General features: G+C 56.6%; 4 protein-coding genes across 6 annotated transcripts; 1 reads left to right on the top strand and 3 right to left on the bottom strand.

The window, feature by feature from the left end:
* Positions 1 to 4244: 4244 nt before the first annotated feature.
* On the bottom strand, positions 4245 to 41189 carry LMNB2 (lamin B2). The gene is made up of 12 exons (XM_054175283.1): positions 40914 to 41189; positions 29624 to 29760; positions 23471 to 23627; positions 22596 to 22721; positions 18698 to 18868; positions 11948 to 12073; positions 11584 to 11804; positions 10583 to 10865; positions 9609 to 9716; positions 8480 to 8599; positions 6654 to 6752; positions 4245 to 4306 (listed from the first exon to the last, which is right to left on the bottom strand). Exons 1-12 carry the CDS (start codon positions 41112 to 41114, stop codon positions 4265 to 4267), a joined length of 1791 nt encoding a protein of 596 aa, XP_054031258.1. The 5' UTR covers positions 41115 to 41189; the 3' UTR covers positions 4245 to 4264.
* Positions 41190 to 55700: 14511 nt separating this feature from the next.
* RPL36 (ribosomal protein L36) lies at positions 55701 to 58539 on the top strand. The gene is made up of 4 exons (XM_054175143.1): positions 55701 to 55775; positions 55847 to 55941; positions 57444 to 57578; positions 58415 to 58539. The coding sequence occupies exons 2-4, from the start codon at positions 55849 to 55851 to the stop codon at positions 58502 to 58504; spliced, it is 318 nt and encodes a 105-aa protein (XP_054031118.1). The 5' UTR covers positions 55701 to 55775; positions 55847 to 55848; the 3' UTR covers positions 58505 to 58539.
* Positions 58540 to 59939: 1400 nt separating this feature from the next.
* Positions 59940 to 78828, bottom strand: LONP1 (lon peptidase 1, mitochondrial). Its single transcript, XM_054175169.1, has 18 exons — positions 78424 to 78828; positions 75701 to 75789; positions 74585 to 74704; positions 72288 to 72516; positions 71710 to 71771; positions 70316 to 70445; positions 69438 to 69521; positions 68303 to 68523; positions 67414 to 67552; positions 66144 to 66322; positions 65329 to 65416; positions 64562 to 64684; positions 64014 to 64130; positions 63634 to 63774; positions 63388 to 63553; positions 62114 to 62322; positions 60511 to 60675; positions 59940 to 60155 (listed from the first exon to the last, which is right to left on the bottom strand). The coding sequence occupies exons 1-18, from the start codon at positions 78802 to 78804 to the stop codon at positions 59991 to 59993; spliced, it is 2808 nt and encodes a 935-aa protein (XP_054031144.1). The 5' UTR covers positions 78805 to 78828; the 3' UTR covers positions 59940 to 59990.
* A 2681-nt stretch (positions 78829 to 81509) lies between these two features.
* Positions 81510 to 99877, bottom strand: SLC1A6 (solute carrier family 1 member 6). Of its 3 annotated transcripts, XM_054175271.1 has the most exons (12): positions 99814 to 99877; positions 95599 to 95859; positions 93883 to 94020; positions 92923 to 93127; positions 92345 to 92387; positions 91354 to 91694; positions 88249 to 88482; positions 87091 to 87285; positions 86046 to 86180; positions 84762 to 84865; positions 82494 to 82521; positions 81510 to 81829 (listed from the first exon to the last, which is right to left on the bottom strand). In XM_054175271.1, exons 2-11 carry the CDS (start codon positions 95810 to 95812, stop codon positions 82517 to 82519), a joined length of 1614 nt encoding a protein of 537 aa, XP_054031246.1. In that variant the 5' UTR covers positions 95813 to 95859; positions 99814 to 99877; the 3' UTR covers positions 81510 to 81829; positions 82494 to 82516. The 3 variants fall into 3 exon arrangements, with proteins under 3 accessions (XP_054031246.1, XP_054031245.1, XP_054031244.1); XM_054175270.1 differs by lacking the exon at positions 82494 to 82521; XM_054175269.1 differs by lacking the exons at positions 81510 to 81829; positions 82494 to 82521 and having other exon boundaries at positions 84610 to 84865.
* Positions 99878 to 116906: the final 17029 nt, after the last annotated feature.

Raw genomic sequence — 116906 nt, forward strand, 5'->3', positions numbered from 1 at the left:
AGCTGAGTGTGTTTGCAGGAGGAGCTGGGGGTGTTTGTAGGAGTAGCTGGGGGTGTTTGCAGGAGGAGCTGGGGGTGTTTGTAGGAGGAGCTGAGTGTGTTTGCAGGAGGAGCTGGGGGTGTTTGTAGGAGCAGCTGAGTGTGTTTGCAGGAGGAGCTGGGGGTGTTTGTAGGAGCAGCTGAGTGTGTTTGCAGGAGGAGCTGGGGGTGTTTGTAGGAGTAGCTGAGTGTGTTTGCAGGAGGAGCTGGGGGTGTTTGTAGGAGGAGCTGAGTGTGTTTGCAGGAGGAGCTGGGGGTGTTTGTAGGAGCAGCTGGGGGTGTTTGCAGGAGCTGGGGGTGTTTGTAGGAGTAGCTGAGTGTGTTTGCAGGAGGAGCTGGGGGTGTTTGGTGCCTTTTATTTGAGATTCTGCCATGATCTACACAATGAATGACTGGCTTTAACTCTGCCCCTGCAGCCATGCTGCTGCTCCTTTCCCTTCTAACTAGTGAGAACCACTAAGCAATCACTTTTACTCCTTCAGCCAGAGTAAGCTGTGTTCCTGGAGTAGGAACATGAGGAGTTACACTCAGGTGATAAAAGCTACACACTGGTTCACTTCCCTAACCAGAGAGATTTTTTTCCTCCTGACAAGGCAAATCTCTTTCTCCTTTGAGCTCCACACCTGATCCCAGGATGCTGGGGCAGAAGCACTGACCAGCCTCCAGCTTCTTCATCAGTGGGTCAGGCAGAGGATCAGAGAGGAAAAGAGGGTGAGGGGACACTGGATTGTATTGGAACAGACCCACTTTGATTAGCCTGAAAATGAGGGGGGCAGGGGGAAATCTAACCTTGGGAAAAGGGGGGAAAAAGAAACTATCCTTTTTGGATTGGTAAAAGCTCCAAACCCTCCCAGTCTGGAGCACAAAGCTGAACAGGATGGTGCTGTTAACACTGGAGCTCAGCAGCAGAAGCAAGAGGGAAGGATGGCCTCTAGGAACTCCCCCCCCCCAGCAAGGAGGAAGGGGTGTGGAATACAGTAGTAGTTTTTCTGTCCTGTCACTTGCAGCCAGGGATTCTTTGCCATGGGTTTAGTAGTAGCCTTTGTGCAAGCCCTGAGGTGAGAGAATCCCCCACGTCCACTCAGGCTGCTGGCATTCAGCCCTCCCCACCCTGCCAGTCCAGCTGGATAGCAGGAGATGCCTAAAGGTGGGTCTGAGGAATCAGCTAAGCTAAAGGACACAGCTGCACAAGAAGGACAACTTCTGCAGCCTGCTCCTGAAGGGCAGGGCGCTGCTCACAGAGGATCTGCCAGCAGCAGCCCTTAAGGCTCCAAGACACATTCCCTGTACAGTAGCTGTTGAGAAAACTATGGCTCAGGTAGCAAGAGGATTTTTCCTCATTCCAGCTGCCTCTCCTAGCCCCAAACCTCTACAGAGGAAAAAAAACCCCAAAACATCACAGGAAAACAAAACCCACAACCCAAACCCAAATGCAAATGAGCTCCAGAGTCAGGGCTGTGGTAGTTAAGCTCACAGAACAATCACCACCTCCAGCAGGGTGAAGCAATCTGCAAACTGGCCAACGTTAAAACAAATAAATACAGACCTTGAGGCAAATAAAACCAAAAGCAACAAAAACAAGGCCCAGAGCAAGCCCAAAGCCCTCAACACCAGGATGCAGCTCTGGGCTGGAAGCTGTGTGGGTCAGGCAGGGAAATGCTGTCCCAGTGGTTGGAAGGTGCTCTGCAAAAAATGCTTCTACCTTGATTGCATTCATTTGCATAACAGCTAATTGAGACAAGGTAATTGGCAACAGTATGTCTGAGAAACATAATTTCACTAGATACATTTTACAGAGAGAGAGAGAGAGAGAGAGAGAGAGATTATTTACTACATATTTAACCTTCTACTCAAGCAGAGTGGGAAAACTCCATGAGAAATAAAACAACCAATAGCCAAAGTCGATCCCTAGGTAGCCCCAACAGCCAAATCTTAGACTGCTTTGCCCAGCTGATGAGCTGAGAATGGAGATCCCTAGGTAGCCCCAACAGCCAAATCTTGGACTGCTTTGCCCAGCTGATGAGCTGAGAATGGATCCCAAGAGATCTCTGCTTTGCTATCAGCTTCACTTCAGTGATGTCAGAGGAAAGCAGCCCTCGGATCCATTCCTTTGTTTTAAATGGCAACATAAAATCCCTAAGTTCCCACGACCCCTCCCCCCCTCCCCTCCCCTCCCCCCCTTTTCTTCCCACCCTGCTTGCATTACAAAGCCATCAGTCAAAGCCACTAAACTGACCTCCTAGGTTATATCTGTCAGTCACAAAACTCTTCGGAGAACAGAATGTCCAAAAGCCACCGAAAACACCGAACCTTGGAGCTTGTTTGAGGAGTCTAAACTACTTGAATGACAAGATCAGAGTTCAGGAGTGCAGGTAAAAACCACAGGAATCTATGCTGGCATCAAAGAGTATCCAAATTCTGTATCCAAACTAATAACTGCTGGGGGAGGGGGGAGGGGAAGGGGGGAAACAACCGAAACAAAAGCAACCCAATTAAAAACCAACCCCAGGTTTGTTTGGACAGGAGCCAATACATTCTTTGGAGCAGTCAAGTATTCCTCCTGGTGCTGGAGGATGCACTGCTACATGGAATCAGAGTCAGAGGGAGCTCCACTGAAATGCAGCAGCTGAAGGGACACTGTCAGATAAATGCATCCTCAGCCTGCAGTCAAAGCCACCTGCTTGCTCACACAGGGCACTCTGTGCACCCAGCACTGCTGTGCCTTTCCCTGGGGCATCTAAGCACTCAGAGCCTGTGTCCTGAGCAGCAGCAGCAGTTCCTGGTTAAGAAAAAGGCAATTCAGCTCTTTCTGTCCTGTTTTGCAAGTGCTGCTCCTGAGGACAGCTGGCAGTGCCCCCTCTGAACAGAGAAGCATGGACAAGCTGCATCTGATTAAAACAAGCCAACAGGTTACAGAGGATAACCTCGAAAATGGGCATTTTTTTATCACTGCCAATAGTAAAAGAGGTTTTAACAGCTAAAATCTGAAACCCCTGCTCAGTGCTGAGCAGGCCAAAAGCTTTCAGTCACCAGGCAGGCTGCACAGCACAGCTCGTGGCCATGGTTTGACAAAGCCTCACCTGGGACAAGGGCAAACTCCCCTGGAAACAGCAAGTGTGGGCTTGCCAGCTCCACACCTTGGGGTGCTGAGTGTCTAGTGAGCAGAGCCCCAACCCTCCATGTCTGCAGTGACAGCAGGGAGGGGAGCTGCTGGCAGGCTGAGTTCTGGGGTGGGCAGCTCCACACCTTGGGGTGCTGGCAGCGCTCAGTGAGCAGAGCCCCAGCTCTGTGCCTGCAGGCAGCACGGAGGGGAGCTGCTGGCAGGCTCAGCTGTTCTACCACTAAGCTGCCAGACCCTGGGGCAGGACAAGATGCCACCAGCCCGAGCCAAGAGTGTCCAAAATGCAGCTCCCCATCGGTGCAGCAGCATCACTGATCAATTTGGGGGGGGGGGGGTGTCTAATCTTCCTGATTAGGGCATTGCTGAGGGGACCAGGCAAGGAGGCAGCACTGGGGATCCCTCCTGGGGCCCTGCAGGTGAAAACACTTTCTCAGAGTGGCCTTTTTCGCTTCCTTTATTTGATTTTGAGAGGGTTTGGAGGTTTAGTTTGTTGAGTTTTTTTTGGGGGGTGTGTGTTTGATTATTTCTTTTAGGGTTTTTTTTTGGGGTGGGGGGTGGGGGTGCTCTCCTGATTAGCTCTGCAGTCCCAGATTCACCACACACTCAAGGAGCCTCATCCCATTTCAGCTAGAAACTTCTTTGCTGCTGGTTTGCCACAGAAGACTTTCAACTCTGTCCTGGGGGAGGGGGGGGAGCAAAATGCTGCATTCCAATAGAGTTTTAAGAGAGGGGGAAAGGGAGGAAGGGGGGAGGGGGAAGAAGGGGAGAGGGTGGGGGGGGGAAATAAAAGAATCTGTTAAAAATCCTGGCAAGATTTCTTCAGGAAAGAGACTTCTTTGTTGTTTGGTTTTTGTTTTTTTTTTTCTTTCTTTTTGCTATTTTTTTTTATATATAAAAATGTACCAAGGAGTAAACCTCAAAGAAATCAGATGATGCATATAAAAATAGTTTTCAGTGGCTCTGGAAGGGGGGGGGAGGGGAGGAAGGAGGGAAAAAAAAATATAGCAAAAATAAAAAGGAAATTAATGAAGAGAAAGAGCAAATAATAGGGGTCTTTTTTGTGTGGTGGGGTTTTTTTTCTTTCCTTTCCTGTTTTTTTCTTTCTTCACATCACTGAGCATCCTCTGGAGGTTGTTCTGGGATCCCCCTGTGAAACAAGACAGAGATGGTTTGAGTTCAGGTCTCGGCAGCTCCCGGGCCCCAGCGCTGCAGGAGGTATCACAGTCTCACAGTCTCACAGTATAACTAAGGTTGGAAGAGACCCCCCAGGATCATCAAGTCCAACCTGTCCCAACAGACCTCACAACTAGACCATGGCACCAAGTGTCACGTCCAATCTCCCCTTGAACACCTCCAGGGATAGTGACTCCACCACCTCCCTGGGCAGCACATCCCAATGACGAACGACTCGCTCAGTGAAGAACTTTCTCCTCACTTCGAGTCTAAACCTCCCCTGGCACAGCTTGAGACTGTGTCCTCTTGTTCTGGTGCTGGTTGCCTGGGAGAAGAGACCAACCCCTTCCTGTCTACAACCACCTTTCAGGTAGTTGTAGAGGGCAATGAGGTCACCCCTGATCCTTCTCTTCTCCAGGCTAAGCAACCCCAGCTCCCTCAGCCTCTCCTCATAGGGCTGTGCTCAAGGCCTCTCCCCAGCCTTGTTGCCCTTCTCTGGACACCTTCAAGTGTTTCAATGTCCTTCTTAAACTGAGGGGCCCAGAACTGGACACAGTACTCAAGGTGTGGCCTAACCAATGCAGAGTACAGGGGCACAATAACATAGAATACATAGAATAAACCAGGTTGGAAGAGACCTTCAAGATCATTGTGTCCAACCCATCAACCAATCCAACACCACCTAAACAACTAACCCATGGCACCAAGCACCCCATCAAGTCTCCTCCTGAACACCTCTAATGATGGCGACTCCACCACCTCCCCAGGCAGCCCATTCCAATGGGCAATCACTCTCTCTGTGTAGAACTTCTTCCTAACATCCAACCTAAACCTCCCCTGGCGCAGCCTGAGACTGTGTCCTCTTGTGCTGGTGCTGGCTGCCTGGGAGAAGAGACCAACATCCATCTGTCTACAACCTCCCTTCAGGTAGTTGTAGAGAGTAATAAGGTCACCCCTGAGTCTCCTCTTCTCCAGGCTAAGCAACCCCAGCTCCCTCAGCCTCTCCTCCTAGGGCTGTGCTCAAGGCCTCTCCCCAGCTTTGTTGCCCTTCTCTGGACATGTTCAAGAGCCTCAATGTCCTTCTTAAACTGAGGGGCCCAGAACACATCCAGATGGGGCTGGAAAGGCTCCAGAGAAGGAGACTCCACAACCTCTCTGGGCAGCCTGCTCCAGGGCTCTGGGACCCTCACAGTGCAGAAGTTCCTCCTCATGTTGAGGTGGAACCTCCTGTGCTGCAGTTTCCATCCATTGCCCCTTGGCCTGTCCCAGGGTGCAACTGAGCAGAGCCTGGCCCTGTCCCCTCCCTCCTGACCCCCAGCCCTCAGCTATTGATAGACATTGATCAGATCCCCTCTGTGTCTTCTCCTCTCCAGACTGAGCAGCCCCAGGGCTCTCAGCCTCTCCTCACCAGGCAGTGCTGCAGTCCCTTCAGCATCCTTGTAGCCTCTGCTGGACTCTCTCCAGCAGATCTTTGTCCCTCTTGAACTGGGGAGCCCAGAACTGGACTCAGTATTCCAGGTGTGGTCTCACCAGGGCAGAGCAGAGTTGGAGAAGAATCTCCCTAGACCTGCTGGCCACACTTTTCTTGATGCACCCCAGGATCCCATGGGCCACATTGCTGCCCCATGGAGAACTCCCTGCCCACTAGGGCTCCAAGGGGCTTCTCCATGGAGCTGCTTTCCAGCAGGACCACCCCTGCACTGCACTGGTGCCTGCTGCTGTTTCTCCCCAGGTGCAGGACTCTACACTAGTCCTTACTAGTGTAGAACCTTCATAAGGTTCCCCTCTGCCCAGCTCTCCTGGGATGGCAGCACAGCCATTAATCTATAGCAACATGGAGTCATTAACTTCTAGCAGAGTCACTAATTTATAGTCTGTAGAGTAATACACTTTTTTATACCAGTGATTGTCTTTCCCAGTGGTTATTTTCTGTCTCCCCAGACCCTTTCACAGAGAGGCAAATGCTGGACTGGGAGAACACCGACTGCTAAACCCAACATTAACAGCCCCCAAAGCCGCCTCTGTCCCTGCAGTGCTCTAACCTGTAACCTGTCCTGCACTCCCACAGACACTGTGGCATCTGAGTTGGCCTCAGCCCCTGCCTGAGCTGCACCACTGTTGTTCACACAGCAGGTCCTGGCCAAACCACTCAGGCTGCACTGAGGCCACACCGCAGGCTTCAGCCCTCTGCCAGCACCCATCGGGACAGGGGAGCAGGGGCCTCAGGGCCACTGAAAGCTGAAGGGATCCCTGCTAAAACTTGTAGCTGATGAATCCAGCCAAGGAGGCACAAGTTAACCACCTGGTCTAAATCTCATTACCTGTTGGTTGAAAAGATCATCTTCTCCAAACTCTGCCTCATCCTCCTCCTCTTCGTTCTCTCGCACCATGGACTTGGTAACGTTTCTCACTGCGACCTCCTGCACAGGGGCAGAGACCCAGGGAAGCAAGCAGAGACTCAGCCAGAGCATGAACCAGAGACTCACAGATTCCCAGAAAGCTTTGGGATGGAAGGGACCTTCAAGATCATCTGGTCCCAACCCCCCTCCATGGGCAGGGACACCTCCCACCAGCACAGCTTGCTCAAGGCCTCATCCAGCCTGGCCTTCAACACCTCCAGGCAGGAAGCAGCCACAAACTCCCTGGACAACCTGTGCCAGGCTCTCCCCACCCTCAGTCTCAACAATTTCTTCCTAACATGATAAGGCTAAGGAGCTGCCAGCAGTCTATGTCCAGCTCCAAGGTTTTGCTGAACCACCAATGTCATTCCCTCGTTGGATCCTGGGAGGTTTACAGCCACCTGCCCTGGATTCAATGTTTGCTCTGCAAGCAGCCTCTGGTAATCTCCTGCAAGCCACAACAACATTCCTCTCTGCAGCACTGAAGGCATGATAATGCAATTTAGCTTCAGGAATGAATTCTCTGTCATCAGCCAGGGAGTGGAGAGGAAGCAGCTGTGTTTCAAGTGGTCATCAGATAATTTTACACAAGCTCAGAGCAGCCCCAGCTGAGACACACACTGCAGTGTGGGAAAGTTCCTCAGGATGCTTACACAGCACAAAGAACATCCCCAATCTCTACTAAATATTCCAGGACAGCCTTCCAAACCAGGCCCTAAAACCAGTTCCAAACCTCCAGGAAGCTTCCTTTAGTACTAATTCCTTTTTAACACTTCTCAGCAGTAAGGAATTCTTCTGAAGCCCTGATGCCACAGCTGTGAATTTCTGCTTGTGGAAGAAGCTGCCCTCAGCAGACAGCTCTGAGCAAGGATGCTGAAGGCAGCCACAGTGGCAGGGACCTGGATCTGCAGTGTTTTCAGCAGCAGTTTAACCACTCCCATGCCCACCCTCAGCTGTGCCCCCTGTTTGTACAGTGACCTCCTGCCTTGCCCTGTGCTGCTGTCCCTGCAGTGTTCCACACAACTGTGCCTGCTTCCCTCCCCTGCTTCCATCAGCTCCCTGGGATAATGGCACTCTTAGGGACACCAGGCAAAGCACAAAGCTCCCTTGCAGGAGTTTTCTGGAGGGATGCTCGTGGGTTTTTGGCTGTGGGCAGAAGGCAGAGGAGCCTTCTGGCAGCCCTCCAGCTGTCTTCCTAGGTTACTATTGACACTGCACCCCAGAGCATTGTGGTCACTGCAGAGTGGGACTCTGAACTGCCAGCAGTACTGATTTGGGTCTGCAATGAAAACACACAAACTCCAACCCCACCATCTGCTGCAGGGTGGTTTTCTACTGCAGGAGAAGAGTCTGTGATGTAATCAGGATGGTGAGCAGCTTCCCAGCATTTCCCCAGACCCCCAGTGCTATGTGCAGGGGGTTCAGGATTTCACTGCTGGAAGCTCTCTTCAGTTCCATAGAACTGTTTGGATTGGAAAAGGTCTCTAAGAGTCATCAACCTAATACCACCACAGCCACTAAACCTTGGCCCCAAGGGCCACATGGAGACATTTCCTGAACACCTCCAGGGATGGGGACTCCAGCCCCTCCCTGGGTGGTTTAGGATGACAGTAAGATCTTAGAATCCAGCTTTCTTTGGGTCCCCTGCCCCAACAGCCAGCCTGGGAGATAGCTCAGCCCATAGCTTCCCCCTGCAGCCCCAGCCCAGGCAGCCCCAGCCCAGGCTCCCTCCTGCAGCCCCAGCTCACCTCTCCCTCCGAGTTCACGAGGTATGTGCGGATGTTGCCTCCGGTGCCCCAGCTGCCTTGGTTCTTCCACACCAGCACAGAGGGGGGGCTGTGAGATACTCCTGCATCTGCACCCCAAATCTGGAGAGAAAGACATCCTGGCATGAGCTCTTTGGGCATACTCCATTTAAATACACAGAACCCCTTCATTCTCTTGCTCTCTCCACATCCAGCTTCTGGCCCTGAACTCTCCTGGCACTTTCCCTCTGCTTTCACCACCAGTCATCACTGCTCTGCTGAATGCAAACCTTGCCCCCAGCACTGCCTCAGGGACTGCACTCTGTGGGGCCAAGACACAAAGGCAGCTTGGTTAAGTCTATCAGTCTAAGCTTTCCTTTGAGCAGTTGATGCTTAGGCAGAAGTACCTGAAGCTGACTGAAAGTCAATTTTTTTCCCCCCCTCTGAAAGAATATTTGGTGCAGGCTGAGAATAAAATCCTAACTACAGAAAAGCAACTCCTGTAGGCTGAGAATGTCTTGTCCTGAACTTGACTCCAGCCTACCAGACTGAATGAGTGCCCTGCAATGTTGTTCCATGACGATGTTCAGGAGGATTCGTGGTCCAAAGCCAGGCAAAGGTGTCTGAAACAGGCCTTGACTCCCCCCCTGCCCTGAGATACCTTCTTCAGCTTTATGAGCACCTCAGTGTTTGCCAGTTTGGGGCACAGGCAGAAATGCAATCTCATAGATAGGTTTGGGTTGGAAAGGACTTTAAAGATCAGCTCCAACCCCCTGCCATGGGCAGGGACACCTCCCACCAGCCCAGGCTGCTCAAGGCCTCATCCAGCCTGGCCCTGAACACCTCCAGGCAGGAGGCAGCCACAGCCTCCCTGGGCAACCTGTGCCAGGCTCTCCCCACCCTCACTTTGAATTTCTTCCTCATGTCCAGTCTCACTCTGCCCTCCTCAAGCTTCAATCATTTCTCTCTCATCCTCTCACTACAAGCCCTTCCTCATTTCTCTTCCACCTTTTTCTGACTGAAATCCTGCTCCTCTGAAGTGAGCTCCATGAAAGCAGCCAATGTCAGCTTCACCATGGCCACAGTACCAGCAGCAGAAAGTGGGGTTGATCATACTGCAAGTTCCACTTACTGTTACAGTCTGCCCAGCTCTGAGGACATACTTGGGAGTAAATTTGTAAGCAATTTCTTCTCCATCTCCAATTTGTCTCTTCAGTCTCCAGTTACCCAAAGACTGATCCTGGTGGAGAGAGTCAAAAGGTTATTCAGGGTGAGCAAAACAGAGCAAGCAGGCCCCAGAGCTTTCTCTAGGTCTCTTTGTCATTAATGTAAATAGAAATCTATTTACATGCTTGTTAGACACTGCACTCCAACTTGAAAGTATTTTTCTGTACCCACTCCCAGTCTGAACTGTAACTGCCATGAGGGCATCCAGCAAGATCCACAGTGCACACAAAAAGGTTCTGCCTGGGGCCAGCAGGGCTCTGTGCATGAACATGTTCAGGTATCTGGGACACAAACTCTGCTCTCTTCCCCACAGCAAACCTCAGAGAGTCATAGAATGGTGGTGGTTGGAAGGGACCTCTGGAGGTTCAGCCCCCCTGCCAGAGCAGGATCACCCTGAGCAGGTCACACAGGAACACAGACGGGCCTTGAAGGTCTCCACAGGAGACTCCACAACCTCTCTGGTCAGCAGGCCTCCAGCACCCTCATCCCCAAATTTCTCCTCATGTTGAGATGGAACCTCCTGGGTTCCAGGTTGTGTCCACTGCACCTTGTGTGTCACAGCACATCGCTGAGAAGAGCCTGGCCCAGCCTGGCCTCCTCTTGACACCCACCCTGAAGGCATTTACAGCCATTAATGAGATCCCCTCTCAGCCTTCTCTCCACACTAACCACCCCCAGGCCTCTCAGCCCTTCCTCCAGAGGCATTCCCCTCTCATGCCAGCACTTCAACTTCCAAGTGTCCCTGTGAACCAGGGCAGGATGCTGCACCTTGTGGCACAGCTCCTGCCCTCCAAGCCCCCCCTGTGCTGCCAAAGGCTGTGTGCAAGGGCTCGGTGGAGCTGCTCCTGGGGGCCCTGCAGGGGCTCTGCTGACGCTCACCTTCTCCGAGTTGTTCTTCAGCTGAACATATTTGCCCTCCAGGTCTATCTCCTCTATGCTGATACTTCCTGTAGCTGAAGCTTGCTGGGACATCTGGAAGCTGCTGCTGCTGCTGCCACTGATGCTGCCGGTGCCGATGCCGCTGGTGCCGGACAGCTCCTCCGCCTCCAGGCGTTTCCGCTTGCCGCGGGAGGAGCGGATGAGGGAGGTGCTGCTGCTGCTGCTGCTGGAGGTGGCCCGGGACACGGTGACACGGGAGGAGGGGCTTGGAGACAGCTTCAACCTGAGCACAAGGAAGCCAACCTCTCAGTAACTGCTCCAGAAGGTCCCACACAAAGCCAGCAGCTGCTGCACTCACAGAGCAGCCTGGCTGAGCCCCTCAGGACTGCAGGCAGGAGAAGGGGGGAGGTGTCCTGGCAGCATAGTTCTGTGTGCCATGGAAAGCACTGCCAGTGAGGTCTGCACAGCTCCACAGACTGCACTGCATAGGAAGGGACCCTCCAAGGGCATCTTGTCCAAGCCCTGCAGGCAGCAGGGGCACCTCCAGCTGGAGCAGGCTGCCCAGGGCCCTGTGAAGTCTGATCTTGAATATCTCCAGGGATGTGGCCTCAACCACCTCCCTGGGCAACCTGTTCCAATGTCTCCCCACCCTCACTGTGCAGAGCTTCCTCCTGATGTCCAACCTAACTCTGCCCTGCTCCACTTTCAAACCACTGCCCCTTGGCCTATCCCCACAGCCCCTTCTGAACAGTCCCTCCCCAGCCTGCCTGCAGGTCCCCTCCAGACATTGAAATGCAGCTCCACTCTGAATCTTCCCTCTCCCAGCTCAAAGTCACTGCCCCTTGCCTGTCCCTACAAGCCCCTATAAAAAGTCCCTGTCCAGCTCTCCTGCATCCCCTTCAGGTTCTGGAGCTCTCCTGCTCAGCTGCTATAAAAAGCAGTGTAAGGAATGCAAATCCCAGTGCCTGCTGTTCAGGGCAGAAGGTGGAGTCTGCACCTACCTTTCCTCTTCTCCTTCCAGGAGTTTCCTGTAAGCACTGATCTCCATGTCCAGCGCCAGCTTGACATCCAGCAGCTCCTGGTACTCTGTAAGCTGCAGCTGCATCTGGTCCCTCATGTCTGTCATCTCCTTCTCCTTTGCATCCAGCATCTTCCTGAACTTCTCCCTCTCCCCAGCCATCATCTCCTCCAGCTCCCGGACGCGATCCTCCGCTGCGCTGGCCTAGGGAGACGGGAGACAGTCAGCAGGCGCCCAGTGGGCACCCACCAGGTACAGCACAAGGGGTACAGGTCCCTGAATGAAGGCAATGAAGCAGATCAAGGGGCAGAGATGTCACAGCCAGCCCCCAGGGGCAGTGCCTTTACCTGTTTCTGCAGGCTGGAGAGCTGGTAGGTCAGGGTCTCTATCCTCATGCAAGCCTCCTTCAGCTCCTCGCGAGCAGCCCCAGCGGCTTTGTCATTCTGGTCAGAGGACAGCTTGGCATTCTCCAGCTGCAAGGCAAGTTTGGAACAGGTTACTTGCAGTGAGTTCATGTAGGAGAAGGGTTGTTAAGTGTCCTGCAAATATCCTTCTGGTGAAAAAAAAACCCAACAGGAGGCTACTTAACCTGAAGCAAAGGTAACTGGAAATTTGCTAAGTTTATGGCAAGAGCCACACAAAGCCAAGGCAGTGCCCTGAGGACCAGCAAAACTTCTCTCATGGAATGGGTTGGGTTGGAAGGGACCTTCAAGATCATCCACTTATAACCCCCTGCCATGGGCAGGATACCTCCCACCAGCCCAGGCTGCTGAAGGCCTCATCCAGCCTGGCCTTGAACATTGCCAGGCTTGGAACCATCATTGCCCCTCCGGGCATCCTGCTCACCACCCTCATGGGGAAGAATCTCTTTGTGAAGTCTCATCTAAATCCAGCTCCTCCCAGCCTGAAGCTATCCCCTGTCACTCCATGACTTTGTAACAAGCTAGCAAAGCTCAAAATTCAGCCCTGTTCCCACAGGATGTGGTTTTGCTGTTGAAGCCACTGTCTCCTAGCCCTTCCACTACACAGCCTTGGGGTTTCTCAGAGCCCTGGTTCCTGTGACCCCTCTCTCTGCCTGGCTGTAAGAACACTACAGCAGGTCAGAGCAGAGCCTGCCTGAGTCACCTCCTGGTCTGACAGCTCCCTGACACCCAGGGACTAAGCTCAATGCAACACCCCACAGGGACTGTGTCTCAGCTGCCTGCAGCTCAGGGCCTTGCTAAGCCAGAGGCAGCGTTCTGGTGCCTGCCATACCTCAGCCGATTCTTCAGGCAGGAATTTGCCTCTGCCTTTGGAATTAAAGGGGCAAGGAGTTTACCTCCATGAAGAACAACCTTCTTCTGTTCCTTCTGGGTCTGCAGCTGGACAGTCCCTGCCCCTGCTGCTACTGAGAAGTAAGAAACAATCACTCCTCATTCCCTTTCCCTGTGCTGATCCATCCACAGGCACCTGCTGCACCTTTCCCTTTTCTCTACCCTCTCCCAAGGAGTTTTATTTTAAGCTGTCCTTGTGCAGGACCCAGCTCATACTCTTGACTGCCTTCCTTGCTGTTCTCTGTATCACCCTCCACCTTTCCAAGAAGGACTACAGCCCCTCCCCAGCACTCCAGTTGACATCCTATCCTTTAGGCTACATTCTTTCCCCAACAGCTGCCACCAGATACTTTGGTTTCAGTTTCTCTCCACCTCACCAAGCCAACAACCTTCATGTCTGGCAGCTAAGGCTAAGTGGAACTAAATCTGACAGCTGGAAGCTGTGACAGGCTAAGTTTCAAAGCAGCTACCTAGAGAATCTGTCCATGCAGCTGAGTTCAGCACCTCTGCTACACAGCACAGAACCCAACCAGCAACTCAACTGTCCCTGTCCCAAGAACTGCTACAGGCAGAGCAGTTCCTTGGGCACAGCACAACCACCTTCATTAGCTCTGCTGCTCCCCAGGCTCTGGGTTGGGAAGGAAATTCACAAGAGCCCTCTTTAGGCTGAGGGCTTTGCAGGAGCTTCAAGGCAGCTCCATGCTCCAACACTTCCTGTTGAGCTCAGAATGAGAAGTTTTGTGCATGCTGCCAGCCATTCACCTCAGCTGTGCTGGCACCGTGCCACATCCTCAGCCAGGACTTCCCTTGCTTCTTGTCAAAGGCTGTGGCCACAACCAGAAGTGAGCTTCTGCCCAAGACCTTCTCACCAACCACATGTAACAACCTGCCATGACACCCTACTCCTTGGCAGCTCAGGCTCTCTGAACTCATCTTCACCCAGCAATCCACAAGAGGAAGCCCCCAGCTAAGCCTGCTCCTCCCTCTGCATTCCAACCTCATCCCTAGCAATCCTCATCCTTTGGTATGGGACAAAAGCAGCTTCATTTGCTCAGCCCCCCTTCAAATCTTGTCTCTTTTTCATTCTCCAAGCCTGTGTTTTGCAGACTCTGTTTCAACAGGGCATCCTCTACCCAGGAGCTTCTCTTCAGAGTGTGCCAAGTCCATGCAGACACCTTGCTGTACAAACATTCCCTGTCCCTGCCTCCTGCTGCCAAGGCTGCTCGCTGCACTGAGCACCTATTGTCTGCAGAGCTGCTGCCAACCTCGTGGAGCTCAGCAAGGCCAAGTGCCAGGTCCCACATCTGGGTCAGGGCAATCCCAAGCACAAATCCAGGCTGGGTGAGCAGTGGCTCGAGAGGAGCCTTGAGGAGGACCCTGAGGGAGGCTTCCTGAGGGAGCTGGGGCTGTTTAGTTTGGAAAAGAGGAGGCTGAGGGGAGACCTCATTGCTCTCTGCAACTACCTGACAGGACACTGCAGAGAGGTTGGTGCTGGTCTCTTCTCACAGGTGGTTAGTGATAGAACAAGAGGGAATGGCCTCAAGCTACAACTAGGAAGGTTTAGACTGGCTATTAGGAACATTTTTTCCCCAGCAAGAGTGCTCAGGGACTGGAATGTGCTGCCCAGAGAGGTGGTGGAGTCCCCAACCCTGGATGTGTTTAAAGATGGTTTGGATGTGGTGCTTGGGGATATGGTTTAGAGGTGACCCTTGTAGAGGAGGGCTCTGGGTTGGACTTGGTGATCCTGAGGGTCTTCTCCAACCTGAATGTTTCTGTGACTCTGTGAGGAGAAGGCCTTGGGGGTGTCAGTTGGTGACAACAACAGGAGCCAGCACTGGTCCCTGGCAGCCCAGAGCCAGCTGAGTGCTGAGCTGCAGCCAGAGCAGGGAGAGCAGCAGCACAGGGAGGGGATTCTGCCCCTCTGCTCTGCTCTGCTCAGAGCCCACCTGCAGCACTGCCTCCAGCTCTGGAGCCCCCAGCACAGGAAGGACCTGGAGCTGCTGGAGAGGGTCCAGAGGAGGCCACAAAGATTATTACAGGGCTGGAGAACTTCCTGCTGTGGAAACAGACTGGGAGAGTTGGGGCTGCTCAGCCTGGAGAAGAGAAGGCTCCAGGGGGACCTCAGAGCAACCTTCCAGTAGCTGAAGGGCTCCAGGAGAGCTGGGGAGGGACCTTTGACAAGGGCTGGGAGTGCCAGGATGAGGGTAACGGCTTTGAGCTGGGAGAGGAGAGATTGAGAGTGGAGATGAGGAAGAAATTGTTGCCAGTGAGGGTGGGGAGAGCCTGGCACAGGCTGCCCAGAGAGGCTGTGGATGCCTCCTGCCTGGAGGTGTTCAAGGTCAGGCTGGATGAGGCCCTGAGCAAGCTGTGCTGGTGGGAGCTGTCCCTGGGGCCCATGGCAGGGAGTTGGAGCTGGATGAACTTCAAGGTTCCTCCCAACCCAAACCATTTCATGAATCCTTGAGTTTGTAGATCCAATGTTTCCCAAACTGTAAAACATCAAAGGACTCAGAGGGAGTCTCAGTGAAGGGTGAGGCTGAGCAATGGCAGCAGCACCATCATTTCTCCACCAGGTGAGAATCAAAGTGGCTGGAATCATTGGCAAGCACCTTCAATAACCACAAGAAGCCTGGCAGCTGCCCAATTCCTTCAGGTAGGGCAAGAAACACCAAAAACCAAGCCCACAACAAACCTGTGACCAGCAATTGTACCAAGGGCAAAGCTGCTGCTCTCCCATGTGCCCAGTGCTGGGGGAACTGGGACGTGGAGAGCTGTGATGGATACCCTGACTCCTCAGCAAGCTTTGCCTCAGGCTGACTAGGGAGCCCCAGGTCTCACAGCCTGGGGGTGAACTGGAAGGGCCCTGGCTCACCTACAAGGGAGAGAAGGTGTCTGGAAAACCATTGTGACAGATGGCTTCAAAAGCCAAAAGGTGGAAGATAAAGCAGGGGCCAAGATAGCAGAGCTAAAATGAAACCATCTGCCTTGACTCTGCTGCCCACCAGCAAACAACTGCTCCACCCACTAAATATTCCACCAGCATGGGCCCAGTTTGAGCTCCCCCTGACTGGCAGCTGGACTGCTTGCCAGGTGACCCTGCCCTTCAGCAGGGATGCCTCTGAGGTGAGAGATTCCTCACCTGAGACTGACAGATCCCTCCTTACCCAAGGCAGAGAGCTCCCTTACCTGAGAGACCCTCAGTAAGCAACTGGCAGCAGCTGAATTCATGCAGCCACAGAATGGCCTGGTTGGCAGAGCCCTTAAGGACCTTGAGTCCAGCCAGAGCCAAACACCTCCCTGCACACAGCTCTTAGCCCACAGCCCTGAGCACCTCACCCAGGCATGGGGACTCCACCACCTCCCTGGGCAGCCTGTGCCAAGCCCTGACCACTTCTCCAGCCAAGAAATTGTTCCTCCTCTCCAACCTAACCCTGCCCTGGCACAATTCCAGGCCATTTCCTCTCCTATCACCTGGGAGCAGAGCCCAGCCCACACCTGCCTGCAGCCTCCTCTCAGGGAGCTGTAGAGAGCAATGAGGTCTCCCTCAGCCTCCTCCTCTTCACACTGACCACCCCCAGCTCCCTCAGCTGCTCCTCCCCAGCCCTGTTCTCCAGACCCTTCCCCAGCTTTGTTGCCCTTCTCTGGACCTGCTCCAGCCTCTCAGTGGCCTTCTTGGAGTGAGGGACCCAAAACTGGGCACAGTACTTGAGATGCAGCCTCAGCAGTGCCCATCACAGGGGTGAGATCACTGGCCTGCTCCTGCTGGCCACACCATTGCTGATCCAGACCAGGATGCTGGTGGCTTTACTGCCCCCTGAGCACACCCTGGCTCACCTTTAGCTGCTGTCACCCAGAATTACTAGCAGGAAGCATCCCCAATCCATGCAGGTACTCAGTGTTACTGTGAACATGGTATGGATACTTCCATTAGACATAAACACTTGACCAAGGCAAGACTAGAATGGGATCCACCCATGCCTAGGCTCCAAAAGGAGTTTAGGAAGCAGGTGAGTCCACCCTGGACCTTGTGACTCAGTGGGAGAGCTCTCCTTCCTCTTTGTGTCTCCAGGCTCTCTGTGAATCATTTTAAACTCACTTTTCCTTTGTGTTCCTTGCATGCAGCCATTCCCAAGGTGAACCTTGCCAAACCACTGTTCAAACTTTGCTCAGTTTCACTCAGCCCTGGCAAATCATTCTTGTATCTCAAAAAAAGCCCTACTGCTTCCTCCTTCTGAGTAAGCTGCATTCTACTCACCTGCTCCAACTGGCAGGTAAACTGAGAGTGCAAATACTGAAGAAGTTTGAGAAGCATTCTCCTGGACTGAATCACTCCTGTGTTCACATCCACCCTCTGCTCTGCTGAGACCCTCCCTGCAGTGCTGGGGCAGCTCTGGAGGCCTCAGCACAGACAGGGACCTAGTGGAGCAGAGCCAGAGGAGGCCACAGCAATGCTGGCAGGGCTGGAAGCCCTCTGCTGGGAGGCCAGGCTGAGGGCTTGGGCAGCCTGGAGAGGAGAAGGCTCCAGGGAGACCTTCTGGTGGCCTTGCAGTGTTTAAAGGGCTGAGCAGAAAGCTGGGGACAGACTTTGGAGCAGGGCCTGTTGGGACAGGACAAGGGGGGATGGTTTGGAACCAAAGGGAGAAGATTCAGACTGGAGAGAAGAAAGGTATTTTTGATGCTGAGAGTGGTGAGAGCCTCTGGCCCAGGCTGCCCAGAGAGGTGGGAGATGCCTCATGCCTGGCACCATTGCAGGTCAGGCTGTTTGTAGCTCTTGAGCAACCTGCTCTAGTTGGGGATGAGCTTTAAAGGTCCCTTCTCACCCAAACCATTCCATGATTTCCAGTTTACACACCATGGTTTTCATCACCAAAGCTGCTGAATAAACTCCCAGTACCTTGCCTGAAGTTTCCCCACCACCAATGAAACCACATCCAGTAATTTTCCCATGGGATCACTGAAATCTGAGGTTTACAGACACTGAGAGGAGTCCTGATGCCAGGAAGAGCTTTGTGAAGGGCACAGCAGAAGTGACGATGCAAGGGGCAGTGGAGGCTCTCTCACTGTGTCTGCATTCCTTTGGCAAGCTCACTGCACCCATGCACAAGCCCATGCTGAAGTGCAGCCCTTGCCCAAGCAAACCAACCCTTCCCTCCAGCTTCTTACAGCCAATGCCCAGGTTTCCTACACCCCCTCCATTCTGGAGGAAGAAATGGATCTGTGGCATGAAGAAAGCAAAGCCTTACAGCAGAAGGCACTGTCTGTTGCTTGCCATCCACTGTGCCCATGGTGTCCTCTGCACTGCTCTACAGTTCCAAGCCTCTCTGTAGACTTCCTCTGTTTTCAAATGACACCTTTCAAGGGGACTCTCCCAATGCTTCAGACCCTCTAATGATTTTCTTTGGAGTCCTGAGCAAATGAGTCTGTTCTTTTGCTAAGCACTCACTTACAGTAGGTTCTCACACCTACTGTACCCACAGGAGTGAAACAAAGCTCCTTTGATTCCCGGGAAGGTGCTGGCTTGGGGGGAGGGGGGTGTGGGGGGGTATTTATTGTCTTTTTAGGCTTTTTTAAAAGATAAAAAGCCTAAAAGACTAAAGCTACTCCCAGCTCTGGCTGCAACCTCCCTGGAAAGGCAGCTGGGCACCACCACCACCAGAGGCATCTGAACACCGGGACAAAGCTTCCTCCCGTCGCCTCCTCCAAGGCAGCCGGCAGGGCTGAGGGAAGCTTCCATCCCCCCAGCTGCACCTCCTGCCTGCAGGTGCTGTGGCCAGCAGTGGTTACCTTAGCCTGGTAGGTCTGCTCCAGCTCCATCTTGTAGAGCTTGACTTGCTCATCATGCTGGTTCCTCAGGTCCTCCAGGGCCTGGGTCATCTTGGACTCGTACTCCTGCTGGCGGCTGGTGTCCACCTCGATCAGGCGGTGCTCGTGGCGCTTCCTGGTTTCCCTGATCTCCTGCACACAGCACAAAGGGGGGGACAGAATCCCACATCAGGGCAAACAGCACAAGCACTCACACCCAGACCACAATTCACAATCTCACTACTAATTGTTTAGTAAACAGGAACCAAACTCATTGGAGCCTAAGACACAGCAGTCCAGAGGAGGCCATGAAGATAACTGGGGGGCTGGAGCAGCTCTGTTATGAGGGCAGGCTGAGGGAGCTGGGGGTGTTCAGCCTGGAGAAGAGGAGGCTCCAGGGAGACCTTACAGCAGCCTGCCAGGACCTGGAGGGGGCTACAAGAAGGCTGCAGAGGGACTGTTCCCAAAGGCCTGCAGGGACAGCACCAGGGGCAATGGCTTCAAACTAGAGCAGAGCAGATTGAGATTGGATGTGAGGAACAAGTTCTGCCCCAGGAGGCTGCTGGAACACTGCAACAGGCTGCCCAGGGAGGTGGTTGAGGCTCCATCCCTGGAGATATTCCAGGTGAGGCTGGACAGGGCTCTGGGCAACCTGATTTAGTGGAGGATGTCCCTGATGAGTGCAGGGGGTTGGAGTGGCTGAGCTTTGGAGGTCCCTTCCAACCCAAACCATTCTGTGACTCTAAGACCTGCTGCAAGCACCACGAGGTGCAGGTGATCATTCTCACAGAGGTGTTTGGGGTGGAAAAGCCTTCTAAGACCAGGTCCAGCCATGGACCTAACACCACCTCAGCCATAAACCATTTCCTCATTTGGCAGGATCTAATTCTGAAGTGAGCCAGCTTCAAAGCAGGTTCAAAGCCAGCCCTGTCCAGCTGAAGTAAGGAGCTGCTTTATGCCACAAAGTCACAAGGTGGGGCGAGGGGAGAGGGCAGAAGAAGACATTAATTTCTGCCCAGCAAAGAGACTCCAGGTGCTGCACCACAAACTCTTTCTTCTCAATCCACATCCCTACAGGAACAGTCTGCAAGGAGTCAAGGGAAAATAAAGCCCTTTTGTGACTCACATGTAATGAAAAACAGTAATTAGAGAGAGAGAGAAGCTGCACCTTCACATTTCCATCCCAATCACATGCAGATCTCCTCTTTGGCTGAAGCCTGCCTGGGTGAGCTCCACTCATTACATTTGGATTATGTGAGGAGTAAAGCAGCAACCCAAGCAATCCTGAAGACATAAATATTTATTTCTGGGCTGAGTTTGCTCTAAGAAATTGTCACTGGTGGAGAAGTACAAGCTCTCTGCTCTAGTTCTCTTGGGCCCAGCTCGTGAGGCAAGCCTTACTCATGCCCTTCGCCATGCTGAGCCCTGCAGAGGCTTGGCCAGCTCTGAATGCACAGTGTGAGAAAGGAACAATTTCTCCCCTCAGGGCTGGGTGAACAAGAAGGGAGTGGTTCTGGTACTGGGAGGAGGCCTGATGGTAGCAGCAGGGCCCTGAGGAGGAAGAGCAGAGAAGTGAAGCAAAGCTGACTTTGCTTGCCTGGTGTCCCAGCACAGGCTCAGAGGATGTCAGGGTTGGAAGGGACCTCCAGAGTCCATCCAGTCCAACCCCCTGCCACAGCAGGACCATGGAATCCAGCACAGGTCACACAGGAACACATCCAGATGGGGCTTCAAAGTCTCCAGAGAAGGAGGCTCCAGAACCCCTCTGGGGAGCCTGTTCCAGTGCTCTGTGACCCTCACAGTGAAGAAGTTCCTCCTCATGTTGAGGTGGAACCTCCTGTGCTGCAAGTTTTCCCTGTCCTATCCCAGGGTGCAATTGAGCAGGGCCTATCCCCTCCCTCCTGACCAGCAGCCCTCAGGTATTGATAGACATTGATCAGATCCCCTCTCAGGCTTCTCTCCAGGCTCTCAGCTTCTCCTCACCAGGCAGTGCTCAGTCCCTCCAGCATCCTTGTAGCCTCTGTTGGACTCTGTCCCTCCTGAACTGGGGAGCCCAGAACTGAATGCAATATTCCACCAGGGCAGAGTAGAGGGGGAGGAGAACCTCCCTAGCCCTGCTGGCCACATTCTTCCTAATGCACCCCAGGATCCCATTGTCCTTCTTGGCCCCCAGGGCAGACTGCTGTCCCAAGCAGAACTTGTTGTCCACCAGCACTCCCAGGTCCTTCTCCACAGGGCTGCTCTCCAGCAGATCCCCTCCCAACCTGTCCTGCTGCAGTTTATTCTTCCTTCTCAGCTGCAGGACTCTGCTCTCATCCTTGTTGACCCTCATTAGGTTCCTCTCTGCCCAGCTCTCAGACTGTCCAAGTCTCTGAATGGCCTCACAGCCTGCAGGTGTCTCAGCCAAGCCTCCCAGTTTGGTATCATCAGCAGACTTGCTGAGCAGACTCTGTCTGTCTGTCCCTCCATCCATGTCATTGATGAAGATATTGAGCAGGACTGGACCCAGCAGTGATCCCTGGAGGACTCCACTACTTACAGCAGACTAACACAAAGCCACAGCAGCTTTGCAAATGACTGCAGCAACTCTCTACATCTAAAAACACCCTCAGAAACATGGCCTCTGCTCACAGCAACATGTCCTGGTGTCATCTGGAAGCTTCTTTCCCTTCTGTGGTCAATTTTTACACCAAGAAATCCAACAAGAAGCAGCCCCTCAGTAACTGCAGGCAATGAACCCTCAGAGAGCACAGAAGCATCTGGGGTGGACTACAATGCATCAGGTGAAGAGCTGAGCTAAGCAGCTCAACAAGCAGGCTTCACTTACCACCCTTCCAGCCTTGATGTCCTAACTCTAGACCTTCACTGAATCACTGAACTCACAAACCCAAAGGAAGCCAATTCCCTTTTTTCTCATGTTGAACTGGTCTGTGCAAGGATCAAAGAGCTTGAGGAGTGGCCAAGGGAACACTCACTTCAGCACAGCAAGCTTTGAAATTAGCTTCTGCTGTCTCATCTAGCTTCACCTTCAGCCAGCAGCACCACAATTCTCCTCAGGAAGCAGAGTTATTCTGAGGCTCTGGCCCAGCCCATGGTTCTGTCACTGCAGCTGTGTGCAGCAATCTGACTACTGCAGGGCATGGGAGTGAGCCAGCGGTCAGCACGACCCAGGGTGACTGCTGTGCTTGGCTTCTCTGCCCTGCTCCAACCCCTGTCTTACCCACACAACCCTGCCCCATAAGCCAGCCCAGGCACTCCCAACTTAGCCACTAAGCTGGCAGCAATTCAACTCAACCACTTCATGGGGCTGAGAGGGTTTGGTGCTTGGTGCGCCAAACATCGCAGCCAGCACGGGTGGGACAAAGGGCCCCAGCACATGGCAGCTGCTCACAGGCACCACCTCACTGCAGAGCCAAGGTTCAGAGATGGTGCTCACAAGGGGGTCACAAGCTGGTGCAGAAGGTCATGCTTCCCCTTCCCCACCTCTGCATTCCCATTGTTGACTGCACAAAAACTCTGGTCCTCACTAGAGCCATTCAGCCAACTCACCTCACACCTGCAAGAAGCAGGGTGGCTGCACCAGAGCTGGTGTGAGAAAGGAGCAGGGTGCTAGAGAGGGAACAAGACCTTCCCTTTCCCCCAGCAGCCAGCTGCTACATGAAGCCCATGGAACACTGCCCTTGTCACTTAGCTCTCCTGCCAGCCCCACCACTGCCTCACCATGGAACTCTTGCACAGCCTTTCCCCCTTTCATTTTTCAGTGCATTCCTAGCCAGGCTAACACTGATCTCCCCTGCCTGGGCTAGTTAACAGTCAGGGTGAATAAACAGACTGCAGACATAGACTGCAGACTGTGCTAAGGCTGCTGGGTGGACAGTACCTCCTCAAACACATTCTTCCTGAAATCCAGATCCTCTTGCAAGCTCTGGCAGCGGTTCTCCAGGTCCACACGCATGAGCGTCTCCTTCTCCAGCTGCTTCTTAGCCACAGCATGACCATCTTCAGCCTAGGAGAGAGTTGGAAAGAGAAACATTTCATTCTGCCTAGGTCCCTCTTTTCCATCCATGATCCCTTGATGGTCTTCATTTGACATCTTAGCCCTTGGAATGTGCTGCCCAGGGAGGTGGTGCAGTCACCATCCCTGGAGGTGTTCAAGAGGGGATTGGATGTGGCACTTAGTGCCATGCTTTAGTCATGTGGTGACAGGTTGGGCTTGATGATCTTTGAGGTCTCTTCCAACCTTGGTGATACTGTGAGACTGTGACCAACTCCAACAACAAATCCAAGCCCCTGATGTTCAGAGGAACCAAGGAGGAGTGGGTGCTCATGGCCATGGCAAACAAGCTCTCAAGTCTGTGGAGCTGGTGTGCAGGATTCCTTCAACAGTGGAGCTGAGGACTGGTAACTCCTCAAGGCCAGAGTGCTGCATGTGCTTTCCCTTGCTAGCACAGCCCCCTTAGGAACTCCAGCACAAGCTGAAAACGATGCAGGACTTTACAAAGGACAGCATTTAGTAACCTGCTGTCTCCTGAGTATAGAAACACTCAGCAGAAAGGTCAAACACAAACGGTGCTGGGCACAGAGCTTTTCACCCCCCCTGCTGCTCTGCCGGCTTGCCAGGCACCGCTCACCATTTAGCTTCACAGGCAGCAGGGCAGGCAGAGGCTCAGCCACCAGCCAGCTGGAGCAGTGATGTTTGAGGCCACACAGCAAGAGCAGAGGAAAGCAAGCCAGGCAGCACAGCCCCCGTCCTACCTTGGCGAGCTGGGCGCGCAGGTCGGCCACCTCCGCTTCCAGGCTGCGCTTCTCGTTCAGGACGGTGTTGAGCTCGGCCTCGCTGCGGTGGAACAGCACCTCCAGGTCCTTGATGCGGCCCTGAGCCACCGACAGGTCTGCCTCTTTCTTCTTATAGCTGAAAGCAGAGGGAGCCGCGTTTGGAGGCGGCTGCACACGCCTCCCCAGCACGGCCGCTCCGGCGGCTGCTGTCACCGCGCTCCCAGGCTGCCTGCACCGCTAGGGGGCTGCTGCGGTACCCTGCGAGCGCAGCCAGAAGAGCGGCTCCGGGAGCACAGCAGGGACGCGGAGCCGCCGGAGCAGGAGCAGAGGAGACCACCGAGATGAGCAGAGGACTGGAGAACCTCTGCTATGGGGACAGGCTGGGAGAGCTGGGGCTGTTCTGCCCGGAGAAGAGAAGGCTTCCCCCACTGTGACACCTCACCTGCAGTGCTGTGGCACCTATGGACCCCCAGCACAAGGACAGGGACCTGCTAGAGCAGGTGCAGAGGAGACCACAAATGTGATCAGAGGACTGAAGAACCTCTGCTATGGAGACAGGCTGGGGAAGTAAAGCCTGCAGAAAAGGCAGCTCCAGGGAGACCTCAGAGCTGCATTTCAGTACCTGCAGGGGAGCTGCAGGCAGGCTGGGGAGGGACTGCTCAGAAGGGGCTGTGGGGATAGGCCAAGGGGCAATGGTTTGAAAGTGGAGCAGGGCAGAGTTAGGTTGGACATCAGGAGGAAGTTCTGCACAGTGAGGGTGGGGAGACACTGGAACAGGTTGCCCAGGGAGGTGGCTGAGGCCCTGACACTGGAGACATTCAGGGTCAGACGTGCTGTGCTCACAGGCAGCCTGCTCTAGCTGGAGGTGTCCCTGCTGCCTGCAGGGGGGTTGCACAAGATGCCCTTTGAGGGGTCCTTCCAACCCAAGGCAATGTGTGACTCTCCCAGAGCTCACAGCTTGTAGCAGCTGCTGTAAATGCACTGCTGAGCAGAGAACACATGGCTGGGAGGTGAGGGAAAACCAACTCTGACAGCTGACAATAAAGCTGCGTCCCAGACAAGGTGTGGAGGTATCCTGCAGCTCACTGCTGCACAGCACTGAACTGCTGACAGAATCATTTTGGTTGGGAGAGAACCTGAAGACCATCAAGTCCAGCTGTTAACCCAGCCCTGCCAGGCCACCTCTCACTTTGGGAGTGCAGGTCCAAAGAAGCAGGCTCCCAAGAGCTTCCAAGGCTTTTGCACCAGCTGTGGTCCCACAGGGTCAGGTAATTCACGGAAGCATGGTCACCCTGCAGGAACAAACTCATGTCCAGCAGGCCTAGGGAGGTTCTCCTCCCCTCTGCTCTGACCTGGAGAGACCACACCTGGAATACTGTGCCCAGTTCTGGGCTCCCCAAGTCAACAGAGACAGGGATCTGCTGGAGAGAGTCCAACAGAGGCTATGAGGATGCTGAAGAGCCTGAACATGTGTGTGATGAGGGGAGACTGAGAGCCCTGTTAGCCTGGAGAGAAGGCTGAGAGGGATCTGATCCATGTCTGTAAATATCAGAGGGGTGAAGGGCAAGATGAAGGTGCCAGGCTCTCCTTGGTGGTGCCCAGTGATAGGACAAGGAACAATGGATACAAACTGGAACCCAGGAGGTTCCACCTCAGCATGAGGAGCTTCTTTGGTGTGAGGGTGCTGGAGGCCTGGGGCAGGCTGCCCAGAGAGGTTGTGGAGTCTCCTTGTCTGTACACTTCCAAGACTCATCTAGATGTGTTCCTTTGTGACCTGGCCTGGGTGACCCTGCTCTGGCAGGGGGCTTGGACTGGTGATCTCTGGAGGACTCTTCCAACCTCCACCATCCTATGGTTCCTCAGCAGCATTCACTACAATCAGAGCTTGTCACTCTGGTCACTTTAATGATGATGATTTGAGCTGTAACAGCTACCTCACAGCACCCATCAAGGCCACGTTCCTCCTGCCTGTCCCTCTAACACACTGCCCTGGTGCAGCTCCAGCTCACTAGCCCAGTCATGCACCACTCAGAATGCAGGGAATGCCTTTTTGTCCACCTCAGAACTCATTTCTCTTTCCTTTCCCTCAAAATTCTCTCTATAGATCTGCAGCTTTCAGCCTGGGGTAGGTGAGCTGAGCTGCTTTTAAGAACCCCCACAAATAACTCTGAAGAGCCCTACTGCCTCTGGGCTTCAAAGAGCTCTGTGTCCAGCCTGTAATTCCCAACACCTTGCTCCCCAGCACATATCCTCCTGACTCCCAAACTTCTGCTTCCTTTGACTGTCCTCTTCAATTCCCCATTAGCCTGTGACTAAAATACAGACAGAGTCCAAGGGCAGGAGATTGAACACACCTAAGTGCAGGGTTCTACACGCTGCCCACAACAACCCCAGGCAGTGCTACAGGCTGGGGGCAGAGTGGCTGAGAGCTGCCAAATAGAGGGGGACCTGGGGGTGCTGATTGACAGTAGGCTGAACATGAGCCAGCAGTGTGCCCAGGCGGCCAAGAGGGCCAATGGCATCCTGGCCTGCATCAGGAACAGTGTGGCCAGCAGGAGCAGGGAGGTCATTGTGCCCTGTACTGAGCACAGGTTAGGCCACACCTTGAGTCCTGTGTCCAGCTCTGGGCCCCTCAGTTTAGGAAAGATGTTGAGTTGCTGGAAGGTGTCCAGAGAAGGGCAACAAAGCTGGGGAGGGGTCTGGAGCACAGCCCTGGGAGGAGAGGCTGAAGGAGCTGGGGTTGCTTAGCCTGCAGAAGAGAAGGTTCAGAGACCTTCTTGCTCTCTACAACTACCTGAAGGGAGGCTGTAGCCAGGTGGGGGTTGGGCTCTTCTCCCAGGCAGCCAGCACCAGAACAAGAGGACACAGTCTCAAGCTGTGCCAGGGGAGGCTTAGGCTGGAGGTGAGGAGAAAGTTCTTCCCAGAGAGAGTTGTTGGCCATTGGAATGTGCTGCCCAGGGAGGTGGTGGAGTCCCCATCCCTGGAGGTGTTTAGGAGCAGACTGGATGAGGCCCTTGGTGCCATGGTTTAGTTGATTAGCTGGTGCTGGGTAATAGGTTGGACTTGATGATCTGGAAGGCCTTTTCCAAGCTGGTTAATTCTATGCTATTCTAAAAGAGGATGCTCAGGTTTACTGTGCAGAACTGCTGGTCTGTGGGGGTCCTGCTGTGCCCTCCAGGCAGGATTTCTTTACATGCTCCAGCAGAGAACAGACAGACACATTTATTTTGTGGCACACTGGAGCAGCAAGGCTCCTGTGCTCTCCCCTTGGTGTAGATCTCTGCCTTTGCTTTCATTTAACTGGAACCAATCTCTTTAGCATTGATCCAATCTGTTGCTGTGAATGCTGCTCTGCAAACATATGTGTGGTGTCTTCAAGCTCAGCAGCTTGCAGGAGACATGCAGACCAAACAAGCCTCCTGATTCACACACTTACTTCAGCAGCAACTGGGAAGTCTTCTGAACACTCTCCACGAGCCCTGCATCACATGTGTCACCCAGAGAGAGAAGCCACCCTGTGTGTGGGGCACAGGCAGAGCTGGCAGGGCTCTGCCCTCTGCAGCACCAGCTGCCACTTCACAGCGAGCAGGGGGAGCAGGGGGAGCTGAGAGCCCATGGCTGCCTCCCTGCTGCAGGAGCCAGGCAGCAGCTGAGTGCTCCCAGGGACACAGGCATGCACTGAAGTGCTCAATGCACAGCTCCACAAAGCACCATAAAGACCTCCTGACAGTGATAAGTGACTCCTGCTCCTTGCTGAAGGCAGGCACTAGAAGGCAGCCCAGGCTGCCTCATTCACACTGCTGTCTGCATTTGTAACTGCAGCCTGGCTCATTGTCTTTGTGCAAAAGACTGACAGAAGGCCTTACAAAGGTGCAGCCTGCTTCTGGGGGTCTTCAAGGTGCCTGGAAGTTGTGATGAGCCTGTTGGGATGTGCCACTGTCCTCCTGAAGGCCACCAGCCTGGGGTAACCCTCTAGAGCCCTTCTTGCCCAAACCAGCCAAGTTTGCTCAAGGGCAACCTTTCAGTGAGCATGTGGGGGGCAGGCAGAAGAAGCTGCAGCAAGACACTCACAGAGCTGGGGGCTGGCAAAGCAAGCAGGAATCCTGCTCAAAGGAGCAGGTGGGTGAGGCTTACAGGTATCTGCCTCCCAGCTTTGCCTGACCTAGGGAGCTGCAACACTGCTGAAGGTGTGGACAGACAGGTTAAGGAAAGTGCCCTGTCCTGAAGTCCACCACCAGCCCCAAGTTACCTCTGCCATGACTGGCCAGCAGGTCATGCTCCCAAGGGCTGGTTCAGCAGTCCTGGGGAGGGAGGCTGCAGTTCCAGCACAGCAGCAGCAACAGGAGTTCAGCTACCACCAGGATGAAAGACAACTTTGATGGCCCTGTGACACTAACTGCCACACAGAGCTGCAATAAATGCCAGGACTGCTGCCCTGAGGCCTTCAAAAGGGAAATCAGCCCCAAGAGGAACATCACCCTGGGGCTGGGTGAGACTCACCCCACTCATCTTCAGGGGTTTATGCCTGACCTAGTTAGCAGAAAGGGTTTCAATGGCTGACTAAGACCTAGCTGAGGAGCCTGGCAAGGTGAGTGCACAGCACAGGTGGTTGAGCATGGGTAGGGGTAGGGCTGCTCTCTGGGCTGCAAGTGCTCACTGCTGGCTCCTGTTCAGCTTCTCATCCACCAGCACCAAGGCCTTTTCCTCAGGGCTGCTCTCAAGCCAGTCCCTGCCCAGCCTGCATCAGTGCCTGGGATTGCCCTGACCCAGCTGCAGGACCTTGCACTCAGACACTAGAGTCCTATCTGGACAGCTATTTTAGGGGCAAAGCTGTGCCAGGGGAGGTTGAGGCTGGATGCTAGGTAATATTTCTTCACAGAGAGGGTTCTCAAACACTGGAATGGTCTGCCCAATGCACATTCTGCCACCACACATATTCATTTCTCAATGAAGTTTCAAGTGCTAAGCAGTATTTGCTTGCACAGCTCCCCAGTGGGAGCAGAAGCCATGGGTTAATTTGGTTTCAGCCCAGGTCTCAGAGGCAGACTGCACAGCAGGCTTTTGAAGGTGGGCAGCACAAGGTTTTTCCCCAGCACATTTACACTGCAGCTGCATTTGTCCAAGGTCACTCTGTTTCCACATTCCCCAACTGCTCAGGGCCAGCCTGGTCCTTTCTCCTTCATGTCTGCCACCAGCCAGTGCAGGGCAGCAGGCAATAAAAGTGATCATGTTTAAAGCTTAGCTCCTTGGATGAGTCAGACTGAACCTCCATCCCTTGCTCACTCCAGTTTCTCAGGCACATGTGCATGCTGGCACCAGGAGGGGTAGGAGAGGCCAGGAGCAGCTACACCTCAGCCTCTCCATATCCAAATGGCTCCAACCACAGCATCTACAAAGACATTTCTGTGGATCCTGGTGGCCTGTGCCAGCCAGCTGAGCAACTTCCTCTCACAAGCCTGGGGGCTGCTCCCCAACCTGCAATGCTTCCAAAAAGGCATTTTAAGAAGCATCAATGGTATCATGAGCACAGCAATATCATCACAGAAGTTTTGGGCCACTCACTCCAAGGACACTGAGAGGCTGGAGCAGGTCTGGAGAAGGGCAACAAAGCTGGGGAAGGGTCTGGAGATGTTCTCCAGGGCTGGAAAGGTGCAGCAGAGGGAGCTGGGGGATTGTGTGGAGAAGAGGAGGCTGAGGGGAGACCTCATTGTTCTCTACAGCCCCCTGAGAGGAGGCTGCAGTGAGGCAGGGGTTGGGCTCTGGCTCCTAAGGAAGAAGGACAAGAGAAAACAGCCTTAAGTTGCAGCAGGGGAGGATTAGGTTGGACATTAGAAGAAACTTCTTCACTGAATGGGTTCTCAAAAAGTGCAACAGGCTGCCCAGGGAAGTGGCTGAATCCCCAGCCCTGGAGGGGTTTCAGAGCTGCAGCAATGTGGTGCTGAGGGACACAGCTGAGCCCCAGCCACCAGAGAGTTAGAGAATGGTTGGCCTGGCTGAGTTGAGAAGCCTTTTCCAAGCCAAACCACTCTCTGGTTCTGCAGCTCCCAATGCAGACACTGCCCAGGCTCATTTGAAGAGAACTTTTTTTTATCATTATTAAAAAAAAAAATAACCAGAGAGGACTTCTCTTACCTCTTGTTGAACTCCTCAAGCTCTGCTCCCAGTTTGCCTATTTCAATCTGTAGCCTGGCCCTCTCCTTGGCAGTCTCATCCAGAACTCTTCGAGCATCAGCCAGCTCAGACTCATAGAGACTCTTGATCCCACTCACCTGGGGAAGGCAAGGCAGAGACATGAGACACCCCAGGGGCCTCCCCAGCACTCAACCCCCAGCCCAGGCTTCTCACAGCTTGCTTTGAAAGAGGGCTGCAGGGAGGTTCTGCATCACACCTTTTCCACTCACATGCACCTGCAACCTGTACAGAAGTGGCCTGGTCCCACACAGGGCATTCCAATTCCCAACAGGACACACTCTGAAGTGTGCCAGCCCTCCAAGAAGCAGCTGAAGCAGATCACTGCACCCTACAGTCACATCTCAGACTCCTCACCTTCATTTCCAATGCTGCTGCTGCTTTGGGAAGTGTGTTTAACCCCTGAAGTCTTAAGCTGTGCCATACAGCTGGGAAGCTCAGCCTGACTCTGCTGCTTTTGCACTGGGAAGCTGAAAGTCATCTGGAACTACACAGACTGCACAAAGAAGACCTGTTCAGAGGTGAGCTTCTCTGCCTCTGAGGATAAGGATCTCCAGACCTCTCCCTGTCTCAGCCCAATACTTTATCAGCTGCTCAGATCACAGCAAGGCACCTGGAAGTCTTCCACCCCTGGACTTTGAAGAATGCAAGATACTCTCAAAGGTGTAGCAGACAGACACACTGCCAAGACCTTGGAAGACTTCTGCTATTGCTTCTAGGAAATACCAGAGCAGCTCTTACTAATGGAAGTTCTGAGACACAGCACTCAGGGAAGAGAGCCCAAAGCAGGATGCACCACCTGAGGAAGAGAAATTCCCTAGCAAAGCAGAAGGTGTAGAAACAAGGAAGCAAACCATGCTGCTCCTGGGAGTGTCTGCTGCAGCACCAGAGTGGCACCAGAAGACAAGACTCAACCATCTGGTCTTCAGAAAGCCTGCCTGAAAGCAGTGAGGCTATGAGTAAACTTCAGGTTCTCAGCAAACTCCTGAAAGCAGCCAAACTGTGGCAGCAGGGAGGCTGAGGAGCCTTCCTTTACAAGCACACCATAAACCAAGGCCAGGCTGGATGAGGCCTTGAGCAGCCTGGGCTGGTGGGAGGTGTCCCTGCCCGTGGCAGGGGGGTTGGAACTGGATGAGCTTTGAGGTCCCTTCCAACCCAACCCATTCTGTGACTCTATGGACCTGGCTGGCTGTCCATGCAATCTCTCTTCTTGCCTTTAAAGAATGAAGCTGAATAAAGCTTGACAGAGTGTTTTGTTTGCCTGTCTCCAGCAGAAGCCAATACAACTCTGTGCTTGCATTGGGACCCTCAAAAGATCATCTTGGCCATTCCCGCACAGTCAGTAAGGACATCACCAACTGGAGCAGGCTGCCCAGGGCCACACCAAATCTCATCTTGAATGTCTCCAGGCCACAAAGCCAGGTTGGATGAGGCCTTGAGCAATCTGGTGAGGTCTCAACCACTTCCCTGGGCAACTTGTTCCACTGTCTCCCCAGCCCCACTGCGCAGAACTTCCTCCTGATGTCCAACCTAACTCTGCCCTGCTCCAGTTCCAAACCCTTGCCCCTTGGCCTATCCCCACAGCCCCTTCTGAACAGTCCCTCCCCAGCCTGCCTGCAGGTCTCCTGCAGGTACTGAAATGCAGCTCCAAGAACTCCCTAGAGCCTTCTCTCCTCCAGGCTGAACAGCTCAAACTCTCCCAGTCTGTCCCCTAAGAGAGGTGCTCCAGCCTTCTAGCCATCTCTGTGGCCTCCTCTCCACACCACCAAGGGAACCAGGGAGATCCCCATGCTATCAGGACTTTCATTCTGGAGAACCCAGGAGAGCAAAACACATCTACAACCACAACCACCTGCCCACAGGCTGAGCACTGAGTCTGCACCATCAGGTACTGCAACTACAGGGCTGCTCCTCTTCTGTCAGCAATTCTCCAGGCCATGTGCCTTCAGCTCTTGGGTGTGCCAAATCCTTGAGCTGGGACTCCTACCAGCAGCTTGGGGCTTGCTGCTGGAGGTTCAGACACACAGCACATCACATGCAGGACACAAGGACAAACCCCTTCCCAGTAGTTCTTCCCTAGTTTTTTGTGCATACTTTCACAGTCCTCTGCTGCTGGTGTGGTGCTTTCAAAAGCAGCAATTGTTTACTCCTTGTTGTGTCATGACAGACACCAGAGAGCATAACCACCACCAAAACAACCCTCTGAACAGAGAACAAATACCTAATTCAGCTCCTGTGCAGAGAGAACATAGCTGGATGGAGCTGAAGTCTGTGTGATGGAAACAGCTGCAGAACCTGTTGGGAAACAGAGCAGCAGAGACTTGAGCTGCTTCATCAGCAAGGGCTGATTGACTCAGGGTCTCCAGTGGTGGCAGCTCACTAGGTGTTCTGCAGCAGCATGCTAACCTCTTCTCTGCTCTTACCCCAGGAACACCCATGAGCAGGAAGCACATTGGTGCAACTCACAGTCCAGAACATGAGTCAAGAAGCTACTTTTTCACTTGGCTTTTCTGCCTGATCAGTGCATTAGCTGAAACAACCCAGACATAGAATCACAGAATGGTTTGGGCTGGATGGGACCTCCAAAGGTCAGCCAGTCCAGCTGCAAGGGGCAGGGACATCCTCCACTAGATCAGGTTGCCCAGAACCTTGTTGAGCCTCACCCTGAGTATCTCCAGGGATGGAGCCTCAACCACCTCCCTGGGCAACCTGTTGCAGTGTTCCAGCAGCCTCCTGCTGCAGAACTTGTTCCTCACATCCAATCTCAATCTGCTCTGCTCCCATTTCAAACCATTGTCCCTGGTCCTGTCCCTGCAGGCCTCTGTAAGCAGTCTCTCTCCATCCTTCTTGAAGCCCTGCTCAGGTACTGGCAGATCACTATTAGATTTGCCTGGAGCCTTCTCTTCTCCAGGCTGGACACCCCCCAGCTCCCTCAGCCTGTCCTTGTAGCAAGAGCTACACAGGATGCACCACCTGAGTGGTCAGGGATTGGCACAAGCTGCCCAAGGAGGTGGTGTTCAAGAACCATGCAGATGTGGCACTTTGAGCTGTGGTTTAATGGCCATGGTGGTATCAGGCCAATGGTTGGGACTCCCTCTCAGAGGTTTTGAGCCAACCAAAACCATTTTGTGAATCTATTACTGATAAAAGTTTTAGCTGATCAAGCTGAACTGCAGGACAGTGCAAGATGGTCTTTCCAGCCCACCCAAACCAGCACACTAACTTTCAGCACTAATCAAGCAGAGAAGAGAGAGCCAAACACAGCCTGCTGCTCAAGGGAAGGTGAGCAGAGCCAGCCCAGCTGAAGCAGCCTGGGAACAGGGGTTGCCAGCAAGCCCATCCCCCACTGAAAGCACTCTGCTACCTCAGTGCTCAAAGTGCCACCCCTCAGACTCTGTTCTGGTGGATGGAAGTGAACTTAAAAGTCTCCTGACTGAAAGTCTCCAGAGAAGCCTGGTCCCAGCAGTGCCTCTGGAGGCTGCTTTGTCCTGGCCCTGCTGGCACTCTTCAGCCCACTTTTCAATTGCTTCACATTTACTACTCACTTTGGTCCCCAGAGCAGTGACACTTCCAGCCACTCTTAACAACATGCTGCTGGACCAAAGCAGGACTTCCCAGGACAAGCCTCACAGGCACCTTCTGGACAAAACCCAACCCAGGAGCCAACAGGAACAGCTGCCAGTGGCCACAGCAACAGGAGGAACACAAATGAATGCACCTAGCAACTAGTTCCACTTCAGAGCAGAGTGCCACCAAGCAGCATCCACCTGTGCTTGAGCACTCCCAGAGATCACTGGATGCCAGAGACACCCTGTCTGATGGCATCTGCCAGCTTCCTCTCATCTCCTATCAGTGAATATCAACTCAAATTCCTTCCTTCATCTGTTGCTTCTCATCCCTTGGGGCTTGGGTTACCACAGCTCACTGTCTCCTGCTCCTCACACCTGAGAAAGACACAAACTCATCCCAGGAACCTAGGCCTAGCAGCACAAGAAGAGCAGCTGCAAAGTAAATGCTGAAGGGAAACTGTGGAGTGAGGCAAGCAGGCAAAGCTCCTTCAGTCACCTGTGCTCCCAGCTCTAGAGAGGAAAAAATGCTGGGCCAAAAGTTGCTTCCAGGAACCAAAAAGCAGCAGGCACCAAACACAAATCTGTCTAATCCTTGTGTAAATCTCCTCAGCTTTTGGGCCCCACAACAGAGAGCATCACCCAAGCACAACTGCTCAAGTAAGAGCTCCTGCTTGATAGCTTCATTTGCTGCCTTCAGTCTGTCTTGGGAGAGGTGCTGAGTATTTGCTTCCCTTGGTTGCACTTGTGACTTCAAGAGACCTCAGAGCTCTTCACATTTCCAGCTTTGCTCCTGGTCAGAAATGATTCTGCTGCTCTGCCTCTCTTTGCAACCTTCCCTCACACACTTCTGAGCTCCAGATGTTTTACAGGAGGCTAAGGGAACCAGGAGCAGCATTCAGAGCACAGGGACAGTGCTGATTTACACAGTGCCTGCTGACCTGCAGCTGCACAGAACACAGGGACAGGACAGGAGATCCAAGGCAGAAATTGCTGCAACTCCACAAGGTCACCATTAGCCCCAGCTGCAACCCAGGTGGGGACTGATACCTGAGCAGCTAAGTCAGGAAGCCACAGGAAGCCACAGTTCTCAGCAGCACAGAGGAGCAGGTCTGCTAAGGTGCTGTCAAGAAACCCAAGCTGACTTGCTCTCAGCATCTTTGGCCTGCAGCTCCCTGGATCGTCCATCCTGCCCCTCCTGAGGTTGCCATTAGCTTTCTCCTGGTCTCCAGGAACCTCCCCTAATCATCATTTCAAAGGTGACTGAGAGTGGCCTCACAATGGTGTCAGCCATTTCCCTCATGGGTGAATGGATCCAGGCTCCATGGACTGACATCCAGCTTGCTCAGGTGTTCCCCACTCTGATCCTCCTCTACCAAGAGTAAGCTTTCCTTGTGCCAGACCTCGCTCTGGTCTCAGGGGACTGAGCTTCCTGCAGTGTGGTCTGACCACAAGGAGGCACTGAGCACATCAGCCTTCCTTCTCACCCACACAGCTCTCCTACCACCTTTGCTCCATGGTGGAGCACTCCTGAGCTTGGAGGAGGTTATCCTCAAGCATCAACCCAGCTCTCAGCCTTTTCTCTCCAGAGCTCTAGCCCATGCAGCTCTTCCAAGAACAGACCTGAAGAAGCTCATGGCTACTCTCCTGATGTCCAGGGCTGTGGTCCTGCTTTTTGCTCTGCTCCATCCTCTGAAGATCTCATGGTCACTCCCCTAACACTCCTGACCAAATCTTCCTATTTATGATTAGGTCTAGCAGAGTGCAAAGACTGAGGCACAAAAGGCTTCTTCCAGCTGACTGGAGGAGGCCTCTCTTACCTCTTGTTCTCAATCAGGTCAGCAGCAGACACACATCAGTGTAACCCATCTGGGTCTGCTCACCAATCCTGACCAGCAAGCTCCCAGCAAGCTCATGCCCTGTCCACAGGCAGAGCTCCAGGCATCCCCACTGCTCTCTCCCCCATCAGGAGCAACTCCCCCTGCTCTCCTTCCTGCAAAGCCTGGATCCAGCCACAGCACTCCAGCCACAGGAGCTATCTCTGATCTCACAAGGTCACAGCTCTGTGACTGCCCACACACTTCTCACCCCCACAATGTGCTGCCCACATCCATGTCACAGGTGCTCATGGGCACCCACACCTGATGCTTCCCTGGGAGGGGCAGGAGAGCTTCCCCACACTCCCTTCTCCAGGTGCCTGTGCTTGGGTGTCTCCATTCCCTCCCTCTTCTGTTGCTTTCTCTTCTGTTTGCATCACCCCAGGCCTTTCACTTGCTTACTCCATCCACCACTTCCTCACCTGATCTCACCTGAGGAATCTCTCCCTCCTCCACCATTCCCAGCCTGAAGTTTTTCTTAGCAGGCTGACCAGCCCTGTTGGCAAACACACACTTGCCCTACTTAGTCAGCTGGCTTCTGCCCCTTTGAAGCAGTTGTCAGTCCTGAAAGACTGTTCCATGGCCACAAACCCCAAAGTCCTGCTGCCAGCAGCAGTTGTGCAATCCAGTTGCTCTGCAGGATCTGCTCAGCCATCCTGCAGCCCTTCCCCCCTGCACACCACCTGGGTGCCCACACCATTAGCAATCACCCAGAGCCACCAGTCATGTTTGAGCCTCTCTAGGCCACCCCTGCCAGTATCACTGAAGAGCAGCAGGGCTCACATGGCCAGGTGAGTCTCAGCAGCCTCTCTACAACACCCAGAATCAAGGCCCTGGGAAGCAGCAAACCTCCCCAGAGGACAGGTCAGGCCTGCAGACGGGTCTCTCCTCTCTGAAAACACAGCCCCTCCAGCTGGAGGCCATGAACAAAGCTAAAACCTCAAATGAGAGCTCAGCAGGACCCAGAAGAGAGGCAGCAGCCTGACCCAGGTGTCAGTGTGCAGCCCAGTCTGACTCCTCCTGCACCCAGGCCAGGCTGGACACCCCACATCCTGCACCAAGAATGTGCTTTGTCCTCTGTACTGCCTGCAGGTTTGTAACTGGGCAACGCTGGGCACAAGGAAGCAGAGCACATGCAGGACAAGAGAAAAGGAGATGTTTCCACAGCACAGTCTGAAAGGAAGGGCTGCTGGATGCTCTTTAACCTGCCAGCCTGTGCTGGGAGCACTCAGGGAAGCTCTATGTGCAGAGCCTCACAGAGACAGGAACACCATCACCCAGAGGCACAGGGAACATGCCAAGAAGGCAGAGAACCCACGTGCTAGGCAAGAAGCAGGTTCCATCCAACCACAGGGGAGTCCACACCAATGTGGTGATGAACCACTCATTTCATCAATGCACAAAGCACAAGGCTGTTCTCCCCAGGCATGGCTCACTGTGTCCTCCTTCACCCAGCTGGGGGCTGACAAAGGACTGCCAGCTCAGACTCACCAAGAACACCAGCCAAGTTCTCCACAACAATGAAGATGTGTATGGCACATCACCACCATCACCTCCCTGATGATGTCTACACTGCCAGAAGAGCATGGCCTGGGGGCTCAGCTCCTGGGTGACCACCCACAGCAGCATCTCAACAAGACTTTGGCAGGCAGCAGTTAGGCAGCACCAGACCTCCCCAGCCAGGCCAGGAGAGTGGTTCTGTTTACTACACAGGGTGCACACACAGGGCACAGCAGCTGCAGTACTGGCAGCTAAGTGGAGACCAGGGGAGACTCCAGTCAAAGGTCTGATGGCTGTGACATACAAGACACCCCCAGAGCTGGGAAGACACAGCAGAGGGAACCCCCAGAAGATACTGCTTTTGGCACAAGAACAATGGCTGTCAGTGGCTGAGGCTCACAGGGATCATCTTCTCTCTATAGTTCTCCTTTCTGTGGGTGAGCCCAGTGGGATGTCCTCAGAACAGTGCAGCAACTCCTCCCATGCCCATCACATCTGCTCAGGAAGGCTGCAAGCACAGCACTGCAGGGAATCAGCAGAGAGGGAGCTGAGGAGAGCTCCAGGGCTCATCTCTTCTTGACCCTTCCAGTGTTTCCCCCTCCCAGCCTCACAAATCAGGTTGTTGAAGAGCCTTGGGTCACATACTAGGGAGCTGGAAAAACAAGAGGATGAGCTAAATTTCTGTCCTAGGCTGAGTTACATGGAGGGATTCATGCAAGAGAGCAACCAGATAAAGAATGAGGGCAGTTAGAGGCTCCTCCAGCTACACAGGAAAGTTTGTCTGAGGGCTCTTTCTATACATCTTGATTGCTCCAGGCCCACTGCATCCAAGTAAAAGCAGAACAGCACTGAATGTGCTGAGGAAAAGCAGGACAAAGGACTATAATTAGCAGAGGACTAAGATGAATCAAGTTCAGCAGAGTTCCTTTTCTCTACTGGTAAGAGGTGGCAGCTCCATGTCCACCAAAACCCACAGGAGTTGCTTTGTTTCAAAGCCAGGATGCAGCTGTGGTTTGTCAGCCTAAGGAGATTGCCCAGAGGAGAAAGTGGCTGCTTTCTTCTCTCTTCTGCAGATCAGTGATTACAGCAGGGAGAAAGAACATCCTGGAAGCTGATGATTAAAGACCTTCTGGCAGTGGCTAAGGTCCCTGCCTGAAGAGCATCATCAGAACTTCTCTCATCTAGAAGAGACTCCCCTAAACTAGCTCTTGATCAGAAATGCCAACCCTTTGTTCCCATGCATGCAGGCATGGGTGGAGAGGGCCTCAGCCCAGTCCCCTCCTCAGACAGAGTCAAGATGAGACACTGGAGTGATAAGCAGTGGACAAACACCTCTCATGCCACCACACTCTGTCTGCTGCTTGTCACACCGCTCTCAACCTCCCATTTGCTTGGGTTATGGATGCATCACGCTCTCAAGGTGCCAACACAGACCCCAGTGGTGAGCAGCCACCCTCCATCCAGCACCCTCCATCCGCCGCAGATGTGTTCCCTGCCACTCCCCGAGGGAAGCCAGAAACACCTGATTCAGACAGCTCAAAAAAACCACCACCAAACCAAAAGATCCAAACCCAGAGTTACCTTTACACCCAGCTGGGGACAGCCAGGATGATTTTTCACCTTGGACACCCCAGGAGAAGAAAACACTCCAGCAGAAGCATGCAAAGTTACTATACAGACAGAATGAGGCAGCCAGAAGAGTATCACTGCTGGTTTGTGCTTCTGCACAGGATTCAGAGTTGCTTTGGGGTCTGGCTGGCTTCTGGGAGGGTTGTTTTTAATTTGTACCTTATTTCATGCTACACCTAACCATCTTCTGAACACCCTGTAACAGGGCAAGGTGAGAGTGACCTGTCAGCAGAAACTCCACCTGACCAGACTGCAACTGAAAGGGAAAGGACAGGATTCTCCCCTTCCAGTCAACCCAAAAGCTGACAGCAATCTGAAGCTCTGCTGCTCCCACTGTCCTCAATCACTGCAAGCAAGAAGTCTCCTTTTTTGGCCATCCCTCAGCAAACCAGCAGGCTGTCCTCGAGGGGTGGGGAAGCAGCTCTTAAACGTGGTCCAGAGACCAGCTGAAACCTCTTACATCATCTCTGACGTGACAAAGGAGAGCGTGAGGAATCCTGACAATGGCTCACAGAAATCCTAGACAGGCTCAGGTTGGAAGGGATCTCATAGACCATCTACTCCAACCTCCCTGTATGCTTCTCAACCAGACTGCTTAAGACTTCATCCAGCCTGGCCTTGAACACCTCCAGGGAGGAGGCAGCCACAGCCTCCCTGGGCAGCCTGTTGCAGAGTCTCACCACCCTCATACTGAAAAACTTCTTTCTCAGCTCCAGTCTAACCCTGCTCTGCCTCAGCTTCAAACCATTCCCCCTTGGCCTGCCTCCACACACCCTCAGGAAAAGTTCCTCTGCAGCCTTCCTGGAGGATCCCTTCAGGTATTAGAAGGCAGCTCTGAGGTCCCCCATGGAGAATGTCTAAGAATCAGGACCTTTTATGAAGTCTGGAAGTGAAGAAGGAAAGCTCAAAGGCTAAGTAAGCAAAATATTCCCATCAAAATCTTCGGGTCCATTTTCCATTTGGAGTACTTCTCCAGAACTGGTAACACACAGGAGTTGGCTTGTGTTCATATGAAGAGCCTAATGAGATTACAGCCAGGGCTGTCTGCCCGTCTCGTGTTACTCCTTCCGTGTGTGCTGTCAACAGAAACACATCCTGCCCCCCTCATTTGAAATTCACACTCCTTCCAGCCTCCAGCGATCCACAACTGACAAGCTCCAGGAGCCAGACGGGGTTATTTTGTTTGCAGCCTGATTTCACACAGGACAAGGGCTGCAGCCACATTTTATGTTCAGAAGCATTTAGCTATTTTGCAAACACAGCAGCTCTAATATATCATTACGTGGTACAAAGCAACTTTGAAGGGACTTCAATCCTGGGTGTACACTGATTGCAATCACTCCCCAGACAAGGCACTATCATATCTGGTCTGCTTACACTACGTTAACTCAAACCCTCCTCCCATCACCCCTAGCATCCTCAAAACAGATCCTTAAAGGGGGGAAAAAAAAAAGCAGCCAACAGATACCAATCCATTGCATCACACAAGCTCCAGCAAAGGCTGTTATCTACTGGCTTCCCACAGAAGTTTCACTTCATCTCAGAGGTGGGACTGCAACCTGCCCCAGCGGTGGAGCAGAGGGGGTCTGGGCCAGCACAGGATGGGTGGGACCGTCCCCAGCTGTGCCACTGGCTACATCCTTCCTCTCCGTGGGAAGGAGTCCCGGGGAAAGCAGATTCAGCAGAAGAGGGGAGAGCACCGCGTGGCTGAGGAAGAGGGATCAGCCAGTTTCGCCGCGGAGATCACAGGAAGCGGATCAGCGTGATTCACGCTGCAATGATTTCATTCCTCGCATTTGCGGGAACTACAAGGGTTTCCCCTGGTGAAAAGCGAAGTTAGTCTAAGCCCCTCTCCAACCTCCCGCAGCCCGCAGGGCACAAGCACCATTTGGGTTAACTCGAGTCGCAGGACGCATGTGCCGCGCGCGGGGCCGCGTTACAGCAGCCTCAGCCTGCGCGGGAACAGACTGCAGCGAGGAAGCGGCCCGGGGCTGGCCAGACCCACACGGCCAGGACCCCGGGAGCGGGGGGTCCGGCTGCCAGCCCTACCTGCCCCAAACACGCAGAGCAGCCCGAGCCCGCCGCCGCCGCGGAGCGCCGCGCCCGCCCCGCCGCCCGGGGCCGCCTCCCGCCACGGCCGGGCCCGAGCCCGCCAGCGGTACCGGCGGCGTTAGACTTTTCACTCGGTGACGACCCCGGCCGGAGCCGCCCCCATCGCGCCTCACCAGGCCGGCTCGCTGCCCTACATGGCGGCCAGAGAGCCCCCGGCAGCCCCCGTGGGGCCGCAAAGGCGGGAGACGGATCTGCACACACACACACACACACCCTGCCGCCAGCTCTTGCCCCCAGCCCCGAGCCCAGCCGCCGGGCACAGCCAGACCCCGCCGGCGCGGGCCGAGCCCGGCCGCGAGGGCCGGGGGCTGGCGGGAGCCGCACGGCGGGAGGCGGATGGCGCCGCCGAGCGCGCGGAGCCGCCCCAGCGCGCCCCGCGCCGGGCGGGCGGGCCGAGGCGCCGCGCGGGAACAGGGCGGCCGAGCCCTTGGGCCGCGGACCCGCTCCCCACGACGCGGCGGGAGAACTGCATCCGGCTGGCCGCCGCCACCGCTCGCCCCCCCGCCCCGGAGCCGCGGGCAAGTGCCAGCGGGCCGCCTCGCGCCGTACCTCCCGCGTAGTGACCTCCTCCTTCTCGGAGATCTTGAGCAGCAGCCGGTCATTCTCCACCTCCAGCGACCGCACACGGTCGATGTAAACGGCCAGACGGTCATTGAGCTGCCGCAGCTCCTCCTTCTCCTGCAGGCGGGAGATGCGGGTCGGCGACAGCGGGGTCCCGCCGGGGGTGCCGCGGCTCGGGGTGCCTGACATGGCGCTCAGTTCGCGGGCAGGCGGGCAGCGGGCTCATTCAATCCAGCCGCACCGGGGGAGGAGGCAGCGGTAAGATGGCGGACATCGCCTTCCCCCGCCGCCGCGCCGCCTGGGAAATGAAGTCTCGGCGCCAAGATGGCCGCGCCGCACGGCACGCTGGGAGGCGCAGTCTCGGCCGCCCTCCATTTTGTGGGTTGCGAGAGGGCTCTGAGGCTGTTTCATCCCAAGGCGTAGCTCATGAGACAGTAAAGGAAGCGCGGCAGGCGAAGGTCTGTTCCTAATTTTTGGTTGTTTGTATATGAAGACGGGAAACACCGGAGTTACCGAGCAGCATTGCTCCTCACGCCCCTCGCCTGCCAGCGGCTGCCCCTGGCCCCGCTCAGCTGCAGCGGCCGCTCAGGTGCCGGTGGGTGCGGGCGAACCCCCGGACCCTTCCCTACAGCGTGTCACCCACCCCTGCCCATCCTCTGTGGAACCCCAGAGACGTTGGCTGCTGGCACAGCCTGCAACAGGCACGGGTTGGAAGCGCCGCTGTGCTGCTGACCCTCACCACGCTGTCCTGCTGACCCTCACCATGCTGTGCTGCTGCTGTGCTGCTGACCCTCACCATGCTGGTGAAACCTTGGGACGATCAGGATGCCCAGCGCCACATCCAGCCTGGCCTCCAAAACCTCCAGGGATGAGGCTTCCACCCCTTTCTGCTCTTATGCCTTTCAGTGTACCCCACTGCCAGTGCATTAGCTGGTATAAACTGGATTACCATTCCTGGGAGCTAATCCCCTATGTCCCAAAACTTTGTGGAGGTTTTTGTGGTTGAGCCTTTTGGCTACCAGGGAAGGCTGAGAAAATGGAGATTTTTCTGCTTGAGAAGCAGAAAAAGCAGGTTCAAAGTCTGCCATCTGTATACATGGAAAGCAAAGGGGGAAAAGCAGCAGGAGTATAATGCAAAGAAGTTCGGTGTGTGAGAGAGAGAACTGATCTAGACAGAGAAATGGCAAAGAGCAAGAAAATACTGCAAACCATATATGAAAAGGAAAAAAAAAAAACAGGGAACCAGGCTGAACAAATCCTCAAAACAGACCCCTGGTAAGGATTTGGGATCCTCAAATTAAAGCCACATGGTAATGAGCTGTGATCCTCAAATTAGAGCCTTGGTGATCCTGATAGCAAGGATCTCAGATTCTAACATGGAGTGCTCCTCGAAGTGGAAAAGCTCAGACTAAATCCAGGCCTTCTGGGTGCTCAGTACCCCTGTTGGCAAACAGCTGTGAGGTCCTGCTGTGCTCACTGCCTCTCTTTGGCACCAACCCCATATAAACAGCGGGGGTTCACCTGAATGTGTTTGTTTCAAGATGAACATTTGATATGAAGAGTTTCCCTGGTTTCCTCTGTAGCTAACAGTGCCTGTCCCACCGGGCTTGGGTATCGCCTCTCCTAGGACAGCCTTAAACACCTCCTTCACCTCTGTCTCCTACAGCAAGCTCAGAACAGGGATTTCCACACTGTCTGTGAAGCTGTGGTTGGAGTGGGTTGCTTGAAGGCCTTACAGCTAGAAGGAAGGTAAGCCTGTGGATCCCTACACCTGCCTGCAGGTCTTTATCAGTGAAATTCATAGAATCACAGAGTGGGTTGGGTTGGAAGGGACCTTCGAAATCGTCCAGTTCCAACCCCCTGCCATGGGCAGGGACACCTCCCACCAGCACAGCTTGCTCAAGGCCTCATCCAGCCTGGTGTTGAATACTTCCAGGGAGGCGGCAGCCATAGCCTCCCTGGGCAACCTGTGCCAGTGTCTCCCCACCCTCACTCTCAAGAATTGACTATATCTCTGTGTGTGTATGTATATATACAGTGATATGACACCATATTGTACAATATGACATGATACAGTGTGGTATCTTATGATACAACCTGTGCCAGCAGCTCTCCTCCCTCACAGGAAAGAATTTCACATATATGAGAAGCTCAAGTGCTAGAATATGGTGTAAAATTATAGAGTATGGTATTGTGATATTATATGACATAATATCTTCTGTGACATAATATATGCTATGATACAACCTGTTCCAGTGTCTCCTCACCCTCTCTGTCAAGAATTGAATATATATATATATATATAAATTACATCTATATATCTATATAATTGACTATATATCTACATAAAATTATATATATTTGAATATATATAATTGAATATGCACACATATATATAATTGAATGTATGTACATATCAACTTGCATATGTGTAATTGAATATATCAAAATATAGAAATATGTGCTTGAACATGTATAAATATATATATAATTGAATATATAATTGAATAGGTGTATGTGTGTGAATATATACGTGTGTGTGTGTGTGTGTGTGTGTGTATGTGTGTGTGTATGTGTGTGTGTGTATATATGTGTATATACATGTGTGTGTGTGTATATATGTGTGTGTATATGTATGTGTGTATATGTGTGTGTATATGTGTGTGTGTGTATATGTGTATATACATGTGTGTGTGTATATATGTGTGTGTATATATGTGTATATACATGTGTGTGTGTGTATATATGTGTGTGTGTATATGTATGTGTGTATATGTGTCTGTGTATATGTGTGTGTGTATATATGTGTATATACATGTGTGTGTGTATATGTGTGTGTATATGTGTATATACATGTGTGTGTGTATATATGTGTGTGTGTATATATGTGTGTGTGTATATATGTGTGTGTGTATATGTATGTGTGTATATGTGTCTGTGTATATGTGTGTGTGTATATATGTGTATACATAGATATAGATATAAAATATATAAAATATATATAAAAGATATAGAAAAGATATAAATAAATATATATTAATATATACTTGAACATATATATATATAAAATTCAATACATATGTGTGTATATATATGTGTGTGTATATATATGTGTATATGTGTGTGTGTATATATATGTGGATACATAGATATAGATATAAAAATATATATAGAATATATATATAATATATATAAAAGATATATATAAATATATATTAATATATAATTGAGTACATATATATAATTGAATACATATATGTGTATATATATGTGTATATATATGTGTATACATACATAGATATATATGTGTATACATACATAGATATAGATATATGTGGATAGATATCGATATCGATATAGATACATAGATATCGATATCGATATAGATATATAGATATCGATATAGATATATAGATATCGATATCGATATAGATATATAGATATCGATATCGATATCGATATAGATATCTAGATATCGATATAGATATCTAGGTATCGATATAGATACATAGATATCGTTATCGATATAGATATATAGATATCGATATCGATATAGATATCAAAAGGTGTTAATGTGCAATGCTATGATACACTGTGATATAATGTAGATACTGTGGTTAGTGTGAGGCAGCTTTCCGGCTGAACTCGCCTTGCTTCTGGCCGGGAAAGGCAGCAGCCCGAGCGGACTACAAGTCCCAGGCTGCTGCGGTCTCTTTGTTCGGCAGCGAGGTCAGGCGCTGCCCCGCCGGGGCCGGGGCCGGGGCGCCGCGGCGGGGGCGGCCCCGGAGCCGCCTCCTGCCTCTTTGTGCCGCCCGCGGCTGCGGATTTGCGGCGGGCTTGCGATTTTTGAATTTTGGCGCCCGGCCGCAAACTGTAACCAACCGCCCCTGGAGCGGCTCCAGCCCCCGGCCGCTTCCCGGGGCTGCCTCCTTCCCCTTCGCGGCGTTGTTTCCTCCCTCCCTTCGAGCCGACAGACGCCCGGCCAGCTGCGAGCCCTGCGCTCGGGGTGAACTCTTTCCCCCTCGAGGTGCCAGCGATTTCTGCAAGATGAGTTAGAAACTTCGGTTACGTGAAGGCAGCGGGGTGGAAATATGTTAGGAATGCTGAAATCCTCTGCCATAAGCACTCCTGGGTGGGTTAGCTGCTTTCTCCTCTTGTGGTTTGCACAGCTGGCAGAGCTTGGAGACGCTTGTCAAGCTTTTTGATTGATTCATGGAATTCAGATGTAAATCATGACGTTTAGCCCAAACTCCCTCATTATTCTGTCAAATTTTTTTGTAGGTTATGGCTTAGAAACTTGGGACTGTTTCAAGGGTTTGCCCTCCCCCCCAGCCCAGTGTGGCAGTAAAAGATTCTTCTTGTTTTTATGAATATACTTCCTGAAATATGCCTCAATAACAATACCTAACATTTTCTACATTTTTAGGAGGTCCTTTTCTTCAGCAGTGACCAGAACATTTGCACACTTCCATCCTTGCCACCCTTCTCCACTCCTGTGTTAACTGAACTTGGAAGCTCCTCTCTCTGCTGAAAAGCAGATTGGGGGGAGGGCTAGGGGGAGGAAAGCACCAAGGGAGGAGGGAAAGCACCAGAGCCGAGAGCCCACCAGACAAGTGTGTCTTACAAAGAGCACAATGCCTTCTTCAGCTGTGGAATTAGCATCTGTTCAAGTGCTGGCCCCCTCAGATCACTCTGATGAGAGAGGTTAGCCTCCCAGCAGTCACTGCTGCCATTCTTCTCTCAATATGTAGCAATTAGTTTTTCATTAATGACCCTAACAGTTCCGTGCCTGCCAAAACAACTCTGTAATGAACTCCTGGATGTGGCTCTGAGCAACCTGATCTAGTGTGAAGGGTCCCTGCCCATGGCAGGAGGGTTGGAACTAGATGATCCTTGAGGTCCCTTCCAAGCCTAACAATTCCATGATTCTAGGATTCCTCTGCTTTCAGAAGGTAGAATTGTTTGGTTTTTAATGATCAAGGGATGTCTCAGCCTTACCTGGCTGGGTGGCAGAGAGCCATGGCCATCCCTGGGGGTGCATCCCCATGGCTTTGCAGACTGGGAAGCTGTTTGGAGCACACCAAGGCTCCTGCCCCCTCGGGTTTACTCCGTGGAAAGCAGAGCACAGGAGAAGGCTGCTGCACGGCCAGGTTCCACCCTGATAGAGCCAGCAACTTAGAAGTGCCCTGAGCCCAGAACTGGAGCTCTAGCTCAAAGGTTCTTGCAACATATCTGACTGCCCAGCTAGGATGAAATCAATGTTTGAGGTGTGAGGGAACTCAGAGAGCAGTGACAGGCTCTGCCCAGCACCGAGTGGTTCTGCCATCAGTGGATTACTGGCGGCAGTGACACAAAGGGGAACCTCAGGTCTGCTGTGGTGCAGAGCATCTCAGCCCCTGCCCAGCTTCCTGTACAGCTGGGTGTGACAAACGTTCTGATGCTGTCTGGGATTTCACAATGACTCTCTGAAGACAGGGCTGGAGGTGCAGGATTTCCACTGCCACTTCTTACTCAACTGCTTTAGTTTCTCAGCAGCTGCTGCCATGCCCTTCTCATTCTACACTCTGTTATCTCTCTGTCTTCAGCAGCAGGATTATTTCTGTCATTTCTGTGGTTGCCTAACTTCCCCCCCTGCCTCCTGTCCCTTATCTTCCTCTGAACAGCCTCTCAGTGTCCAACTGATTGTCTCAGACATTTTCATTAGCTCCAGGAAGGGGCAAGGATTGAATGGATGGCACAGAACATTTCCCTATCTGCCCAAATTCAACCCAGCCCCAGCATTAGTGCTTTGAAACTAGCCAGCAAGCACTGCAAATCTGGAAGAAGCACTCAGACCTCACCACGGATTTCTGCTCCACAATTCCAACTTTCCTTGACTAAAATTGCTTCCAGCAGTGTCAGGACAGAAAGCACCACAGCAGGCAGAGAAGATTACTGGTGTGCCATGTGTCATGGATGAGAGCTTCCTCATCTGCCATGGGAAGGTTTGCTAGGAGTCATGTAAGAGAGATGAACACACAGCTGGGGGATGAAGGCAGGCAGGCAGCAGTCTGTAGCACATGGAGCTGACATTCACAGGCTGTGTTCATTTCTAATTCCAGGCATGCAGTGTTTGGTAGAAGCCTCTGCTGCAGTCTTAACCTCCTTATCGAGGCAGATTTCAACTTGTGTCACAGATTACATCAAGTTGGAAGGGACCCTCAAAGAGCATCTTAGCCACCCCCCTGCAGGCAGCAGGGGCACCTCCAGCTGGAGCAGGCTGCCCAGGGCCCTGTGAAGTCTGATCTTGAATATCTCCAGGGATGTGGCCTCAACCACCTCCCTGGGCAACCTGCTCCCCACCCTCACTGTGCAGAACTTCCTCCTGATGTCCAACCTAACTCTGCCCTGCTCCACTTTCAAACCACTGCCCCTCAGCCTATCCCCACAGCCCCTTCTGAACAGTCCCTCCCCAGCCTGCCTGGGGGTTCCCTGCAGATATTGAAGTGGAGCTCTGAGGTCTCCCTGGAGCCTTCTGTTCTCCAGGCTTCACAACCCCAGCCTGGCCCCATAGCAGAGGTTCTCCAGTTCTCTGATGATCTTTGTGGCCTCCTCTGCACCTGCTCCAGCAGGTCCTTGTTCTTTTTGTGCTGGGGGTCCATGGGTGGACACAGCACTGCAGGTGAGGTGTCACAGTGGGGGAAGAGTCAAGCAAGCCCAAGGAGGAGGATTCAGGTCTGTGCCTGGGATTGTTCACTCCTTTGTGGGGAGGAGGGTGTGGGTGGCTCTTCAGGCTCTTGCACTGGAACCAGGCCCTGGCTCTCATGTGACCAGAAATTTCATTTAAATCCCCTCTCATATTCTTTCCCCACCTCAACAGAAAAGTGGCAAAGGAAGCAGGGGGTGTCAGAGCCCAGGGCTCCTCAACTTTCCACAGTTCCACTTTGTCCCTTTTGCACAGAGTCATTGACTTTGACACCAGATGCTCAGAAGAGCCATGCCTGTGAGGCTTTCTCCAGCACCACTGCTCACAGCCTGTGGCAGGCAGAAGTGTGGCAGTGTGAGATACAGCACAGCCTCCAGTGCAGCATTAGCTGCTGGGGCTTCCCCTCCCTGGCTTCCCAGAGCTCAGGAGTCCTTCCAGGCTAATGGGAACATAGATTTCTTGGCAGCAAATCTCTGTGCAAACAGCATTGAAAAGAGAAGAGGTGGCCAGGTAGGAACAATGCAGCCACTTCCTCCTAGTCAGGCTGCCAGCAGCCCTGGAGCCTGCAGAGATGGAGCCAAGGGCGAGCTGCTGTTTGTGCAGGCATCCGAGTTCAAGGAAGGGATCATTCAGATCACCTCTAATGACAGATCAGGGCCCTGGTCTCTGGAATGAGGAGCTTTGATTTTCACATAGAGAGCTGGAGTTCATTCATAGATTCACAGAATGGTTGGAAGGGATCTTCAAGCTCATCCAGCTCCAAGCCCCTGCCGTGGGCAGGGACACCTCCCACCAGCACAGCTTGCTGCCTGGCCTTCAACACCTCCAGGCAGGAGGCAGCCACAGCCTCCCTGGGCAGCCTGTGCCAGGCTCTCCCCACCCTCACTCTCAACAATTTCTTCCTCCTCTCCAGTCTCAATCTCCCCTCTCCCAGCTCAAAGCCATTGTTCCTCATTCTGGCACTCCCAGCCCTTGTCTAAAGTCTGTCCCCAACTCTCCTGGAGCCCTTCAGGTACTGGAAGGCTGCTCTGAGGTCTCCCTGGAGCCTTCTCCAGGCTGAACAGCCCCAACTCTCCCAGCCTGAACCCGTAGGGAAGTGCTGCGCCCTCTGCTCATCTTCATGACCCTCCTCCAGCCCCCTCCAGCAGCTCCATGTCTCGGTTACACTTCCAGGGCTGCAAAGACTCCGCAGCCTGCCGGGACAGCCGCAGGCTCTCGGCGCTCCTCGGCCACATCAAGTCGCTCATCTCAGGGCCGTTTGCAGCTCGGAGGCTGCAGCGGAGCAGGGTGGGGGCCGGCTCTGGCCGCAGCTCCCCTGGGCTCACAAAGCTTCTCTGTGTCAGCCAGGAGCAATCCCAGCTCCGCTCCGCGATCCTCTGAGCTCATCGCTGCTGCGGGGCTGCGGCGGGGGCCGGCAGCGCTCCCCCACCCCGCCCGGGGCTGCACCAAACCTGGCAGCGCTCCCCAGGCCATGAGCAAACCCAGCCCCGTGGGCTGTTCAAAACAACCATTTGGCGCCGCAGTTTCAAATGCACGGAGCAACTGCAGCTGGCTCCCTGCCCGGCTGTTTGCATCTCTCTCCCCTAAGCAGCTGCAGTAACCTGTTGTGCTCCTCAGGGCTGGCCGGGCTGGCTCAGCCTCTGCCCCGGGGGCGGCTCAGGATTGCAGTTGGACTCTGTTAAACGAACAAAACGACCCCGACACCCCCCCTCCACACTGAACACTCCCAGCCCCCTCAGCTGCTCCTCGCCAGCCCTGCTCTCCAGACCCTTCCTCAGCTTTGTTGCCCTTCTCTGGACCTGCTCCAGCCTCTCAGTGTCCTTCTTGGAGTGAGGGACACAAAACTGAACCCAGGATTCAAAGCATGGCCTCAGCAGTGCCCATCCAGGGGCACCATCCCTGCCCTGCTCCTGCTGCCCACACCACTGCTGCTCCAGACCAGGCTGCTGCTGCCCTTCTTGCCCAGCTGGGCACTGCTGCCTCATCTCCAGCTGCTGGCACCCAGCACCCCCAGAGCCTTTTCCTCCAGGCAGTTTGCAGCCACTCTGCCCCCAGCCTGGAGCCTTCCTGGGGTTGTTGTGACCCAAGTGCAGGACCCAGCCCTTGGCCTGGTTGAACTTCATCCCTCTGACCTCAGCCATGGATCCAGCCTGGCCAAATCCCTCTGCAGAGCCTCCTGCCCTGCAGCAGATCAACATCCTACCCTGTTCAGTGTCATCTGCAAACTGCCTGGGGGTATTGTGCTGGTCTGAACTGGACTGGATGGGCAGGAGCTCTGCTCTGTGCCAGCCTGCCCTGCCTGCTGCAGAGCAGCAATCACCCCCCACCCCCAGCCCTGCTGCTGAGCAAACACATTTTGATGCTGTCACTCTGTGGTTCTGCCTCAGTGACCACCACACCCAGCCTCCCAGTGCAGGGCTTGGGTCTGCAGGACTGGCCCCAGGCCAGAGGGAGGAAAGCCTCCAGCCAGGGCACCTCGGTGCCTCATAGCTGCTCAGCCAACCTCCGGACAGCAGTGGCTGAGGCTCAGGGGAGACCTCCTGGCTCCCTGCAACTCCTTGAAAGGAGGTTGGAGCCAAGTCGGGGCTGATCTCTTCTCCCAAGGAACAAACAAGTGAACAAGAGGAAATGGCCTCAGGTTGCCCCAGGGGAGGTTTAGGTTGGACAGGAGGAACAATTTCTACTCCAAAAGGGTTGTTCCCCAGGCTGCACAGGGCAGTGGTGGAGTCCCCATCCCTGGAGGGGTTTCCAAGGCATGGAGATGTGGTGCTGAGGGCCCTGGGTTGGTGGTGCCCTGGCAGGGGTGAGGGTTGGGGTGGATGATCTGCAAGGTCTCTCCTGTGATTCTGTGGCTCTGTGGCTGCATGACCAGAAAGCTGAAGGAGGAAATCCTGCCTGGAGAGTCCATCCCTGGGAGAGCCCCCATGGCACTGTGACTGCTCAGCCCTTTGCCTTTGCTTGCTCTGCACACAAACCTCTTCCATTTTATTTCCTTCTCCATTCAAACAGTTTTCTCCTCCCCACCCTGAACACTTCTCCTTTGGTGTCAGCAGCAGGCAGCACCAAGGCCACACCAAACAATTCATCACCAATTTTCCTGTTGGTGCTTGTCACAAATGCCTTCTCCTGTAAAAGAAGTAGCAACACTGGCTTTGCACAGGCCTCTCCTGCTGGCATGCATGCCAGCAAGGACCAACATCCCCTTGCAAGGTGGATCCCCTCCTGTTGCTGCCTTTTCAGGCACCAGGCTTGCAGGGTTGTCCCTGCAGTCCTTGGCCTGTTGGTAGGTCCTCTTCTGAAAGAAATGACTCAGGGCAGGACCTTATCTTTGCCCTCATCTCCTGCATCATTCTTCCTGCTTTGCTGGCTTCCCTTGGCCTGAGGAGCTCTGTGGCTTGAGGCTGCTCCCTGCCCTGCAGGAGGTCACAGGCCTGCCCCAGGCTCTGCAGATGTCCCCAGGCTCCAAGGATAAAGCAAGGAGTGGGGAATGTCCAAGCCCCAAGGCCTTGCTGAAGGCCTTGCTGAAGAAGCTGTGTCAGGAGAGCAGCCATGGCACAGGGCAGGCACAGAGCACAGCTGAGAGCCAGCTCACAGCCAGCTGCTCCTCTGCAGTGGTGTCAGTGGAGGAATGAGGGGGACCCTGTCTGCTGAGGAGCCCTTCTTGCCTCTGCAGGTTCCTGCCTGGCAAAGCCCTCTTGGGGTGGGTCAGAGCTGTGCCCTCGCTCAGTGGGCACAGGCCTGGGCAGGCAGAGTCCAGCCACGGGCAGTGCCAGTTAGCTGGCACCAAGGCCTCCCCATGGCTCACCTCAGGGCTGGGGGAAAGCCTGTGCCAGAGGGGTGAGGGGTCCTTCACACAGGCACTCTGCAGCCTAGGCTGCTTCTCCTGCAGCTGCCACACAGCCACCTGCCCAGGGCACAGCCCTGGCTCCCCAGCCCCCACCCCTTGTGCTGCCCATGCCTCTTGTGCCTGCTGCAGACTGAGCCCCCCTTCTCCTCTGACCTCCTCTTCCACAGCTGGGGCCTTGGCACCCCAGGAGCCTCTCTGCAGGCTCCTGTGCTGGCAGCCCCTGCTCCTGTGCACTGCCAGGAGCTGCATCCTGGGCCTGGAGCCTCCTGCCAGTCCAGAACAGTCATGGCCAGGTACAGGAGAGCCATGGAGGGCCAAGCACTCACTGAGCAAGGAATGAGAGCCAGCTCTGAACTTCCAGCTGAACCTTGGGGTCCTGAGAGGCTTCACTGAGAGGCCAGCCTGTAGAGGCTCCTCATGGCTGGGACACAACTGGGCTGAGCTCAGCTGGCCCTCCAGGGCTGCCCAAAGGGGCAATGCACCCTGGCTGCCACAGCCACTCCTCCCAGCCTTCTGCCTCCTCCTGCATGGACCCCAAGGGCATGGACACATCCCCATGGAGACCATCCTGGCATTGCCAGGCATTGGCCACCTCATCAAAGGCAGCAGAGACACCAGTGGTGGCTGGGCTTGTCCAGAGGGAAGTCTGTAGGGCTGGAGATGCCTTTCCCACCTGAGAAGGGTGAACCTTCCCATGCCCAGCAGCAGCAAAGCAAGGAGTCACTGTACCTGCTGGAGGGGAAGCTGGCCTGGGGAGGGAGCAGCAGGTGGTATGCCAGGATGACTGCCACACCTCAGTGCCAGGAGGAGTTGGTGCCCCAAGCACACCCTCTGCAGCTGGCACTGATGAGCAGCTGCCAAGGAAGACCAAAGCTGAGGCTCTCCTGCACCTCCAGCTGCAGCAGTGGATAGGAAATGAGAGCATTTCCATTGCATGGCCACAGAGGGGAAGGATCTGAGCCCAGATGCTGAAGTCCACGTGGTGCAAGCCCCAGTCCAGCCCCAGAAGGGTTAAATCCTTTCCTTCAGCAGAGGAACTGGCAGCTGCAGAGGGCTCCTCTGCTCAGAGCAGGCAGTTGGACTGGCCAGGTGGATGAAAACCATGGCTCAGCTTCCTCCAGGGAACAGGCAGGGGTTGTTGAACAGCTCCTGCAGCAGCTGGAGGCAGAACAGATGCCAGTCTGTGGCAGCACAGGTGACAGCTCCAGCAGTGCTCTCAGAGGAGCCTCTGCACAAAACCTGAGCTTACACAGACATGAAGCCTCCCTTCTCAGTGCTGTCTCCTCAGGGGAACTGCTGCAGGGCTGCTGCCCTTCAGGAGGGCACTGCCCACACAGTCCTGAGCGTGGCTGTGCCACCCACACAGTGCTGCTTCAGAGGGGCTGGAGGGAAGCAGTTGGTGCCTTGCCTCTGGAGTGGGGTAGAGGGAGGCCACAAAAATAATCAGGGGGCTGGAGCATCTCTGCTACAAGGACAGGCTGAGGGAGCTGGGGGTGGTCAGCCTGGAGAAGAGAAGGCTCCAGGGAAGCCCTAGAGCAGCCTCCCAGTACCTGAAGGAGCTACAAGAGGGACTGTTTGCAAAGGCCTGCAGGGACAGCACCAGGGGCAATGGCTTCAAACTAGAGCAGAGCAGATTGAGATTGGATGTGAGGAACAAGTTCTGCACCAGGAGGCTGCTGGAGCACTGCAACAGGCTGCCCAGGGAGATGTCTGAGGCTCCATCCCTGGAGATACTCAAGGTGAAGCTGGACAGGGCTCTGGGCAAGCTGATCTAGCTGGGGATGTCCCTGCTGAGTGCAGGGGGTTGGAGTGGCTGAGCTTTGGAGGTCCCTTCCAGCCCAAACCATTCTGTGACTCTATGATTTAGCTGTTTCCTCTCCTGGTTTGGTGCTAGGGGCTGCTGGCTTCTGCAAGCTATGCAACACTCCTGGGGGACACTGTCAGGGCTTCCCCAGACCAGAGGTTTCTCTAAAGTCAGGTTCAAATTGCTTCAGCTGGAAGAACCAAGGGCCAGTGTGAAAGGTGCTCTCTGATGTGCCAAGCAGGGCTTGGGTTAACACAAGCTTAAACCCAGCTGCTAAACCACCACCACCTGACTGCCTCCAAGCAGGGCTTGGAAGCTGTGTGACAGAGTGAGGAACATGGTCACTGCCCAGCAGAAGGCAGCCAGAGGTCAGCCTGGCTGGGCTGAGCCTGAGCCTGAGCCTGAGCCTGAGCCTGAGCAGGCTCCCCTGGGCTGGGGCTTCCTCAGCAAGCATCGAGCACAGCTCTGCAGGCAGCAGAGGCACTCCAGGGGCGGAGGGCAGGGGTTTCATTCAGAGGTTTCATTCAGAGGGCAGCTCTGCAGTGACCTTCACTGCCCTCTCAAGAAGCTTAAGCAAGGATCTTGGCTTGGCTCTGCTCCCTGGACAACCCCTTTACACTCCAGGCACTCCTCCACCTCCAGCATGTGACCAACAGGGGCTGGATGGATCCCTTCCCCAGCTCGCTCCTGCCTCCTCTAAGCACAGCGAAGCTTTGGTGCCAGCTCCTGCCAATTGCCCAGGCAGTGCCAGCACAGCACAGCTGCCCGGGCAAGGGGACCTTGCTCCTCATTGCTGCTGTGTCTGACAGCCACTCCCTAGCTGGCAGAGGCAGATCTTATCACTTCTGCTGCCTCCACATCCTCTTTTCAGAGCCCTGTTCTATCTTGGTGCCTGGGGGCATTTCCATCCTCAGCTGCAGCAGTGCTGGGTGAGCTCCGGAGGTCCCTTCCCTGGCATCCTGTGGTCTGCACCCTCCGAGCAGCCACCTCCGGCCAGCCCCGGGCGCAGGGGCGGCGGCAGGAGCGGGGCCAGCCCGCAGCTGCCTGTCCGGACCCTGCCCTCTGGTGGAGAGCAGCGCCCGGGCCAGCCCCGCGGCACCCACCGCGGGCTGGCACTGTTACGGCGGCAGACAGAAGCCACACACGCACTTGTGGTTGCAAGCAGAGTTCTTCTTCCTTCAAACAGCACATGTTGATGTGTTTATTGTGCCGGTGTGGCTGCTTCCAACTGGTTAACAAGCCGCTATTAAGATTCTTAGTGGTTGTTGCTATCTTGCCATAGCTATTGCTACATTAGGCTGATTCTCTTCTCTTGCAGCTCCTCGGTCTCAAGCAGGTTACCCAAGGGTCTGTCACAAGCAGCTGCAAGCTGTCCATATCTTCAGCTCAGGGACTTTCCAGATATTCAAGGGTACACAACAATCTGTTCAAGGTCAGACTCTTCTTGGCCCACCAAGGGCTCCACAGGTTCGTCACAGTTCCCCACAGGTGGCATTTGTCAGGGACAGCTGCCCTGCAGAGTCCTGTGGCACCAAAGAGTGTCTGTGCCTGGCAGCAAGGTGTGAAGCTCTGTTGTTTGTTTAAGAAGCCAGGGTTTACTGTTGTCTTGTCAATTGTTTTTATTTCCCAGCTCAGTGGTTTCAGTTCTAAGGAATGGAGAGGCTGAGGATGCTGGGGCTGCTTAGCTGGGAGAGGAGGCTGAGGGGGGAGCAACGCTTACAGAGAACTAAGGGTGGGTGGCAGGAGGATGGAGCCAGACTGCTCAGTGGGCCCCAGTGACAGGACAAGAGGCAGTGAGCGTAAAGCTGAACAGAGGAAGTCCAGCCTGAACATGAGGAGGAACTGCTGCACTGTGAGGGTGGCAGAACCCTGGAGCAGGCTGCCCAGAGAGGTTGTGGAGTCTTCTTCTCTGGAGGCTTTCAAGCCCCACCTGGATGTGTTCCTGTGTGAGCTGCCCTGGGTGACCCTGCTCTGGCGGGGGGTTAGAATCACAGAACTGTCAGGGCTGGAAGGGACCTCAAGGCTCAGCCAGTTCCAAGCCCCTTGCCATGGACAGGGACACCTCACACCAGAGCAGGTTGCTCACAGCCACATCCAGCCTGGCTGCAAACACCTCCAGGCAGGAGGCTTCCACCACCTCCCTGGGCAGCCTGTGCCAGGCTCTCACCACCCTCATGGGGAACAACTTCTTCCTCACATCCAATCTGAAGCAACCAACTTCTCGGGCCGCCGCCGAGCAACGGCCGGCAGCGACGGGGAGGGAGGAGCCTCGAGCCCTTCCGCCCCGCCGCCGCCAGCCCCGGCCGTAGCCTAACCGACCCCATCCGGTTCCAACGCGGCTGGCGGCCTCCGCGCTCTGCCGCCGGCGGCGAGGACACCGCCTGCCCGCAGGGGGCGCCCTCTCCTCCCGGCCCCTGCCCGCGCCCTGGTGGCGGCGCGCGGCCGGAAGAGGCACTGTCCCGGCGTCCCGCGCGCGCGCCCTCCTTCCGGTGCGGCGCCATCAGCGAGCAGCAGGTAAGGGCCGGGCCGGGGCTTGGGGTCCATCCGCCTCCATCGGCGGCCGGTCTGACCGCTCTCTCCCGCAGACATGGCGATCCGTTACCCTATGGCCGTGGGCCTCAACAAGGGCTACAAAGTGACGAAGAACGTGTCCAAGCCCAGGCAGTGCCGGCGCCGCGGGGTGAGTATCAGGCGAGTGCGGCCGCGCCGGGCCCCTGAGGAGGTTCTGCCGGCAGCTGCGGGGCTGGGTCGGGCGCAGGGGCTGCTGTCCTCCGCAGCCTGACGGGGAGCGCCGGACGGCTCCTGGGGTGCACGGTGCGCTGTACGGGCGTACCAGGAACAGGGTAGTTCCGATCCAGTTCGCCTCATCTCCTGGCTGCAGCTCCCCGCAGCTCAGGGCAGGTTGCAGCTCGGCTCCTTCCGAGCAGCCGCCGGTGGTGGGGTAGCTGTGGTGGACTGCAGGAGGCTGTTGGGTACCCGCAGGTGCTTGCTGTGCCGTCTGACTTGGAGGTTTAATGGAGGTGTAGGTGCCCCGGTGCGGGCGGGCGGCCACGCCAGCAGCGGTTGGTAGGAGCTGAATGTGTGGCTGCTGGATTGCTGCAGTCTGGGCTGGGGAAGCGGGGGAGGTGCCCATGGAGTGGGGGCTTGAATGGTGGGGAGCACCAAATGTGTGGGAGCGTGTGTGGAGTGAAGGGGTTGGGTACGGGAGAGCTGGCAGCAGAGCAGCCCCAAGGCACTGCTGAGGCTCAGCTGGCAGCTCAGCCCCACCGCAGCCACTCACTCATTCCCCTCTGCTGAGATGGGGAAGAGAATCAGAACAAGTGAGGAAAGTCCTGGGTTGAGATGAAGACTCTTGACCAGGTGCCCCAAAAGCCCTGCACAAGAGAAGCAAACAAGGGGCTCATCCCCACTGCAGGCTCAGCCAGCGCCAGGAGAGCCAGGCTCCAGCACCCATAATGGTGACTTGGGAGCAGGAGCCCCAGCCCTCAGGTGCCCCACACGGTGTTCTTCCCCCAGCTCTCTGTGCTGAGCAGGATGTGGTATGGGCTGGGATGTCCCTTTGGTCACCTGGGGTCAGCTGTCCCAGCCTTGCCCGCTCCTTGTGCAGCCTGCTGTGGCGTGGGGAGCAGAGCAGCCCTTGGGTCAGCAGTGAGGAACCAGCCCTGTGTGAGCAGCAGGGCTGCCAGCACAGCCCTAGCCAGTGCCAGCTGCTGTGGAGAGCATTAACCCTTCCCCAGCCAGAACCAGCAGTGGGAAGTGGCACAGAAACAGGCTGGGGGGTTCTGAAGGCTCCCTCTGTGCCCCTTGGCAACCCCAGGGCTGTCCCCTGCCCAGCAGCGACACAGTGGCAGTTACCCAGGTGCTGTGGATGTGTACCAGGAGAGGTTAGGGCAGCTGGCAGCTTCTCTCCCACCTTGCTGAAGCAGTGTGCTTGGATGTGGTGGCTGAGGGGTGCAGCAGAGCAGACCCTCTGTGACCCTGCTGTGTGCACACTGCTGCTGAAGGGGAGGAGCAGAGCACAGAGCGTGGCCGACCTGCCCAGGGTCACTGCTGCAGGGCATCTGGCAGGGGCTGGCACTCCCTGGGGCATGCCAGAGGCTGGGTTTGGAGCTCAGTCCGGCCCAGCCTGGCTGTGGTCAGGCAGCCCTCAGTTTGCCCATGCCCCATGCCCTCTGCCCCCAGCGCCTCACCAAGCACACCAAGTTCGTGCGGGACATGATCCGGGAGGTCTGCGGCTTCGCGCCCTACGAGCGGAGAGCCATGGAGCTGCTGAAGGTCTCCAAGGACAAACGAGCTCTCAAGTTCATCAAGAAGCGGGTAGGTCAGGCTGGCATCCTCATGGGCATGGCACAGGCTGCTGGGGGCCCTTCCTGCCCTCCCCTGGGGAGTCTTTGCTGTTTAACTCCTTCTCTTTGGTTCACAGTTGTCTGGGGAGGGGAATGTGCTGTGGGCTGGGTAGGAGAGCTGGGGGTGGGCTTAGAGGAGTCCAGACCTGCTGTGCTGGATCTGCACTATCTGCACCTTGGGTGTGGGGAAGAGCAGAGCAGTGCTGGGGGAGACTGGGAACTGTGAGTTCATGGATGGCAGCCATGAGAGCTGGAAGCAGCTTCCACCTTGAACCAAGTAGCTGAGTAAAAAGTCACAGAATGGTTTGGGTTGGAAGGAGCCTTCAAGATCATCCAGTTCCAAGCCCTTGCCCCCACCAGCCCAAGTTGCTCAAGGCCTCATCCAGCCTGGCCTTGAACACCTCCATGCTTGGAGCCTCTACACCATCTCCCAGTAACCTGCTCCAGTGCCTCACCACTTCCATGGGGAACAATTTCTTGCCAATGACTATCCTGAATCCAGCTTCTTCCAGTTTGAAGCCATCACCTCTCATCCTGTCACTCCATGTCTTTGTTACAAGTCCCTGCCCAGCTCTCCTGGAGCCCCCTTCAGCCTGCACTTCAGGCTGGGCTGAGTGCACAGAACTGAGTCAGGTGCTGCTGAGGTGAGGGCAGGTGGTGCCTGGCTGGCCAATGGAGGTGGATGGGCAGGTCTCTGGATGCCAGGACTTCACCATCCTGCAGCCAAGTTGTGTTCTGTGCTGGGATGGACAGTGAGTGTGAGTGCCCCTGCAGGCTGGCACTCAACTTGTGCTGCTCTCTCTGCAGGTTGGCACTCACATCCGTGCCAAGAGGAAGAGAGAAGAGCTGAGCAATGTCCTGGCAGCCATGAGGAAAGCAGCTGCTAAGAAGGACTGAGCTGTGGCCTGGCTCCAATAAATCCTTTCTCACAACCCCAGTGAGTGGCTGTTGATGGCACCTTGGGCTGGGCTGCCCCTGGGGGTGCTGAGGGCCCAGCCCTGCAGTAGTGCAGAACTTGTGTGACTATTTCCTTGCAGCTGGAGATGCTGCTCCTGGAGCTCCTGTGCTGGCTTGTGGCCTCTCCTAGAAGGGTGACCCTGCAGAGCATGTGGAGCTGGCCTGTCTCAGGGTGTGGAGGCCTCTCCATGGCCAAGCTGCCTCCACCTCCCCTTCTGTCTCTGAACCTGGGTGGTGGTAGGAGAGGACCGTGGACAAAAACTGATGTTGAAACCAGCAGCAGCTTTGCTCCTGCCCCAGGGTGCTTCAGCCTGCTCCTCCTGAAGCTTCTCTTGCTCCTGCTCCCCTTGTACCCTCTGCTGCCCTATTTCTGCAGCACGTTGCCAAACAAGAAGTGCAGGCAGCCAGAGCTCCCCAGATGCCAGCAGGAGGAGTTTATTCCCCACTAAGGACTGTGCCAGCCTGGCTGGGAGGTAGGACAGGAGCTGCTTTCCCCCACAAACCCATTTCACTCACACCTGATGTAACAGCTCCTCCTCCCCTCTCAATTCAGCTTCTCTAGCAGTTGCTGAGGGATGAAGCCCTCCAGTTCCTGGCCCAGCTGTGCCAGGATCTTCAGTTCCCTTTTTCACTTGGAACAAACCAGCTGCTGCAGTGGCCAAGAGCTTCTGGTAGAGTGCAGCACCAATTCCTGAAGCCTAGCACCTTGCTCCTGGGTGCAGGGCTCTTCCCTTTAAGCCTGGGCTTGTTTCTGCTGGTACCAATCTGTGCTGTCACCTGGAGCACCCTGTCCCTTGGCAGCTGAATGCAGCAGCACTGCTGAACTGTCCTGATTTGCCTCCTCTCCAGCCCAGGCTTCTAAGCCGAGACAGAAGTTTCTCAGCTCACCTCCAGGTGCAGCAGGAGCTCCTTGTGAGGCACAGCCCCAGAGCTGAGAGCTCTGAGCTCACCTCCAGGTGCAGCAGGAGCTCCTTGTGAGGCACAGCCCCAGAGCTGAGAGCTCTGAGCTCACCTCCAGGTGCAGCAGGAGCTCCTTGTGAGGCACAGCCCCAGAGCTGAGAGCTCTGAGCTCACCTCCAGGTGCAGCAGGAGCTCCTTGTGAGGCACAGCCCCAGAGTTCCTCTGGAAGCAGCATCTGGAAGTGGTGAAACCACTGAGAACTCTGCAGCACGCAGAGCCCAGAGCAGCTGCAGAGGGGGTGGCTGGCAAGAGGCACATGGCTGAGGTAAAACTCACAACTTTATTGGGCCCCTGGCCGCGGGGCAGGTCAGTACAGGGCGCGAGCTGCTCTCCCCCGGCCAAGCCGGCAGCAGCCGCGCCGCAGCGAGAGCTCCGCTCCCGTCCCGCCGCGGCAGGGCCCCGGCGCGCCCCGCTCCTGGGGCCGGCCCCCAGGGGACAGATCACCCTCCAGCAGCGGGGGTGGATGTCATCCTCCGGCAGAATCCAGCTTGGGGAAGGCTATGGCAAACACCTCCTGGTAGTGCTCCACAAAGTGCACCTCCAGCCCCTCCGTGATGAAGGCTGCCAGGTCGTAGTAATCCTTCTTGTTCTCCGAGGGCAGCACGATGCAGGTGACTCCGGCACGCTTGGCCTGGGGGGAGAGGCTGTGAGTGCTGGGGGGGAGAGGCTGGGATACTGTCAGCTCTACACTGGATGCCCTTCAACAGTCCTCTCAGCCCAGACTGCTGAGCCACAGCCTGGGGCCAGTCAGGCAGCCTTAACACTCTGAGGGCACCTCCCACCCTCACTTCTGGTACTGAAGTGGATCAACACAGATGCCCTGGCACAAAGCCTGGGGTCCCACCTCCTTCCTGACAGCCAGAGGCACAAGCAGGACCCCTGTGTGCCCCCACTCCAGGAGCCATCAGTGGCTGTCACAGGCAGCGCTGAGCCCAGCCCAGGGCTGTCCCCCAGAGCATGCAGAGAGGCAAGGAAGGAGCTCTTACTGCAATTGTCTTCTCCTTGATTCCACCCACAGGCAGGATCTTCCCAGTCAGTGACACTTCCCCAGTCATGGCCAGGTTCTGCCTCACTGGGCGGTCCATGGCCAGCGACAGCAGGGCTGTGACTATGGTGCAGCCTGCACTTGGTCCATCCTTTGGTGTGGCTCCCTGTGAAAAACGACCAAACACAGCCCCCCTGTAGCTCCCTGCAAGAGCAGCAACCCCAGGCAGATCCTCTGGCTCTGCTGTTACAAGGTGGCCTGTGGCAGCCACTGCTCTGAGGGCAGAGTTCCTGAGCTGCCCAGTTCCTTAGCTACCTAGAGCAACACCATCACATTCCAGGGGTGCCAAGAGCAGCAGCCTCACCCTGGCACCCTCGGGTGGGAACATGCTGCAGGAGACAGCTCCTTGGCATGCTGGCACCTCTCACTGGGAAAGGATTGTAGCTCAGCCTTGTGGCTGGGTTCTACTGGTTAAGGGGTTGATAACAGAGAGTTTATCTAAAGCCACCCTGAGCTCTGGCCCTGGGGTTAGGGACTTAGGCTGGGAATGGCCGGGGGGGGTTAGGGCTGCCAGGGACTTCTGCTTCTGTTAGTTACCTCTGGGTAGGGCTTTGGGGTAGGGATGCTGCTAGGGATGTGCTCAGCACTTCTGGTAGCTGCTTGGTCTGTTTAGGGCTTCTGCTGTTAAGGACACTCTGAGGCTGTGCAGTGCTGAGGATTCTACAACCCAGCAAAAAAGGACTTCTGAGAAGACCTGGGAGATTCTCTGCTCCCTGCATGTCTGCAGTGTGGTTGCTACAGGCCTAAGGGGTTCCTGCCTTCCTTTGCACCCCTGAATCCAGGGGAGAAAAAGAACAGTAGCTCCAGCTCTGGGGGGGCTCTGCAGAAGGGTCACTGCTGGAGGTGACCTGAGCTGGCTCCTCTGTCAACAGCTCTGCCAGGCCCCACCTGAGGCATGAAGTCCCTGAGGCTTCAGTTTGGGTTCTGGCCTGGTACCACCACAGTGCTCATCAGGCTCAGGCTTAAGCAAACATGAGCAAAACCCAGCAGGAATGCTTGGAAGCTGAGGCAGCCACAGAAACAACAGAGGTCAGCATCAGGGGGATAAAGAGCACAAAGTTGGTCGTCCTAAAGCCCAAAGCCTGCTGCACAGTGTGGAGCCCCCTGAGCACTGAGGGCTTTCATCTTCATCCCACTGCTAGGAGAGGGACAAGGAAGCAGAGCACAGGGACCAGGAGTGCTCTTTGTAACTTCCCCTACAGGACCTACAGCCCTCCTGCAGCCCTGGGACCACACAGGCCTCAGCTTTGCTTTCCTTGTGGATTTCATCCCAATCCCTTCTCCCTCTGCTGTGGTCTCCCCACCTGCACCTCAGGGCCAGCAGCTGCATTGCCTGCAGCAGTATCCAAGCCTCTGCATCCCCACCACAGGCCTGCTGCAGGAGGACTGCAAACAGCTCCTGCTCCCACAGCACCCCCAGGACAAAGCCTTCCTCTGCCAGGTTTTCCTGGCCCTGGGCATGCTGCACAGCACACACAAGGCACCTCCCAGCTTCAGAGCAGCCCAGCAGTGCTGCCTGCTCGGAGAATGCTGCAGCAGCTCACCTCTGGCACATGCAAGTGGATGTGGGAAGAGATGAGGAAGTCGTTGCTGGGCTCCTTCTGCATCAGGAAGGCTCTGGCAAAGGTGTAAGCTATTTTGGCACTCTCCTTCATCACATCTCCCAGCTGCCCTGTGAGGTCCAGGGACCCATCCTTGTTCTCCTTGTCTTTGGGTCGCTTCAGGGATGTCTCAACAAACAGAGTGGAGCCTCCTGAGAAAGGAAAACAACATCCTGAGACAAAGGGAAGGCAGAAGGGTTTGGTGGTGCAGAGGCATCAGCAGTGTGGATGTGAGCTGGGGTCTCAGCTGGGGCTGTTTAGTCTGGAGAAGAGAAGGCTGAGAGGGATCTGATCAATGTCTATCAATCTCTGAAGGGTGGGGGGCAAGTGGAGGGGGCCAAGCTCTTTATGGTGGTGCACACTAGTAAGCCAAGGAACAACAGCTTCAACCTTGAACACAGAAGATGAGGAGAAACTTCTTTACAGTGAGGGTGACAGAGCCCTGGAGCAGGCTGCCCAGGGGGTTTGTGGAGTTGTCTTCTCTGGAGGCTTTCAAAACTCAGCTGGATGCACTGCTGTGCAGACTACCCTGGGTGGTCCTGCTCTGGCAGGGGGGTTGGAGTGGATGATCTCTGGAGGCCCCTTCCAACCTCTGACATACTGTGATATGGAGCAGAAAATATGCTGGCCTGAAGCTAAAGGGAGCCTGGGTAAGGGACTCAGAGAGGGTCCATTCTTCAGGGAAGAAGCAGAGTCACAGAGTTGGAAGGGGCCTTTAAAGGTCCCTTGAAAGGTTTACTGTGAAGGAAGAGAATTCTCACTGCTTATCCATACCTGAAGGGCAGGTGTCAAGAGGCTGGGGCCAGACTCTGCTCAGTGCTGCCCAGCCACAAGACAAGGGGCAAGGGGCACAAACTGCAGCCCAGCAGGTTCCATTGCACCAGGAGGAAAAACTTGTTTGGTGTGAGGGTGCTGGAGGCCTGGAGCAGGCTGCCCAGAGAGGTTGTGGAGTCTCCTGCTCTGCAGAGCTTCCAACCCCCCCTGGCCATTGTGCTCCTGGGCAGGCTGCTGTGGGTGCCCTGCTGGGGCAGGGGGCTTGGAGCAGATGACCTCCAGAGGTCCCTTCCAGCCTGCTGGCATTCTGTGGACCTCTAAAGGCCACAGAAGTTACTGCTGCAGGTGGCAGCAGCCCAGGAGCAGAGCCAGCAGCGCCTCTCAGCGTGCCTGCCACAGCCAGGCTGTGCAAACCCCAGGGGAATGGAGCCCTGGTGCCTCACCCATGGCAGTCCAGGCCAGCCCCATGACCACCCCCGGCGGAGTGGTGTCGTACATGCGCTCCACGGTGAAGATCGGCTTGCCCACGAAGTCCTGCAGGTTCTCAGGGGTCACCTGCACTGCCTCTGCCTCCCCACTCACGATTTTGTAGGCAGATTTCCTCAGGACCTGGGGGGAGAGGGCAGCTGAGCTGTGCAGCAAGAGCTGAGGAGGCCGGAGCGGAGCCAGCCAGGCGGCGCTGCCCTCACCTTCTCCACCTGCTTCTGCAGGTTCCTGACGCCGCTCTCCCTGCAGTACTGCTTGATGAGCAGGGTCAGCACCTCGGGGGTGATCTGGGCCTTGCTCTCATCCAGGCCACACAGCACTCGTGCTTGAGGGACCAAGTACCTCTGAAAGACAGAAGCAGCCACAGCTTCTCCCAGTGGCTGTGACGGGAGCCTGCTGCTTCCACCTTGCCCCACAGCCCTCTGCCCTGAGCTCGGGGCCGGGTTCTGGAGCGCACAGAACGCTGGAGGCACTGAAATGGGGCTCAGAGCAGAGCACCTCTGTGCAGAGCCTTGTGCCTGATGGCTTTGGGTGGAACCAGGCAAGGCTGAACCTGTTTAAGCCAGGGGAGCAGCTCCCTCACCTCTGCAATGGCAAGCTTCTCCTCTGCCACATATCCTGACACGTTGATCACCTCCATCCTGTCCCGCAGCGGCTCCGGGATGGTTTCTGTCACGTTGGCAGTGCAGATAAAAAGCACCTGGAAGCATGGCAGGATCCTATTAAACCTCTTGCTTTGGAATCACAGAATGGTAGGGGTTGGAGGGGACCTCTGGAGATCACCCAGCCCAACCCCCTGCCAAAGCAGGGCCACCCAGGGCAGCTCACACAGGAACACAACCAGGTGGGGTTGGAAAGTCTCCACAGAAGGAGACTCCGCAACTTCTCTGAGCAGCCTGCTCCAGACCACACATCTCTGCATCCCTGGCTCTGCAGGGAGCTGGGGCTGTAGGGCTGGTGCTGGCTGCTGTGCAGACATTCTGGCTAAAGCCCTCTGCTGCTGGTGCCTCAATGCCATCTGCCCAACTTTCCAGCTGAGCACCATGCCAGCATCTCCTGGTGACCAGGACATCCCTGCACTGACAGTCTGACCTTGCCCAGCTCCACAGCCTCTGCAGCAGAGAGGAATACCTTGGACAGATCCACAGGAACATCAAGGTAATGATCCAGGAAGTTGGAGTTCTGCTCTGGGTCCAGCAGCTCCAGAAGGGCTGAGGATGGATCCCCTTGATAGCCTCTTCCTATTTTATCCACCTGTGGGAGGAAAACTTGAAATGCTCCAAGAAGTTTCTCACCACAGCCAGTTCCCACACAAAGAGCTCTTCAAGGAGCCCTCTGAGCATCTCCAGCTGTGTGCTCAGGAGCAGCCCCTGCCAGGCTCTCTCCTCCCTGGGCTTTCAGCCCAGTCCCCACTGTCCTACCCCAGCAGCCCTTGGCACACCTGACCAGCCCCAGGACTCCAAGGGTTACAGAGCAGCACCACAAAGTCTCAAGCAGTGTGCCCAGAGCCAGCAGCAGCTGAGCTCCCAGGGAGGAGTGGCTGTGAGTCGTTCATCAAAGCTAAGCTGGAGTCAGACCAAAGGACTCCATGGTGGGAGGACCACAGCACTGCACAGGGGCATGGATGGCTTGGGCTGGAAGGGACTCAGAGATCACCAACCCCCAGCCATGGGCAGGAACACCTCCCTACACCACTTTGCTCAAGGCCTCACACCTCTCTGGCTCTGCTGGCCACACACCTTTTGATGTGTTCCCTGTCACCCCAGGGCCTGGAGAGCTCAGGCTCATTTAAGCAACCCCCCTGGCATCTTTAGGAGAGTGCTTCACCTTTGCCACTGGGTGAGGAGCTGAGAGCTGTTTTGAGGAGCAAACACTAGAAGCAAGCCCAGGTACATCACCTCATCAATCAGGATCAGAGGATTCTCTGTCTTGGTCTTCTTCAGGCACTGGATGATCTTCCCTGGCATTGCTCCAACATATGTCCTCCTGTTTTAGCAGAGACTGGAGTCAGGGGAGCCCTGTAAAGGTCAGCTCACAGCTGGTGGAACAGCTCTGTCCTTCTGGGAACCAAGCTTCTGCAGCTCTCAGGAGCGTTCACCACCTCCACACTACACACCAAGACCAGGCATGGACCTGTGCAGGACACTCCTGGGCTGCAGATTATGTCTTCAGCTTCCCTCTCATTTAAAAGTTCAAACTAAGAGGTGAGGCTGAGAACAGAGATGGTTGAAGAGGGACTTCTGGGGTTGGTTTTTTTGGGGGGGGTAAAGGAGTGTTGGGAAAGGAACATTTCCTCCCTTCACTGGACAGAGACAAGACCCCAAGGATTGCTGTAAATCTAAAGACAAACTGAGGAGCAAACTGCTCCCCACAGCCTTTCTTCTACAGAAACCAGGCAGAGAGGGACCTGGGGGGAGTGGTTGATAGCAGCTGAACACGAGCCAGCAGTGTGCCCAGGTGGCCAAGAAAGCCAATGGCATCCTGGCCTGCATCAGGAAGAGAGTGGCCAGCAGGACCAGGGAAGTCATTGTGCCCTGTGCCCGAGTCCTGTGTCCTGCTCTGGGCTCCTCAGTTTAAGAAGGACATTGAGATGCTGGAAGGTGTCAGCAGGGGCTGGCAGCAGGGAGCTGTGACACAGACACGCTCCAGGTGGGCCTCAGCTGTGGCCACACTGAGCAGTGCTGGGGAGGGGCAGCGCTGAGGCGCCACTGACCTGTGCCCCTTGATCTCGGCCACGTCGGTCATGCCCCCCACGCTGAAGCGGAAGTACTCCCTGTTGAGGGCCCTGGCGATGGAGCGCGCGATGCTGGTCTTGCCCACCCCGGGCGGGCCGTAGAAGCACAGGATCTTGCCCTGGGTGGAGCCCCGCAGCTGGCTGACCGCTATGAACTCCTGCAGGGCACAGGGAGCGGCGGCGGTGAGCACGGGCGGTAGTGGCAGCGGGGCAGAGCGGGCACGGGGGAGCACCGGCAGCGGGGCAGAACCGGCAGTGGGCACGGGGTGGGAGCACCGGCAGCGGGGCAGAACCGGCAGTGGGGGAGCACCGGCAGCGGGGCAGAACCGGCAGCGGGCACGGGGGAGCACCGGCAGCGGGGCAGAACCGGCAGTGGGGGAGCACCGGCAGCGGGGCAGAACCGGCAGCGGGGCAGAACCGGCAGTGGGGCAGAACCGGCAGCGGGGGAGCACCGGCAGCAGGCACAGGGGAGCACCGGCAGCGGGGCAGAACCGGCAGTGGGGGAGCACCGGCAGCGGGGCAGAACCGGCAGCGGGGCAGAACCGGCAGTGGGGCAGAACCGGCAGCGGGGCAGAACCGGCAGCGGGGCAGAACCGGCAGCAGGCACAGGGGAGCACCGGCAGCGGGGCAGAACCGGCAGCAGGCACAGGGGAGCACCGGCAGCGGGGCAGAACCGGCAGCAGGCACAGGGGAGCACCAGCAGCGGGGCAGAACCGGCAGCGGGGCAGCACCGGCAGCGGGGCAGCACCGGCAGCGGGGCAGCACCGGCGGCAGGCACGGGGGGGGGAGAACCAGTGGCGGGGCAGAACCGGCAGTGGGGGAGCACCGGCAGCGGGCACGGTGGGGGGAGCACCAGCAGCGGGGCAGAACCGGCAGCAGGCATGGGGGAGCACCGGCAGTGGGGCAGAACTGGCAGCAGGCACGGGGGAGCACCGGCAGGGGGGGAGCACCGGCGGCGGGCACCGGGGCAGGGAGAGCACCGGCAGGGTTTGGGCAGGGCAAGTGGAAGCACGTCAGGAGTCTCTGGTCACACTGCTGCTTCCCCTGGCCACCTGCTCAGCACTGAGCAGCCAAAGAGCATTCTGTGGTCCGAAACTGCTGCTGTGAGTAACTCGCACAGGGACTGCTCGCTGCTCTCTCAGGCTGCTCTCTAATCCATGAATTAACCTGAGGGGAGAGCTGCAGCGCCCCCCCCCGAGCCTGCTGCTCAGTAGGGTGCAGGGGGACACCCTGCCCGCCCCTGCCTTACCAGGATTCGCTTCTTGACGTCGTCCATCCCATAGTGATCCTCCTCCAGCACCGCTCGGGCTCGGGACAGCTCCAGGTTCTCCTCACTGCACTTGCCCCAGGGGATGGATGTCAGCCAGTCCAGGTAGTTCCTTGTGACACTGACAGACACCACCGAGAGTCAGCTGACAACAACCAGCTCCTGCCCTCCCCCACTGCCCTCCCAGGGAGCCTCCCCCAGAACCAGTGGGACATAAACTACTGAGAGCAGGAGACTAAGAAAAGAACATCAGGGAGGTGGTGGAGTCTCCCCTGGAGACTTTCCAGACCCATCTGGATGCACTGCTGTGTGCCCTGCTCTGGGTGCCCCTGCTCTGGCAGGGGGGTTGGACTGGATGCTCTCCAGAGGTCCCTTCCAATCCTGTGACTGATCTGGGCAGACACTGCTGCCCTTTCCTCATGGACTTCACTCCCTTGGCATCCCCTCAAACAATAACCCTCAAAGCCTTTCCCCAGAGCCTTTGCTTTCCTGAGGAAAGGAACCTCAAGAGGCCATGCAAAGAGCAGACAAATTCCCTGCCTGCTTTGCTGCCCCGGGGCTGGCTGCTGCCAGCAGGCACCGGCACGGTTTGCAAGCTCTGCGCTGCTGTCAGCTGTTTGCACTGGGCCTGAAACTCAGATAACTCAGCTGTGTCCATTTCCCAGGGCGCCAAGACAGCATAAAGAAGGAAGATTCCTGGCTGAGGAGCAAGGAATGGAAGCTGGATGTTCCACAGGGCAGGATGGGAGATCAGGCTGCAGGTGTGGAAGCTACCAGCTGGGAGCGCTCTGGAGGAGGACCCCAGCCCCTGCCAGCCCCTAACACCGCAACTGTGTGCCCCTGGCAGCAGAGGACTCGGGCATGGCCTCACTTGAACTCTGAGGAGTGGTTGTCCAGCAAGCCCAGCTTGTTGAGCTCTTCATCAATCACATCCATCACGTGCTTGGGCACCAGCAGCTCCTTCAGCCGCTCCCGGAACTTCTCCTCTATGGCATCCTTGTCCTCCTTCTCCAGGCCCAGCTCCTTCTTGATGATCTTCAGCTGCTCTTGCAGGAGGTACTTGCGATGTGTTTGTTTGATCTTCTCCTCAACCTGGGCAAACCACAGCACAGTGAGTGCCCTGCTCCTGGGGCAAGCCAGCAAGCACCAAAGGCTTCCAAACGCTTCTCCCCTGGGACCTCCGCAGCCTCTGGAAAGGCCACCCAGAAATCATCTGCAGCAGGTGCCCTGTGCTGGGCCCTGGGGAGGCCAAGGGCAACTGGCACCACCTCCAGCAGGAACTGTGCCAGCTGAAACCAGCTGCAGAACTACAAAGCCAGACTGGAATGGTTCAGAGACACTCAGTGTGGTTCCTATGGGCATCACTGCCCAGTGCTCTGTCACTCAAGGGCCAATTCCCCACATCTCCCATGCTAGAGGGAACTTTTCCTGTCCCAGGCAAACCAAACAGCTGCCTACTTCCAGAATCAAGTCAAGCAGTGTGCCAAGAGGCCTCCAGCAGCCTGACCTGGAGCAGCAATGGTGTGGCCAGCAGGGCAGGGATTGTGCCCCTGGCCTGGGCTCTGGTGAGGCCACACCTTGAATCCTGGGATCAGTTTTGTGTCCTCACTCCCAGAAGGACACTGAGAGGCTGGAGCAGGTCCAGAGAAGGGCAACCAAGCTGGGGAAGGGTCTGGAGAACAGGGCTGGGAAGGAGCAGCTGAGGGACCTGGGGTGGTTTAGTGTGGAGCAGGCTGAGGGAGACCTCCTTGCTCTCTACAGCTCCCTGAGAGGAGGTGGCAGTGAGGTGGGGGCTGGGTTCTGCTCCCTAGGATCAGGTGCTAGAAGGAAAGGAAATGGCCTGGAATTGTGCCAGGGGAGGGTCAGGCTGGAGATGAGGGGGGAAAAGAAATACTGCCAGAGTGGTCAGGGCTTGGCACAGGCTGCCCAGGGAGGTGGTGGAGTCCAGCAGCACAGGAGTGGCCCCAAAGCAACCAGCAGAAGGTTTGTGCTCCCCAGGGACTCACCTCCCTGCCCAGGCGCTGCTGCAGCTTGCTCAGCTCATATTCCTTCTTCAGCAGGGAAAGAGCCTTGTAGAGCCTCTTGGGAATCTGCAACAGACACAGAAGGAGCTTCCAGACACTGCTGCCAGCTCCCAATGAAAAAAGAATGAAAATCTCCAGTGGGCTGCCTGGGAGAACTCTCCAGCACTTGCAGGTGGGGAAAGGTGAAGAGAGCAGCAGCTCCAGAGCATGCAACCCATGGGGGAAAGAAAAACCTTTGCATCAAAGGTGAAAAGAGTGAGAGCAGCAGCACAGGGAGGGGATTCTGCCCCTCTGCTCTGCTCAGACCCCACCTGCAGCACTGCCTCCAGTTCTGGGGACCCCAGCACAGGAAGGACCTGGAGCTGTTGGAGAGGGTCCAGAGGAGGCCATAAAGATGATCAGAGGGCTGCAGAACCTCTGCTGTGGGGACAGGCTGGGAGAGTTTGGGAAGCTGAGCCTGGAGAAGGCTCCAGGGAGATCTCAGAGCAACCTTCCAGTACCTGAAGGAGCTCCAGGAGAGCTGGGGAGGGACTTTGGGCAAGGGCTGGGAGTGCCAGGATGAGGAACAATGGCTTTGAGCTGGGAGAGGGGAGAGTGAGACTGGAGATGAGGAAGAAATTCTTAGAGTGAGTGTGGGGAGGCACTGGAACAGCTTGCCCAGGGAGGATATGGATGTTCCCTCCCTGGAGGTGTTCCAGGCCAGGCTGGATGAGGCCTTGAGCAACCTGGGCTGGTGGGAGGTGTCCCTGCCCACGGCAGGGGGTTGGAGCTGGATGATCTTTAAGGTCCCTCCCAAGCCAAGCCATTCTCCCCACAGCCACACTGCAGGCTGAGGGAGCAGAGCTGCAGGGTTTCCTTACACTGGTTTCCTCCAGGATGTCCTGCAGCTCGTGGGACTCGGCCCCAGTCAGCGCCGCCCCCATGTCGCTCAGGTAGATTGGGTTGTCCACCACCCGCTGCCCTGCCTGCATCATCTGCAGCACAGACTCTCTGCAAGGAGGGAAGAGCCCCCAGAATGCTCTGTCAACACTGACATGCATAAAGGAAGTGTCCCCAGAGTTCTTCACTTCTTGTGACAGAGGGAAAGGAATCCAAGAGGGCTCAGCCTCAGCAGGGCACAGACTCAGCCCTCAGTGGGACTCAGCCAACACCCAGTGACCAGCAGAGGAATCACCTGGGAGAAGGAATGATCACTGCCAAAGAAAAGCAGAGCTGTGAAATGCTCTCCTGAGGGCTCAGCCTCAGCAGGGCACAGACATTTTCAGTGGGACTCAGCCAACACCCAGTGACCAGCAGAGGAATCACCTGGGAGAAGGAATGATCACTGCCAAAGAAAAGCAGAGCTGTGAAATGCTCTCCTGAGGGCTCAGCCTCAGCAGGGCACAGACATTTTCAGTGGGACTCAGCCAACACCCAGTGACCAGCAGAGGAATCACCTGGGAGAAGGAATGATCACTGCCTAAGAAAAGCAGAGCTGTGAAATGCTCTCCTGACAGTTCTGGGAAGAAGGAGGTGGAACTGTTAGAGTGAGTCCAGAGGAAGCCACAGAGATAATCCAAGGGCTGCAACCTCCTCTGTGGGGAGAGACTGGGAGAGTTGGGGCTGCTCAGCCTAGAGAAAGCTCCAGGGAGACCTCAGAGCAGCCTTCCAGTACCTGAAGGGGCTCCAGGAGAGCTGGGGAGGGACTTTGGGCAAGAGCTGGGAGTGCCAGGTTGAGGGACAATGGCTTTGAGCTGGGAGAAGCTGGATTTAGAATAGACTTTAAGAAGAAATTCTTCCCCATGAGGGCTGTGAGGCTCTGGCACAGGTTGCCCAGGGAGGCTGTGGATGTCCCCTCCCTGGAGGTGTTCAAGGCCTTGAGCAGCCTGGGCTGGTGGGAGGTGTCCCTGCCCATGGCAGGGGCTTGGAACTGGATGATCTTTAAGGTGCCTTCTGGGGTAAGCACTCTGGGGCTCTGTGTGCCAGCAGGGTGCCCACTACTGTGCTCCTCTGACAGGGATCAGACCATGGCACTGCAGACCCATGTCAGCTGCCACAGACTTACAGCCATGCCTCCAGCCTCCACTTCACACCAGGTTTCCAAACCCTCCCTCTGCTGTCAAGCATGGCTGGTGAAGCTTACACAGCAAAACAAAGCTCTGGGTGACAATGCAGCTTCTCTCTGCCCCTTCACTGGAGCACAAGGCCAAGTGGAAGAGGAAACCTCCAGCCTGAGGCCTGTTCCCAAGCAGGGCAGTGTGGGGAGCACACCTACCTGTACAAGGGGTTCAAGGCAATGATGTCCCTGATGGTCTTGACAATTTCTGCAGTCAGTGCCTGCAAACCACCAAGAATGTGATCAGCAGACTGGAAAAGGCCAGCCAGGGCCTCAGCACAGACAGGACATTCCCCAGCCTCTCCAGACAGCAGTGCAGCCTCTGGCCACCCATCTGCCACGGGGTGCTGGGGTTCCTGGGGCTCAGTGTTGGGGCAGTCATCTCTCCAAGCAAAGACCTGAAGGGCTGCAGGCTGCTTCCTGCATGCACAAAGCTGGACTGGCTCTGGTCAGCACACACAACTAGGCTGAGCACTCAGGCCTCCCTGGGGCAAGGCCTCAGCTTGCCAGAGGCTGTCACACAGACCTCAGCAGAGCCCAAACTCTTCACTCAGCAGCTTTCTGAAGCCACCAGTTTGAGGGAGCTGAGCTGCTGCAATGGTTTGGATGTACCCCCCCTGCCAGGAAGCAGCTGCTTTCTGAAGCCTCAAGTCAGAGCCCAGTTTTAGAACTCTCCCTTTGAAGCCACAGAGGGTCAATGCAGTTCTGCAGGCCAAGCCCAGCCTTGAGCCACTCACTTTAACCTCTTCTGTGATCTGAAAATCTTCATGAACCACATTCTCCACTTCTACCATGAGAACCTCCTGTGAGGAAGGAGCCACAGGATCCAGCACCACTTCCATAGCTTGGTCCTTTGCCCCAGGCTCCTCTTCAGCCTCCTTCTTGGAGCGCTTCTGTTTCCTCCTGATTTTCTGCTTGCCCTCAGGCTCCTCAGGCTCCACCTCCAGCTGCTTGTTTATACGAATCCTGAAAGCCACAGAGACCAGCAGCAGTCAGCTCCCCTCTGCCACAGCTGGCTTCAACCCTTCAGCATGAGAAGGAAGAGTCTGAGTTGTGTTTGGAGTGCAGCAGAACTCCAGGCTCCGACAAAGGGCACTGGATGGATTCAGAACCCAGCATGAGCACAGGGCAGGCACTGAGGGGGCTGAGCAAGGAGTTACAGGAAGCTGCTCACTGCCTGCTGGCTGAGCCTCTTGGTGCCTGAGCCTGCTGGCTGCCAGACCTGGGGCTGTTCAGCCTGGAGAAGAGAAGGCTCCAGGGAGACCTTGGAGCAGCCTTCCAGTACCTGAAGGGCTCCAGGAGAGCTGGGGAGGGACTGGTGACAAGGGCTGAGAGTGCCAGGATGAGGGACAATGGATTTGAGCTGGGAGAGGGGAGAGTGAGACTGGAGATGAAGAAATTCTTATTAGTGAGGGTGGGGAGAGCCTGGCACAGGTTGCCCAGGGAGGCTGTGGATGCCTCCTGCCTGGATGTATTGAAGGCCAGACTGGATGAGGCCTTGAGCAAGCTGGGCTGGTGGGAGGTGTCCCTGCCCAATGGCAGGGGGTTGGAACTGGATCTTTGAGGTCCCTTCCAACCCATTCCATGAATCTGTGAGTGAGTGGCCAAGGGCAACTGGCACCACCTCCAGCAGGAACTGTGCCAGCTGAAACCAGCTGCAGAACTACAAAGCCAGACTGGAATGGTTCAGAGACACTCAGTGTGGTTCCTATGGGCACCACTGCCCAGTGCTCTGTCACTCAAGGGCCAATTCCCCACATCTCCCATGCTAGAGGGAACTTTTCCTGTCCCAGGCAAACCAAACAGCTGCCTACTTCCAGAATCAAGTCAAGCAGTGTGCCAAGAGGCCTCCAGCAGCCAGGCCTGGAGCAGCAATAGTGTGGCCAGCAGGGCAGGGATTGTGCCCCTGGCCTGGGCTCTGGTGAGGGCACACCTTGAATCCTGGGATCAGTTTTGTGTCCTCACTCCCAGAAAGACACTGAGAGGCTGGAGCAGGTCCAGAGAAGGGCAACCAAGCTGGGGAAGGGTCTGGAGAACAGGGCTGGGAAGGAGCAGCTGAGGGACCTGGGGTGGGTTAGTGTGGAGCAGGCTGAGGGAGACCTCCTTGCTCTCTACAGCTCCCTGAAAGCAGGCTGCAGTGAGGTGGGGGCTGCGTTCTGCTCCCAGATAACAAGAGATGGGATGAAAGGAAACTGCCTCAAGCTGCACCAGGGGAGGGCTAGGCTGGAGAAGAGGAACAATTTCTTTGCTGCCAGAGTGGTCAGGGCTTGGCACAGGCTGCCCAGGGAGGTGGTGGAGTCCCCATGCCTGGAGGTGTTCCAGAACCCTGTGGCCATGGCACCTGGGGCCATGGTTTGGTGCCCATGGTGGGGTTGGGTTGGTCTTGGGCTGGATGACCTCAGAGAGCTTTTCCACCCCAAACATTTCTATGATTCTATGTCCCTGCTGACTGCAGGGTGGTTGGACAAGATGACCTTCGAGGGTCCCTACGACCCGATGCATTCTGTGATGCTGTTGTTGCCCAAGGAAGTGCCGCAGCTCAGCTTGCATCGCATCACAATGCTCAGGAGCCTGACAGCCAGGGGCTGCCACACAGCAGGGGGGCTGCAGCAGCGGGGCCCTGTCAGGAGGTGCTGTGGCAGCAAAGCAGGAGCTTCTTGCACGCGCTGGGGGTGCGCCAGCGCGAGCACAGAGGGAGCTCAGCAGGGGCTGTGCCCGAGGCGGGGCTCTGCCCGAGGCGGGGCTGTGCCCGAGGCGGGGCTGTGCCCGAGGCGGGGCTGTGCCCGAGGCGGGGCTGTGCCCGAGGCGCGGCTCTGCCCGAGGCGGGGCTCTGCCCGAGGCGGGGCTCTGCCCGAGGCGGGGCTCTGCCCGAGGCGGGGCTGTGCCCGAGGCGGGGCTCTGCCCGAGGCGGGGCTGTGCCCGAGGCGGGGCTCTGCCCGAGGCGGGGCTCTGCCCGAGGCGGGGCTGTGCCCGAGGCGGGGCTCTGCCCGAGGCGGGGCTCTGCCCGAGGCGGGGCTCTGCCCGAGGCGGGTACCGGCGGTGTCCCATCACGATCATGCGCAGCTTGTCTCCGAGGTCCTGCATCTCGTGGATCTGCACAAAAGTTCCCATCTGGTAGATCTCGTTCAGATCCTCCACCACATCAGATTCATTGCTGGCAAGGGGGAAAACAACAGGAGCAGACACTCAGGCTCTCGAGGAAGCAGGTAGGGCGAGACAGGGAAGAAGCAAGCCCTGGCTGCAGAACTCTGAGCTGGGCTGAGGAGCACAGCCCCTTCCCTTTCTCCCCACTGCTGCCACCGCCCGGCCCCTTCCCGCAGCCCCCCGGCCCCTTCCCCCGCACCCCCCGGCCCCTTCCCCCACCGCCCGGCCCCTTCCCGCAGCCCCCCAGCCCCTTCCCGCAGCCCCCCGGCCCCTTCCCCCACCGCCCGGCCCCTTCCCGCACCGCCCGGCCCCTTCCCGCAGCCCCCCGGCCCCTTCCCCCACCGCTCGGCCCCTTCCCGCAGCCCCCCGGCCCCTTCCCGCACCGCCCGGCCCCTTCCCGCAGCCCCCCGGCCCCTTCCCCCACCGCCTGGCCCCTTCCCGCACCCCCCCGGCCCCTTCCCCCGCACCCCCCCGGCCCCTTCCCGCAGCCCCCCGGCCCCTTCCCGCAGCCCCCCGGCCCCTTCCCGCACTGCCCGGCCCCTTCCCGCAGCCCCCCGGCCCCTTCCCGCACTGCCCGGCCCCTTCCCGCAGCCCCCCAGCCCCTTCCCGCAGCCCCCCGGCCCCTTCCCCCACCGCCCGGCCCCTTCCCGCAGCCCCCCGGCCCCTTCCCGCACTGCCCGGCCCCTTCCCGCAGCCCCCCGGCCCCTTCCCCCGCACCCCCCCGGCCCCTTCCCGCACCCCCCGGCCCCTTGCCCCACCACCCGGCCCCTTGCCCCACCGCCCGGCTCCCTGATGCTCCCTCTCTCCCCCCTGCAGTTACACACAGCCTTCTCCAAAGCAAGGCCCAGGCTGCCAGCAGTGCTGGTGGTGGCAATGAAACTGGCAGAGCAAGGGGACGGTGCAAGCCTACACACAGCTTCTGTACCACCACCAGAGAGGGAACTCCCTCAGAGCACAGCTCCTGTGTCCATCAGCCCTCCCCTGATGAGGAGGAACAACTACTCACTTATCATCCTTCTTAAGGAAGACACCAGCATAAGGCTGGGCAAGGCGAACTTTCCTCCTCAGGAGCTCAACCAGCTTCTTGTTTTTCACCTAGGACAAGAAGAGGTCAGAGGTGAGAGGTCAGAGGTGATGTGCTGTAAGCTTTGCACCCCCAGCATTTGATTTATGAAGTCTGTGAAGTTTCACCCTGCATTCTCCCAGTGCTGCCCCTGTCAGGGGACAGTGAGATGGAAGAGGAAGAATATGAGAGAAAGGAGCTCTGAGTGCTTAGAGCAGGTCACTGAGCACAGAAGCCTGAAGGCAGGGAGAAAAACCAAACCTCATCTGAACCAGCCTTGCAAGCAAGGAATCTCTGTCACTTGAACACTTCCTGAGGGTTTCTGTTGCTGTCACTCTTCCCTTCCCTTCCACACCTCTGTCCCCCAGCTCTCCACTCCCACTTGAAGAGCTACTCCAATCTTCCCCACCAGTGGCCTGAACGCTGCTCACCCACATTAGCTTCTTCTGCATAGCCCCCACAGTTCAGCTGCTCTCCTACACCCCCAGCCTGACTCCCTGCACTGGGGCTCTGGCAGTGCCTCTCCCTGCTGCACCTTCTCACTCCCCTCTGCTCTGCAGGTGCCACACAGCTGGCCCCAGCAGACCTCCCTCCACCACTGTAACTGTCAGCACTGCAGCTGCCCCCTCAGTGACCAGAAAATGCCTCCTCATGAGTTCTGCTGCTGCAAAGTCACACTGCTGACCACCAAGTGATGGGACAGGAGCTGCACCACTCAATGCTTCTGACAACAACCAGAGTGGTCTTGGCAGTTCCATGGTGTGAGGGTGCTGGAGCCCTGAGGCAGGCTGCCCAGAGACTTTCAGGACCCATCTGGATGTGTTCCTGTGGGAGCTGCCCTGGGTGACCCTGCTCTGGCAGGGAGTTTGGACTGGATGATCTCCAGAGGTCCCTCCCAACCATTCTGTGATTCCAGGACAGAGCAGCAGGAGCACCACCACTGCTGGCCTGTTCTAACCTTGGCACCCCTGGTTTGGCCTTGCACAATGTCTGGCAAAGTTGGGCTTGCCACTGCCACAGGCACAGACAGAAAGAGGAGGATTAATAGTTCCACACTGCACTGTATCACAGGCACAGGATGGTAGGGGTTAGAAGGGACCTCTGGAGAGCATCCAGACCAATCCCCCTTCCAAGGCAGGGTCACCTAGGGCAGGTCACACAGGAACACATCCAGGTGGGTTTTGAATGTCTCCAGAGATGGAGACTCCACCACCTCTCTGGGCAGCCTGCTCCAGTCCTCTGCCACCCTTAAACTGCAGACTTCCTTCTCATGTTCAGATGGAACTTCTCATGGTCAAGTTTGTTCTCTGCAGAGAGCTCACACAGTATGAAATGGCAGCAGAGTGATGTGCAGGCTGAAAGAGAGAGCTTTTACCTTTAGCTTCGTGTAAGACTGCTGCTCTACACCCTGAAATGAATGGCTTATACCCAACAGTGTGGTGTGGTGTGTCTGAAGAGCAGAAGAATGAACAATCCCTGCCCTCAACACCCCTGCAGGGACACTAAGAGCTGCATCTCCCCCAAGGCTGTGCTCTCAGCTTGAAGCTGGACTCAGTGACCTCAGAGGCTTCTTCCAACTGATACAGCTCTGTTCTTTGATCAGTAAAACACCAGGGAGTGCCATTTCTTGCTCCAAAAAGCTTGCATTTCAGGAGCAAAAAGTGTTCCTGGCCTGTGGGCTCAAGTCACACACCAAAGAGCAAACTTATGGCTCCTAAAAATGCAGGTGAGGGTGCAGAGAGCAAAGTTCTCCCTCTGAGATGCTGTGATGGCCATTCCCACCTGGCAGCTCTCTCCTACCACAGTGGTGCTGCTCTGTACCAAGCTCATACTTTCTTCCTGCAGCTCAGTTTGCTGCCTTCACAAATATTGTTCCTGGGGGGCAGGGGGTGACAGCAGCTAAGCCAAGGCCGCATTTGCTTAACCTTCAGCAAAAGAACACAGAGAAGACAGAAAGCAAGAGGCTGTGCGTGAAGCAGTGACCTTCCCCATTAGGAGCAGCTCTGCTGACTGATGCAACACTGGTGAAACCCAGAGACAATGAGAAACCACAGAGATGGGAGCCAGAGAATGGGGGAGGAGAGAGGGGGCTGGAAGGGACCTCGAGAGACCATCCAGTGCAACCCCCCTGCCAGAGCAGGGTCACCCAGGGCAGGTCACACAGAGACACATCCAGGTGGGGCTTGAAAGTCTCCAGAGAAGGAGACTCCATAATCTCTCTGGGTAGCCTGGTCCGGGGCTCTGCCCCCCTCACACCGAACAAGTTTACTAAATGCTGCGGGGCAGAGGGCTGCGAAGCGCTACCCACCTGCTGCCCTGCCCTAACAGCAGCCCGTAAAGACACGGAGCGTGGCTTTGAGACGGGCACCCCCGCTCCGACCCGCACACAAACTGCCGTTCCTGCGCGCTCGGCCCGGGGCGGCCACGCTGCCCACCAGCGAACCCCGGCCGGGACCGCCGGGGCCATTCAAGGGCTCTCAGCCGAGGCCAGGCGAAGCTGCACAGCCGCGCCGCAGTCATCGCCCGTCCCCGCTGGCGCCGGCCCCTCCGGGCGGCCAGCTCCCTCCTTCCCTCCAGCCGAGGCGAGCGCCCGGCCCCGGGAGCGCTCCCCTGGCCCCGGGAGCGCTCCCCTGGCCGCGGGCGGGCCGGGCTCGGCGGCCGCTCACCTCGATGATCTTGATGAAGCGCGGGAACACAGGGTTGCGCGTCACGGCGATGAGAGGCACGTTGGGGAAGTGCTCCGGGACGAGCAGCGGCGTCAGCGCCGTCATGACCGGCGCGGCCCCGCCGCCGTCCGCCCCTCCGCCGCCGCTACCCTCCTCGCCGCCGCCTCCCTCCAGCGCGTCGCCCCCCGCCAGACCGCCGGGGTTTCGCTGGTGCCATGGCAGGCCGGTGCTGAAGGCGGCGCATGGCGGCGGCGCGGAGCGCAGCGGGGCCGGGGGTGCGCCGGCGGCGGAGGAAGCGGCCGCCAAGAGGCGGCGCCGCGCGGGGCCCAGCAGCGCCGGCCGCCAGCGCCCGCACAGCCGCAAGCAGCGGGCGGCCGCCATGCTGCCGGCGCGCGCCCTGCCACACTTCCGGCCCGCGGCGGCGCGCAGGCGCCGCGGCACACCTCGCGCAGGGGCGCGTGGCGGCGCGCACGTCCCGGCGCGCCGCGGGGCCGCGGGTTCGCGTCCCGTGGCCGGCGGAGCGGCGCCGTGCGGGTAGGGTCCCCGCACAGTGCGGACCTTTGCTTTGACCTTGCCTAAGTTCTGCTTTGCCTCCGGAATGAGGTTTCATATTTACTTCCCCCCGCCCCCCTCCCCCCCGTGTCCGCAGCCGCGAGCGCTGCGGCGGTTCAGCACGGAGAGAAGGCTCCGGGGAAGCCTTGGAGCGGCCGCCGCGGGCGCGCAGCAGCCGGAGGAGCGACGCGGCCGGAGGGTTGGGCGGCAGGGAGAGGTTGGGCGGCAGGGAAAGGTTGGGCGGCCGAAAGCCCCTGGTGGAGAAAGAGCCCTGTGCAGGGCACGCTGTGAGTGCAGCTCTGGCCACAACCTCCTCCTCCGTGGTCACCTAGAGCCATTCGCTAGGACCGCGTCCGGAGGGCTTTGAGTGTCTCCGTGCATGGAGACCTCCCTGCGCGCCCTGTGCCAGCTCGCAGTCACCCTCCCGGTAAAAAAAGTTGTTTCCTTCTGTTCAGAGGGAGCCTCCTGTGCCCCAGGCTGTTCCCTTTGCCTCTTGTACTGTCCTTGAGCGCTGCTGAGAGGAGCGCTCCACCTCCTTGACACCCTCCCTAGAGCTGTCTCCCTACGTTGATAAGGTTCCCCTGAACCTTCCCTTCTCCAGGCTGAACAATCCCAGCTCTCAGCCTGGGAGGTGCTCATCCTTGCAGTCCTTCAGGGAACTGATCAGGGAGTTGGAAGGACAGGCTGAGGAAGCTGGTAGTGTTCAGCCTGGAGGAGAGAAGGCTCCAGGGAGACCTTAGAGCAGCCTTCCAGTACCTGAAGGAGCTACAAGAAGGCTGCAGAGAAGAAGGATGGGGAGAGACAAGGGTGGTGACTTTCATTGCAGCCTCCCCTGGTGCCCCTGCCTCAGCCTTGCTCCATCACCATCTCATGGGCTGGGCAGTATTTCTGGGGCTGTGATGCTTGCACTTCTTGTGTCCTGTGGGACTGGGCCCTGGCTGGTGATACCCTTGCCCCATCACAGAAAATTGGAGGTTGGAAGGGACCTCCAGAGATCATTGAGTCCAACCCCCTGCCAGCAGCAGGATCACCCAGGGTAGGTCACACAGGGATGCATCCAGGTGGGTTTTGAAAGTCTTCGCACAAGGAGACTCCACAACCTCTCTGGGCAGCCTGCTCCAGACCTCCAGCACCCTCACACCAAAGAAGTTTCTCCTCATGTTAAGGTGAAACCTTCTATGTTCCAGTTTGTATCCACTGTTCCTTGTCCTTTTACTGTGCATCACTCAAAAGAGCCTGGCCCCCTCCACTTGCCCCCCACCCCTCAGATATTGCGAGACATTGATCAGATCCCTCTCAGCCTTCTCTTCTCCAGACAAAACAGCCCCAGGGCTCTTGGTCTCTCTTCACAGGAGATGCTCAAGTTCCCTAAGCATCCTTGTGGCTCCCCCTTGGACACTCCAGCAGATCCCTGCCCCTCTTGAACTGGGGAGCCCAGAGCTGGACACATCATTTGTGTTGTTGCCCCTTTGGGAACAGAAGACAAGAAAAATGGATCTCCAGGGGAGAAGAACTGCCAGCTTTCAGTGTGCTCAAGACACCACACCATGAATGCATCACTGGTGCAGCTTGAGGCCATTCCCTCTTGTTCTGTCATAATTACCTGTGAGGAGAGACCAGCACCAACCTCTCCACAACCTCCTTCCAGGGAGTTGTAGACAGCCAGGAGGTCTCCCCTCAGCCTCCTCTGTTTCACACTAACCATCCCCAGCTCCTTCAGTCACTCCTCACAAGATTTATTCTCCAGGCCCTTCACAGCTTCCTTGCTCTCCTCTGCACCTCCACATCTCTCTTGTATTGAGGTGCCCCAAACTGGACCCAACACTTGAGGTGTGGCCTCACCAGTGCCAAGCACAGGGGGACAATCCCCTCCCTGCTCCTGCTGGACACATTTCTAATCCAGCCAGCATGCCTCTGGCTTTCTTGGCCACCTGGGCACACTGCTGGCTCCTATTTAGCTGCTTGTCCATTGGAGCCCCCAGGTCCCTTTCTGCCAGCAGCTTTCCAGCCACACTGCCCCAAGCACGGAGCATTGCCTGGGGTGGTTGTGCTCCAAGAGCAGGACCTGGCCCTTGGCCTTGTTGAAGCTCAAAATGAAGTAAGCAGCTCAGCAGAGTTCAGCATTGCTGTTCCTGCTTGGATCAGCAACAGAAAAGCTGACTCTGTGCAGATGCAAGGCTGTGCTCCTGCAGCCTTTCAGGCACGCAGAGAGGTGTGTGTGGGTACTCCTGACCACCCCTTGCTGTTGGGTGCTGCAACCAGGCAGAGAATCCCAGTCAGGAGCTGGTTAACACCGGGGGCAAACCCCCAGAGCTGAGCGCTGCCAGCTGCATTCTGAGCTTCCCCGCCGGGGGGCTGCATTGCAGCGCTTGGAAGGGAGCCCCGCGCTCGCCTTTAATCGGGGTCCAAAGCAGGAAACCACAAGCGGCAAGGCTCGGAGCGTGTGCCGGCCGGGGAGGTCTGGGCTCCCGTTGGGGAGGTGTGGGACGGAGAGCCCCTTCCGTGCTGGGGCTGCTAACAGCCACTGCAAACAGGTTAGACTCCTGCTGAGTTTTATTGAAGTATCATCGGGATCCTTCCAGGTAGTTTTACAGGGGCTGGGGCTGGAAGGAGCCTTTGCAGTATCTCTACACCAGGAAGCACGTGCATATATTAGGAAGCCAGAGGGACCTCATGGTCATCAAGTCCCACTCTGTAGAACCCAAGCCGTAGGACTTCCAGAGTCGTTCCCAGCTGAGCTGGAGTCCAGTCCAACAATCCCTTCTGCCACTCCGTCCTTGGCTTTGCCCCTCACGCACAGGAAGCCTCTCCAGGGTCACAATTCAATGCTTTCTGGAGAAGTTGGACAAATAGTCTGAAAAAAAAAGGGAAAAAGACAAAGAAGATGCAGGTCAATATGGACAAAAACCAGAGGCTGTGCTGAGGGAGCAGCAACCAACTGCACACAGCCAGGCTGGGGATGGCTACCAGCTAGGAGGGAAGTTCCCATCTCTTACATGTGACCTACCCCACGGAGGAGGTACCAGGGGTGCCCACAGCAGTGAGCCAAGGCCACCATGCTGCTGTGGGAGTGCAAAGCACTCTGCTGGGGGCCAGAAGCAGGTCTGTTCTTCAGGAAGGTTTGGACTCGGGTCAGCTGGGGCTGCCTTAGCCCCCCCTGGATACAAGCTGATGCAGTGTGTCTTACAGCTCTTTGCTTAAGATCCAGGCTATGGATGCAGCCACCTCATCAAAGCAGGAGTCTAACCCCACCAAGACTGAAGAGCAGCTGAACAGACCTGGCCTGCTGCGTGGATGCAGCCTGAGCAGCTGATGCGAGGCAGGCTCTGGAACAGGAACTGGAGTCCAGGGGCTGCATTTTAATGCATGTGGAATGTTCTTTCCTCAGTGCTCAGCACTAAGGGATCTTTAGCTGGGTCGTGGGGGCAATTTTTGTTGTTGTTCTTTATTCTGCTTTAAGAAAGATGTGGAACAGAGAGGCAAAAAGCCCACAGGAGAGGAAGGTGAATGGTTATTACCTGTGAGGGCAAACAGGGTCTGTTTAATCTAGAAAGGAGAAGAGCAGACATTACAATGCTGGTCAGGCAAGGTTCAAAAATGCAGAGAGGAGGACAACCATTTGCTGTCCTGCTCCCTTGTCCCCTCCCAGCACAGATCTCTTGCCAGGGTAAGCAACCTGCCTCCTGCAGCCAGGACCCAGCCTGCTGCTGCCTCAGGGGCTGGGGCTGAGTGGAGCTGCACTGCACTTCTGGTTACCCTCTCCACTGCCCATTCTGATGTGAGGGAGATGCCTCTGGCCATTTGCCTGGGATTCTGAGCAATCATCCATCCCACAGAGCCCTCTGCCCACAGGATGTGAAGCATGGCAGCACCAATCTATAATCCTGCAGTTGCTGAAGGGCTGGAAAGAGTCTCAGGCTCTGGCTTTGGATGCCTCAAGAAGTTTTGTTGGTGCTAGGGAGCTGAGCCTGGGCAGCTGTGTGGTGGTGGTTGGCACAGCTGATTCCAGGTAATGCCACTGAGCTCTTTTTTCCTCTGGGTATCTGGATGAAAAGGATGAGTGTGGAAAGCCAGGGCAGAGGGGTTTAAGAGGCTCTCCTGGGTTTGGAATAATGAGCAGAGCTCAAGTAGAAGCTGCCCAGTTTAGACAGTTTGGCTGTGCACCAGCAGGCTGCTTGCTGCTTGCCTAGCTTAGCCATGGCTAAAGCAGGGCAGCTGCTCTCTAGCAGACCACACACTGTGGATCCTTTACACCTTCCTGGTGGGGTCCAGACATTCATCTGTTCTGGGCCCTGGATATGATGGAGGGAGCCCTGCTGGTCCTGTTCACTGGTGTGAAAGATGTGAGTTCTGTTCCTGGCTGTGCCAAGAAAGAGGGAGAGAGCATGGAGGGAGCAGATCCCTGCTGCTTGGTTGAGCCTCTGAGATGTTGATGCCACATGGGCTTGTGTCCAAGTGTGTCGAACAGAAGCTGAGCTCCATTTGATAGGAACTGAGGAATTCACCCTGGGTTTGTAAGTTTGGGGTCTGGCAAAGCTGTGCAAGTGCTGAGAAGCGATTTGGTACTGCCTGTAAAAGCCAAGGAGCTGTGCAAAGACAGAGCAATGTGGAAGCACATCCTGGAGCAGTGTGACCAGAGGGGAGGCACTCCTGCCAACAGCCAAAGATGAGCCAAGGAGCAGTTTCCATAGGAGTCTCCTGATGAGCAGTAAAACAGCTTCCTGAGCAAGCCCAGGGGGGCAGGGGGTCCCTGCTGCCATGGAGGTACCACCCAGGGAGGGAAACTGCTCTTACACTTTGCATTTCCCCTTCTGGTTTCACCAAGAGGAGATCAGCTTGCTAAAAAGAAATGAAGTTAACTGCTTGGTAGAGGGGAGAGCTGCCTCAGAGGCTGGATAAAGGCCATAATAAATTCTTTAATTGTTTGCTGGCTTCACAAGCCTTCAGCAGCTGTCACTGCTGAGAAGCTGATTGAGCCCTGGTTGTGCTGCCTGGCCCCACAGCGAGCCCTGTCCCTGCTGCATGGTCCCACACGCCTTCAGGAGCTGGGTGACCCCAGGATCTGCAGCCAGCAGGCTTGTGGGAGCAGTGAGAAGCTCCCAGGAAGCATCATCCATGTGTCTGTGCAGGCACCAGGACTGTGAGCAAGGACAATGTGAGTGCCACCAAACACTGCTGCCAGCGAAGAGCTGAGCTGGAGTGCTGTGCTCTCCAGAGGGCTCCCAACGGCAGCACTGGAAGCTTTACTGACCAAGTGAAGGCTTCACAGCTTTATCCTTCAGGACAGAGTCATTGTGTGGCAACATTTTGGTGCCAGTCCACAGGCAGTGCTGTCCCTGACCCACTTTGCCACTGAGCTGTGCTCACACTTCAGCTCAGAAATGAAGGAGCTCCTGGTCCAGCTCATTCTCTGAGTCTCTTTCTCTCAGGTCTAATTCTTAGACCCCATAAGAAGGATTAGCTCAGGCTTTCGTGGAACCAAACTTGCTTTGCAGTTTAATTGTCTCCTTTTTAATGGCAGTCAGAAAGAGATGTGGGGAGGAACAGGTTGGGGGAAGACCGCACGTGGCAGAGGGGAGCAAAAAGTGTGCAGCCGGGGAGGGGATCTTTGTCTGCCCTCCACAGGGGACTCTGTCCTCTGCTGCAAGTCTCTGGTTTTTTACAGCAGGAATCTGCTGCCTGCTGCCCAGGTCACAGAGCTGTCTCGCTCCTGGGGTGCCTGTGGTTGTGGTTCTGCAGGCCAGGCTGGTGGCACAGCTGCTGTGTCTCCTCTATCCCCGAATTACCCAGCTCGCAGTCCTGCGCGTCCAGCTCCCGCCGGGACAGGTGCTCCACGATGCCAGCCCCCAGCGAGTCCCCCAGCACGTTGGTGGTGGTCCGCAGGCGGTCCCTGAGAGCCAGAGAGAGGAGTCAGGGCCTCATGGAACCACAGAACTGTCAGGGCTGCAAGGGACCTCAAGGATCATCCACTTCCAATCCCCCTGCCACGGGCAGGGACACCTCACACCACAGCAGGCTGCTCACAGCCACATCCAGCCTGGCCTTCAAACCCTCCAGGCGTGAGGCTTCCACCACCTGCCTGGGCAGCCTGTGCCAGTCATGGAGTGGTTTGGGTGGGATGGGGTCTCTAAAGCTCGTCCAATCCAGCCCCCTGCAGCCAGCAGGGATATCTGCAGCCAGAGCAGGTTGCTCAGAGCCCCACACAACCTGACCTGCAATGGTGCCAAGGATGGGGCAGCTCCCACCTCAGGGCAGCCTGGGACAGGCTCTCCCCACCCTCAGGGTCAAACATTTCTCCCTTGTCTCAAACTTCCTCTTTTGGTTCCAAACCATCCCCCCTTGTCCTGTCCCAACAGGCCCTGAGAAAAAGTCTGTCCCCAGCTTTCTGCTCAGCCCTTCAAGCACTGCAAGGCCACCAGAAGGTCTCCCTGGAGCCTTCTCCTCTCCAGGCTGCCCAAGCCCAACTCTCTCAGCCTGGCTCCCAGCAGAGGGCTTCCAGCCCTGCCAGCATTGCTCCTCTGGCCCTGTTCCACCAGGTCCCTGTCTGTGCTGTGCTGAGGCCTCCAGAGCTGCCGCAGCAGTGCAGGGGGGGTCTCAGCAGAGCACAGCAGAGGGGCAGAATCCCCTCCCTTGTGTATATGAAGTCAGTTGCTCAGCCACAGCTCAGGGGATGGGCACTCTTCCAAGAAATGTCTTCAGTGAAACTTTTCCCCTTTTCAAGTCACTCTGACAGTTGTCACTCAGCATGGCCAGGAACAGGACTCCCAGAGAGCTGCCTGCACAGCCAGCCCTGGGCACAGCCCTCACATCCATGCCTGCTCTGCTGCATTCCCAGAGCCTCACTCCCAGAAATGTTCTCCACAACCACACCTGTATGGAAGAGCTGAGGCTGCCCCCAGCCCAGCCCCCAGCCTAGCTTCAGTGGCAACAACAGGGAAGGCTTCTGGGACCTGACTGAACCCAACCTTTCTGGGTTGCCTCTTGATCCAGGTTACTGAGGGTGTTCTTAGCAGAGACATTGGGAGCATAAAGTCTCCAAGGGCTGGCAGGGAAGGCACACCAGAACTTACAGGAACCAGTCCACAGCAATGATGAGTGTGATGTCCTCAGTGGGCAGCCCCACAGATGTCAGCACTATCATCATGGTCACCAGTCCTGCCTGGGGGATGCCTGCGGCTCCGATGCTGGCGGCCGTGGCCGTGATGCTGCAGGGGACAGCAAGGCAGAGCCATCAGCAGGGCAAGGAGGGAAGGGGTGGAGTTTGCTAAAAGGTCAGGAAGCAGCTCAGATTCATAAAAACATAGAAGTGTTAGGGTTGGAAGGGACCTCAAGGCTCAGCCAGTTCCAACCCCCCTGCCATGGCCAGGGACACCTCACACCACAGCAGGTTGCTCACAGCCACCTCCAGCCTGGCTGCAAACACCTCCAGGGATGAGGCTTCCACCACCTCCCTGGGCAGCCTGTGCCAGGCTCTCACCACCCTCATGGGGAACAGCTTCTTCCTAACATCCAATCTCAATCTCCCCACTTCTAATTTTGCTCCATCCCCCCAGTCCTATCCCTCCCTGACACCCTAAAGAGTCCCTCCCCAGCTTTCTTGTAGCCCCCTGCAGATCCTGGAAGGCCACAAGAAGGTCTCCTTGGAGCCTTCTCCTCTCCAGCCTGCACAACCCCAGCTCCCTCAGTCTGTCCTCAGAGCAGAGCAGCTCCAGCCCTCTGCTCATCCTCGGGGCCCTTCTCTGGACACCTTCCAGCACCTCCAGATCCTTCTTCACCTACAGAACCTCTTGGCACCCTTTCTGCCCTGGCCACCGTGCACAGTGACACATGGGACACCAGCACAGCAGGCAGACTCCCACCCAGGACACTGGGGGAGCACAGTGCTGGGGCACACTGCAGCTCCAGCTAAGGATGGGCAGGACCAGGAAATGCCAGAAGGGCACAAGTGGAGCCTCAAAGCCCTGGTGCCCAAGCCCCACCTGCTCCCACACCTGCAGGGGCAGCACACCCTCTTTCCCATGCTTTTTGCTCTCCTGAGCAGAGGAGGAGCCTGACCCCAGCTCAGGCAAATCACCAGCTCTGAGCCCCTAGCCCCCAGGCCCTTTGGGAAGTCACCTGATGGTGATGATCTGCCCGAAGTCCAGCTCGTAGTTGTTGACCTGTGCGATGAAGATGGCTGCCAGGGCCTCGTACAGGGCAGTGCCATCCATGTTGATGGTGGCTCCCACGGGCAGCACGAACCTGGTGATCCTCCTGTCCACTCCATTGTTCTCCTCCAGGCACCTGAAGGTGATGGGCAGCGTGGCCGAGCTGCAAGGGATTGAAACAGCAGGGCCTGGGGATATGCCAGCTTGGGGAGAGGGACTAAGCCTCTGCCTGGGTGATGACCTTACCCACCTGCTTTTTCACCCTGCCATGTGAGCCAGGGGCCAGAAGCTGCTAGGAGAAAGAACAGTCTAAGCAAGGCTTCCTCAGGTGTGGTGCAGCAGGCTTTGCTCAGGGGGCTGGGGCAGGGTAACCCTGAGCGGGGTGATGCTGGAGGATTCAGGGGGCACAGGGCAGAGCCTCAAGACCAAAACTCCTTTCCCAGCTGTTTAAAACACTTGAGCCCCTTCTCATCACCCCCAGTGCATGAGACAAGAGTGAGCCATGTGTGAGGAGCGTTGGGGAAACAGCAGAGAGCTGTTCTGAAGGAGGTGAGCAGGAGCAGTGTTGTGTGCTTCAGTGTGAGAGCGTGTGGGAGGGGAACTGAATGCAGTGAGAGACACAGCAGGTGGTGAAGCTGTCCCTTGCTGTGGCTGTGTGAGCCATGGGGCACTGGGGTCTGCATGTCTGTGCCCAGGCCCCTGGTGAGCTTAGTGCAGCTGCCTGGGGAGGAGAAAGGTGCAGCCATGTGGGTAGGGCTGGGAGAGGTGAGTGCCTCTGCAGTAATGCACTGAGGATCTGCCCTGAGCTCAGCATTCAGTGCTGCAAGCAGAGTTACCTCCATGAGGAGGGATATGTGCCAGGATGGCTAGAGGTGGCCCCATTGTTAGGACCCCTGAGCAGGGCAGTGGGAACCTTCCCACTCTCAAATGAGCTTGGCTAGGCCACTGCAAGAACCCTGCTGATGCTAGGAGTGGAGAGCCCCCAGTGCTGCCCTGAGGGCAGGGGGGTACTGAGCAGCAGCCCCAGAGCACCCACACCAGCCCCAGAGCATCCACACCAGCCCCACAGCACCCAGGCCAGCCCCAGAACACCAGCCCCAACCCTGCTCCTGTGTGGCCCTCATACCTTGAGGAGGTGCCCAGGGCAGTGATGAGGGCCTGCAGCAGGCCAGCAATGAAGACCCAGGGGTTCCTGTGGGTGACGATGAAGTAGAGCAGGGGCAGGACGCAGAGGGCGTGGATGAGCAGCCCCACGATGACGGTCAGGGTGTACATCCCCAGCTGGCCTCCCATCACTGCCAGGTCATCCATCTCCAGGATCTTGCCAGCAATTAGGAACATGATCCCCACTGGAGCATACCTGTGGCACCAACACAAGGGCAGTGCTCAGGAGTGGCCACCCACAGCTTCCCTCCGGCTCTGCCGCAGCCTGCCCAGGCCGGTGCCCAGGAAGCCAGCACACCACAAGTGCTCACTGAGCCCAAGCCCGGGAGGAGACTGCTGTGGTTTTCCCTCTGGAAGCCTGGGGAGAGCTGGGACTTGTTCAGCACATGGTCAAACACCATCTCCTGTGGCACTGCAAGGGACTCCAAGGGTTAGACTGGGCATTAGGGAACCACAACCACAGATCTGATGACCAGCAGTGGGGCTCCACAGGAAGCCATGACACAGACCTGGGGAATATTGTGGGCATTAAACTAAGCATGGAAAACAACTGGAGCAAAGGAAATCCCAGCTCCATGGCCACACTGCTCAGGGCTGGGTCTCAGCAGCACACTTCAGGCCATTTCCTCTTGTTCTATCACCTAGGATCAGGAGATGGAAGGAGAGGAAATGGCCTGAAGTTGTGCCAGCGGGGAGGGTTAGGTTGGAGATGAGGAAAAATTAGGTTGGAGATGAGGAAAAAATTTCTTTGCTGCCAGAGTGGTCAGGGATTGGCACAGGCTGCCCAGGAAGGTGGTGGAGTCCCCATGCCTGGAGGTGTTCCAGAACCCTGTGGCCATGGCACCTGGGGCCATGGTTTGGTGGCCCTGGTGGGGTTGGGTTGGTGTTGGGCTGGATGATCTCAGAGAGCTTTTCCAGCCCAAACAACTCTCTGATTCTATGACTCTTGCACACATGCAGTTCATGCACAAGGCTCAGACCTCCACATGCCAAACTCCAACCTAGCCTGGGAGGCTTGGAAAAGTTTCAGGAGAGGATTTCACAAATATTTCATTTCCTCTGACCCTCCTCTTAGAAGACATCCTTGGCTGCAGCAGTGACCATGGCTGCAGCAGTGACCATGGCTGCAGCACTGACCTGGGCTGCAGCAGTGACCATGGCTGCAGCAGTGACCTTGGCTGCAGCAGTGACCTTGGCTGCAGCAGTGACCATGGCTGCAGCAGTGACCATGGCTGCAGCAGTGACCTTGGCTGCAGCAGTGACCATGGCTGCAGCAGTGACCTTGGCTGCAGCAGTGACCTTGGCTGCACCTAGTGACCTTGGCTGCAGCAGTGACCATGGCTGCAGCAGTGACCTTGGCTGCAGCAGTGACCATGGCTGCAGCAGTGACCTTGGCTGCAGCAGTGACCTTGGCTGCAGCAGTGACCATGGCTGCAGCAGTGACCTTGGCTGCAGCAGTGACCATGGCTGCACCTAGTGACCATGGCTGCAGCAGTGACCATGGCTGCACCTTGTGACCTTAGCTGCAGCAGTGACCATGGCTGCACCTAGGGACCATGGCTGCACCTAGTGACCATGGCTGCAGCAGTGACCTTGGCTGCAGCAGTGACCATGGCTGCACCTAGTGACCATGGCTGCACCTAGTGACCTTGGCTGCAGCAGTGACCATGGCTGCACCTAGTGACCATGGCTGCACCTAGTGACCTTGGCTGCAGCAGTGACCATGGCTGCACCTAGTGACCATGGCTGCACCTAGTGACCATGGCTGCAGCAGTGACCATGGCTGCACCTAGTGACCATGGCTGCACCTAGTGACCATGGCTGCACCTAGTGACCATGGCTGCAGCAGTGACCACATCCCCCCAGGCAGAACAAGCTCCTGGGAGAGGCTCTGCAGACTGTGGGCTCAGGAAGGAGCACTGTGCTGCAGCTGACAGTCCTGCCTTTGGCAGCAGCAGGGTTTGGTAACTCAGGAGGTCCCTCCAGACACTGCACAGCAGCTCCCTGGCTGTAACCCCTGTGCTGCACACCAGCACCCTGCCTTCAGTCACTGTAAGAGGGGTGAAGGAGGGGGTGCTGAAGGCCCCTTGGAATTGTCTCTGCTTGCTGCACTGCACTCATGCTCTCCCTTTTGTGCCCTCAGGCAAGTCTGATCTCTCCTTAGGGAAGCAAGGCCCCAGGTTCTGGCCCATCCATGGAGGAAAAGATGCCAGAGGGGCTGGGGCTCCCCAGTGCTCTGCCATGAGCTCAGGGCTGTTCTTCCCCTTTGTGTGTTTCTGTGCAAGGCTGTTCCTGGGCTCAAGGTGCTGCTCTGAGGTCCAAGGCTGTCTGGATCAGGGAGGGCAAGCTGGAGTGATCTAAAGTGGGAGAGGGTGACAGATCCCCTCCCTGGCAGACACCTCCACATCTTCTGCCAGCCCTGCTGCTCTCCTGTCTTGTGGTACCTACCACAGACTGCTAGTTGGACCTTGAGCCCTGGATAGGTGAAGAGCTTAAGATAGCAAAATGCTGCCTTCTAGAGAAGGCTTAGCTGGACCATGGAGCACAGGTGGCCTTGCACAGAAAGCCACAAGCTGCTGAGGAGTTGGCATCTCCTTGGAGCTGACCTTGTGAAGCCAGCTCAGCTCTCAGAGCTGAGGTGTTCAGGTGCCACCACCCTGGGTGGCAGGAAGGTGGCACCAGGTCATTGTGACTCCTGGCTAAGTCAGACTCCAGGAACACAGCTGGAAGGAAAGCTTTGGGTGGGAAAGCCTCACACCCTACCCCTGCTGGTAAGGCTAAGAGATCTTCCACTCCAGCTCTCTGGTCTTCCAAGGATGTTCCCAGCAGCCTCAAGGAGAGCAAGTCCTGGTGTCCCTGACATTTCTGAGGCAGAAACAAAACACAGGAAATGAAATGTGAACAGACATCCCCTCCAGCCTTTTCCCTCCAGCCTGCTGGAGACGCAGGAGCGCTGCGCCCGGCTGCGTTCCCTGGGCACGGCGCCCTCCGAGCCGCCCCCACTGCTCCTCAGGCCAGCGGGAACTGCAGCTGCAGCCCTGCTGCTCCAACCGGCCGTGCTCCTCACCAGATGATAATGGCCACCAGCCTCATGATGGCTTCGTTGAGGCAGTTAAAGAACTCCCGCAGGGGCCGTCCCTTCTGCTTCATGCTGCCGATCATCAAGCCGAAGCACATGGAGAACACTACCAGCCCCAGCGCGTTCACCCCACTGGCTGAGCCCGGGATGGGAATCACTTCTTCAAAGGTCAGCACCTCGGAGAGGGTCTCCAGGGCCTGAGTGACGTTCTCCAGGACGCCGGTGAAGTTCTCTGGCGCCGGGACCTGGGTGCTTGTCACAGCTGCTGTGACATTGCCGCTGCGCAGGACGGTCCTGCTGAACACCCTGGTGCTGTACTGCGTCTTGTACTGAAACGACAGAGGTTGGTCAGCTGCACCCCGGGGGCTCCTCAGGGGCTCAGCACATGCTAGGCTCTGGCATCCCCTCCTGAGGAGAGCACTGCAAGGTCCTGCCCTCCTGGCAGCCCTTTGTGCTGCTCCCAAGGGCCCTGGCACTGCACGAGGGATGAATCCCCCTGCGTGGGGGACTCGCCCTGCTTCTTCTCAAGCTCCCCCAGCGCAGTGCTTTCATCCCAAAGCCCCCAGGCCTGCAGGTCATGAGGCCATTGGAGCATCTCACATCCCTGGGACTGGGATTTGCTGGCTCTTCTGATGGCCCATAGTGCTGCTTCCAAGGGCACTGGCACTACCAGAGGGACAAACCCATGGAGAATCTGCTGCCCTGCCTCTGCCGGCCCAAGCCTGCCACCTGGGCTCATACAAACACTTCCTGCCTCTGGGCTGGGATGGAGGTTGCAGGCTTCACCCTCAGCCAGCTTGAAAAGCTTGCCCTGGGGATGCTGCACTAAAGGCTAATGACTGCAGTGCCTCCTGCAGCAGTCAGACCTGAGGGGGTGAAGGCCATGGAAAGCAATTGCTGCTGCACCCCTCAGGGCAGCTGGACCACGCCTAGGGCACAGGGAGCAAAGGGAGGTGGCAGGCCAGGGGGGATTCCATACCTGTTTGAAGCAGGCTTCTACCAGGTTGGGTGGGAACATATTCCTGCAGTGGATAAAACAAGGAAAGAGTTATTGTCCTGTTTGGCAAGCAAGAGCCCAACACCATCTAATCAACTAAACCATGCCACTAAGTGCCTCATCCAGTCTCTTCCTAAACACCACACCTGGTGTCACCTGCAAAGGTACTGCTGATGGACTCAATGCCCTCACCCAGCTGTTGGTGCTGTAAGTGGGGTGAAGCTATTTTGTGGCTTAGCCTTTTCCTTTTTGCCTGAATTCTCTAAACTGAACTGAGGTTGTCCATAAGCTTCCTGGTGGAATTCCTGACCCAACAGAACCTGCAAACAGAATGTAACCAGTTTTGTACATCATCTTGGGGCAGGGCTGTTGGGAAGTCAAAGATCTCTATATTCTTGTCATTCCCAATCCACAGCAGGCTGGAAGTGGCAGCCAGGGCAAGGCTCCCCCGTAAACCTCATCCCCTGAGTGTCTGCCTAGGGCTGTGACACTCCAAAAGGACATTCCATGGGGGAACTTGACCTCAGTGGTCTCAACCTGAGCCAAACTTGTTCACCTACCTCACCAAGTCCATGAAGGCATCTGTGGTCTGCACCTGCTCAATTCTGCCCTCGCGGTGAAGGTTGTCCTTCGACCCTTTCCCTGGGTGGATGATGATCACCATGAGGATGCCAATGAAGACTGCTATGATTGTGGTCACTGTGTAGTAGATGACAGCCCTCATCCCCATCTTCCCTGAGGCTCTGCCATCCAGTGAGGCCATTCCTGGGCAGTCACACAGGGAGACAGGGGGAGAAGGTCAGTTGGGAGGGAAAGGGGAAGCTCAAGCTGTGCAGGGCATGTGCAGGAGCTGGCTGAGGAGCTGGCTGAGGAGCTGGGGTCTCCAGCAAGCCCAGCATGCAAGGGGCAGATTTTGGAGCTCCTGGGTGATGTTGCTAGGGGGGAATGTGGCTTGTGGTGCCAAGGAAGCATAGCACTGGAGGGGCTTAGGATGCACTGAGGAACAAATCTATTTCCTCCCAAAGCTCTCAGAAGGGAAATAATCCCCTCCCAGGACACTGGGCCTTTAAGTCCCTGCTGGTAGGATGTGTCAGCAGGTGGAGTGCCTTGCAGTCCCTTCCTTTGTCTGAAACCTGTCCTGGTTGGTGTCTTCCCTGAGCAGCTGGATGAAGCAAGCTCTGCAGCTCTTTGGGGCTGACATGAATTAACCTTCTCTAGGCTGGAGCACACCTGAAGCTGACTTGGGCAACAAACTTGCAGGCATTTAAGGTTGTGTAGGATAAAACTTTTGTCAGTGCTCAAGAGCTGGGCATTGGAAACACCACACAGAGCCCTCCCCAGTATTCTGAGAAGGCACCAGGCCTGCTGCCCCCTGCCCCACTGCCGAGGCAGCAGGACTGTGGGTGCCAATCACACTGACTCTTAGCTGTGCATGGGGCACAAGGGGGTGTCCTGAAAGAGCTGCCATCTGTCCTTGCCAGTGGTTGGCTTGGCCAAGAGCAGCAGGAAGCAGATCTCACCTGTGATCAAGCTGGAGACAATGAGAGGAAGAACCAACATCTGGAGCATCCTCATCAGCAGCTCCCCTGGGAAGGAGAAGTATTTGATCTGGCGGTAGGTCAGCTGGTAGGGCCGGAGGGAGAATGCCAGGATGATCCCTGCAGAGCAGCAAGGGAGGAAGATGGAAATGGGACAGGGTGACCCAGAGCCTGTCCCTCAGTGTGGTTTGTCTCTTCCTCAGCTCCCTTCATCCCCTTCTCTCCCCACAGCAGCAAATGCTCTTTCTCTTTTCCCAAGGCTATGATGCAGTTTCCCCTGCAGGCTCTTTCTCCTCTGACATACTTCCATGCACAGTGTCCTTGGTGCTCTCCCTGCTCTTCCTCTGTGGCCTCTTCCCAGCAAGCACAAAAATGCTGTGACCAGAGTTTTGATCTCCCAACCTAACCTTGGGGTGGCTGCAGGGTTCAGAGCCTTTGTGCTCTCACCTGGTGGAGCTGAGCTCAGCCAGGGAGTCAGAGTCCTACAGACTGGATCAAAAGCCAGGGACAAGCTGGGGTTAGTTTGCATTGCATCAGAGCCCTCTGCATCAGTTCCTCATCCTGGGCCTGCCAGGCTAAAGCTGTGAATGGATCTGCAGAGCCCTTGTGCCTGCACTCAGAAGCAGCCTTTGAACTAACCTGGATGACTTCATATGAGGATTGGTGGAGCTGGATCACCAAACCCCTCCTGTTCTAGACTCTTCCTAAGCTGCACCCAGAAAGAATCACCAAGGCCTGTCACAGACCCCTCTGCAAGGTCTGTGCTGCCCCAAATTCCCCTCCCCCCCATCTGAAATGGTGCCCAGTGATCAGAGAATCACAGAATGGTTTGGGTTGGAAAAGGCCTCTGAGATCAGCCAGTCCAACCCAACCCCACCGTGGCCACCAAACCATGGCCCCAGGTGCCATGGCCACAGGGTTCTGGAACACCTCCAGGGATGGGGACTCCACCACCTCCCTGGGCAGCCTGTGCCAAGCCCTGACCCCTCTGGCAGCAAAGAAATTGTTCCTCCTCTCCAACCTAACCCTCCCCTGGTGCACCCTGAGGCCATTTCCTCTTGTCCTGTCCTTAGTTACTTGGGAGAAGAGACCAACCCCAGTCTCACTCCCACCTCCTTTCAGGCAGCTCTGGAGAGCAAGGAGGTCTCCCCTAAATCACAGACTCAGCCAGGCTGGAAGACACCTCCAAGATCACCAAGTCCAAGTGATCACCCAGCCCTAACTAATCAACCAGACCACGGCACCAAGTGCCTCACCCAGGGACTTGATCTCCGACCCAAGCTTCCCCTGGCACAACTCCAGCTCCTCTCTGCTGCTATCCCCGGGTGGGTGGCGTGCCCCTGGTTGCCCTCAGCGGCACACCCAGTGCCATACCCAGCCCTGTCCCCAGCGCCACCCCCAGCCCTGTGCCCAGCGCCATGCCCAGTGCCATACCCAGCCCTGTCCCCAGTGCCACCCCCAGCCCTGTGCCCAGTGCCATACCCAGTGCCATACCCAGCCCTGTCCCCAGCGTCACCCCCAGCCCTGTGCCCAGCGCCATGCCCAGTGCCATACCCAGCCCTGTCCCCAGCGTCACCCCCAGCCCTGTGCCCAGCGCCATGCCCAGCGCCACCCCCAGCCCTGTGCCCAGCGCCATGCCCAGTGCCATACCCAGCCCTGTCCCCAGCGCCACCCCCAGCCCTGTGCCCAGCCGCGTACCCAGCAGGACGGCCACGATGGTGAGCAGGACGAAGGCGTTGCGGCGCAGGAAGGTCCTGGCGCTGGCGGCGGTGATGCTGTGCATCCTCTTCTTGGCGCGGGCCGCGCGCTTCTGCAGGGCCTGGCGCAGCCGCTGCAGCCTGCCCTCGGCGCCCAGCCGCTTGGCAGCCTCCTCGTTGAGGAAGAGGCTGTTGGCGTGGCTCTGCTCGCCCATGGTCGCCGGCGCCGCCGCTCGCTGCCCGCCGCTCCGCTCGGCCTGCACTGGGCAGGGGGAGGCACAGCAGGGACAGGGTCAGCAGCGGCACCCGGAACCCAGTGCCCAGCAGCTAGCACCCAGCACCCTGCACCCAGTGCCCAGCAGCCAGCACCCAGCACTCAGTGCCCAGCAGCCAGCACCCAGCACTCAGTGCCCAGCGCCCAGCAGCCAGTGCGCAGCACCCAGTGCCCAGCACCCAGCAGCTAGCACCCAGCACTCAGTGCCCGGCGCCCAGCACCCAGTGCGCAGCACCCAGTGCCCGGCACCCAGCAGCTAGCACCCAGCACTCAGTGCTCGGTGCCCAGCACCCAGTGCGCAGCACCCAGTGCCCAGTGCCCAGGAGCCAGCAGCCAGTAGCCAGCACTCGATGCCTAGCACCCTGCACTCAGTGCCCAGTGCCCAGCACCCAGTACCCACCAGCTAGCACCCAGTGCCCAGTGCCCAGCAGCCAGCAGCTAGCAGCCAGTAGCCAGCACTCGATGCCTAGCACCCTGCACTCGGTGCCCAGTGCCCAGCACCCAGTACCCAGCAGCTAGCACCCAGTGCCCAGTGCCCAGCAGCCAGCAGCTAGCAGCCAGTAGCCAGCACTCGATGCCTAGCACCCTGCACTCGGTGCCCAGTGCTCAGCACCCAGTACCCAGCAGCTAGCACCCAGCGCCCAGTGCCCAGTGCCCAGCGGCCAGCAGCTAGCAGCCAGTAGCCAGCACTCAATGCCTAGCACCCTGCGCTCGGTGCCCAGTGCTCAGCACCCAGTGCCCGGCAGCCAGCAGCTAGCACCTAGTGCCCAGCAGCAGCACCCAGCTGTCACTTTCAAGGAGCTGTCCTGAGTCCTCGAGAGGCTTTCAGAGATGTTTGGGTAGGAAAAGCCTTCTAAGAGCACTGAGTCGAAGCATCAACCCGGCAGATCACTCAGGGTCTCACACACTCACTCACACAGGATCACACCCAGTTGATCACACAGGATCACAGGATCACACCCACTCACCCAGGCTCACACCCAGGATCACACCCAGTCACAGACTATCTCTGGCTGGAAGAGACCCTAACATTCAGTGATTCTGTGACCTCCAGTCTCACCCAGCCCAGCCTCTCACCCAGCACTGCAGGGTCAGCACCAAACCATGTCCCCAGAAGGGCTCCACAGCCACCCAGGCTGCTGCTTAGGAGCTGTTTCAGTTTGGGCAGGAATGAATTTGTGCCAGCTGGCAGTAAAAGCAGTTCCTGTTCACAATCCATCCCAGACAGGAGCAGGCAGCAGACAACATTTCTGACGCAGCTCCTGGATGGAGGGACCTGCTGGGGGCTTCTTGGAGGTGCCTCTTGCTGAGGGACCTGCTGGGGGCTTCTTGGAGGTGTCTCTTGCTGAGGGACCTGCTGGGGGCTTCTTGGAGGTGTCTCTTGCTGAGGGACCTGCTGGGGGCTTCTTGGAGGTGTCTCTTGCTGAGGGACCTGCTGGGGGCTTCTTGGAGGTGTCTCTTGCTGAGGGACCTGCTGGGGGCTTCTTGGAGGTGTCTCTTGCTGATTGACCTGCTGGGGGCTTCTTGGAGGTGTCTCTTGCTGAGGGACCTGCTGGGGGCTTCTTGGAGGTGTCTCTTGCTGAGGGACCTGCTGGGGGCTTCTTGGAGGTGCCTCTTGCTGAGGGACCTGCTGGGGGCTTCTTGGAGGTGTCTCTTGCTGAGGGACCTGCTGGGGGCTTCTTGGAGGTGTCTCTTGCTGAGGGACCTGTTGGGGTCTTCTTGGAGGTGTCTCTTGCTGAGGGACCTGCTGGGGGCTTCTTGGAGGTGTCTCTTGCTGAGGGACCTGTTGGGGTCTTCTTGGAGGTGTCTCTCGCTGAGGGACCTGCTGGGGGCTTCTTGGAGGTGTCTTGCTGAGGGACCTGCTGGGGGCTTCTTGGAGGTGCCTCTTGCTGAGGGACCTGTTGGGGTCTTCTTGGAGGTGGTTTGTGGTAAGCTCCAGGTGGAGAAAAGGAGTGCTGGGGGCTTTGGTCTGTTTTGGTGGAGGTTTTGGGGAAGGCTGTGGCCTGCTGGGGCTCTGTGTTAAGCCCAGGCTATGGCCTGTTGTGTGTTTGCACTGCTGTGCCCTGGAGCCTGTAGTTACTGGCAGCAGCTTCCATTGAATCTTCCAATAAGCTTCTGCATTTCTACCCAAAACCCTGGGTGGGGTCTGGCTTTAATTACTCTGAAAGCAATTTTAGAGTTGTCTTCCCCCACTGCCCACTAACCAAAGACACAAATCCCCTCTGGCTGCCACAAGGCAGCAGCAATCCCACAGCTCTCATCAGGGGCATCTCTGCCTGGCTGTGCAGCTGCCACCTCTGCTGCCACTGTGCCTTGGCAAGGCAAGGCCTGGGGATGATTCCTGTTCCCAGGAGTTTCCAACGATCATACAGGAGCAGATGGGACCCAAGGACACCTGAGCTGCTCAGCAGGTGCTGATGGACCTTCCCTGGGTGTTGCAAGCGAGAGCTGCTGCATTTAAGTAGCTCTAGAAGTTGAAGTAGCTCCTAAATTGGCCACAGCCAGCACCACAGCTGGGGTTACAGCCTCATGACATCCACAGATGATGTCATGAACTGGAGACATCACCTCAGAGAGGAACTGGGTCATGATGCAGCATTGCAAGGCCACTTCCAACAGCCAGATGGGGGCAAGCCTCCATTCTGCTAGGAGATGCACTTGCTGAGAAGCCCTCAGGAGGTCCAGAGCAGTACAGAGAGCCCTGAGGAGGCTCAGCCAAGCCACTCTAAGCCCTCCCAAGGCTAAGCTGTGTGAATGCCAAGCAAGCTGGAATTCCAAGTAGCATCTCTTGTCCAGCAGCACTGTGGGGGCTGACCTGCTGTGCAGGTGTGATAAAGATTCTGGGCTTGTGCTGCAGGACCCTTGCAGTGCTGCTGTGCTCCCCTGAGCTCTGCAGCAGCAAGCAGCATGCTGGGGAGTTTGCTCTGCTGGCTCCAGCCTGATCACAGCCTCCCTGCTCTGACCTGTTGATGGAGCCAACACAGACCCCTGAGGTGCAGAGGTTGCCTGCCCTCCTCCTTTGCCCTGCCACTCCTGCTTTTCACAGCCACACAGGACAGAAGCTGCCACCTGCCTCTTCCTTCTGCTCCTCGAGTTTGTGTCTACTGAGCTCCACAGGAGGTTAAGGAAGTCTGAGCCCTGAGGAGCAGCAGCAGTGACTGCTCCCCAGCCAGGTGTAGCCACATCCACTGCAGCCCTTGGAGCTCTGCCCTCCAGCTGGGGCTTCACCCAGCACACCAGGAACTCACTCCTCTCACTGCTGGACAGCTGCTGCAGGAGGATGCTGTGAGGGGCAGAAGAGCTCCATCCACCACCTTGCCTTCATCCGCTGGGCTGGGACCTTCTCTCTGAACTGCCTGGACAGGACCCCCCACAGGCTGTGCCTGATGGCTGCATTGTTCTCTAAATGCCTCACAGCAGCACCCAGCAAAGTCTTCTCCCCAGTTCTTACAGCAGAGGAGCTTAGGCTCCCAGCTCTGTAGCTCCTCACAGCCCTTTTGGGTTGGAACAATGCTGGCCAGCTGCCAGTCAGCAGGGACTTGGGGCAGCTCCTACAGCAAAAGAGACAACCCAGGCCCCCACTTCTAAAAGCAGAACCAGCACAGACAGCTTCAAACCTCTCTCTTTCTCACTCCCAAATCCTCTGCTGAAGAGAGCCTCCCCCCCTGCAGCACACCTGGCTAAGCTCGGTGCTGCCTGGCTGTGCCACCAGAGCTCCCAACTCCATCAGTGACTGATGGCTCAAACCACCCACCCCCGGCTGGCACACACAGACCAGCAGCTCCCTCTGGCTGTGCTGAGCTGAGAGCTGTGCTGGAGCAGGAGTATGGACACCCAGAGTCACCTCTCCTCCAGACACTGCCAGCGCTGGACCAAACCACAGCCACAGCACCAACAGGGGAGGAGGGAGCAGAACCCTTCCCCCCTGCCAAAGGGACTCACCTGCTCTTTTCTCCAGGGATCTCCCATCCACATGCTCTGGAAAAGGTTGGGTTGGGGCTCTTTTTGGGTGCAAACAACCCCAAATTGCTCTTTTGCTGGGGGAAGGCTCAGGGTTAGTCATTGGATCCCATGCTCCACCACATGCTCAGCAGCCCTCTCACAGCAGAACTTACTGCCCAGAAGGAACTTGCTGCTCTGCTGTCCCCACCCTCCTGCTGACTTGCTCCCTTTCTCCATCTGCATGTTTTGCAATCCAGCAGCCCCCTCCACACCACATTCCCTCTGCACTGCTGGCCTCACATTGTGTAAATGTTCCCTGTTGCATCAGCTGGAGGCTCTCAGGCCGCTGAGTAAGGCATCAAACCCTTGCAGATGGATGGGTTGGGGCTCCCCTCTAGTGAGGATGAAGGTTCCCTCTTGTGAGGATGCAGGGGGCTTTGCTGTGCTGCTGAAGGTTTGTGGCTGCTTCTCCAGGCTCCCCTCTGCCAGAAGCCCTGAGGCAGCACTTTTGGAGGCTCCCAGGCTGGATCAGGAAGCAGAGGATATTTTGCAAGCAAGTTCAGCGTTGCAAAACCGAAGGCTGGTTCCTGGCAGTGAGGCTTCCCAGGAACAGTGGAATTTTGGCTGGTTCAGGGACATCAGCCAGAAGATGGTGAAAGTGAGAAATGGGGAAGGAAGGCTCTGGCACTGTCTTGTTTTTTCACCCTGCTCTTTGCAGACCTTGGTGTGGTTACCTCCTCATCCACCCAGGGAGAAGATTTCCAGCGTGGGGGGAGGAGGGCAGGAGTGCTGGAGGAGCTCTGAAGAGCCAGGAAACAGGAAATCTGACCCAGCTGAGCTGGGGCTGTTCCAAGTGCCTGCTGGAGAGTGTCAGAGCAAGCAGAGTTTTCAGACCCTTTTGGTGTGGATGGTTCCTGGAGCAATGGATCTATGCTGAGAGGGGAGGGAAGAGCTCCTTCTGCTCACTTGTGGTGACAAAGCCAAGACTGAGTAGAACTTGATGGCTGTTGTGTGCCAGAGGAGAGATTTCTGCTGCGAGGGCCAAGCAGAGGCTGTGCAGGGTGCTGAGCTCTCTGCTCACAGCTGAGCTGGGAGGTGAACTGCTCTGGGAGTCAGTGGAAAGCAGCAGCCACAGAAGGAGAACTCTTCATTGTACACTGCACTGACTCTGAAAGGTGGTGGAGACAGCACCGAGCTCAGGGACCAGAACCAGGCTCTGAAGCTCTGTGCCGGCAAGCTGCAGGAGATGATCCTCCCCCTGCTGAGGCCACACCTGGGCTGCCAGGTCCAGTTGTGGGTTTCTCAGAGCAAGAGAGGCATTGACACAGAGAGAGTCCAGGGAGGGACTGCAAAGTGCTGAGTGGAGCCTGTGAGGAGAGGCTGGGAGCTGGGACTGCTCAGCCTAGAGGCTCAGGGCTGCTGTCAGCGAGCACCTGAAGGGAGGCTGCAGAGAAGGCAGTGCCAGACCCTGCCTCTTGTTACCAGTGACCAGAGGAGAGGTGGAGAACACAAACTGAAGCACAGGAAGTTGTTGAGCATAAGAAGAGGAATTAGAACTGCCAGACTGACCCTGGAGCAGAGAGGACAGGAGGTCTCCAGCCTTGGAGACATTCAAAAGCTGCCTGGACACAGCCCTGAGCAAGCAGCTGTGGGGTTGCATTGGATGCTCTCCAGAGGTCCCAGCTGCCCTCAGCCATGCTGTGATCCCTCCACCTCCTGCTGCTGTGCTGTGAGACCAAATCTGACACTGGCACACCCTGTCCCTGGCTTTCCAGGGCTGACACTGGCACACCCTGTCCCTGGCAGTGCCCTGGGGCTGATCTCCCTCTGTAACCATGGCCTGGTCCCCCACTCACCTCCCAGCACTCCTGCTGCACTAGAAGACAAGGAAGCAAATGCTGCCTGCTGGAAGTGGTCAAGAGCTGCTGGTGGCTGCTGGGCAGATCAGGAGCCCCCAGGGTGCCTCAGCAGGGCAGGGGCAGGGCAGAGGTGCATCCACTGCCAGGTGCTCCTCTGGGACAAGGAGGGTGGTAGGCACTAGCAGGGTCTGGCATTGCAGAGCACTCCTGCCGTGGAGTGTGGGGCTGGAGACAGCAGCAGGCTCAGGAGCAGACCTGCTCTGCCTCCTTGCCCCACGCTTTGATCTCTCAGCAGCAGCCAGCCCAGGCCCTGCTCCCCTTGCCCCCTGCCGTGGCTTCCAGAGTGCTGCCACCCAGGAGGTGTCAGCCAGTCCCTGCTGAACCAGCCCCAAGGAGGCAAAACCCCTGCCCTGCCCTGCCTGCCCTGCCTGCCCTGCCCTGCTCCACTCTCCAGAGGGTTCAGGGTCTCAGCTGGGACAGACCCAGCTGGCAGTGCCCAGAAGGAGTTCCACTGCCGTCCCTCCTGCCCGGGGCACACCAGGGGTTAATGCAATTAGTCCCAGTGCCCCTGGGGCTGGCAGCAGGCAGCCAAATTAGACATGCCCCCGGGGAGGGATCGCAGCCGCCAGGGACTGGGGGAGGAGCAGCAGCACAGACCCGGAGCAGCTGCGGTTTGTACAGCGTGTACAAGCCCACCACGGGCACGCAGCCTGGCACTGCCTGGCACCGCCACGGGCACGCAGCCTGGCACCATCCCACCACTGCCACAGGCACAGTCTGCCACCGTCCCACCACTGCCACGGGCACACAGCCTGGCACTGTCCCACCACTGCCATTGTCACACAGCCTGGCACTGCCATACCACTGCCACAGGCACGCAGCCTGGCACTGCCTGGCACTGCCACTGGCACACAGCCTGGCACTGTCCCACCACTGCCATTGTCACACAGCCTGGCACTGCCATACCACTGCCACTGGCACACAGCCTGGCACTACCCCACGGTCATGGGCACAGCCTGGCCCCGTCCCACCACTGGCACACAGCCTGGCACTGTCACAGGCACAGCCTGACACCATCCCATCACTGCCACTGGCACACAGCCTGGCACTGCCCCATCACTGCCACTGGCACACAGCCTGGCATAAGGCAAACCTTGCTGCTGGGTGACATTAGCAAAGTGCCAGAGCCAGGTGTGCCCCCACCAAAGGCTGCTGCAGGCTCCCTCTGCCCTCTGCTAGGGCAGCTCCAGGTCTGCTCCTCGCTGAATGCCAGGCACAGCCGGTGCCAATCCACACTTTGCAGCCCACTTCTACTGTCTCCAGGGAAGTTCTGCTGCTGTGCCCAGCACCAGCAGGACTGCCAGGCAGGGAGGGCTCCACAGGTAGCAGCAGGGGAGCAGCCTGAGGGGAAGAGGGAGGAATCCCTGCAGGGGGAGAGGGATTGGGAAAAGCTTTGCACAGCCCGGGCAGATGCCAAGGGACAAGGCAAGGGGCACCCAGAAAGCTGTGCTGCTCTCTCCAGGGTGAACAGTGCCTGGTGCTGGGTCACCTGGTGAGAGGCCAGCAGTCAAATTGCCCTCCCTTGCCTGGGGGGAGGGAAGGCTGAGTGCCTGTGAGGTAGGGCTGTGCCAGGCTGCCGAGGAGAGCCAGGCAGGGCTGTGCCAGGCTGCTGAGGGGAGCCAGGCAGGTCCATGCTTTGCCCTCAGGGCTCTGACAGTTGCAGTTAGCTGCTCTCAAGTCCCACTTGCTTCACTGACACTCCAGAGCAGGAAGCTGCAAGTCCCTCCAGCAGCAGCTAACAGAGAGGTGCTTGGCAGAGAGCATCTTGGCAAGGATGGCAAAGGAGGAGTGGACATCTCCCCTGCCACCTCACCTGCCCCCATCAGCAGCTCGGTGCCTGCGCTCAGGAGGATGGCATCCAGCCCCCTGGCATCAGGTGCTGTTTCCAGTCCTGAGCACCAGGACAGAGAGAGGCCACACACCTCCTGGCTGGAGGCATCCTCACCCCTGATGCTGGTGGATCCTGGCCCTTGGGAAGAGCAGGATGAGCTGAGAGCAGAGCAACCAAAGTGCCTGTGCTGAACACTCCCATTCCCTAGCCCAAGCAGAGGGAACTCAGCCTTCTTGTGTTGCTATAGCAGCCCAGTCAGGGCTCTGCTCAGCAAAGTGCTTGGGCACCTCCATCTTCCACTCACTGCTTGGCCGCCAGCTCCTGCCCAGCCAGCTCCCACCACAGACCCAGGAGGAGAAGGGATCTGCCCAGGGTCAGCCTCTGACCCCTCTCTGGGAGGGAGCAGCAGCTAAGGAGAGAGGATTCTGCTGTGGGTAGGAATTTCAGCCCAGCTAAGTTCCACAGTGACCAAGGGATCCCCAGCTGGGAGCTGGCCTGGGGCCTAAGCCCTTCAGTGGGAGGACAACTGCTGCTCTCCCCACTGCTGCCCACTCGTGCCAAGGTCCTGTGGCAAGGTTGTGTCTCTCCAGCTGCCCAGCCAGCCCAGAGCAGCCAGCCCCACTTCACAGCACTCCCCTCTGGGCAGTCCCTGTCCTACAGCAGGCTGAGAGCCTTCCCTGCTGCTTCCTCCTGCACACGCCCAAGGAAATCTCCTGCCCTGCTCCTGCCCTGCCCCAGCCCCTGCAGCTGGCACTGCCCTCATCCATGCATTCAGCCTTGCTGACAAACCCACTCACCTGGAACCGGCGCTGGTGGTCAGGCAGGAGGGGCAGCAGCTCGTTTGCCTCTTGGGGGGAGGTTTATTCGGAGCAGTTCTGTTCTGTGGCTCCCTAGGCTGGAAGGCAGGGTGCAGGGATTTCTCCTTCGCAAGGTACGGCGTTAGCAGGGAGCTCGGAGCAGCACCTCCTGAGAGAGGAAAGGAAGGCTGTGATATGCTCAGGATGCATGGCAGCAGGGGGTGGGGGAGTGGCATGGAGGAGGAGACTGCAAACATCTTCGGTGATTGCAGGAGAGCAGGGCCCGGGGAGCTCCTGTCCCCACCAGAATGCACGGAGCCCACGCCCGGAGTGGCACTGCCAGGGGGGTGCCAGGGGGCCTGCACTTGCTCTGCTCTCCTCGCAGCCAGAGCTAGCAGCAGGAGCCAGGTGTGAAAGGAGAAGCAGATCTCATTCCCAGCCCGCTCCTGCCCTCTCTCTGTGTCCCTTCCACGCTGGTGGCAGCTGCAGAAATCCCTCCAGCAGCCACAGCTGCACAGCCTGGAGGGGTCCCACACCAGCCCAGTCTGTGCAAGCAGGACCCCAGAGCCCCATGGCCCTTGGCTTGCCCAGCCCAGCCCAAGGGGGGGGTGTGTGTCTGTGCCTCAGCCCTGGTGACCTCCTGGAGGGGTGCTGGGCAGGTCACAGGAGGGATCAGCTCACCGGGTCCAAAGGGAAGGTGCCAGCAGCACTGTGTCTGGGAGCCAGGCTCTGCTTGCAAGGGAGCAGGGCAAAGCTTCTGCTGTCTCTGCTCACTGACCTCTGACATCCTGACTCCTGCTGCAGCTCCTTGGACAGCAGCCCCACATCCCAAGATTTCCATGAATGGACTCTGCCAGGGCAGAGGTGGGGTGCAGGTGTGAGCAGCACACAGCCCACGGTGGCTCCAAAGAGCAAGCCCCAGCACCAGGGTTACAACAGCTCCTCTGCTACACTTTACTGCCAGATGCATGACCCACAGGGGGACACCTCAGTGGTTTCCTTCTCCTTAACTCAGGTGGCAGCAGTGCAGGGCTGTGCTGCATGCTCCTCACAGCACAGCAGCAGCCATGAGCTGCAGCCAGAGCCTGCTGCAGGGTTTGAACTCACCCAGCAAGGGGCAGGTCAAAGGCAGTGTCAGGCTCTGTTGACACAGATTCCCCCTGAGCCCTATGTCCCCACCAGGCTCTGGGGGAAGAGGAGATCTGGGCCCTGTCAGCTCGGGTTACAGAGAGCAGCTCCCAACACCAAGTGGCTTTTTGCAGGCAGGAATCACAGAATCACTTAGGTTGGACCTGCAGAGCCACCGAGTCCAGCTGTGCATCAGCACAGTGATCAGACTGGGGCTGTGCTGGATGAGCTTTGGAGCCTGGGCCCTGGACTGTCTCTGTTTTAACTTGCTCCACCTGCCCAGTCAGCAGGACACAGGAGACAAGGACACCCTCTGCACCCCACAGAGTGCTTGGTGCTCACAGCTGGGTGTCTCTGATCTTCCTCCTGAAAGCTGCACAAGCTCAGTGCGGTCTCAGGGCACACAGGAGCCAGCTGGGGATGGAAGCCCAACCCTACAGCCTGCCTCATTTCTGTCCCTTTCCAGCCAAGCAGACCCTGGCATGGCCCACAGGAGACAATCATTTAGAGTGCCCATCTCTTGTCATGGGGAGCAGCCTCCGGTGCTCTGCCTGCACCACACCCCCAGAAGGCTGCAGACAGGAGGCTGGGAGCCAGTCCAGCTGCGGAGGGAGGAGCAGGTGGAAGGTGGCAGCACAGCCTGGGACGTGCTGAGCTCCTTTGCCCTGGCTGTTGGTGAGGCAGTGCCAGAGGATGGACATCTCTGCTGCCTCCTGCCCTGCTTTGCTCTGTGGCTTGGCAGCAGCTTTCCTCCCAGAAGGGCTCTGGGCTCCCCTGCCAGCTGGCTGCTGGGGGCTGTGGTGACCTGCAGCAGGGAGCAGGCTGCTGGACAGGAGCATTTCTGACACTACCCAGCGAGAGGCAGAGCTGCCACATCTAGCCCTAGGGTGAGGCTGTCCCTCACCCACAGCTCAGCTCTGCCCAGATCCACCCCGGGGATCAATGGCTAACAGTCTGAGACTGTCCTGTGCCACTTCCTATGCCTGGAGTCCAGCCTGCCTCCTAAAGCCTGCACTAAGTCCTCCCCAGCTTAATACTCCTAGGCCTTGCTTAGCCATAACCTCACAGCAATGAACACCTCAAACCTTCTCCTTCAGCAACCTTTTCCAGCTTTCATTTTGACTTGCACCTGTGGCAAATTCCAGACACCTCTGAGGTACTGAACAGGACCCAGAGCAGGAGGCAGAAGCTATGGAGGAGGTGAGGAGCTCTGCTCCCTTGGGATGGAGGTGCCTGGTGCCCAGGCAGAGTCTTTCCAGGCTGGTGCAATCCCATGGCAGCTGAGGCCCCCAAGTCTCAGAGGTGAGGAGCTCTGCTCCCTGGGGATGGAGGTGCCTGGTGCCCAGGCAGAGTCTTTCCAGGCTGGTGCAATCCCATGGCAGCTGAGGCCCCCAAGTCTCAGAGGTGAGGAGCTCTGCTCCCTGGGGATGGAGGTGCCTGGTGCCCAGGCAGAGTCTTTCCAGGCTGGTGCAATCCCTGGGGAGCTGAGGCCCCCAAGGCTCTCCTCGTTCTCCAAGCACCAGGCACACTTGGCCATCACCCCACACAGGGCCCACAGGATGCTGCAAGGTAATCAGCAGTGGGTAGGAAGGAAACTCACAATGTCACCCTCGGGGGAGGCACTGAGCAGTGAGCCTCTTGTCACTTAGTCACCTTCTGAAGGGCCTTCTGATGTGAGCCCTGCCCAGCCCTTTGAAGATAAAGGAAGGGCTGGTTGGGAAACAGCCTGGAATAGCTTCCCCAAATCGGCTCCCTCGTGATGCTCTCCACAAAGCACCTTTCAAAGTAATCTGTGCTCATCTCACAAGTAGAATGAAAATGTCACAGAGGGACAGGGCCCCCTGGTTTGCAGCCCCTCCCCTATAAACATGGCCTCAGGCTGCACCTCTGTCCAGCTTGGAGGGGCCTTGGTCCCAGACAGGTGAAGCTGTGGGCAATGGAGACAGACTTGTACAGAGGGTTTGTGTGCCTCAAAGAGAGGTTTTGCAGGTCGAGTAGGACAACTGCTTCTCTGTCATGGAATCACAGAGTGTTAGGTGTTGGAAGGGTGTTGGTTGGTCTCTTCTCCCAGGCACCCAGCACCAGAACAAGAGGACACAGTCTCAAGCTGCACCAGGGGAGGTTTAGGCTGGAGGAGAGGAGAAAGTTCTTCCCAGCAAGAGCGATTGGCCATTGGGATGTGCTGCCCAGGGAGGTGGTGGAGTCCCCATCCCTGGAGGTGTTCAAAAAAGGCCTGGATGTGGCACTTGGAGCCATGGTTTAGTTGTCAGGAGGTGTTAGGGATTAGGTAATAGGTTGGACTGGATGATCTCTGAGGTCTTTTCCAACCTCACCAGCTGTGAGATCCCCAACACAGGAAGGACCTGGAGCTGATGGAGAGGGTCCAGAGGAGGCCACAAAGATGATCAGAGGGATGGAGCAGGTCTGCTATGGGGACAGGCTGAGGGAGCTGGGGGTGTTCAGCCTGGAGAAGAGAAGGCTCCAGGGAGACCTTAGAGCAGCCTCCCAGTACCTAAAGGGGCTACAAGAAGGCTGCACAGGGACTGTTCCCAAAGGCCTGCAGGGACAGCACCAGGGGCAATGGCTTCAAACTAGAGCAGAGCAGATTGAGATTGGATGTGAGGAACAAGTTCTGCAGCAGGAGGCTGCTGGAACACTGCAACAGGCTGCCCAGGGAGGTGGTTGAGGCTCCATCCCTGGAGATACTCAAGGTGAGGCTGGGCAGGGCTCTGGGCAAGCTGATCTGGTGGAGGATGTCCCTGCTGGCTGCAGGGGGTTGGACTGGCTGAGCTTTGGAGGTCCCTTCCAGCCCAGCCCGTTCTGTGACTCTGAGCCATTCCCTGCTGCCGCCTGCGCCGGGCACAGCTGTGATTTCCTCTGCTGTGAAGCAATCTCTCAGCCCTTCCTTCCCTGCCTTTTGCAATTCTGTAGTCTTCTTCTCCTCGTTACAGTAACCTTAATTTGGGGGTGGGGATTAATTTGGTGTCCTGCACTGCTCACTTGGCCCTGGGAGCAGAGTCCAATTATGCAGCTGCGACCTTCATTCCGAGTTAGCAGAGCCTGCTGCAAATGAACCTCCCTTCGTGTTTCACAGAGCTGCTCAAATAATGGAATTTCCTTCCTATGGGAAATGCCAATGTTTCCACATTGAGTTTTTGCCCTATTTTGGAACAAGGAGTCCAAATTTCAACACTTGCCACACACAAAGTTCAGACAAATTCAGCAGGGCAAAGAAATGCTTCGGTCTGGCTCAGACCGCCGGAGATCTGCTCCTCCCTGGGCTGTCTTCTTCCTTCATGGGAGTGCTTCATGATAATTTTTCACCTTGCTGGACAGCCTGAAACCCTCAGGACCCTCTGCTGTGTCCCCCTGCAGCTGAGCTGCTTTGGTGCATCAGCCTTGGTACAGCCAAGGAGAGCAGGGCCAGGAGGGCTGGAAGAGAAAAGCCTCAGGGTGCAGCTCTCACTGGCAGCACCAAGCAGGACACCGTGGCTGGAGCTGCAGGTGGGACAAGGAAACAAGGAGAATGAGTTGAACAGTGGTGTCACAGTGTCACAGAAGGGGTTGGATTGGAAGGGACCTTAAAGATGGTCCAGTTCCAACCCCTGCCATGGGCAGGGACACCTCCCACCAGCACAGCTTGCTCAAGGCTTCATCCAGCCTGGCCTTGAACACCTCCAGGGAGGGGACAGCCACAGCCTCCCTGGGCAGCCTGTGCCAGGCTCTCCCCACCCTCAACTCACAACAATTTCTTCCTCATCTCCAGTCTCACTCTCTCCTCTCCCAGCTCAAAGCCACTGTCCTTCATGCTGTCACTCCCAGCCCTTGTCCAAAGTCCCTCCCCAGCTCTCCAGGAGCCCCTCAGGTACTGGAAGGCTGCTCCAAGGTTTTCCTGGAGCCTTCTCTTCAGGCTGAACAGCCCCAGCTCTCCCAGCCTGTCCCCACAGCAGAGGTGCTGCAGCCTCTGATCCTCTCTGTGGCCTCCTCTGGACCTGCTCCAGCACCTCTGACAGAAAATTTCCCCCCAGGTTTTGGGCTGAGTGGTTCCAAGTGCTCAGCAGGACAAAGTTCTGCGAGCTGCTGGAGTTTGTGCCACTCACAAGTGCCCTCCTTTTCTCCTTGGCTCTGCTCAGAGGGTGTGATTGAGACGTTTCAGCTATTTTGAATCCCAGCTCATGCTCCCTGCTTCTCCCAGGTGCACAGGGAACTCGCTGCACACTTCTGGGGGAGCTCTGTCCTGGGATTTGGGGTGGTTTGCTTTGATCCTTCTGCTAATATCTCCTCTATCACTCTGCAGGCCCAGCCAGTGCCAGCTGCAGCTGCCCAGGGTGGTTGCTGCAGGCCTAGCCAGTGCCAGCTGCAGCTGCCCAGGGTGGTTGCTCTGGTGATGCCCAAAGCACCTTTTTGTCAGACTGTTGCTGACACTGCAGAAGGAGTTCCCAGCTCCCTCCCTGCCAGCTTCCCTGGTGGACACTCACCTGGGTTCCCCCAGTATGAACCACTAAGCTTTTCTCCCCTGGCCTTACCCAGCTCTCACCCTCCCCTCCAGCCCCTTGCTTTCTGCTGCACTACAAACTGCTCAGAGCTCTTCAGCCTGATGCATGTGCAAGAGGCTGGATTTAGGCTTCCTGCTACAACCAAGTGCTTCCCAAAGACCTCTTTTTCTAAAGACCTCAGACTGGGTGTTAGGAAGAAGTTGTTCCCCAGGAGGGTGGTGAGAGCCTGGCACAGGTTGCCCAGGGAGGTGGTGGAAGCCTCATCCCTGGAGGTGTTTAAGGCCAAGCTGGATGTGGCTGTGAGCAACCTGCTCTGGTGTGAAGTGTCCCTGCCCATGGCAGTGGGTTGGAACTGGCTGAGCCTTGAGGTCCCTTCCAACCCTGACAATTCTATGAGTTTATGATTTTGGGGGTATTTGTACATTTAAATCCACACTGCTTTGTAGCTGCCCCATGGCTTGGGGATGCAGCTCTTCCCTGGGTGGTGCAGCACAGACAGCTTTAACACCAGTATGGCTCTGCTTGCTCTGTCCACATCCATCCTGCCCTCCAACCACCATCCTGCCCCCTGTGCCCAGCATGGCACAATCAGTGTCCCCAGCCCTCCTGCTCCCTCCTCTGCTGGCTGTTGCAGGTTTCAGAGGGGATGCTGATGGCCATCAGCTGCCTGGTTGCACAGAGTCTGTGCTCGCTGCTGAGGTGGCTGGAAACAACTTCCTGCCTCTGCAGCAGATCAGCCATGCAAGTACAGCATCAGAGGTGTCTCTTCTGTGCCCTGCTGGAAGCTCAGCTGGTAGCCAGCTCTGTACACACAGCAGATGAGGCTGTGCTGTGCATTGAGCACTTCACTCCCAGTCACTTACTCCAAGGTTTTGACAGCTGAATTCCAGAGGTGCCCCTTTGCTCTGGCTGCTCAAGGGACAGATGTGCACTGCAACCTCACATCTGGAGTGCTGGGTCCAGTGCTGAGCTCCCCAGCTCAAGAGAGACAGGGAACTACTGGAGAGAGTCCAGAGGAGGCTACAAAGGTGCTGAAGGGCCTGGAGCAGCTCTGTGAGGAGCAAAGGCTGAGAGCCCTGGGGCTGAGAGCCCGGAGAAGAGCAGCTCCCGAGGGTCTCAGCAAGAGACAAAGGCTGGGGGGCAAGAGGCTGGGGCCAGACTCTGCTCAGCAGGTTCCACCAGAACAGGAGGAGAAACTTCTTTGGTGTGAGGGTGCTGGAGGCCTGGAGCAGGCTGCCCAGAGAGGTTGTGGAGTCTCCTTCTGTGGAGAGCTTCCCTGGCCATTGTGATCCTGGACAAGCTGCTGTGGGTGTCCTGCTTTGGCAGGGGGCTTGGATTGGCTATCTCCAGAGGTCACTTCCAACCCCACCATGCTGGGATGTTCACAGCAGGCAGAAGCATTTCTCAGGACTCATCTTGACAGATGATTTGAAGCACTGTGAAATGCATCCTGCCTGCAGGAGGGCCAGCAGCACTCCCAGGGATTGCCCTTGCAGATATTAATTCTTATTTAAGCTCTCAGATGCAGATTGACTCAGTGGGGATGTGGATTAGAGCAGTGCTCAGTGCAGCACAAGATGGCTGTGCTTTGTCACAGCTGCTCTGGGAGGAGGGAGAAACCAGGATCGATGCAAACACCTGGGCCTTGCCCTCTCCCTTCCTCCATGCTGAAAACCAGAGTCTGCCCAGCAAGCACCAGTTCAGACTGGCAGGCTGCTCAATGCCCTTCTTTAGAGTGGAATGAATGTGATCAGCTCTTAGCCCTCCATCTCCTGCCTGGGCTGATTTCTTCTGTGGTCCAGAGTCTTTTCTGGGGGTAGAATCACAGCCAGCAGGTCGAGGGAAGTGATTCTCCCCCTCTGCTCCACTCTGCTGAGACCACACCTGGAGCTCTGTGTCCAGTTCTGGAGCCTCTGTTACAGGAAGGATCTGGAGGTGCTGGAAGGTGTCCAAAGAAGGGCCCCAAGGATGAGCAGAGGGCTGGAGCTGCTCTGCTCTGGAGACAGACTGAGAGAGTTGGGGTTGTTCAGTCTGGAGAGGAGAAGGCTCCAAGAAGATCTAATTGTGGCCTTCCAATACCTTCAGGGGGCTACAAGAAAGCTGGGGAGGGACTTTTGAGGGTGTCAGGGAGTGCTAGGACTGGGGGGGATGGTGCAAAAATAGAAATGGGTAGATTGAGATTGATGTTAGGAAGAAGTTGTTCCCCATGAGGGTGGTGACAGCCTGGCACAGGTTGCCCAGGGAGGTGGTGGAAGCCTCCTGCCTGGAGGTGTTTGCAGCCAGGCTGGAGGTGGCTGTGAGCAACCTGCTGTGGTGTGAGGTGTCCCTGGCCATGGCAGGGAGGTTGTAACTGGCTGATCCTTGAGGTCCCTTCCAACCCTACCAATTCAGTGATTCTATGATCTGTGTGTATGTATGACAAGGACAAAAGGGAGCAGTTGTGACCATCTCGTCTGCCCTCCTTTCGCAGCACAGGAATAGCTCTGTGTTAATTAATTCTCTTGAAAGTAGAATATACTTAGGGGGAAAAAAAAAGAGTAAAACCAGAACCTGCCTTCCTCTCTGCTGGTGGTGATGAATTCATCACAATTCCAGGCAAATTATATAAGCCTGGGGTCTGCCTGACCCTGGAAATTCTGCGTGAGGTTGAGGAAGCAGCAGTCAGCTGCTGCTGTGGAGGAGCTGAACTGAACTTCCCGCTGCAGGTGGTGCTGCTGGCAGGGCCACACCGGGAGGCTGCAGCTTACTCGGTGTGGATATGCAAGCAGCACCTGCAGGCACTCTTAGAGGCTCAAATGCAACTGGGAGCTGGCATCTGGAAAGCTTTAGAGAACTGGAGGATCCTGCATCAGTCCCTGGGACAGCAGCAGCTCCAAGTCTCTTCCAGATGCCTCCCCTCAACCCAATGCTTTCCTGAGCTCCATGTGGCTCCTTCTCTTCTCCTCCCAAGTGAGATCCCAGACTCACTTCCTTGAGGGAAACCCAAGTCTTGTGTTGACTTCTGGGGACTCGTTTTGCAATTTGCTTTCCCCTGGGAGGCTCTCCAGGTCCTCAGTGGCTTTCTGGAGTGAGGAGAATTCCAGACTCCGGGAGCTGAGAGAAAGCAGAGGTCTGGAGGAGATCTGCAGCCTTGGCTGTCCCTCCCTGAACTGCAGAATTCCCTAAAGCCAGCTGCTTTCAGCCCCTCCTGATGGACTTTGTCTTTCACCCCCTCAGGCTCTCTCTAGGCACACTCTGCCTCTCTCCCTGCCAGACTTCATTTCACTCTTTTTCTGACACCCTTCTGAGGCTCCTACTTTTGACTGAGCATCAGCAGCACACCTCGGGGCACAGCCTTGCTGTGAGATCCCCAGGTGGACAACTCAGAGGTGGACAGCTCAGAGGTTCCCAGATCCAGCAGGAATGTCTTTGTCTGTGGAGCCTCTCCTGGAAGCTTTATCAGAGCTCCAGCATCTCCTCCTAAGGACTGCAGGGGATGTTAAATGCATCACCTCTGCTATCTGCCTTTGCAGCCGGAGCCTGGGGTTGCATTTCAAAGCCCTCTTCAGCTGTCTGCCTATCTCTGGATCTCATGCAGGCAGCAGGACCTCTGCCAGATCGCTTTTACAGGTGTAAACACAGTCACCCACTTCAGGCAGCAATCCAGCTCCCACATGGGCACTTCACAACCTTTCCTGCTCCTCTCACATCTTTGATCACTCTGAAGTGCTTCAGGGGAAATGATGACCAAGAGGTTTCCAGAGGTGGTGTCTCAGGGATAGCTTTGTCCCATTTGGTGCTTCAGAAGTGTCTGCTGGGCACCCTTCAGCCCCTGGGACAGGGTGGGTTTGATGTCTGGGTCTCTCTGGCAGGGGCAGGCAGCACTCTGTGTGCTGGGCTGTGATTCAGAGGGTCCCTAGGTGTGGGGTGCTCTGAGCTGGCTGTCCCCTGCCAGCTGTGTAAGGACAATGACACCAAACAGGTGCCCTCTGCCTCTCACCCAGCAGCCTCGCTGGCTCCCCCAGGCAGGGAGTTTTCTCCCCATCCCCTCCCATGGATCATGGGTGCAGTGGCGGCCCCACATGCCTGCAGGTGTCAGGCTGGGCTCAGGCAGGCTGGGCTTAGGCAGGCTGGGCTCGGGCAGGCAGGGCCCCGGTCCTTGCAGGGAGAAGCTGGGAGCGGTGCTGGCTGTGTGCTGTCAGCAGAGGCAGCTCAGAACTGTCACACAGCTCGTTACAGAAACTGAGCCAAAGGGAAGGCACGTTCCCAGTTCCCAGCTTATCAGGCCACCTCCTCTGTGAGCTCTCTGATCTACTTTTCCAGTGATTGTTCCTGACCTAGGAGAAGCCCCTGAGAAATCTCACAGTTCATAGCCTGCAGCTAAACAGTCACCTGCCAGCAGCCAGGGCAGGAGCCTGGAGCGTGGCACAGGCAGCCTGACTAACCAGCTGGAAAATTCCACTCCTCCTGGTCACAGCAGACCACCCTGAAGCGTTTGGGATGCCAGCCTTGCCAGTGGGCTGTGGATCTGCCCAGCAGGCTGCTGCTCAGCTTTGCCCCCCAGCAGCTGTGTCACGCTTGCCAGGATACCTGCGCCGCCCGCTCAGCCTCTTTTAGCACCCTGCTAAGAGGGAGCCCTGGCACAGCGTCCTGCCCACTTTGCTCTGCTTTGTCACAGGTTTTTTTTAGCACTCTGATGGTCAGTGCAGTGACACAGAAGGGGAGGCTCCAGACAGGGGACAGCAGCAGGACTGGCCTCTCTTCCAGCTCCGGATGAACAGAGAACAAGAAGCAGTCGCAGCCACGCCGCCACTCCTGCACCCTCGCTAAGTGACCAGATCTAAACAACCTCTCCTCGCCCCAGATGAACTCAAAACCTCCTAACTTGTCTCAAATCGGCCAAACAACTTCTCTCCTTGCTCTGAAGAAGTCCCTTCTGTTAAGGCTCTCTTCTACGAGACCATGAATGTTGAAGCGGTGCTGCCAAGCGCTTGCCCTTCAGCACCGAAGGAATCCAGGCTGGCTGAGGGGCAGAAGGCTTCCATGTGCTTCCAGCCCCCAGCTCTCCCTCCCCCCTCTCTGTGGACTTCCCCTCTCCCCGCGGCACTCCCCCCCACGCTGACCTCTTACCTTCCCTGTGGGCAGCTGTGCAGGCGGTGGTGCTCCTCAGCCCCTCCCGGGCGGTGAGAGAAGCCTGCGAGTGCCCGGGCAGGGAGCCTCCTGCTGCAATGTCACTCGGGTCACCAACATACCCCCGGTGCTAACCAATGGGAGCAAATCCCATGGGAATTACACGGCTGCAAATCCTGGAAACTATGCTTCACACTTCAGCTGCAGGATTGCTGCTTTCCTTGCAACCCCACGCAGTGAAATGCTGCAGAAACCTCTGGATTTCAGCAGAAATGAACGTTCTCCAGCCTCCTCCCCCCCGCCCCCCAGCACTCCTAAACCAGGGAATGCCTCCCTTGCTAGTGGCTCCCTGGCCCTGGGAGGCAGGAGGGAAGGCAGAGCAAGCAGCTCTCTGGCTGTCCAGGGGATGGAGCAGCCACCTTGCAGCAGCGAGGTGCTCCCGGTGCGGGTGGGAGGCGAGCGAGGTGCAGGCAAGAAGCGGTCTCAGGAGGACTTGAGGTGCTCACTCCCCAGGTGATTTGCTAAGGCTTGGGTTCCAGGCTGTGCTTCCCCCCAGACAGCTTTGTGGATGCCTGGAATATTTCCCCCACGTGTTTAAAACATTGCCTCAGAAAAATGAGCTGGTGGGGGAGGGCTGTTGGCACTTTGCAGGTCAGCTAGTTGAAGATGCAGGATCAGAGAGGCTGAAGTGGAAGCAAGTGAGGCTTGCCGGGTCTAACCAGCACTGCCAGGCAGCAGGGATTCCTGCCATGCCAGGAATGGATCCTTGAGTCCTGGTTAAAATGCCAGTCTGGCACAGCTGTGGTAGAAAATGTTGAAGCCTGGACTGAGTGAAGTGACACAGTCAGTGCCTTTAGTTACACAGAGCCCCAAAGCAGAGCTGCTTCCTAAAGCTCCAGAGTGTGGCAGCTGCTGCTCACAAACCCTGGATTGATGCAACCTTTGTAAGAGCAAAGACTGCAGGAGAGAGATCAAAGAGCCACAGAACAGTGGGGTTGGAAGGGACCTCTGGGGATACTTGAGCCCAGCCCCCTGCCAAAGCAGAGTCACCTAGAGAAGGTCACACAGGAACACAGCCAGGTGGGGTTTGAATGTCTCCAGAGAAGGAGACTCCACCACCTCTCTGGGCAGCCTGCTCCAGGGCTCTGCCAGCCTGGAATTACAGCAGTTCCTCCTCATGTTCAGATGGAACTTCCTATGTTCAAGCTTGTGCCCATTGTCCCTGCCACTGGGCACCACCAAAGAAAGCCTGGTGCCATCCTCCTGACACCCACCCTCGAGGTCTTTGTAAGCAGAAGATCCCACACCAGCTCCTGCGGCCATGGGAAACGGCACCAAAACCTCTGACAGGCAGAAGTAAGAAAGAACATTTCCTGCTAAGACCCTCAGCACCTCTAATGCTTCCCTGGAGCAGAGGCCTGCCCACGTTCAGGATCTCCAGTGTGAAGAACAAACTCTCCATGCAACACCTAGCAGCAGTCTGAGTGTTACCTTCACAGGGTTCTCTCCACACCTTCACTCCGCAGAGCTGGAGGCAAACCTGTGGAGGGCTCAGGAGGTGGGGGGAGTCCAGGCTGGCTCAGGAACCAGCTTCTGCCTGCTCAGGTTGATGACAGCATCTGCAGGCCCCCAGCTGCAGAGCAAAGCCAGGCACAAAGCTTCTGAGGCTGGAAAGGAATCCCTTGGAGAGCAGCAGCTGGCCACAAGCATCACACCCACGGCTTGCTCCTTGTTCCTGTGACTTCTGCTGGCCCTGCTGGGCAAGGTCCCACTGCCACCCCTCCAGCACCCCAAGCCGGGCTGGGAGGCAGGG

Source organism: Dryobates pubescens, chromosome 31 (genome assembly GCF_014839835.1).
Source record: "Dryobates pubescens isolate bDryPub1 chromosome 31, bDryPub1.pri, whole genome shotgun sequence".
In the NCBI taxonomy this organism is placed as follows: domain Eukaryota; kingdom Metazoa; phylum Chordata; class Aves; order Piciformes; family Picidae; genus Dryobates; species Dryobates pubescens.

What these genes read in the sequence shown, in the direction of transcription:
- LMNB2 (XM_054175283.1), bottom strand. Translation starts at nt 41,114, where the DNA reads ATGTCAGGCACCCCGAGCCGCGGCACCCCCGGCGGGACCCCGCTGTCG. An exon ending in TCTCCAGCCTGCAGAAACAG is followed by an intron (nt 11,805 to 11,947) that starts GTAAAGGCACTG and finishes CCGTCTCCCTAG; the next exon opens with GCCAGCGCAGCGGAGGATCG. An exon ending in TGAAGAACAACTCGGAGAAG is followed by an intron (nt 9,717 to 10,582) that starts GTGAGCGTCAGC and finishes TCTCTCCACCAG; the next exon opens with GATCAGTCTTTGGGTAACTG.
- RPL36 (XM_054175143.1), top strand. Translation starts at nt 55,849, where the DNA reads ATGGCGATCCGTTACCCTATGGCCGTGGGCCTCAACAAGGGCTACAAA. An exon ending in GGCAGTGCCGGCGCCGCGGG is followed by an intron (nt 55,942 to 57,443) that starts GTGAGTATCAGG and finishes CTCTGCCCCCAG; the next exon opens with CGCCTCACCAAGCACACCAA. An exon ending in TCAAGTTCATCAAGAAGCGG is followed by an intron (nt 57,579 to 58,414) that starts GTAGGTCAGGCT and finishes CTCTCTCTGCAG; the next exon opens with GTTGGCACTCACATCCGTGC.
- LONP1 (XM_054175169.1), bottom strand. Translation starts at nt 78,804, where the DNA reads ATGGCGGCCGCCCGCTGCTTGCGGCTGTGCGGGCGCTGGCGGCCGGCG. An exon ending in ATCGTGATGGGACACCGCCG is followed by an intron (nt 72,517 to 74,584) that starts GTACCCGCCTCG and finishes TGTGGCTTTCAG; the next exon opens with GATTCGTATAAACAAGCAGC. An exon ending in TTCCTGTGGATCTGTCCAAG is followed by an intron (nt 64,131 to 64,561) that starts GTATTCCTCTCT and finishes CCATGCTTCCAG; the next exon opens with GTGCTTTTTATCTGCACTGC.
- SLC1A6 (XM_054175269.1), bottom strand. Translation starts at nt 95,812, where the DNA reads ATGGGCGAGCAGAGCCACGCCAACAGCCTCTTCCTCAACGAGGAGGCT. An exon ending in TGTCTCCAGCTTGATCACAG is followed by an intron (nt 93,128 to 93,882) that starts GTGAGATCTGCT and finishes GTGACTGCCCAG; the next exon opens with GAATGGCCTCACTGGATGGC. An exon ending in ATTGCTGTGGACTGGTTCCT is followed by an intron (nt 84,866 to 86,045) that starts GTAAGTTCTGGT and finishes TCTGGCTCTCAG; the next exon opens with GGACCGCCTGCGGACCACCA.